At 39.3% G+C, this 110,386-nt stretch overlaps 1 protein-coding gene across 1 annotated transcript; it reads right to left on the bottom strand.

The window, feature by feature from the left end:
• Positions 1-2,121: 2,121 nt before the first annotated feature.
• Positions 2,122-66,778, bottom strand: LPCAT1 (lysophosphatidylcholine acyltransferase 1). The gene is made up of 14 exons (XM_074146416.1): positions 66,456-66,778; positions 59,650-59,792; positions 57,936-58,150; positions 47,759-47,871; positions 46,113-46,173; positions 43,555-43,613; positions 37,990-38,024; positions 35,285-35,339; positions 31,615-31,697; positions 20,607-20,732; positions 15,605-15,758; positions 14,601-14,699; positions 11,467-11,605; positions 2,122-6,213 (listed from the first exon to the last, which is right to left on the bottom strand). Exons 1-14 carry the CDS (start codon positions 66,570-66,572, stop codon positions 6,029-6,031), a joined length of 1,584 nt encoding a protein of 527 aa, XP_074002517.1. The 5' UTR covers positions 66,573-66,778; the 3' UTR covers positions 2,122-6,028.
• Positions 66,779-110,386: the final 43,608 nt, after the last annotated feature.

Below are 110,386 nucleotides of genomic sequence, written 5' to 3'. Positions count from 1 at the left end.
TTCTGCCACTTTGCTAAAGAAAATGGAACAAGCAGCCGCTGCCCTCACACGACTAGCAAAATTATTTTGCCTAATGAACTTTCAAGACAGAGTGTCAATTGCTGTGAAAAGGTCTCGGCGTATCCCACAGAAACACAGCCCCTCTGTTTCATAAGCCTCTTAAATCCTCCGCTCTCTTGGTATCACCCACTTCAATTTAATCCCATTACCCATGATAAAGCACATGATACCATCTGGGGAAAAAGAAGCCATTTTCTACAAAGCAAACAGCTCTACTCATAGAAGACAAAATAATTAATACCTTGAAATAAACCTGAAGGGTTTCCTACAGAAAGAAACTCTCTCAATTACTACTAGATGCAGGAAATATTCACAGATGCAAGTCCAGGCACGTCTAAGGGCTGCTGCATTCTCAGTAGTTTTACCTCAATATCGTATAATTTATGCACGTTTTGATCACAATGACTAATGTGTGTACTCAGTTCGCTGCCTTAGCTATAGCACAGAACGAACGTGTTTGTTCCTCTGAGGTGGTGCTGGAGAGTTTTACCTTTAAGGAGATCTTACAAGGCTCCTGTCACAGTTTGAGTACTTTTTTCCAGTCTCCATAGGAAAAAGGCAGGGAGAGGAGTTGAAACGGCACTGGCTGCGATGGCCGTGACCTGGACGTTACCGGGATACATGATGCTGCAGGACCTTCAAGGAATTATCCTCTGACTGAAGAACTGCTGGCTTAATTTCTACCTAGCTGGGACTGCAAAATTACCTGAATGACGATCTCAGTCTTCCGGCTTATCTGTGAAATGGATCTTCTGGTTTTGCTAGACTGATTAAATAGTTAATCTATTTAATTATCAGTGTCACTGATTACAAATTCTTACTTTCCATTTGAAGCTGTTGGCCCTACTCTTCCTCCTTTTTTTGTAAAGGATCTAGCCATAATAATCAGGTAATTGAAGTTTTCCAAATTAGCTGAAGTTCAGATACCGAAAACATAACAAACCATCTGAAGTGCTTGGTTCACAGGGAACTTCTGTGCTTCCGTACGAACTTAGGAGCCAAACTTAAATTTTGCTAATGTAAAACTCTTGGCCGACATATTTATAATTTCTAAATGCTTGGAAATCCATGAAAGTTCTGCTAGAAAAAAGCAAAGGCTTCACATGAAGCAAAACACAATGTTTCAGAAGGTCTTATAACCTGCACTCTGATCTAAAGGAAAATTAAACTTACTTTGTTAGAGTTTTCATCAGACTTTTTTTAGGCATCCCAGTTCAACCCCATAATATATGCAAAGCTGTGCTTATATAGTTTTTCTGAGATCATGAGGTCTACAGCACATAGCACTCAAAGAATACAAGTTGCAGAACTTGAGTCGTCTTTTTTTTTTTTTTTTAAATGAGAATACCATTTTTGAAGGAGCGGAGTGCAAGATGTGACTGAAACAGTTAACACAGAAAGCTGTACTTACCACACGATGATATAACATAAGAAAAATAACCTAATGGCAATACCAAAGATGGCTTTGTAAGGGAACTCACAAATGACTAAAAATACATCTGCTTTAGAAAATTTATCAAGCTATGCAAATGCTGGAAGTGCAGCAATTCCTCTTCCAGAAAAACATTTACTGTCTATTATGAATAAAAACATATTCCATCCAGCCCAGTGCTTAAACCAGCAAACAAACCTATTCAGTTTGCATGAAAACATTAATAAATAGCTATATATAAAACTATTTACTTCCCGTCAGCTTTGCCACTAAAGAGGTTGCATCACTTCCTTACTGCACACGTGTCTCCTTTTCAACCTTTGTGACCTAAGGATTTATACCTTCCAAGTGGGATTAGCAAACACACACACAAGCCTGGTTGCTTTTATCATAGGAAGATTAGTTCAGCTACAATAAATGCATCGAAACGTAATTTATATAGCATACTTCATTGGCATATAATTAAGCTTACAACCCAATTTCTCCATAAGGCTTATAAATTGCCTGTAACGCCTAATGCCTTTTAAGCGTACCCGCTTACAGCCGTGGACTCCTGAGAAATCTGTAATAGCACGTGCCCTACTGTGGTTTAAACACGCTTTGCACCTCCTAAATTGTTGTGTATTTTTAGTGGAGTTTTATTATGTTTGAAGAAATATAAATAAAGAAGGAAAAAAAAAAAAAAGACTTTTAGGTATCTTGTGATTTTCTGTGTTATCTTAAATACATTCAAAATACAAAGTATACTATTTCAACCATATCAGAATAGCAAAGCTTTGGCTGGGTCTCCCATACAATATATAAAATTTCAGTCTGATGCAAGAGCTGTACTGGCAAGGGATGGCAATATTGCATAAAAGTAGTAAAATGCTCACCAGAAACGTCAAATGCCTTCACACTCCTGCATTTTTTTTTGTGTAAGGATCATTTATCAAATTTAATTGTTGCAAAGAACTGAAGTCATTTCTTTGTATGTCTCCCTGTAGATTTAGGGGCTGTTGATATTGCCAGTTAAAATAAAACAATGTGTTTGTAAAACCTGTAATATTTTAATTGAAAGCATTTGCATGCCAATATTTGTTGAAGGTGAAAAGAAGCTTTCAGTTCTACCCTGATGTTGCAGCAAGCCACTGAAACTTGGCTGTCACAACCCAGCTGTTCCACGCTCAGGTGCCTTTTCAAAAGGCTACTTATGTGGAACTACTACAACGTTCCAGCAGTCGCAGTTTGCTAGCTGAGCTGTAACGAACATCGCTGCAGCCATGCTTTACAGGTCTCAGCCCTCACTAAATCCACGAGCTTACCAACCCTACCACTACGAGGTAGTCTAATATTATAGCCTTATATTCTACAGATAGTAAAATCACCTGAATTATATTAATTAATCTCGGGTTTTGTGACATTATGTGATCTCACAGTGTTTCCATGCAGGCTAATCAGGACTTCATGCCGTAATTCATCCTATTATGTCTCTACATTCAACACTCAAAAAAGAGAGATCATCGCAATTCATTACAGAATCTAAGTGATATTTTGTGGGTTTTTTTTTGTTTTGTTTCTAAATGGTTGTTTCCACCAAGAGTACTTGCTCACCAAGCAAACAACGCACTGGTCACCAGCCTTCTTCAGCAGCAGCTCTGGATGGAACTCACTGACGTGCGCCACTTCCAGTGCCTCTTCACCACACAACGTGGCGTTTAAGGACCCATCTATCGGAGGCTGCAGCCCAAGTGCTCCACACAGCTTCGTCGCACACAAGTGCAGTTATTACTCTCACCACAATTAGATAACATCTCCCTCATCAAAACAAGCACGAAACCAAATGAAAACCCTTTGGTTTTCAGAAGATGAACCCCCCCCATCACACACACGATATATGCAAATTAGGCATACTTGTATTTAGCCAATTTCAATCAGTTTCTTTGCTCTTTCACGAGTCGACAGAATATCTCTTCCTCTGGAGCTTCTCTCACCCAAACTTGTCCATGGGATACTAAGCTTACCTTTTTTCTTCTTTTCAGACAGATGTCTCAGGGAACTCTATCTCATCCCCTGCACTCTGAAATTCTCAGATTCCCAAACTCGCATAAAAAGCAAAAGATAACTACCTTAGACAGACAGCTTGAGCCAAGTGCCATAAGAAGTCTTGTAGAGATGCGATACACCCAGACTACAGCTCATGTGCCTTCCTCCCTTACATACAGACTAAAATATATACTGTATAATCACAGAAAGTAGGCCTCGGGACGTATCCCTATGATCCTGGGGCACAATCAACAAAACCACGTGTTTTCAAAACCTCCAGTGAAGGAAGGCTCCTCACCCCACCTGGAATAACCGATTCTCCTTAGCTTAACTAGGTGTATTGTAAGGACATTTTCCTAATGCTTAACTTGCTTTTTAAATGAATAGCCTGTATCTACCATCATCATGGAGAAAAGACTGCTCCTATCTTCTCTATAGCAACTTTTTCCATATCTGTAAACTGTTTTCATGTCTTTCGTCAGTCTCCCTTCCCCCCCCGCCTCCTTTTTGAGTATTTTCTGTTCTTCAGACTCTATCCAGCTACTCCCATCATGTGCAGGTACTTCAGGTAAGGGCTTATCACACCTTGGTAACACAGAACCACCACCACACTTCTCACAGGCTGCACTGTTGATGCGTCCAACTATAACGAGTATCTTTTCTGCAGCAATGAGTTGACGGTGTTCAGTTTGTCGTACTCTATACCATCCCTGCCCCAAGATGTTTTACGCAGTAACACCCACTCCCTCCTCTGTTTGTGCTGCTGACTATTCCTACCTAAGTGTAATTCCTCACATGCCTCATTTTTCCAAACTATTTCTCCTGTTTTTCATGATCAGTTTTAACTTGTATCTTGTCTGCCAGTCTGCTACAGCCCTGTCAGCTTGGCATGCATTACCTCAATAAATCAAAAGTTTAATTAATTAATCTCCAAATAAGGACCTACCTCCACATACCCCACAAAAAGCGTAATTCCTTACTTCCCACCCCCCTGGCCTTTCTATTAAAGCCAGTTTTGGTTTGGAGATTTGCCACATTCAGTTAGGGATTTTTAAGGACGCGTTCCAATACCCTAATGAGCTCTAAAATACCTCCTGCTATTTAAAAAATAGTAATAAGAGCGTTTGGTACAAACAAATTTCCTTTCCGTCTGTTAAGACTCCTGCCTTTCAAATCTAGTTTTAAATTACTCTAATGTGGAAGACTCAAATCTCAACATTTTTCTAATCACAAAACCATCATATTTTGGTACAGCCCTACAAAATTAGTCATATAAATGATCTGAAAGTAATTTTTGTTTGTCTGGAAGTAGAGCTGCCATCAGAGTCCTCCTGCCTACTCCTTGAGGCTTTTGTCACATTTCCCAATCAGTGAAACTCTGTGGTTTTATAATAAATTAAACTTTTCTTTGAGACCTCCATTGGTAATTAAGGCATCTGGCTTTACAAAAGGAAAGATAAGAAATTATATGCAGTATATATGATGTTGCTATAGAGATTTAACTAGCATTTCTCTCTTCAGGATGTTCTCCAACTTGTTGCTGGCTTGGCCTCTGAACTAACTGCAACCTTTGCAAACTTGGGCTGATACAATAAAGTTCTCATACTGTGTTCCATGCTAAGTTATCTGTATATACAGGTTTGCTACAAAAGAAACCTGTGATTCCTGATAAAAGTAGATTAAATACTATTGTGTAAACGCCTCCCATTTATAATGTTGGGTGGACATGATTTGAATTGATTATTAGAAAAAAAGCACAGTTTTGTCACATACTTGCAGATAGTATGTGGTATGTCAGTTTGGAAAAAAAATCACATTTAATTGCATCTGAATGATTACAGTAGAAAAGTGTTGGGGTGAGGGGAAAGGAGCCTTTCCTTTTCATTCTACCATGGAATAGACTGAAAGAGAAACAATTTTGCCATTCAACAACAAAAAGTAATCCTTAGCAAGTTTTTGCATTATTGTTCCCAAACTGCTCACTGAAACCAAAACAAAGGGCCAAAATATGCTTGCCTTGCTCAAGAGAATAATCCCACTGAAATCAACAAGACTGACTACGCAAATATGGACAGCAAAGTTTGGCCCCAAATAAACATCCCCGTAACTAGGGAAAACACTAATCACCAAAGTGCACTTAACACCATAGTAGCTACAGTTTCTTTATACATGCACAGTTTGTGCGACACTTTGTACATGAAAACTAGCCAATGGAATATAAATAAGTGTGCCGCCTCCTTTTAAATATGAACATTAATAATGAAGCACATTCACATTTTTGCCTTTCAAAGACGTTTTGGAAAACAAACAAACAAAAAAACCCAAAAAACCCCCACCTTCCCCAAAGTAACCTGGAACATGTTAAATATAGCACATACGATTCAAAGAACGGTATTAAGGTAGAAGAACTTTCACACACAAATCTGTATTTGTTGTATAGCTGGAGTGACTTATGAAAATCCCAAGAAAAGACAATCCTCTCACCAGGAGAGGAAGGTAACAGTTGTAGTGTTAATTCAGTTTCTTCTGTAGGTGCTTGTTTTTAACTTCAGGGTTTTCTGGGCTGAAGTCAGTACAGATACCATTAGGAGCAGAAAGAGATGAAGTCTCCAAGCCATTCTCATCTCCCATCTGATCAGCATAGAGATAGTCTTCTGCGAAGTATGGGTGCAATTCAGCAAATCTGTAGAAGTCATCTAAAAAAAAATAAAATTGTTGTTACACAGAATCAGCTCTTCGAAACAGAAGGATGCTAAATTTGAATACTTAGACATATATTATCACATGACCACTTCGGAGAAAAATAGCAGCAGTTAACATAATGCTATCCCCATCCCTTGTTTTAGCTTCTCAGCAGAAGTTTAACCACATTCTCAGAGCCAAAATGCCGCAAAGAGTTATCTAAGCCCTCTTAAAACACTTCAGACCAGAGCTTGTATGGAGAAGGGCTGAACAGGCTCAGATTTGCATTAAAATGCATAAGGAGCACCACATGCCCTGATAGACCATCTCACTGTTCACTGGGGGAAGAGCAGAAGCCCTCCAACTGAGGAACAGTGAACAGCAAGAGTAGTCATTTCTTGAACTCTGGGAAGTCTTTTGCAAATATGCCTTTTAGTGCTTTGCACTCATAATTCTCTTCACCCTAACAGCAGCTGTCATTGCTGCCTTCCACTTTCAAGATTTCAGCATTTCAAAACTCCTAATGTTTTAGAAAATAATATTGTGAGAAGGTAATTAATTTGACATTATGAAAAAATCCCTGATTTTAACATTGGATACTAATAATACAATAAAAAGAACAAGATTAGTTCTTGGGGGAGCAAGGAATCCTTAACATCAAATAGTAATAGTTTGTGTTAAAAATCAGACATTGAATCCTTTTCACAATTTGCCCATATGACTGTTTATTCAGACAGGATTTGAACACAAGATACTGTACAGGATCTGAACCAAAAGAAGCTATTCTGATAACATAAACTGACACTGGAAAAAGCTGGATGTGAACATTATCACTCAGTCACTGACAGTGTATCACACACACAGCCCACTCAAATTCACTGTTATTCCAGAAGAGCTCATGACAGGATGATGCTGTGAGTTCCCTGGAGTGCAGCATAGATGACAGCTGAAGAAGCCTTTCAGAGGAGTAAGCCCAGTTCCTCCTGGTACAACTGGGCTGGTGTGGAAGAAGGCAACTACCACAGCTTTCCCTCTGCCACCCTTCTCTGAGATGACATGTTTTTCCTCAATATTGCAAAAGGCAAGGGAATGTCATTTGGCTCACAGGGGCTGAAGTTGTAAGTCAGCCCTGCCTCTGAACTGCTACAAATGCATAGGTGGGAAGAATGCAATAAATGCAACTTCATCCTTCTGCAAACAAAAAAGTGGGTATCCTTTATTCACAGTTTATATGGATCTAAAGTATTTTGGACCCTCTAACTTCAACAAAAGCTGATGATGTTCAGACCATGAAAACCAACACTACCATTTATGCTGAAAAACATGTACAACAGAGGCTGATTGATCACGTAAATAATAAACTCTTTGGGGTGAGGGGGGAGGGAGGGGGGAAGAATCTTAAATGCTTGAAAATGCACCCAGCAAAACTTTTTCTTTTGATAATATTTAATGCAAGTTTACCTTTTTTTTTTTTTAAAAAAAAAATAATCTCATAGCAAAGAATGTGATGCATCTGACCTTTTCCAAGAAGGAAACGTGGAACTTTCATATTTAAAATATTTAACAGTGGTAGTAGTTGCAATAATATACTAGAAACACTTGAGTGCAAACTGATTCATCAGAATCAAAACAGTTAAGCACGTTCAGTGAATCCAACTGAGTAGATTATTTTTCTGCAGCTAACAAGGAGAGGGCAATGAGCTATCAGCCTGAACAGGACCTGATCTGCAGCAGGAACATGAAAGCCTTCCCTTTTTTCGCATGGATGCTTTAAGCCCATCCCAAGGATCTATTCCTTTTTGTAACAACACATATAATGTGTGCATCATATTAATGACTATGAAAAAAAAGCCTTTTTGGGGAAAGGTAATTCTGATAGCCCAACTAAGGTAAGACAAGTATAAAATTTCAACCAATAGTACCAAAGATGCTCTTATAGACACATTAAGCATAATCTTTTTTGCATGGGAAAGACTAGAATATTTACACTGTAGATGCCATTCTAAGTAATTCTTCAAAAAGCTACTGTACCTTTTCAGAAAATAAATTCAGAAAATCCCTTGATGCAGTTGTTCACTCAAGTATCATAGCCTATATCCAAATTGGCATCCTGACAACTCTGTCAGGATCCATCTCTGTTTCATCAGTACTGGATCCAAATGAAAAAACTCAGATTCCAGGGAGGACTGAATTAAACAGGACAATGTTTTAGGTAATAATGATAGATCTCAGTAAATAGACGTTTTAGGTCTTACTGAAACAAGTCCTGAAGATATTAAGGAATATTTATCAAAGTTGTACACAGCAGAGTCCAAAGAAAAGTGCTTGGGATCCCATTTGCCTCATTCATCAGAAATGTGAGACAAGGTGATGTAGGAAGAATGAGCTATTCCAGCATTACTTCTAATCACAACTCTCATCTTGGAGCTCAAGCTTAAAGCAACTGTGAAGCATTAGACTGGAGGAAAAGATCGCCATAGTCATTTACTTGGGAAAAAAAAGTAATTTTACTTCCTACCCCTTCTAAAAGGAAAGAGACAAAAAGAAGGAAAGAACATAAAGTGGAGTTCTTTAAGACTCATGTCTATATTTTTGCATTAAGTATGCATACGTACTACAAGAACTTCAAGAGGTTTTTCTACTGCCTTTGCAATACCCTCCTACTATTCAATGCTCCTGATGGAAGCTCTATGTTCATGAATCTTCTCTCAGCTACATCATTACTTTAGCGTACATGAACTTCATAGGATAATCCTGCAGTTAATACAGATAAGGATACTACATTTTACAGAACAAGTAATTCTTCCTTCTCTGAACATTCATCCACATGGATATTCACAATACTGCCAATCACCCATTTTTTCTTGTTACCAGCAAGTAAGGCAGTCTTTGAAACACTTTCACAGTCATCATTTGTCTATCGAGAGCAGTGGGAGAGCTTCCTAGAACACACAATGCCACCTACCAAACCTATTCAAATTCTCCAGAAACATGTTTTAAGACTGGGAAATCTTGCCTCTCTCTAGACTACAGTGAAGGGATGAGCTTCGGAATCAAGGTGCATCTAAACAGTTAAGCCAACAGCACACCGCTTAAGAGAACTGATGCACAGATCTTTGGCAACTAGAGTATTTTCAAGCGTGTGACATAAATCCAGACTTCTAACAATTCAGATGCAAGATTATCAATCAAGCTCTACAATACCAATTTTGCTATTGGTTATTCTGTCTACCTGCAACCTGATCTTATTCTTTGGGATGAGCTCTCTGGCCTCAAGGACTCTGCTATATCTGCAGCAATTTCAGTTTGATACTTTGGATATTTTATTTTTTGTTCTTACAAGTAAGACTGAAGATTTGATATTCCTGCTTCACATTGCAACACCCTAGAAAGAAGGAGCTTGTGTATCCAAAGTCATGTCAGTACTCTTCCACCAGATACAAAGTTTTGATTTCTCAGAACCTGTCCGGACAAAGCCTCCAGAAAAGGTGTAGTCTGCAAGTTTTCCAAATCTCCCTTCTCAGTATATAAGTGCAACAAATTGAGTATGTGGAAACTTCACATATTCTTAGGAAAGGCAGATTGAATACTGACGGCAATAATTTTCAAGACAGAAATGCAATATCGAAAGTTTCTTTTTTCATCTTCTAATTCTGTCACAATAAATTGGACATTTGTTTTTACTACTAAGCTTTCAGATATGTTAAAATATTAGTGCAATGTTTATATTATAAAATGAGCATGGCTCTCAGAAAAAGATCCAAGTAAAGTTTCAAAGAAATGATGTAAACACCATCCTACTTTGGAGTAGCCTCAAAAAAGACTACTCTTGACTACAGGAAAGAAGATAGTGAAAATGAGAGCTAAGCACTCCAGAAGCCAGTACTGTGGCTCACTGGTCCAGATCTTCTTGTGGTGAGAATATACCATGACCACTTTGCAGAAAAGTGCAGATTTAAATGCAACTAAGTACTATTGAAGATGTACATTTATATATAAAGATTTTGGTAACTCACATGAACTGGTCTGAGCTCACTTGTACACCATTTCAAATTCAGCTATTCTCAAACAATGAAGTGTGCCAAAATTAGAGTTCTGCTAGGTTTATCAGCTTAAGATTCTGTGCTGGTATTTTTGAAGCTGGTGATGGGGGGAAGGGAGGAAGAGTTGAGTCACCGCCCAAATGAGTTGGGAGACAAGGAGCAACAGAGACAGGCAGGAAAAAGGCAATAGCATAGGATGGACATGGAAATGCTGGGGACGAAACAGATGAGAGGTACATAAAGGAAAGAGGTAGTACAACAGAAATATCAAGGAAGAAAGATATAGCAGTCAGGAAAAAAGGGGAGGGCAGTGGCAATGACACTCATTTCAATAACTCTAAAGTAGCTCTGTAATTGAAGCTTTACATAGATATCATATGATTGAAACATAGGAATTGCTATTGTAGAAATTGTGATTTACTAACACTTATGTCTTAATTTGTAAGATTTTTACACATTAAATATATACTGATTATCCTGAAGGAAAACCATTAGAACAGGGCATATCATAAGCACTTCTACTGGAGAGATATGTGATATGTTGGCTATCAACAACTCAGTTCATACTTAAATGATACAACTAAATTTAGAGCCTTACTGCATAAAATATGAAGAATCTGAAGTAACACACAAGAACTTTGATTCCCAATATAATCTAGTCACCCAGATCTCAAAATTTTTCAAATGCAACTTTCTCGCCTCCATATCACCTGCATTACAGACTGCATATTGAACAGCCTGCTTAATACCCCCTCATTTCTCCCCACACACACACTCGTGACTTACTTTCAAACAGGCTGAGAAATTATTATAGGAGTAAAATATTTTACATCCCCCTGTACTCTGGGAGGGTAGAAATAGTGGGGAACAGATACAAAAGACAAAACAACAGGACAGGGTTAAAATAATTTTCTTAAAAATACATATTCACATACATGGAAGTCACAGAACAGAATATACTGAAAGAGCTATTCTAGGTATTGCCTGACCTTATCTGTAAGGGAAAACCTCTGAAAACATGTAAACCTGACATTTGATATTAAAGGTGAAACTTTTTGTTTTCAAATGTAAGTTTACTTTGTCTGCAGTGCTTTTGTCATTGTTAAAGTCAACAAGTCAACTAAAAAAAGGTAAAGTGTAATAAAAATATAACTGTTTTGTATTTCAACACAAGTTCAGATAACTGACATTTTGTGACAGTTCAGATCCGCTTAAAACACTTACCATATGTAATCTCTCCTTCTTCTTCTTCATCTACAGCTCTAAAAAGGTGTGTAACATCAATCTGTGACACACCCATGGCAGTCTTCAGAATATGAGCTAAATCCTCTTCTGTTATAGTTCCATTTTCTGACTGGTACAGCTATGAATCAAGACAGCAAGATAAATCATTGCAAAGCTGAATGCTAACTCTTATAAGCACCACCACACTAAGTAGTTATGCAAAATTAAAATTTGGTAGTGGAAATGCTAGTTGCTCTCAGATTGATGTGATCTACTAAGGATTTCTGATTAATCCAAGTAAAAGACAGCATTGATTACTAGTTCACCTGTGTACGCTTAGAAAGTAAAGCTTGCTATATTCAAAAAACCCTTATGTTTACATGTCCAATCACTGGCATTTCAGTGATAAGACTGTTTAACATGTGTTGCAGATACGTAACTGAGAATAATTTGTAGTCCATTGAGCTATGTGTCCGAACTCCAAGAGTCTGTGGAATTATAAGATATATTTAGGTCAGCCTAAAGCAGATACCATTTCCTCTTGGTCAGATGTAAAACTCAAAGATTCCTTTGACCAACATCCAACTGAATTGACAGCCAGTTTGCATAAAATGCCTGCATCTAAATGGTATTGTATCAATCAGGAGAATCCTACCTCATAAAGTGATGGGCCTATAATTTTCTACAAATACTTATTCAAAATCATAGAAAATAATTTGCATATTTTTAAGTCCTGAAGCAAAGAGTTTCCTCACAGAAAGAGTTAGCTTTAGTACTGAAAGGAGACTGAAATTGTTCATAGTCTCATTCTATCTTTGTATATGTACTGTGTTTTCGCCTTAAAAAAGGACCTGACTATTTCAAAACACCTGTAACAAATACAACTTCATTAAACTTTGTAAAATAACTCAATTTGTCTCTGCAATGGAAATTGAGACAGAAGAGTTTTTGAAACATCCTTGTCTCATTTTCAAGCATAACAACCACCATGTAAAAAAATGCTATTTAGAAACTTCCTTTTAGTTTCTCTACATCAATGAGAAGGTGGAACTGATGAGATTGAACAAAACAGGCATAAGGATGTATTTTTCACACAAGCGGAAGTTGTTGTCATGACACAGCACACCTTAATGGAATAAAAAAAGTCAGTGCAATAAAAACAGTTGAAGTACTATGGAAGGCAACATTCATGCTCAAATCAAGAATCTTGCCTTTTCCTCCCTCACACTTAACTTGCACACTGTTTCACAAGGATTAGGGGCAAGGACAAGACACTTGTTTAATAAAACCTGCTACATTTTCACAGATAAAGTAGTCAGAAGGTGATATTCGATGGTAAGGCTCACAAGCATCATATCTGCAAGATTCACAACACCCTCTCATTTCCTTAGCAATTAGGAAATGAGGATGCGTAGCACTTAAGGCTGGAGTGCTGCTCTTAGACTTGATTGCCGTATCTCCCCTTCTCTTTTAATTGCCCACTGCTTTAGAACTCTGGTGGCTCAGTTACTCCTACTTTTCAAGTTCTTCAACCATATACTAAACACTTCCACTTTGAAAACTTGTTCAGTTACATGAAATGTTGCACTCTATCCCTGAAAACAAATGACAAGGTGCTTTGCAAAAAGTAGCACATGGCAGAGAACAGCAACTGTTCAAAGTCACAAATTCATGAACTGGGTAGATCCTTCAATGGCTCCCAATAAACTGTGTGAATACCTTACTGTACACAAACCCAGAAAAGAGGGGGAAGAAAAGATAAAAAAAAGTTTCTTTCCCTTTTTTCTAGAATACTGTGAGCAAAATTTCCTCAGCTCAAGACTTCTTTTAACCCTTCCAATCATCACTAGCAGGATAAAATGAGCCATACCTGCTTCCCCTTGCTGAGTGCTTCCCCTTCTTCATACATGCATAGAAAAGCCACCTCCAAGTTTATTTTAACCTTTTTCATTTTAGTATGAAGACAAAGAGCTGACCAAACAGCACCTGAGCATTTCTCTATGCCATTATACACATCAAATGGAATAAGTAAGCGTAGAGACCTTTCTGCTTTTCCTTAAGAAGTAGCAGTAAGTAACAGCAGCTATGAGGCAGATTTTCTCCAATATTTGCAAGAACTAAATATTTTTGTTCCTTCCTCCTCTGTCAAATTTATTTGATACCGGCCAAATGGTAAGAACGATAGATGCAAACACTGAACATTCACAGGAGCTTAATTTCTTTAGCAAAACATAGTTAAGAGAATAAGTATGCTGAAGAACGTGAAAATAAGTACTTGGAAAACAAGGTTGCCATGTAGTACCATGCAAATGAATGTTCTCAAGTCCATGCATTCACCAGTGGTGACAGCACCAAGAGTTAGCTCTCTTCAGTTTCAGTGATACTGAAGACCACATGAGTTCAAGGCAAAGAGAAAAGATGATGCAGGATGCAGCAGAGTTTGTGTGTTGGAATAGCAATATTAAAGACTTGAATTAAACATTAATAAATCAAGGTGTCAGACAAAGCTACTGGAATGGAAAACATTAAGTATTGCTGCTGTCACTTTCCCAAAAAGCCTGCATTAACTATCTATGCTGATGCTACAACAAAGCACTGAGGCTAGAGCCTCAGGGAATCAGGAGCACTTCTGGGAAGCAAAAAGCCTGGGCAGAGACTGCAGGACCAACAGAAACACGGTAAGACTAAGAGGGAAGAAAATCTTATCAAGAAGATAAAAGGGGGTAAAAAGATAAAGCTTTTCCTACATGTTAATAGAGATTAAAGATATTTTATCTTGCAAAATAAGATTTCATTGCAACATTATAAAAGTAGTAAGCACAACTCATTAGCCTTTAGTTTAGAGGAATCAGTACAAAGGACTTCAGGTTTGAGACTCAGTGTGCTGAAAAAGATTCTACCAGAGCTCCACAGAGCACAATTTCAAATGGCAAACTTCCATAATTTTACATGACTTAAACTTGCAGTGCATTCCCTCTGAACATGACCTCTTAATCTAACTTTCAATTAATGTTATTTTAGAATGTAATTAAGTATTAAAAGGACATGTTAAACAAGCTTCTGTTAAGTCTAATAGTAGTATTAATAATTTCTAAAAAAAAGTAAATTACATAGAGGAAGAAAATGCTGCTTACCTGAAATGCCAACTGAATTGTTTCCAGAGTTTTTGATGGCTTACAGACAACTGACAGAGCAATGACAAATTCCCGAATGTCAATTATGCCATCTTCATTCTGCGAAGGAAAACTTCACCTCAAAATACTGCAATTTGTCTGAGAACTTTCACAAATAACTAACAGTTGCTAAAGATGCAGAATATTCAGAAAGATCATTACATATGTCACTGCAAAAGCAGTCCACTGAAATTGAATTAATTCAGGGCAAGAACCTGAGTCATCAAAGCTCTGCAGGTCCCTTTCAGAGCCTCAATTAGTAGTCATATTTCAAAGATTCTTGGAAGACAGTGCTGCTACTGTCACCCTTCACTTGTGTATTTAAGATTTTTCCATTAAACGATCTGAATTACTGCGCTGAAATTAAAATCAGGGAACCAGAGGACAAGGTAGCCTAATTTAAGCCCTGAATACATGATATCTGCTCTTTGGTCTGAGAGAACACTGCGGACATATCCGCCTCCTGGTCTAAACAGAACCTCATCCAGACAAAGGTAATAGTCATTTCCCCATCCTGACTGATTGCCAGAGGAATGAAAAACTGGCTCATTTGCCAAGTTCCTAGATCCTTTAGGTTTCAGGCATCCTAGAAGAAAAGTGATTTATTTACAAGGTAAGTGAAATATCAGCTAACAGGCGTCGCATTCAGCTGCAACAAGCTGCAGCAGACGTTTAGTGTGAATCGATCTTTCTTCCTCTTCGTATTTTGAATCTAGAAAGAAAATCAGTTTTGGCCAACTGATACTCCTTTTAACATCTATCTGAATGAGTGCTTTATTTAGCTGATGACAGGTGCTTTTACCTTGCTAAAAGGGAAACGCAGTAAGCAAATATTGTGGTGAAGTACTCAAAAGCAATTAGCACTGGCCCAAATCAGACCTCAGTGAATTCAACTGGACCAGAATTAGGCTAAAGCAGAGTTTACCAAGAGTAATACAATTTTTAAACACGATGTTGTTTCTTACCTCGTCAAAAAGCGCGAACATACTTTCTAATGTGTGAGAAACTGGAAATTCCAAGTATGCTGAAAATTCTTTAAGATCAACCTTTTCTTTTTTCATTTTCATGGCACTTGCAGCATATTTATCAAGATCATCTTCAAGTGTTTCTGGCTTCAGCCTAGAAAGCATATTATTTTTGCATGTTTTAAAAATAAACCCAGTTTTAACAATACAAATTTCAGTATACCAAATAAAGCAATGGATGATAATGGTGCAAACCATTACAAAATCTGGAATTAGAATTATGTTATAGTAAAGTTGTTTAGTAATCTATTCCTGTAATTTTAAGACTCCCATTAGTTCTTGAACTGTATTAGAAATTACTGAAAGGACTTAGGAACCCTGGTCATAAACTTGTGTCCTTTATTCTACCTTGATTATAAGCTGTATGTGTAAGCAGTTCAACATGAACCAGAAACACAATCTAGAACTAGCTTTTCTTTCTTATTAGAAATACCAGGCATGGAGAACTAGGTAGCATTTAGGTCACCTGAATATGGCCGTATTGTAGGACAGTAACATAAACCAATTACGATTCCAAATTTACTAGTGTCACTGAACAGGAAAGGCCTGATACATCTTGTCTAAAAGAAATCAGGGATTACATAATGGCAATTATACTGTTAATCCTGTTTGTCGGTCCTCATTTTTCACATTCAGTCTGGAGTTGGACACCATTACGAGGTGACTCAAAGTTATAGCATTTAATACAGCTACAGAAATTCCCTCAGTCTGACTGCAAAACCAGATTTTGACTTATGAATAATGCAGGTTCTACTTTGTTTTTTGAGGGTGTTTTTGGGTTTTTTTGTTTTCTTTTCTTTTTTTTTTTTTTCTGTTAAGTCAAGCTTCCTGTTTTTGCTTTGTGAAAACAAGTCTTAGTATGAATATAATAAATGGTGCTGCAGGGATGTAGGGAAAAGTAAGTCCTCTCCCTAACACAACAACAACCAAATCTTGATAAGCAGGTTTCCTCTGAACTGAGTTAAGGTAATATAGCCATCCAAACTTTCCAGTCTGAAGACAAAAGAAGCCAATAAATTCTTCTACAATATTCTTCTGCAGTTGTCTATTTTACTGTTCGCTGCTGCAGAAAAGGAAAAGCAGTTATTTACAGAACTCACAAGCTCACACCAGAACTGCTCCCAGACCGCAGCTGGGACTCCTCAGCAGCTTCCTCTCACTGACAAGAATTATTAAATACTTATCAGCATTCTCAGAAGCTTTTGAAAAAAAAAAAAGGTTAAGAGTATTTCTGAGAAGAATATTATCTCATACATCAGCTCCAGATCTTGATCGTTCACTGAGATGACCCTTCCTAAAAATCACTGTTTTTAAGTAAAAACACAACTACTATGCTGTCTGCCATTACCTAAACTGACTTATCAAAAGTGTACTAAAAACAGTGCCAAGCTCTGCATTTCTAAATTATAAGACCTGAACACGCAAGAATTCTTCCAGAGACTGTTGGCCCCTACAGAACATTAATAAATTCTCCATCTTGGCATTAAAGCACCTCTATCTTAAGTTTTGGTCCTAGAGAGTATAAAAAGAGCAGTGAAACACCCCTCTGCAAAAATTCATTTTTCATGATCAGGTAGAAAAGTAGCAGGAACAATGACCAAGGAATCCATGGAGGATTTGAGATGCACACAGACGCAGCTTCTCACATGCAGGATTACATATAAGAAGTGTCCACAGATAATACATCATCACTGTAGAAGCCGAAACGTACTTTAACTGTAAGACAAAGGACAGCTGGCATCTGAATCCTCCCTTGAGATAAGCCACCACTGACACAGAATACGCAGCCTAACATCTGTCTCTAAATCAGAGAGATTTGATTTGCAATGCATTGACTCAAAATTTACCTTCTAGAACTGAGTGAGTACTTGTTTGGTGAGCAACATTCAAGACTCCTCTTCACCAGTCAATGAAGTCCAAAAAGCTAAAGTTTGAAGGCAAAACCTTATACAGAAAGTAACGTGGCTTACCACAAATCTTACAGATATCTTATGGTTTGGGTTTTATAAAAATAAATAGAGATGTGAGCCAATCTCAAAAAGGGTATGTGGATCAGTGGGGCAAACTTATTGCTTCAGCTTGAATATGACTGCATTGTACTTCCGGTAATTCAAGGAGGGCTCACTTCCCTCTAGCCCTTTCAGGATCAGAAAGCGTGGACGACCATGTGGATGCCGAAGTTTTTTTGAAGCCGTGTTCCAAATCCTACAATAGGTTCTGAACCAATGTGAAATGGTCTGAATGTCTCAATTCCTTTAAAGTTATTACTTTTATCCCAGTGGAGCCTATAAAAGCTAGAAAGCCAACAGTGGATGTCTTTGCTCATGAAATCATGCTTGTTTGCCTAATGACTTCTACACAGGATCTAGGCTTTATGATCACGGAATCACGGAATTGTCAGAGTTGGAAGGGACCTCCAGAGATCATCTAGTCCAACGCCCCTGCTAAAGCAGGATTGCCTAGAGCACATTACTCAGGACTGCATCAAGGCGGGTCTTGAAAATCTCCAGAGAAGGGGACTCCATGACCTCCCTGGGCAGCCTGTTCCAGTGCTCTGTCACCCTCACCGTAAAGAAGTTTTGCTTCGTATTTAAATGGAACTTCCTATGTTATGTAACATCATTTGCTGTTGTGGTGTTTCACCTCATTTTTTTGGGCCAGAGCGCACTAGAGAGAACAAAATGTCATTCCCAAGTCCCTGAAAATGGAAAGGGAATTTTTCAAGATTAACAGCTCTGAACATTAAATCCTTCACAGAAGGCTTCACAAGGAAAACCAGATCCCTGAAGGTAGGATATTTTCAGCATAATTACCACTATTTTTAGCAAGTAAGAAGTCTCACCTCCTTAAAGCTAGTTTTAGCTGTATTTGACTATTTGAAAACAAACTCCTTTCTTACATGCTGGGAACCTGCTGAAAAACTTGTAGTGTCTCACAGAGCTGGAAGCTGCATAAGAACAGCTGGATCTTGTAGTTAACTACTGTAAACTGCAACCTCAGAGAAACATGCCCTAAGCCGGAAAAGCAGAGTACATAGAGTTTTATGTCTGCTGATGTACTTCTTGTGACAACAGAGAAAGGATACTGAACAGCTGCAAAACTGATCTTCTGAATGCTCTGGCACACTCTGCCTTGATATATAATCTGTTAACAGAGCCTAAGCTCTTCCTTAGATAAAGCATGAGAACTCAGTGCTGTGGCTGCATGGCTTCTGAGCACAGACTAAGCAAGTTTTACAGACAACGTTAATGAATCCTGTAGATACATAACGTGAACAGAAATAACTCTCCAGTGTAGCAAACTGAGGTGTAACTTGATTTTGAAGAATCTAAACCAAAAACAAGTCTGGATTTGCCTTACTATGAAAATCTTGCTTTTTAAACTGGATGTTACCTTTAAGGTAAGTTATTGCTGAAAGTATGTTATAAACAAGTATTAAGACTGGATGCAAAATCCATTGGATAAAATGCACTGTTCCAGTTATTTAGGGATGTGAATGGATGATCTTAATGCCTCCCTGGCCTCAAAACCTTTGAATAAACAGCAAAATGACTGCATCGCCATCAAACATGCATTAGAGATGAAGTCATATTACAATCTTTATCCAATTGTGCCAGAAAAATACCATTGTAATAGCCTTCTTACTGGCACATACCCAAATTAAGACAGGATAATATTTCACCAATGCACAATTGCTCAAAGCAGATAGAGAACTTTTGGGTTGTGGGGAACCTCATTCGGAAATGTACGCAGTTCTTCTAGATGCCAAAACAAACACCCAGGAAAGCATAATTTGAAAGAACAGCTTTAAATTGAGCAGACAGAAGCCAGACAATTTAACCTGAGGATTAAACTGAATCCCAGTATTATCAACTGCACAATAAGAGACATGGGTGGTTTTTTGGTTGGTTTTGTTTTGTTTGCTTTTTTTTTTTCGCCCTTAGTACTGTAAAGTCAGAACCTTTGGAACAAAGGAAGCATCTTCGTTTCCCCTTAGAAGTCTTTTCAGATGGAGGCCCCGACAATGAATTAATCATCTGCTTGTCATCTGCATAATGTATGCTGTCCTACATTCCTTATTCTCCAATAGATTGTTTTGGTTTATGTACACAAGCTGGAAGATGAAGGAAAAATTAGTGAAAAGAAAAAAGTACAGAATGGAAACATGAAACTATTCTCTATACTTTCAGGTGAGGAAATGAAAAAAAAAGGAAAAAGGTGTTTGTATATTAAAGCAGTTAACAGGATGAGGGTATAGATTTAGTTTATAGCTGCTCAACAGGAGAGTAGAAACACTGGGATAAATTGGAAAACAGCAGCAACAAGTTCTATTATTTGGTTTATGTTTGCTGAAGCTTTTCTAAAAGGTAAAACCAGAGGGAACTGATGCTATGAGAAGAGAGTAGCCACGCTGCATATACTAAGCTACAGTTTCATTAGAAAGTCTATCTAGCAGTAACCTACTCAAAAGATCAACCACTTCTTTGTACTTCTTGGGAAAGGGTAACCCTTCTGCCCTCACTATTATAACATTAATCCAGTCACAAGACTGCTATGGCAGCACTGTTCTCCCTTCACAGATGTCACAGGAGAGGGCAATTGACTTTTAACTGTATCAAATATTAGGAATCCCACAGTATTCCTGACCCTCTTCAGGAGGTGTCTTCTAGTTTTGTTCAGGAATGAACACTTCAGACACGCTGCTCACTTGTCAGACTGTGAAAATCCAAATTTTACAACCTACTCTTCCCATTAGGATCTAGCGGCGCTGCTTGCAAATGGAGACCAGTATTGGTTTAATTTTGTATTAGTGTTTCCCCAATTGTAATATGACAACGTTCCACGTATTCATAAATGCAATATTGCTATATGAAAGGAAAACTAGATAAACATAGATATACAATAAAGATGCACCTTACATATAAATACTGAATATGCTCACCCAAGGCTTCTCACAAGCTTTGCAAATTCTAAAAGACATGTGTCTGAAGGCAGACGAAGTTGTCCTTCAGCCAAAGCTAGCTGACAGTCTTCAAATGTATAGTCTGTCACTGGAACTCCCAATGCCCTTGAATAAACCAAAGAAACATAGTAAGCAAGATAATCTAAGGAAACTGAGAAAACATTTATTAGTAATTATGTTAAATATTTATATTATTATTACACTAACATATTAATAAATCAATAATTGCCTGAACAGAGCAACTATTACCTTCAGGTAGTATTAAAATTACCATTTCTCTACAAAGGTAGAGAAATGGCAACATTTCTCTACAAAGAATGGCTAGAACACGAAGTATAAAAGCAAGTAGAGTTAAACTCCAAACAAACACAAACTATTTTTAAGTGTATGACATAAGAAAGATAGAAGAAAAAAATACTCCCAAATTTGTTATATGCCAAACAATTAAGTACTTATTTTTGCTTTACTTCTAACTTGATGCTCTGTAGTAACAGCAGCACCAAAACATATTTCAAGGAAATAATGATATTGCAAGTTGCACTGCATTTGCTGTGCCAAAGTTGAGAGAAAGACACTTTGGTTTGGAAGAGGCCTTAAAGAATTCAGTGTACAAACATAAGATGCAATTCGGAAAGCAAACACTGCTCCATATGAGTTATTCATCTGCCATGTTTTCCATCCCACTTGATTTTATTTGTATTAGTACAGAACGTTATCTCCTTTGTGGAGCCTCTTCTAGTTTGAAGTCCACACAACATTTTTTTTCCTTGACTGACCTTCACTCTTTTTAATCTACGGGTCTTTCTACTTTACTACTAACCACCTTTTTCATCTGTGAAGTTAATATATAGTAATGGAAAGATTGATACAAAACCCTGAGGCATGACACAGTCATTTTGGCTTTGATGAAAACTCTGCATTCAATTCTACACTTTGTTATAGACAGTTTGATCTATACCTCTCATGCAATAACCACTTAATTTTTGTTAAGTAGCCTCTTCCAGAATCTCATTACAAGGCCTTTGAATGCCAATGTAAACAACATAAGCCAGTTCTTTTTTATCCACCAATTAATTTCCAAACTTCAGGAACTCTTATACATTAGTAAGACATGCACTTAAAGCTACTCATGAGGGTTCCTCTCTTCTCTCTAAGGCTGAGAAAGTCAAATATTCAGGAAGAACACATCACGAACAGATATTTAAGCTCAAAATTAACAAATATATTAAAAAACAGATACTATTTATAAGCCACTTATGAATAAACCAAGGACATACAAAGGTAGTGATTTTGGATGAACAGCCTCCCCCTCGCAAGAAGGAACAAACAGGAAGGAACAAAAGGAAAAAGCCAACTAAACCAAACAGATACAGGTACATAGAAAAGGCATCTTATAATCCTGCACACTGCTGAAGACTGGATTGCCCCATATGGGTGATCCTAAGCAATTAAATTCAGTTCCTCCAATTTTTTCCATTCTTACTCTGTTCCTGTTCCACCACTCTACTCCTGTGAAGAGTGTCCCAGTAATATTTGCAAATCAGTAAACCACCTTAATGGAATGGCCAAGAGGTTCCTGTGATACCATATTTCATCCCATAGACTTATGGTTAACATAATAACAAATGTGTTGTGTAAAATCTAGATGAACAGCTCCACCATGCTGGGGGGACTTAAATCCATTTCCAAGTTCCACCTGACCTAGAGATCAGGTATTGCAGGTCTTGTCAATACTTATAGTATACGGTATTCAATATAGCGTGGCATTATACAATACAAAATCAATCTTCCTTGGAAAAAGAGAAAGAGGTGGATAAAAGAAGCAGAGTCTATCCTGCCTGTTTAGATTACTTCCTATTCGCTTCTTTTGTACTGTGTGCGCACTAGATGATCCTTATAAGCTTCCCTGTCAACAGTCAGTGAAATAGCTGTACTACGAGGGCAGCAAGGACACACTATAAGCAGTACCATCCAGAGCAGCTTACATGAAAGAACGTGCTAATAACCAAAGATCTTGTCCAGCCAGGCACATTACATCAAATTTCATCAGATCTTAAGGCAGCAGTAGGTATAGCACACAACAGAAATACAAGCACTTAAAAGCGATCAGCTGAAGCATAGGGCAACTACACAGAAAAGGGGAAGCTGGTTAAAAGTAAGTTAAAAATAGTAACTGGAAGGGTAAAGTGTTCATTTGTGGAACAAAACAACACACCATATTAGGGAATCAGAAGTAGTGACAAGACACTTGTCAAAAAAAGATTCTGAAAGGAAAAAAATCCAGTGTGACTCAGCAACTGATTAAAGACAGCAATTAGAACAAAAAGATTTTTAAAAAAAACAAAAAACGTTCTCTCAAGGAAAACAGAGAAGCCAGACAAGTTAAAACATAACCATAAGGTGGCAAGCCAAAGCAAGAAACAATAACTTGTTAAAACTAGAAGTTAGCAGTTTTTCAAACACATCAAAAGAAAGATGACTAAGAAAGGCCACTCAACCTGGCGGAGGGTAGAAGCCTGGCTGCAATCTGAGTACCAACGCCAAATTTAAATAACTTCTCCTAAATAATGGGCCCCAAACATGTTGAAGGAGCCCAGCCAAAGAGGAATTAAAAAAACCCGCAAAAAGTACCATAACCACCAAAACCAAACTTATGATACAGAACAAATTAAAAAAAAAAAGTAAAAAAAGTAGAGATCATCTTAGACTAGGCCAAATCATAAGGGGAAAAATCAATCTGCATCTTTTTATAGCTGTGTGCACCCCTTACAGAAGGAGCGGTATTTGGGCCAGACTAATAGTGCTATCAGTACAGGAAGATTCCCACTACAACTAATGCCTGTGTGTATGTCCTGTGTCAACACATACACAAAGAAGGATAAAAGTATCTTCTTTCTCACCTGTTGGCCATTTTCCAGCCTTGGACCTCCAAAAAAAGCAAAATGAACTGAAATAATGTGTTTATACATACATCCAGACTTTCAGAATTACAAAGAAGTAAAGAATGAGAAGAAACAACTTTTGCTCACAGTGAAGTTCAGTCATAGGATCAACCAAGGCCAGACTAATTAGAGTTCAAAGGGCTCTTGAGTTCAGAAGATAAATCGCAAGCTGTGTAGGGCTAGCAGTTTAACGCAAAAGGACCTCAATTTCAGCTCAGAACGTTGAAGAAACTGAAGCTGGGGAACATATAAAGTTCATTATTTAAACTAAGACTTGTGATTTTTTCAATTTGTTAGAATAAAGACTGGCATACTAGAGTTCACTGTAAAGCCTGGGTACAACTGCAACTCACAGATTTTCTACAGAACCAGTTACTAAACTATTCCAACTCATCTCCAGGGCAATCTTCCTCTACTTCAATTAAACTGCTAGGAAAAAAAAAATCATTTCAATTTGAGATGCAAATTGCAAGTGCAACCACCTGTTTTTAATAAACTAGGAATATGACAGCTTTTCCCATATCTTCATTTGGAAGCATTTTTTCCCCTCTTTTCTTCATACTACCTCTGCTTTCACAGTCAGCTAACCTAAGCTCGGCCTTTTTATTGTTCATCAATTTTATATGGCCAAATGTGCACATGTGGCTCGACATACTTTGAGACTTTCTCCCTCCCTACCTTCTCTGAAATGCTGGCTATTTACCTTTCACGATATCACACTACATGAAATCCCAAAGTCAGCAAGTCAGTTAAAAAAAATAAAAACAAAACAAAACCAAAAAATCCTAAAAGCCTTCTTGCAAAGCCAATGTTACATGCAACACTTGTACTTGTTATGTCCTGACTTCTCACACCAAACAGCTCCCTATGTCTAACACTGCTGCAGCCATAATATAAAAATAAATTATCAACTTTCTAATTTTCTGCATACCAATCCACTACTCATACAAAATTCTGAACATAAAACAGACTGTGACTGCTGTAATATTATGCAAAGTGAGAGAAAACAGTACACACAATATTGTGACATTCGGAATCTACACTTCAACAAAAACATTTTTAGAATGTTTTACACTGTTAATAAGCAGAACTGTGAACCAATCTAGAAAATATTCCACAGGCTGCTCAAAAAAAGCCCTTTAAGTTTGCTATAATTTTATAGGGTGCTGAAGACATTAAAAAGATAGCAATTTGGTATTTTACTCGACTATCAGATATTTTGAAAAAAGACATACAAAACACGGTGGAAAAATAACCCCAGCTTCTAGTAGTCATCTGTATAGGAACTTCCTGAACCAGAGACTATTTGTACCACCATGGTTTAGAATAATTTATAGGCCAGATTTTTTACAGTATATCTCAGCTCCGATTAATTAATTTTATGCATCTGGTAGTGAATGTCACAATTTTGTACATGTTTTAAAGAGTATTTCCATTTATTCTTAGTTGATCTACTTGAGTGCTTTCTAATTCTATGGAAAGTAACAGGGTTGTCTTACTATGCATTTCCAGAACACTCATGATTTTCCTGACCTTCAGAACAGCCCTCCACTTCCCCTCCTGCCCCCTTTCTCTTTTTCTTTCTGTCTTTCCCAAGCTGAAGAGCTTTCGCTTATTTATTCTTGGAAAGCCAGGGTAGATAGCCCCTTTTCTCTCCTTGGACTACTCCTACTTGGTGACATTCTCCAAGGAAAGGAAGGGCCAGTCATTAGAGTCTGGAGTTCACATCAAGAATATATATAGTATCTCATGATGGTTTAATTTTCAGACTGAAAAAGAAGCTGCTAGCAGCTGCATTTATCCCTAGTGTTAAGAAAATAGGCCCTGTAATTGTTAGTCTGGACAAGATCTTGTAGGCTTGTATATCACAAATCTTCAAGGGGTGAAAAATGAAACAGGTTCTCTTTGAGTTATCAGCATTCAAAAAATCTAGTTCAAACCAGACTGTTGCAAAACATTACTTAACTTTAAAAAAATTATTTCTTCCTTGAGAAAATAAACTTAGCAAGAAGCTGCATAGTTAACCCTGTTCAGCAACTACATTTGCCTAATTGCCACACTTAGAGCATTCACAGAAATAAACAGCACACAATGTAGTTCTCATCTCCATTTTTATGTATGGCCTAAAACCTAAACAAATGGATGCTTGTTAACTCAGCAACTCCAATTATACTGATCCTCATGCCTTTGATGGTATAAAAATGACAAAAAGAAGTCTTGAATTTCAAAGTTGAGTGCTAGGCCAGTGCTTCTGCAGAATCACATATAAAACTTCAGACACCATAAGCAAAGAGCACGGCAGTTTTTCCAGTTAGATTTAACTGGCCATAGATAGACCAGTAAGCTACGTAAACCCACATCCTCAAGGCTATTCTTCAGCAAGTAGCATTACTGTATCACATACAGTGGCTGAGATGACATTCTGATGATGTCAAAGCCTGCCAGAAAAAAATAATCTGATTTCGACTATGTAGAAGATGACAAAAGGTGAAACGGACATAGAAGACTGTCTGAAATATCTTTGGCCTTCACCAGCATGCTGGAAAAAAGAATTCATTTCTCAAAAGCAAAGACATAATCCTCATATGTCAAGCTGATAAGATTTACTGCTTAACAGTATGACATGCTCCGACAAGGGGAAAGCGATTCTGGGAAGCACTTGACAGAGAAAACATAAGGAAGACAGATGTTTTCAAGTTCCATGTCTAATACTTTGCACTTCAATTCATTTGAACATCTACTGTAAATATAAAAACATATCTTTAAATGTTCATGTAAGTGGAGAAGAAAAACAAAGTTATTGGAAAAATGCAAACCAGACTGACATTTTGTTATTTCTACAGGAAGTTTGCCTTTCTGGGCTCGCCACAAAAGAAACTTCAAAACTCCTGCCTAGTGTCATGTATGTAGTTATAATGCTGAGTTCTCACACCAGAAAAATAAGAAAAATGAAATGCTCAATCAGGAATGCTGACAGAACTTCAGTTCTGAGGTGCTTACAGTTTTTCAAAACTGTAAAGATGCCCAGTTTCCATAAGGCTTCAGTCTAAATATCCACCACATGCAAAAAAAAAACCAAAACCAAACTTGCAGTATTATAACTTTATTATTATTATTTTTATTTTTTTTGTTTCATGGTTTTTGGGGTTTTTTTTGTACCATCTAAACCATGTAATTTCCTATTTTGAAGATAAGTCTCTGTAAGAGGAACTAACAAACTAAAGCAAAACAAATTGTGTTTATATGTTAGTAAGTGTCCAACATGCCTGTGTATAATTATCTAAGCAGCTTACATCTGTAATTATGGGTGAGGTTATTTTAGACTTACACAAAAAGCCTGCAGTGCAGATTTTCACAACCAGCTGCCTGCACTACCATGGACTTATTTATGTATAAAATGAATAGTGCTAAGTTCACGCAACTAACTACAAGTTGAGCTACTGGCATACTCCTTTTAAAATGTATTTATTTGAGCCCTAAGGGACAGTAAGGTAACAACCTAACAGATTTGGTTTTGCAAAGTGGCAGTGGCACTTTTTCTTTAAAGCAGTATTTCTATGCCCTAACAGCATTTTGATTACTTTACAACTATCAGATGTCTTTCAGAATAAAGTACTAATGAAAATTAGGTGTTCAAGAATCTACTCTGCAGGCAAAAGGCTACAATTCCACAATGAAAAGAGACGACTAATTTATTCTTTTTTAGGGAAAAAAAAAACACCACAAAAAAAAGGAACTTTAAATGTGTATCAGTAAATTAGAAGCTATGATGCGTAAGAGCAATATGGAAAGGTAAAGACAAAGTTGCAACTGATGAAGCTAAGAAGCATAATATGTTATAAGCGTAAGAAAAAAAAAAAACAGTGACATAACCTATTACTAACTGAGGATAGTAAAATTGCCAAGAGGCAAAAAAAGACATCATATGCAATACTTTAAATTAGGAAACTATTCAAATGACATATCTTATGATTAAAACGCTTTAACAGCAGTAGAGATGTTTCCTTTATCACCGAGAAATTTTTTAGAAATAAATACTTGTGATGGCCAGGTCAAATGATTTGTTCCTGATAATTTTAGAAGAGCTGGGGTTGAAGCCTCAGGTCTACACACTGATGATTTTACAACACAACTGTAGTTCCCGTAAGTCACAAGTTAATACTTTGAAGATATTTAATAAAAAATAAAAACTGTGTAGGCGAGAAAGCTTGACACAACTAGGAAATATATAGAAGCAGCAGTAAGTGTTTAAATTAATAAATTAAAAGACCAACATAATCCATGTTGACTAACTTCAAAGTAATGTGATAACAGCTCACATACATGAAGACCAAAATGACGATATTGCAATTGAAAGCAATACAAAAGTGAGCCAATATAATAAGTATCTACATGGTATGGCTTATTAGCATGGTGGTTTCAGAACTGTATTAGAGCAATAATGAACACATGAAGTGAATTAAAACTGAAGACATCACCAAAGTTATTTATTTATTTTAAAGAGAGAACCTGCATGGACTGTTGTCGTATTTAAAAGCACTCAAAGTTTTCCATGATTTGAAAGCGACTCTAAACACACTTCCTGATAGCATGTTGTGGATGAGATGGACACCAACTAAACAGAGAAGTCGGAGCAAGACCAGAAAGACCAAAGAGGACAAACTCACTCAAACAAAATAGGCTATATGAGAATACTGATATGGAATAAGTAAGGGTCAACACTTTAAACAGTAGATTACTCTAATCTGCACATACCTTTTATGCAGAATAAGAAAATGATCCTAAGGAAGACAAGCATGGAGTAACTATTCAGCAGCAGTGGCTATCCTGCATGAGTAATTCCAGTTCTGATTACACAGATAATCCCCAAAACAGGAGAAACAAAGCTATAAGATGACTGCACATGACCCAATTTTTGGCCCAATGCTACTGAATAAATATCTGTCAATGAGAAAAAAGGTTGAAATTCACAGACATTAAAAAACTGGTAATTGCATAGGCAAGATTAAGAAACCCTTTCAGAAAGAAATTTTGGACTTTTATAGATGCTGTAAAGCAATCAATCAATAAGGCTAGGATCTTGCTCATCCTCCTGATCAGAAGGACTGCAACAAAAGATATCACTACAAATTAACATTGTAGGAAGCAAATAGCCACAGGAGCAACCGAAAGGTCTGTATAAGCTGTGAGCCTTAAATTAATTTTCTATCATGACAGTATCCTTTAAAAAATGGAAACGTACCACCTGGATTCTTGTGGAAATTGGTGATAGAGCAGTGCACAAATACTGAAGCACCATCAATCAAGAAGATATCAGCTCATATTACATTTGCACTAATTAAAACATAAACTAGGTTTAGGTTAGGAAAAAAGTCTGTGAAATGAGGTCCTGAAAAGCAGCAGGAAAGGGTGCTTGCAGAATAGTAATTAAAGCTGAGTAACGTCTGGTGACAATATTCACAACAATGAGATGATCATCCCCAACATGGTCCAGGAAAAACAAACCAGTGTGTTCATACTCAAATGGATGATATATGGCAGCAGAAAACATGAATGATACAAATGGTAGGTTACCACTTGAATGCATCTTCAAAAGTATACAATCCATGTCATCCTAGATGAGAAGGAATATAATAAAGACATGTAGAGCGCTGCAGCAGTTAAGAAACGACATTTCCTTTGTTATTGAATGGCTACCTGAGGTAAACCCAAGCATAGGAGAACAGTTATACTCGAAGTCCCTGGCCTGAAACAGAGAGCCAAAAGGCAAAGTTCACTTTGGATTTCACTTTTTGGGCAAGTAAATTCATCTGTCCTGCAAGAATCTAATGTCCTAAGGAAGCAAACCTCTGCAAATGACAGCATCTCCTTTATCAAATATTCAGTTCATACATAAGTGAACAGGAACTATCTAGAGATCCCCATCACTTGCATTTGTGGCTGCCCACAGAAAATCTTAACAATCAATCAAAACCAACTCCATAGAGTCAACAAGTAGAAGCAGAGTAATAGTCCTGTCAAGTGTTTTGTTTAACACTTAACAGAAGTTGTTCACGAGACAAGATTATGATGAAGGCAAACAGATTTCAGGAGTGGAAATCATATCTGTTGTTGCACTCAGCAAGTTCCATCAATTCCCCCTGAAATCATGGGCAAGATACAAAGCTTTGCTGCAGTACTGGTTCACGCTCACAAATGCATTATTATCTGGGACTGCCACCTCTGCTGCTGTAAAATATCCAGTAGGATTAGACTCTTCTTCCAGAAAAATATGATGGGGATGAAGAGGAAAGAAGACATCTAAACAGATCCTGAATTGACCTGTTCAATCTTCAAGAAAAGGAGGCAAATCTAGATGAAGAAGTAATATCGTCCTCATCAATGCAGGGTGCACTCTAGCACCAAATAGCACCTGAGGTGCTAGACTAGCATCTGCTACAGCTCCAGGACAGACTGACAGCATCTCAGCTGGCATCTCCTATACCAAAAGCCATATGAATGAACTGGGAGGATCTGGAGACCTGCCACTAGAAGTAAGCACCTGGAAGTGGTCAGAAGTAAATGAATTTTGGCTATGTTGATGTTGTTTTAACTGGTCTACAGTAATCCACGGTATCCAGGAGTCAGAGTTCTGGTTTATTCCCATCTGCATTTTAACTTCAGAACTCTGATATCCAAACACATTTATTTTCCTTTCACATCAACACAGGACCTGCAGCCCTTTCTGCATCTCAAAGCAAGCCATATTTGCTATCTCCCATTCTGACAGTTTTCCCTTTAGACCTGCATCCCACTTGTGTTACCCCAAATGCCTAATTTTTCAGAGGTGGGAGGGATAAACAAAGGGTAGAGGAAAACATTATCTCTCCTCCTATGCACACATAGAAGGGAAGGCTTTCAACATGCAGGTTGTTGTAAACTTCCGTCTTCCAAAATTTGTTCTTATACCACGCAATCCCTGCCATCTGATTGGAGTTCAGATTTAAGGTTTCACAACACGGTCTTCTACTCAAAGTCTGAGGACAACGCTTTCATGTAGTGCCAGCTGATTGTCTTAAATTAACTAAAGAAGCCTTTGAGGCCACTACAACTCAAAGACAGGTTGATTCACATAGATCCTTCTGTTTTTTTGTTTTGTGAGAAACATCCTTTCGTACAATGGATCAAGTATTGATCTATTGCTATATTGATCTATTACTATATATAGGCCCAACATCCTTCAGGAAACTCAAAGCTGGGTTCTGCTTATAAATCAGAGAAGAATTACCAGTTTCTATCTACAAACTGGCCTTTGATAGAAACTGGTAACTTAGAAACCAAAGAGAAGTTACCCAAAGGAAATTAAGATTTCACAAATTCTTTGAAAATTAGGAGTAGAAAGATTTGTAAATCCTTCAAGGGTTACTAATGATCATAAACCTGAGGGTTCTCTGTAAATACTGAAATGAACATCTACTGAAAGGGCAAAAAACGAACAAAAGAGGTTAATCAAAAATACAACATATGAGAATGAAGGTCTGTGTATTCCATGTTGACTTTATTATGCACTATAGACAAATGTTTAAAGTGTCCTTGTTAATGTTCAACTTCAATTAGTTTGCATTGTAACAGTGCCCTATTTCCAACAGAAGCAGCTGTCCTGTGCTTTACTATTTGAAATAACCACAGGCTAACAATGAATATATTAAACTATTCTTAACCTCATTAAAAAAAGTCATGTCTTAAAATGTAACCTCAATAGCATAAAATTCAGTTACATTAACTTTCATAAAATTCAACTACACCTTTCTCCCCACAGCAGCAAGGAAAACTGGCTTGTTATATGAAGATGTGTTCATCAATTCCTACAGTTCATGCTGTATTTGTAGCTCCCTGGCCTCCTCAGAGAGGAAAGTAACTGCTATATAAAAAGTTTTATATACACTACTGCAGAATACGATCTTCTTTGTAAGTACGCAGCTACATTGACTCGATTTAATGACATTTTCTTGATGCTAAAATTAAAATCACACATCTATTTTTATTACTTATTAGTACATACTTACTCTGCCATTACACGTCTGACGTTATTGGCATATAACACTGGATTTTTTCTTTCTTCTTCTGAAGGAATATACACGGGTAGAAACTGCATACAGAAAACTGAATTATACCAAGAATATTTAACATTTAAACAACCTCTATTATAGCACTATGGTGAAAAATGTATACAGTTTGTTGCTATTTACAAAATTATAATAACAAAGGGTCTATAAAAAATTAAAAATTAAACTATTAAATGCTTAAGGATGCATCTTACTTCTAGAAATTCACGTAACAGTGACACTGTTCATTTCTTACCTCATGGAACCGAAGTAGAGCTTTACCTTCCTTTCATAAGTGGGACCAGGAATTTTTAAATGATTTAAAAGTATTAGCAATTTCTTGCACAAACATTTACATCCTGTATTGTTCACTCTTTGCAGATAACCAAGAAAAGCACCTGCTACATGAACACTTGTACGATAGCTAAAATATTAAGTACATCAGATATTTACTGTTTCCCCTGCACATTTTGAAATCATACACAACGGCTTAATGTACATCAGAAGTGCTTTTATCTTCTGTTGTTGAGGTTTTGAAAAATTTCTCTTTCAAATGTACACTATATATAAATACTCAACTGAAAGAAAAATTCTAAATAAATGCAGGTGGCCACAGAATCACAGAACAGTTGAGGCTGAAAGGGGAAAATTAAACCAGACTGCTGGAGACCTGCAACAGAAATGTCAGCTTTCAGAATGGAATGGTCTATATTGAAAGATCTTCCAGCTTTTGGCTATGGTTTTAAGTGTTCATTGAAGTATGACGTAAGCCCCAAGATCACGGCCAGTCTCACCTATAAAAACCCTCAAAACATCCCATTCCTGCCAAGTAACTAACTCCTCAGATAGAGGGAACAAGAAGGGATCACTCTGGTTTCCATCCCTGCTCAGTAACAGACAGACAATTCCCTTAGTAGTGCAATACAATGAGATAATTTATGCATTAAATGAACAAAGTGTTCATAAACCTGTGGCAGGTTTCTCAAGTAGAAACCAAATTTGTAATAAGTTTAGTTATATTTCATATAATTACCTATTGGTAATACAAAATGGCAATTACGATCCAGAAATTTCACACTGGTCTTTAAAAAAGAATATAAGAATTGGGGAATAAATATAAAGTTTATCATTTAAGCAAACACTTCTCAGTAACTATGAAGTTAGCTGTATCTTCAGAATTGCATAATGGTATTATCAGCAGTACCCAAAATGCTGCCATTAGATGTTTCCTCTAACTCTTTCTTAGAATTATTCAGTGATGGACAAATCTTTTAATTTATTTTGGGTTTTTCTACAGGTTTCCATATATGCACCACTGCAACTGAAAACATACAACTCTTGACTTCTAGGTTTACAAGCAGGTACACCAGCCTGATGTGACGCAATATACAAAAGGACAAAGACTGTGAAGCTAACAGAAATGGAAAGATTGTTTCTTCAAGTTCCAAGCCCAATTCTATTTCTTTGACTTCGACTTGAAAATTACTATCAGGTCATTCATCCGCACACAGGACAAGTTTGAATATGAGGTGATTTCAGAGGTGTTCTACATGTTTGTGCCTAACTGAACAGAAACAGCACAATCATTTCAGCACCATTAACAAAACTAAGAGAAGAACTTTCAGCTGCTGCAGACTGTGATGGATGGATGAACGCTGTTTTGCTGGCCTGTCAGCCTCAAACTGACATGGGCCAAAACAAGCTACCTATGCAGGTGATCACATACCCTTTCTTCTTCACAAGATTGCCTGCTTGTCAGTTCCAAGTACAGGATGGATGGGCAGGCCAATAATTACAGTAACCTATTATAAAATCTACATAGATGCTTGCTTCTCAACATACATGCTGGATGACATGTACGGTATGGCAGAACATACACATGCAGAGAAGCCCAGACTAACAAACTCTGGGTCCTGATTGCTGGCTGTTAGACCTTATGAGCTATCATTTAATCAAGCCCATACTGAAGTTGCATTGTTTTTCCTGTACATCTCTCTGAGTAATTGGATCTTCAGCAGTAATTCTGGTATCAAGGCTGGTTGGTATTTGCCAGAATCCCTGTGCTGATGGAACAAAGCAGGAATAAAAGCCAATAAAATTTGGAGACCAGGGGAAAAACATGACTTTGAAAACAGAACAATTCACTTTTCCTCTATGTTCCTAAATCTGCAGCACTTCATTACAAAAACAGATTGAAAAAGTAGCTCTCAAGTACTCTGCCTCATACTTGTGAGCATCCTCAGAACAGCTCTGCTTCTCTACTCTCTGCCAGCTCCTTCTTTAGTACAGAATATTTCAGAAAGTCACTAGCCTTTTTTTTTTAAAAAAAAGACGACAGATCATAACTTGTCGTTGTGCAAGTTCTGTATATGCTACAGAAACGTAACATCTGCTAGCAGCTGCTGCCTCAAAAATCAAGAAAACTCAGCAGTGTTCACTTCTGTGTGAAAGAAACCATTTTACTTGCCTAAGGCAGAAAATTATGTTCCTGAGATAGAGTAAAAATTCTGCCAATCAGCTGGTTTGTCTTATCTCTGTGTCAGGCAGTCGCTCCCTGGCCCTTCTACCAAAAACAGGCCACTGTTTTGGAAATAAAATATTTATTTTTAATATACTATTAACAGCTGAAAACATGCAACTAAAGTGATAACACAAACCACAAATTTCTACAAGAGATAGAAGTGGCTCCAGTGGCTGGTATTTTGTGCATTCATTGTTTTTGAGAAGAATTTATAGCATAAATAAGTGAACACAGAGCATAGCAATGATAAATACTGTGATTAGCATATATTATGTTACAATAGTAACATACATGTGTTTGTAAATATGTAAGAGTTCTTCTTACTAATTTACCCTGCCATGAGTAAGAGATAAGTAGCCACTTCATTATTAAAAAATGTAAACAAAAGAACTGCAGAACATCTCTCAAATATCCTATATGAGACCTTTAAAGCACCATACTTCACAAAAATGTAATTACTCTGTGTAAAATGCATAATTACAGCAATTTAAAAGGAAAGTTTTTAATTGTTTTTGCATTTTCACTACAAGAGTCTTCAGCCTTAGGATCACATAGTGTTTTCCTCAAAACGAAGTTAAGAATATAAATAAACTTAAATTTTCTTTGTGTTTTCCAATTTCACATTCTGAACAGTACAGCCTAATATAAAAAAAATTACCCAGACATTAAATAACCTATCTGGCCTATGAGAAGCTACTTACTACAATTTTTCTCTAGAAGATAGTCCCTAGTTTGTACATCAGCATTCATACACTTTATTATTTAACACACACAGATGGTATACTAGCTCAAATAGCAATCAGGTGATTTAAAAGATAAGAAATTTGTTCACAGAAGACTCTTTAAACAGAGTCAGAAATCTATCTACTCAATTTAAATGAAGAAGAAAGTAAAGTCTCAAGCCAAGTGGAAAACTGTATTTTATTATTCCAGTTTTAGGCTACATTTTCAGATACGGAAGGTATTTGTCTAAAATGTAAGTGGTATTTTAACCTGTTTTTACAGACTGTGTTAACATACAAATTTGAATAACAAAATTTTACTGCAGAATTAAGTACAAAATGATGTATTCTGATACTGCTCAGAATACACTGGGGTTTTTTTACTGACCTCAATTTCCACAGAATTGTGAAGCTGACACAAAGTAAGCCACAGAATTTCTAACCTAGAAGGGGGAAAAAAATGGAGGAAAAAAATTTACACGAGTGAAACGGTAGTACATTATGCTCCAAAGTCTTCAAGTGACATTCTTATTTGTAGGTATGATCATATTCAGATATAAAATTAATAGAAAAGGTCTTTGAGAGTACTTCTATACACTACACTCTGTAAGGTGGAACAAATGCAATTTACACTGAATTTGCACCTTAAAAGATACACAAAAGCAGGAAGACAAGCAGTAACATGATATACAGGTACTAATACATACAGTAAGATAGTGTGTAAAGAAAGAGTAAGTCTGTTTCAGGAAAATGCTATATTCAGCATAGAGCTGAAAACATTAATTATAACCACTAAGATCTTATCATTACTTTGGTTTGGAATCAAAGTTCATTATACTTCAGAAGTCTGTTAATGAAATGCAGTACATGTGTTTTAGTAGCCTAAGACACAAGATACTAGAATAAACCTGACCTTAGAAAGCAGTAAGATTCAAATCCAGGAAAGGATTTAGTAAACCTAAATTAGGGAGCAGCGTCAGTAGCCACATTTTATACAGTATCTAGGTAGTTAGAGCAGTCAATCACTGTGAGGGGAGGGCGGTCAAAATCCTCTTAGGCAGATAAAGTGCAGTTCCTAGAAGCAACATCCTACTCATTTTGCTATACATTCATCCAGGGCTGCAACACTATTTTCTCCCCTTTCTTTCCGCCTTACTGACGATCCAACGCATTAAAGCAAAGAAAAGGAGCAACAACAGTGGAACTTGTTATTTGGAGTTTACGTCACTGACAGGAAACGTGAAAGTCTGGTTTCTAGGTCCTTGTCCAAGAGTATTAAAATACCTCAATAAGTTAGAAGTAAACTTTTCCTCTGCCAACTCTTGAAATCCTCAAATATTAAACCTTAAATTATAAATACCAATTAAAAAAACTGATAGAACCTGTATCTAACTCAAGTCTGATGTAGAGAAAATTTAAGTTGTATGCTATAGTCAATCTTTGTTTTCAAGGTAGAGTCAGTTGATCTGCTCTGAATACTGCCAAACTAGTAAAAACATTACTTTTCATAAGCGGAAGAAAGTGTAGAGTTTCCACGTGACAAGTTTTCAATCCATTTTATAGACTACAACAACTCTGAACAAAGAGAATACTCCTGGGTATATCAACATTTCCAGTTTAAGCTTTGGCTAACACTATGACAGAAGAAGAAAGACGTTTGCTGAGAAAGTGAAGACTGTATCAGTCTCAACAGTATTTTCTGCTAAGACATCAGAAATACATTTTAGGTCACTCAGGAGAATTAATCCTAATTAAGTAAAGCTGTAATTTAAACTGACCCAGTGAATTTGCATAACATCACAGGCTGCTTCAGATTCTGATTCAGCTTTAATTTAATTTAACTTTATTAGTAGAGGTCAGCACTTCCAAATAAAGGTTTTCTACACATTAAGTGATCTGAGGCAACACATCTACAAGTTCCTGCCCTTTTCTTCCTCCTTCTATGTGTTCCTGACTTCTCAGGTAGGACACTAAACTGGAAGGAAGCTACTCACTTATCTCCCCTCTGGCTGAGTTAATTTGATTAATGAACTGCAGTAAAGCGCAAGAGGAGAGGTAGGAACTCACAAGGAGAGAAGAGAAATTCCAGCATACAGTACATGCTGCAGTACCTACTTACTGTAGACATTATCATGGATTCCTCTACTTCCAACGTGACTATTTAACTGAAAGCTGAATCTTTAAAAGTGAAGGAGTTCCCCAAGTCTGCAAATCTAGACATGTCCTTAAGTAGACTTGGTTCCCAGTCCATTTGAAGATGCAAAATTTATTGACAAAATTCTAAATTACTTGAATCTTGACTAATCCCGATGGTTACCTCGTTACTACTAAAATATATATGATCTCAAAGGAGATTCCCAAGGAAGAGGCTAATGGCAAGCCATCAACCACAGAATCCAACTCCCCTCTGCTTAGGGTTCAAAATTCCTTGACCTTCATCTAAGTATTTTTAAACTTCTACTCCAACCCAACATGAAAATAATGCTAAAAAAAAAATTATATTTTTTAAACCAGCAAGAACTGCTTCATTTAGTATTTTACATTACATGAATTTGCTAACAAACCTCTGAGTAACGTTTTGTTTAAAAAAAAAAAAAAAAATTACATTCAGGCAAGATAATGGAAACAGTATCTCCAAATTTCCTGAGTGGGTTGACTGTTTCTGTGGGACAGCATCAATTTCAAGCAATAGCCATACAGGTTTTATACAGAAACACACCAAATTGACTTGCAGGCAATAAATACATAGAGCAGAAGCAAGTTGTTTTCTTCAGGTACTTGGCTAAAAAAACCCCAACCAAACGCCAACAAAAAAAACAACACCAACCCTCCCCCCCCTCCAAATTTGAGATAAAAACCTAAAATTCATTCTACAAACCACCAAAATCATAGCAGCAGTTACACTTTGTACCTGGATTCCTCTAACTGAATATTAGCATAATTAGGGAATAATAGATAAAAGACACAAATTAATCCCAAAGAATAATCCAATAGCCAGCAATTACTACTTGACTATATACACCTATAAAACATGTAAATAAAAACTACTGAAGGAAAGCAATCACAATATAAGCAATAAAACAAACTACTTACGCTCCTGGCCCTTGCCACGTCCACGTGATTGTATCCTAAGAAAATAAGCATGACAGTTGCAATCAATTATTGTACTTTAAACTTTTGTTACGTTATAGATAGAATAACTGATATCATATGACTAAAAGGTTCTCTTGGAAACTTCAGTGTTCTTTGCAAAAGTTTTAAGCCCTAGTAGGAATCGGCCTACCTTTTACATAGCCAGGAAATACCCAGTAACCTAGCTCTTAAACACAGAATATCTACATTCATCAAATATTTGAAGATCCAGGGATTCCTCAAATACTGTTAGCCTTGGAAAAGAAAGTTATTTACTGTAAGCTAATGTTCCATGATATGCATAGTCCACATGTATTTTCCTAACCCATCCTGCTTGGCAGCGTTTCCCTTCAAGTGTCCCTACGCTTTACTTGGACCTCCCAGCAACAGATATGAACACCCTGAACACTTCTGAAGTGTTTGGGACCTGTAGAGATGACTGAAAGGAAGTCTGCTCAACTGACACAAGGCAGTAGGACGAGTAAGACTTTGTCTTACCTCAAAACAGTATTTTTCCAGTTGCCTTTACTCAAAGACAGTATACATCCACCTGCCTGATCCAATAATCAAAAGGTTCGTTATCAATCTCAGAATATCAGAAGTTTTTCAATGTCAAAAGTTTGTTATCAAACCTATCAATTTACTCTCAGGCAAAAGCAGCAGTGCTTTTAGATGGCTGAGATGAACAGTGTGTAAAACACTAAGAGAGGATAAATAGCAGTGAAATAAGTGAACAAGATGCAACTACCAAAAAGGGAACAGAAACCTGGAAACGAGTATATAACAGGTGACAAGAAGGAATATGACAGTAAAGGTCATCACATTTTTAACTGTAAGACTAAGAAACAGCATAGGAAAAAAAACTGTAATATTTGGAGACGACCTTTATGTGTAGAACTAAGAATTCAAAAACCTGAAAATGAGTTCCAACTTACTGTTTCGACTAACTGGGAAAAAAAATGTGTAAGTCTTCATTAATGAAAGGACAAGAGGACTCAGTAAATTCAGGTTTCTAGAAGACCAGAAAGATATTTCTATCAATCTACTGAAAATGTCCCAGTTCATTTCTATGCTACCGTCCAAAACCACTTTAGAGAGTTTAGGTGATTACATGTGCCATGATCTTCAAAAATCAAGACAAGCTCACGTTTAATTACCATTTAGAGCAAAAGGCTGTCACAAGTGAAAATGAAAGAAAGCAGCACACCCATAAAAGGTGAAAAAAGTTATTAACATGACAGATCAACAGCTTGGAGTAAAGTCAATATATCACGAAGGACTACTAAAAATTTAAGTCTTGACTTCCAATGATTCTTTTACATCAAACAAAATACAATAAAAGAACAATTTTATCTCTAGCAATCAACATACATGCATGAAAATCAACTTCTCCATGTAGCGATCTTGTAGAACCTTCATGTCTATAGTTTTACTGTTAAACTGTTTCTGGCAATTTTGATGTTTCTGATAATATTGCAAGTAAATACATTACGGGGTTTGTTTTTTCCACAAGGAACTTTCATTTACAAGCCCTGACCACTGCAGTGTAGATAGCTGATAATTTCTCTAATCAGAGACTAGACCTGCCATATAGAACAACACAGCACTACACATACCCAACTCAGCTCTCTAAATTGCAACAGTGCAGAAGGAGTCAGAGAAGAAAAGTGAGCTCTATAAAGGTACCTTGCCTGGGCAATGGATCACTGAACACTGAATAGGTATTTTCAGCATCCAGCCACTGTGCTGGCTGGCTGGCAAGACAAACTCAAAGAAGCCACAAAATTATCAACAATCCTGCAAGAAACTCACAGTGTCACAGCAGACATGCATGCTTTTTCTCATCCAGAACATCAGGATGCAGCAGGGATAACAGCTACAAATGCTACATAGTGGAAAACAGGATTCTGGTCTGCAAGAGGCAGATCTATTTTGTAAAAGATTCCTGCCAGCATATCCAATATGACAAAAACAGCAAGCAGAAGACAGTAAGTGGTATTTTCCATACCTAGTTTATATTCTTTAATATTTATCAGAGCTACCAGCTTATGCTTATGGAGAACATTCACTTTGATAGCATTCTGAGGACACTTTGAAACTTTTGTATCTAGATAATAAATCCTCCAAATTGTGTGGACGTACATATTCCGTAAAATTTGTATTTGACACAAGAAGATATCGAGAATCATGCCAAGCTTCGACCAGCAGATTGGCTTTGTTTCCACATGCTCAGTCAACCCTGATACACCAAAGTTGCACAAGAGATGCTGCAAAACCTCTTATCAAATAGCACAGTTACCTATGGAAGACACTTGGACATAAAAATAAGTTTGAAATCGCTCTGTGATATTTAAACAAGTATATAGCCTTTCATAATTACCAGGAGTCTGAGAGAAAATTCAAATGCAGGAAAAGCTGTATACATGAAGAAAATTAGTGTAAAAGTGACTTGCAAAAAGTATTGCTGTAGAACCTATGAATGGAGGCATTAGAGCATTTATTTTAATCAGAATATATGTAATAGCTGTCAAGCATCCAATAGGCAAAATACTAGATAAACAGAAGCAAATTTTGAATTCCAGGTCTAAACAACATTTAAAGCCTTACAATTTCTTTCTGCTCATGCATCAAGAGGAGCAACATACTGACATGCTACTCCTAAAGAAACATTAATACAGACCAGAGGCACCATCTACTGCAAACAATCGTAAGCCTGAAGAAAGGTGTTCAGGGGACAACCCCGACTAGAAAGAGAGCTCTTCATGGCAACCAGAACCAGATTTATTTTCTAGAAAAAAAACCTGAATTTACATCACTTTTGCCATGTGTTTCAGTCCACTGCAGAACAGCAGTGCCTTCCCTAGTTTCTTGAATGAAATAATCATGTAAGAGTGCACACACTTAGTAGTCACCCCAGGTTCTGATCTCAAAAAGCCTCCCAAAAGAGTTAGGTGCACTCGAGTCCAAGACTGTTCTTCTCTGTACTGTGGAACTCAAGAGCTCTGAAGGTAAATCAGAGCAAGTTCAAGCTGAAAGCAGTGGGGTGACTGCACACAATGCATATCCGGAATTCAATGACTAAGCAAAGATCTTAATAAGAAATTCCTTTCTAAACCTAAAATTATAATATGCAGTGGTCAAACAAGACAACAAAAAGGAAGCCAGAGACAATTAAAATTCGCTAGAAATGCTGTCTTAGTGTATGTAAAACAACGTTCTCTCCCTACTCTGTTGCTCTTACTTGCTACCTGTTAACTGCATCCTAACCAAAATAAAACTCACTTTCACATATCACATCATACTCCTCCCTCCTACTTTGCTGCAACTCTTCTGCAGCCCCCAAGCTAATCTAAAAAGCAAATAGTAAGAGCAATTATCACTCCCTCCCCCCATTAATGTTTAATTAGACATTAGGAGGTTAAATGACTCAGTATGGCACTGAAAATTAAGTGTATTACTTAGTAAATCAAAAGTAGTAGGAAAAAGTAAAGTTCCATACACAGATTCAGGCCAACTCTGATGGATATCTACATAAATATTTAGAGTTTTTTTACAATATTTTGCAGTAATATAAAAAATTATGAAAATTTTCATTAAAATTTATATTGAAGTACCTCAATGCAAAAAATTAAGAGTATTAAGAACATCTAATATTAGTTTACAAACACTGCATATTATGTACTACAGGCAATAACAACATTTCAGTATGATAATGGATTTTTGAAGATATTTGGGAATTAACATTTGATAGCTTTATATTGTTATACATAATAATCGAAAGATACAAGATGTATCTTATGTAATTACGACATAAGGCACGTGCATATTTGCAATTTAAACTGGCAGTGCAATAAAAGTTTAATAAAATGTTTTTAGAAAAGATCTTTCTTTCTGCAAATAAAACAATTACGTAATGAAAAACCCCACAGGGCATGGGGGTTGGAATGATCTTTAAGGTCCCTTCCAACCCAAACCATTCTATGATTCTATAAAAGTCCCACACAACCTGCCACAATGCACTTAATACTATGTGAGCACAACAGGCTGCTATACTTGTCACAGCATCTGCAAAGATAATTTTTGGGTTTGTTACTGCAAACTAGTTGACTGCCAACACACCTTGTCTCAGTCAAGAACAAACTGTGGTCTCCGAATTTCAAATTTACTTAAGTTCTTTTCATTGCTAATCAAATGTATGTTTTATATCAACCTGTAAGTTGACAGAAAGAACAATGGATGGAAACACTTATAAAACATAAGTACTCAGATACCAAGAGGAAACAAAATCCTTCCTTAGATCAAGTGGTTGTTAATGGGTTCAAAGAGAGATGACACGTGATCTTCTGATATGACATGCATCAGCAAAGAGGCAAGGTAGTCCTTATTTTACTTCTGACACTCCTCCCACCCTCCCCTAAACTTCTATTTGTGAAGGAGACAGACAGGACCTGAAAACGGTCCCAGAGGGCTCAAAAAGAAACTGCAAGTATAAAAGCTAGCAAAGTTCACTAGGAAGCATCTTCTAATTAACCGAGGAATGCAGACAGACAGGATTCTGGCTGCAGTATGACAGGAAAGTATCTACATCAGGGTAAATTGAATAATAATAAAAAGACAAAATTCCTCTTCTCTGCTTTCTTGTAGGCTTAATCTTGAAGTAGAAGTGAGTTTTGTCTTATTTGCCTGTATCCTTACATGCATTTGTAAAAATTGTTTAATTCAGATATTGTAAATAAACACTATAACTTGCATTTTACCTGAACCTGATTTATATTGAAGAACTACTCCAAATTAGCTAGCGTCTAGCACTCCTTAGCTAAGCGCACAGTGAATGTAATACACGGACAACAAGACAACTTATAAAGGTGCTGAGGTCCTCAATACATTATTCCATTACTATTTAGCTAGTTCTGTTAACTTGTGACTAACACTCCCACAGGCAGGAGGTGCAGAAACATCTTCCAGCAATTAATATTAAGAAAAGTCTCCAGCACTTTAGCAGTAACAGGGAGCACATTGGAACATAGATCCCAGACAGAAATTGACTGAAAGAGATTTAGATTAGATATCAGGACGAAAATCTTTATTCTGAGGCTGGTGAGGCACTGGAACAGGTTGCCCAGAGAAGCTGCGGATGCCCCATCCCTGGAAGTGTTCAAGGCCAGGCTGGATGGGACTTTGAGCAACCTGCTCTAGCAGGAAGTGTCCCTGCCCATGGCAGAGGGGTGCAACTATATGATCTTTAAAGGTCCCTTCTAACCCAAACCATTCTATGATTTTTTTTTGTCATTTCTACAGTACTTCTTGTAACAACTTGAATAACTTTCAGAGCACTGTTTATAAGTAACCTAATAAAAGCAGAAACACTTGAACTGTCTCAGTTAAGACTATCTATATTGCTAAAGGCTTAAGGAATACATACTTACCCAATAAGCATTTATTAATGCTTTCCAAAGTTCTAAACCTAATTATCTAACCTAAAAGACTACAGAAGTGCCCCATATTTTCACTGCAAGCTGAACTTACCAGTTTGTTTGGATAACGTAAAACCACTGGCTGTACAGGAACTCCAGGAATAAACGCTCCTAGAAGGCACATATGACACATAATTACTTTATAGTGCATTTTCGTACAGTAGAAATTTATTGCAGCAAAGAAAAAATTATACAATTAATGGGCCGATATACATAGGAATTAGTTGATAGTGAAAAAGTAAGATCTAAAAGTAGCCTCAAAAGTAATCTAAAAAGCAAGCACTGGAGAACGACAATGTACACCCACCTTTCCAGCAGATAAGCAAGCATTCTTAATTATTAACATTCTCTAAATTATCTGGTACCACTTACATAAATTATCATCTACACAAGTCAAAGCCCAGTACAAAATTCAACTTAATAAATACTTAAAAAAATATGAGGATGTGCAAGATACTTAAGTCAATATATTCCCTGTGGTCAACAGTACTTTATGGTGAAGAACCTAAGCTTTTTTATGCAAGAAAAACCATTTCTATTTTTAGCAAAGCAACATCAATTTATAGGCAAGTTTATCCTCTCTGAAATAATAGAATTCATACAACTTCTATTCTGTAGCTACAGAAAATCTAATAGAAAGTATTGAACTAAAGCTATTGTACAGAACTATCACTTCATTTCATATGAAAATTCTAGTTCTGATAAATCTGATCTCTCAGTGTCTTTTGCTAATCATTTTCTTGGTTTCTAGCACAAAGATTGGGTAAGCATGATAACCATCTTGCTCAAGATTTCTCTAAACATCTTTTTCTCACGAAAACAACTAATGAAGACAGCTTTACTCAAACTATGTTACTTATAGCAATTCACTAAGTTCTGCCTAATATTTTGATTAAAATTAAGAACGCAACAATGGAAGTATACTGTATTCTTAGCATTACATTTGCTTTACAGAGTAATTGCCCAGATGTAATAGAAGTAATTGTTAATGAAGTGTAAACATCTTTAAATGAAGGTTGTCTGAATGGGAGCCTGCAGAGATTTTGTTCTTGGCCCAGGGATACTTTCTATTCAGTCTCCAAGAACAACAGCCTAAGCAACTTTTGAAAGAATCCGAAGATGACAAAATCTGAGTGGTTGATGACAGCACCACCATTTAAACCGAACTAGACTAGCTTCCCCTGTATGACTAGCTTGCACAAACACAAAACCAAAAAACTGTGTAGTAAGAGCAAGGAGCGTAGACCACAGGAGTAGAATGGGGAAAGGCATCCTGAAAGCAGTTACTTGATTAGAGACCTAAAGTAATTCGATGTAAGTGAAGAATTGTGAGGTAAAGGATTTCTGGGAAGCTGGATGGATACAGAAGCAGGTTTCAGTAGGAAAGTGAGACAGTCAAGAGACAGACAGCAGCATGTACTATACCAGAGGAGAGAAAGACAGAGTGGGAATTTGAGGCAGAAAGTATATGGTGCCTGGAATGTCTATAGCACAGAGGGAGGGCAGGAAATCAGGGCTTTAATGAAGGATCAAGACTGGTTTTCAAAGCATGGTCAGGATTCAGGTGGAGAGAGAAGGAGAGGGAGAGTAAAGAGCGAAAGAAGCGGATGTTCTCCTAACCACCACTCATTCATCTAAAAAGGTAAGAGCTGAGAGGGGAGGGGAGGAAGAAAAGCTTTCTGAATGTTTGCTCAGGAGACAATACTGAGATTCCTTCAGCCAAATGAATCAGTGCAAGGAATTACAATGCTGACTCATTGTACAATATTCTAATAGTCATACGTAAGTTGTAAGCAACACAGAATACAAGACACATGGTGAGACCAGAACACAGTGAGTTAGGTAGAAACCTAGGAAGAGTCAAAAACCACATTCACAACTGCCTTGCTCACTGCAGCCTCTTCATTCACCATTTCCCTACCTACATCACAAAGGCAAGTTTACATTAAACATTGGTGGTTCACTGCAGTATTGGCATTTCTCGCTATTGTAACTGCAGTTTACAGCTGCAACAATGTTCAGTGTTATACCCTCTGCTAATCTGATAGACTTAAAAGGGTGATACTAACTGCAAAGAGCTTAGAATGTAGATGTTAAATAAAAATATATTGTAAAAAAAATGACAGCCTCCGTAACAGTGCTATACTGGCAAGATTCCGGTGATCTTCACCAGAATGCAACTCAACAGAAGAGTTGGAGAGGAATCAACCACATACAACACAGCAACAAATGCTGCAGCAGCCTGAAATAGATACATTAAGCTTTACAGTGTATCAGCGTGTATCTGAAGGCTGCATGACAGACCCAAAATAGGAAATGGAGGGGGCAAGAAAAAAAGACAACCACAAACAAAAAGCCAGTAAGAAACATTAGTCCTCTAGATCATATACATCTCAGAAGCAAAGAAAAAAATCTGAATTAGTAAAGTGTTTTGCTCAACAGTGGAACTACAATCCTTTTGTAGCATCAGAAAAATTTTATTCCAATTCCACCCTACTGCAAGATTTTTAACTTCTGCAACAGCAAGCAAATTACAATGCAAGTGGTATTTCAGAAAATGAAGATACAAGAACATTCTGTAGAGAACACAGAAATGAGCATCATACCTACCAGGCTTGAATGTAATTAGACAGGATCGGTTTGTGCAAGTGCCTTCTGGGAATATCATTATCTTGAAGTAAAAAAAAAGTTGACTTTTAAGAACTATTTCAATGTGGATTTATTTATAAACACATCTTTTCAAAGCTAACATTAACTGATTATAGCAAAAAAGTTTCCAGGGAAAAGCAGTTCAGTTAGAGTGAAAAAAAAAAAAAAAAATAAAAGAAAATAGTGCTCAATAAAGAAGTCAAGTAAAGTTCTGTCTTAATAGTAAAAATATTTTCCTTTATCTGTGAATTTGCCTCTTTCTTGACCTCTGATAATAATTCTTTTCTATTGGAACACTGACAGTGACCGGAAACACTTGTGATTACAAGAGAATTTTCACAAAAGGTTTCGGTGCTGGTAAAAATATCATATTCTGTTTTGCACCAAAATGAAATCTCTGCTCCCAAGGTACCTGCTTACAGGCTACGAAAAGGAAGATTGTTATTTTCTTTTTGCATTTATTATTGCATACGCACAGATGTCAGAATGATAGAGGCTGGAAATATCTAAACTGAATTTTAATGAGGCAAAAATGCTCAAGTTGAACTGTATTCAGATGATGAGGTTAAATTGTAAAAAAAAAATAATAAATATAATGTTTTAGACAGCAAAAAAGCCAAGAACTGAAAATTTGTTGAGTTACAAAACAAGACATTTAAAGGAAACAAATATATATCATAAGGGCACAAAGCAATGGACTAGAATTGACATTACTAGTTTTATTGCCCGCTCTGGTACTAGCTTGCTAGATATTCTAGAAATCATTTCAGCTCTGCAACTCAGTTTCTTTTAAAAAGTAAGTACTTTTACTTACAGAAAAGTGCTAAATCTATTGATGAAAGTCATGATGTAAAAGCTATGTATCACCTATCTATCACGTTATTTAGTTATAACTGTTTATAATGTTTTTGTAGCCCATTATGTGGGCATAACCACCGTAGTAGCAACAATGTCAAGAAAGACATGCTGTGTCTTAATCTCAAAAATTCACAAGAAGAATACTTCAAGGTTTCAAAACAATCACATGCTTCTAGAAAATTGAGACCTTAGGTAGTTATCCCTTCCTTCCTATTACTCTCTTCCAAAGCACATTATAAATAGTCACATTTCAGGTGCAGAAAAAACCCTGAGCCACTTATTCTAGCAATGTTTTCATCATGTGGTCCAGTAGAGCTGTACTGGATTTATTGGAACATCTGAATTGCTCGGGCTGTCTTGGCCAGTATTGCATCTCCAACAATGACAGTATGCCAAAATCTTGAGAAAGGTAAGAACACACAATACTCCCCCAGGTATTCTGCTGAGCACCTGATCATTTTCTTCTCAGAGACTTTCAAACCTACTGTCTTCTGTCCATTTATTATCACTAAATAGAGCTGCCTTCCCATGTACTTACCCGGTCTCCCCTTGAAACATATTGCAATGAAAAGCTAGTGTTTTGTCCAGATAAGAATCCTACATTATATCTTCTAGAAAGGGGGGGGGAAATCCCACCCACCTACCCCCCACAAACCACTTAAAGCATCCCACAAAGAAAAAAGTAAACTGCCCATCCAAAGCCTGGAAATGCCAAATACCATCTGTCACACAGGAGTAGTATACAGTACCTGTGGCCATTTACCATCAGACTGAGCACGTCTCTTTATCTCTTCAACAGTTTTCCTGCGAGAATCCTGGTCTGAGCGAGATACAAATACTGGTCGGATGTATTTGATTAGAGCTGAAGAGGAAAGGAAAAAACAAGCAAACCAGCCTTTATTTCCCCTTTCACTGAAAAACATTTTTTGCCCAGTAGTCCTCTGGACAAAAACTTTGGTACAAGTGCACAATTACTTTACTATATTACAGTGCAAACTTGAATACTAAGCTGAATTACGGCAGTTTCATCGAAATATTTTCATGAATTCCTGTGAGGAAAGCCATTTGCACAATTTTGGCACTTTGTACTTGTTCAATTTTTAATAGACCAATACACACACATCACAGATAATTTAAAACATGATTGTACATATTATGCATAGTTTTCTGCAACAAAGCAGCTGTGGCTGACTATAGGCCATTTCCTCCTACCACAAAAATCACAAACTCTATAGCCATCCTCAACCCAGCAAAGTAGCAGGAATCTCCCTATGCAAGTGCTTCCAAAAGACATCGTGTGGGTCAAACTACCACCGTCTTCAGAGCTTTTGTCTTCTGTGACACCCCAGCTTCACTGAAGGTACACCAAAGCTATTCCGTACAGAGATTGTGTTATCTTTTCTGGGAATAAGCACCATAAAAAAAAAAAGCATGCTTATTTTCTGAGCTGTCACCTGTTCGCCTGTTCCTCATACTACATGAATCTGATCTCAGGCAGCCTTTTCCTGACTCAGTGGGAAACCTCTTATACATAGCCGGACACAAAGTGAGCAGAAGCAAGAATCAGAAATCAATCCAGAGTATCCTCTCCATGCATGTCTGTCACAAGGACACCGATGCCCTCTTACAAAGTAATAAGCAGCATATACAACTCTCTTGCAGTGTCAAAAAGTGCTACAAAAGAAGCATCTTCAAATATACTACTTCATACTTTTATTTAAGCAGGTTGTCTTCAAGTATCTTTTTACTAGTTTTGTATCTTGTCATCTTATTTGAAAGTTCAAGAGTCATCATTTGCTATTCTGTCTCAAATGCAAATATAAAATAGTTTTCGTATTTCCAGCCACCGTGAGATGAGTTCACTGACACTAGTTGTATAATCTTCTTCTGTCAAGGATAGACTTGCTGCATTAATGGATCAGCCAGTGCTTAAAGTGTGAAAAAAAAAAAAAAAAAAAGCTTAAGGAATTACAGTCCTGTAGTCAGCAAAAGCTGCTGGTTCTGGTGTTACCCCACTGGCAGTTGAGCCAGAAACTCACCAAAATCCTTCTCTGGTTCTGTGAAACTAATCTGTCACACTTTACAGCAAGCTCCCAAACATTCAGCCAGCCTCTGAAATACTGCTTTTATCCCATGAGCTGCCAAAGCTTAGGAGACAGTGCATCAGATAAAAGCTACCACACTCTTGCATTTCTTCCTGCATGCCTGCTCTTGGACAATACCCATAGAACAATGCTTGCTAGGGGAGCAAAGATCATCATGGGCCAGCTGGGTTTACTGCTGTGGAAAGGTTAAAAAAAAAAAAAAAAAAAATCACAAAAAACCCAGAACAAACTACAAAACCACCATACATAAAAAAATAGAAAAAACCCAACCAAACAAAAAACCAGAACAAGCAATAAAAAATGCAAAGGAAACCATACCTGGTTTCATAACTGTTTGTTTTGTTTCTTAGTGATGCTAGTTCTGAGTTTCCCCCTACCGCTGCAAATTACTAATCTGTAGCAAAAGCAACATTATCAAGTGAAAGAAAGCAAAAAAGACTCAAACATCCTCAGCCTTCACCCTGAAGTTTCTTTTACATTAGTCCCAAATGATGGAATTCACGTTACTTCAGGCCAAGGAACAAACAAGATAATTCCAGAGCTCTGAGGCTCTTATCTGAGGATATGCTGCAAGCAGGGTCTTCTTTAGAAGACATGAAATTAAGCCAGCCGATAGATTTTCCTTAGAGCAGTACGACTGAAACATGAGACTATAGACAACTTACCAATTTTGAGTCTCTAACCGCTAATGTAATCTATATCTGGAAACTGGACAGGCAAGAAGTGTTAACCAGGGAGCTTTACTGTTACAACCTTCCCAAAAGGAAGCTACTGCAATGTTACCAAGCTCCAAAATAACACGGCAAGTTATCTTGTACAAATGGATACCACCGCAAACAGCAACACACCCACGTGCAAAGAAAAACTATTATGGCACACTGAAAAAGAACAGAGATAACTGAAAGCTTGGTTTCCTATGGATTTGTCCTGCCTGTTTAATTATATGATACAAAACAGGCTGTAAGGTGATTCTTTTTCCCTTTCTTTGTTCAGACACTATTTTCATGCAGCTTGCAGAACTTAGTATCTTTTAAACCATCAGCTTTCTTTCAAACATATGTGAAGCCATCACTATTTCAACGCATCACATCAAATCTTACTTCCTTAGGGATCAGACTAAAAAGCTGACAGAATTCTTGTTTTAACATTAAACAGCAACTTCAGATCCTGTAAGACACCAACTACCAGGCCCCTTAGTGGCTAAGTCCAGCAATTAAAGGGAAATTGAAACTCTCAGTCATGAGTACAAAGCTGAAAGTACATACCAAGGGAACGTTAGCTCTGTACTTGCCTTTCGTCATATACTCTTTTTATAACCACTTTTTAAAACAGACCTACACGGACCTTTACTCTCACCACATATTTTCATGTTCAGTAAATTGACAGGAATCTGAAAATTCAAAGGCTGTACGAAGTTGATCTGTGCAAGAAATAGTCAGGAGCAGGGCCAAAGGTCTGTAAAGAGAAGCTGAGAAACATACCAAATAGGCGGACAAGATGAGACTTCGGTCAGAAGTCAAGCTGAAACAAAGAGAAGCCTGGGGACAGTACTGTAAGGCAGTACCTGAGGCAAGGAATAGGCAGAACTTGAGCAAAGTCGGGGCAGGAGCAAAAAGCAGGATGCATGAAAATGCTTCAGACAGCTGGCATACTGAGCAACTAAAGGAAAAAAGCAGAACTGTGCAATATGATTCATAAACAGAACATGATCTTAACCTTCTCTGCTCATCAATTTAACTGTCCAAGATTGACTGTCATCAGGTAGTGAAGACAGCACCTCAAGTATTCAGAGACGCTGAAAGATGTGCTTGCCTATCTCCTCTCACTCCATTAAAAACACCCTTAAATTATAAATTCTAGTGGGCGATGGCAGGCAATCCCTCAATTCACAACATTGACCTTGCCAGTGTCATTATTCCAGCTTTTTCTATAGCAGTGTCAGTCCTACTTGATGTAGTCACTCTCATCCCCAATTTCAGCTCATTACAAGCAGTCCTGAAGAGAGGAGACACATGCTGTACTCCACCTTCTTAAGCAGGTGCCTGCAATTTAAAAAAATATTGCCAGTAATTCATCAAAACCTCTGACTTGCAGGCAGCCAAAATGCCACAGATATGTTAAACAACAGAAAGTCGCTCTAGCATGAAACAACATTTTTTTAAGACAGCCTGCAAAAATTCAGTATTGCTGTAATTAATTGCAGGGTGGTAGCTCCAACTGTTGTCAGAATCATAACTCCCATACAATCATTTCTAGCACCAGCTGATGCATAAGCAAAAAGTTTCTTTCTGATGAGCTGAACACATACAATTGGTGTCAATGAACTTCTCAGGGTAACGGCAGGGGGGAGATAAATAAATAAATAAATAAAGGTATTTCACCCCCCTATTTCCGGGCAAATACAGGTGAAGAAACCTTGTTTCAAAATCAAGACATGAAGTGCTATTTAGCATCCAATGTATGATAAAAGCCATTTAAATTATGCTTGACAATTAAAACCATATAGTAGATAAATCTGTACTGGCAGCATCACCACTGGTCTACAAGGCATCGGAGAACACAAAAAACAACAGAATGGCAATGTGGCACTAAATACTGTTGCTCTAAAATGTATTCATACACACATTTTTGAGTAGGCAGTTACATTCTCACCACTGTAGAAACAGCATCAAACACAGGTTTAGTCTGGAGAAAAGGAGGCTGAGGGGAGACCTTATCGCTCTCTACAACTACCTGAAAAGAGGTTGTAGAGAGGTAGGGGTCAGTCTCTTCTCCCAGGTGACAGGACAAGAGCATATGGCCTTGAGTTGTGCCAGTGGAGGTTTAGAATGGATATTAGGAAGAATTTTTACACTGAAAGGCTTATCAAGCATTGGAAGAGGCTGCCCAGGGAAGTGGTGGGATCACCATCCCTGGAGGCATTTAAAAGATGGGTAGATGTGGTGCTTAGGGACATGGTTTAGTGATGGTTTTGGCAGTGTTAGGTTGATGGTTGGACTTGATCTCAGAGGTCCCTTCCAACCTGGACAATTCTATGATTCTATCTGCTGCAAGAGTAGAGAATGCTGAACCTGAGGCTTCTACTTGGCCACCCCTCCAAAGAACAAAAAAACTCATCAAATATGTTCCTCTGGTACACCGAGATGGCAGCCTATAGAGCCAGTACAACTGGCTTTGTTTGCATTTAACAAGAAGGCAGGCTGTGTAATACAGGAGATTTGCATGGGATATCCATTTACAGTATTTACTGCTTGATTTTTCCTACTATAGGAAAAAATACAGATCATTGTTCTAATAGCAGTTGTCCTCTTGTGCATTCTATATTTAGGGCTTACAAAAACACGAAAGTTAAAGCTTGAAAAGCAGTATCTTGGGCGTAGTTTTTAAGAGTTGCCTTACTCAAATGAACATGCTCATGAAGTTCAGAACTCACACCTTTTCTAATGAAGTAATATCTAATATGAAAACTGTTCTTTTCTGGAGAGAAAGAAGAAATGAAATCTGCAAGGGGTTCAGAAGTCTTCTGAAGGCTAAAGGAAAAAAAACATTAAGGTTCCAGAATAAAATGGCTTCCTGTGTATATGGACACAAGAGACCTTAAAAAAAAAAAAAAATCAAAGCCACACACAACAAATACAAAGTTATATCAATGCCCAAAACCGAAGCCAACCAAAATCAGGGCCGTTTCCACTTGGAGTTACATTGTTCTTACAAAAATAGTGTTATTGTAGTCATGGTACTCTACATAAGATTTGTAAAGTTAGTGGTAGTCTCTTATTAGAGCAACAATTCTGAGTTTGACTCAATGCTTCGCAGATGGACCCCTGACAGAACTGACAGCAAGTACTCCTGGTATAGAGGCAGCGTTAATGGGAAAGTTCTTCTCCCTGTCTCCAAAGAGGAAGGCAGGAAACATGCCATCTGTATGACAAGGAGAGACCAGTAGTGGAAGGTAAATAATCAGTGTTCTCTTTAGCTATAACAGAAGCAAATTCCATGGTATTTGGGTTGGTCTTTCAACATGTCATCTATTTTCTCTAAGGACTTCTTGAGGGACAAAGACCCTTTTCATATCACAAAGACTGCTGTTTGCTCTCACACCTGCAATACCTGTATGAAGGCATGGCTGTATGTTTTAACTTTCTGCTGCCAGTATTTTATGAAGGCAGTTGCAGTGGTTTGCAGGTTGTCTGTATACTGCAGTTTGTAACTTCCATAAACTATATTAACAAGCATGCTTAAAAAAAGCGATGGTGATTTAGGCATTCCAGCAGCAGTTTAAATGAGAAGAAATTGTTACTGATTATATGGTGAAAAAAAACCAATCCAACAAGTCCAGGATTCCAACCCAAACAATAAAGGCATTCCCATGATACACAGGTGACTGTAATTATTTTAAGTCTCTCCAAAAGAGCTCCTGTGAGGACTGAAACATTGCAGGACCGTATGGGTGCCCACAACCTGAAGGAAACATTCAATTTTGAAACAGAAAGTTTTAAAGGAGAGAATGAAATGGATAAGCAGTAATTTCAAGATGTTCCTCAAAACTGAGGAATTTGCATACTCAAAGCAGGCTACAATGCCAACATAGCACCGGATATTGGCATTCAAGCTGGTGACCTTAACAGTGTTTAAGATGCTGATTTATAGCGTATAAAGAGAAGAAATCTGTGACGCCTTTACCTTACAGCAGGTTTTTCCAAAAGGGGTTTAAGTACTGTTTTGATGAATCTCAGAAGTATTTAAATGCGAGATCCTCACTTTCCCACTGAATTACTTATTTCTTGTCTTTTAGTCATGATGCTCAAGAAAGGCCTATAAAAACCTTTCAAAAGATGAGCTTGAACAAAAAAAAAATGGTAAATTTACTAAATGTGGAAAAAAATGCCCACAACAGAATTGACAGTTTTTACAGCACAGTAGGATTCTCCCTTCCTCTACAGCTCTTCTGTATTCTGCCAAGTACAAATGACCTCCTTCCCCTTTATAAACTTAAGCTAACATATCCCCCCATTCATATCACAGGTACCAACTTCCTCTCTTTTTCAGAGGGTGAGGTTATAGATGTTGAGAAGTTGCTTACAGTTTAAATTAGTTTATCACCTTAAATTTAGTTTTTTAAAGTTCAGAGCACAGAAGACGTTTTAATCATAAAAACTGACCAAAAAAATCCCCACCTTACTGACAAATACCTTTTCCTTCTTATTGAAGTGTTTCTGCAGTAGCACCGATCACTTAAGCAATGAAAAATAACTTTTATCCAGGTTTCTTTACCAGCCAAAAATAAGGCAGCAAAGTGTAACTATCCAGAATCTATGCAAAGAGCTTGTTCTGACATGAAGTGGGGTCCAGTAGATGAAACAGGAAACTTTAAGGACCTGTGCTGATGAATGAACTGATCTAACCTCTTCAGCCAACATAAGGTGCGACAGATTCCTAGATGTCATCTGGAAAGGCACTGTGCAGAAATACATGTCCTTCTTCAGCTTCATGGTGATGTACTTCATCTGTTCCAGCATTCTCTACTTACCAGATACTGATTTGTTTTTGATGATCGTTGAAATTTCATTTATATTTGGACAAGCAGTTCCTCCCCAGAGTTTGTTAACCTAGTATGTGTGCCAAGTGGGTAGTTTTCTTCATTACTGACCACTAACTGAAGAGGTCATAACTCTTATGTCAGAGCAAAAGAGCATTTTTAATTTGTTTTTTCTTTTCTTTGTTTTCCTAAAAAGAAGGAAGTTGTCTGAAAGAGTCGCAAGACTCAAATCCGCTTCTGAAATTGGACTTTGTGGTCCAGGAGAGCTGCCTTCAAGTCAGAAGGCAATAAAACACTCGTACACAAACACACTTGTGGAATACTTCCAATCCCATAAAGAATAGGTTTTTAATCATCTGGACTTAGAAGTGAATCAACAGCTTAATATTCCATGACTGGCAAACTCGGGGTACAATAATACAGGCTGATCCAGAAACCTATTAAAGTACTTTTGGAACCAATCTTGGTAACCAGTTAGCAATCAGATCTTTTTGTGCCTGCTAAAGCACCTGATCCCTCTGGTACACAACATACAGTGTCCTGATAAACACTGTCATTAGATCAAAAAGCCAACTTGTTTATATTTGCATATTCTGGGTGAAAATCTACTTATCACCCTAAGTCCTCATTCTTGGAAGTTATCTTCACATTTCCTATGTTGCTTCATTTTTTACATGCTGACATCTGCTCAGAGGTAAATGAATGTACTTTATTCAAAACTTCCCAGGAGATTCTGAATGACCATTAACGAGACTCAATGAAGAGATCACATGGTTAGGATTATCAAAGCCTGGCTCCAAAACTTCACTGGAGATGGTACAACAGGTTTGCAAGATTTACAAAACTGAAGAACATACAACACAGTTCTGACCTCTCTGGGATAAAATCTAGATGACTGTCTCAAGTGTTGACAAATCAACATGCAGTCCAAGAAAAACCTGACCACCTTTTCACAGATAGCATAAGAGAAATACCAGTGGTCCAATAACATGAAACACATACTTGTGTGCGTACATGTAGAGAAGTGTAAATAACATTGGAATTAAAATACTAGACTAAAGGAGGAGAGGACAATCAGTACCATGTGCTTCACAGAAAAACTCTTTCAAGCAGTGAAAGAATAAAAAATAAACCACCACTTCACTCCACTGGAAAGTTTTAACTAAATTTTAAGGCAAACTAATCATTACAGTGATTACTGACCTCTCTGTTAAGGTCCATTTACTATAATAACACAAACTGCTGTAATTAATGTTGCTCATATACAAGTATTCCTCTAAAAACAAAAAAGTTTTTTGAACTCTGAATCCCAGTTACAAACTTTGCTATGCATCTTTTCCGTGGCAGTTTTCTGAGCACTTCATAAGGGACTACATAATTTTGGTGGCTGCATGACAAAGTGAATGCAGATATACAGGACAAAATATTCATTTATTTGATTACACTGTACATGCCAGTAATATTCAATCAAATTGTTATATGTAGTTTTCTGAGTTTTCTGTAATTGGTTTTGCTTACACATGAACAAAATCAACTCAATAATATTAACAATTTATTGGTAAGTTTAGATTTTCAATTGAGTCCTTTAAAAGTTACCTTAAAATTAAGTTAGGTATACAGGAAATAGTTTGAACTACTCAATATGCATTAGTTGTGCTACATCCTCCATACCCCTACAGATTCTCCTCATGCTTTCCCACTAGTCCCCACTGAATCTATTATGTGGGATAGTTCAACAGCTATTATAGCATTCTGTCAAAAGCCATTCTGCTGTTTCATCACATTTCAGTAAACACAACATGGCCTGGAGTTACCTCATCTAGTTTAGGTCCTCCAAACAGTTCAGCTGCAAGTAAAGAAGAACTCCACATGGACTGCTTCATTTTGCCGAGCTAGCAATTATTAAACAGATAATTGAGTCAGCTGAGAAAGAAAATAAATCTACCCCTGCTTCTATAGCTGGACTGCTCCTAAAGCCCAAGTTGGCCTGGATACACCTATACTTTGCAGGAGTGTCAACATACTGTTTCACAACACTATCTTCTTTCAGTATTGACAAGGGAGTTCAATTTCTTTTTGGTTTCACACTATACTTGTTTGTATACATTTGTTTTTAAAAACACATATCTACACCCTTTTTGTTCAAAGCATCTATTCATTTTTACACAGATTTTTTCACTGCCACAAACTTTTACTAAACTCTATTAGTCAGATATTCAATGAAATTGAGATACAGCTATAGTTCTAGCCTGAGCTTTGCTTGACAGAGAGAGACCTTTATACCATGAGATTCCCTACAGAAAGCTTCCAGGTGTAACCACTCACCATTTGTGGCCATGTCTCAGCTTCTGGTTTTGAACATGTCCTTAAAACCACACTGTCTAATGAAATTTTAGGAGAATGTCAACACCAACAGCCTGATTCCACTTAGTTGCAAAAGAACTCAAAGTTTCTGTACAAACTTTTAAATTAAAGTCCCTACCCAAGGCCAAAGTAAAACCTTTTGCCCTTTTTATACTAGCCTTTAAATCTACACAATGAGACACAAGAAGAGTCTTTGAACTCTGCCGATCCCTAGACACAACACGGTGGGTTTCTCCAAAATGCTTCCGCACAGACTTTGGTTAGAAGTCTACGAGCCTGAAAGCTTATACTTTTTTTTTTTTTTTTTGCACAACTGCACCAAAAATCACAGGTGTCTCTCAAGCCTTTGTGAGAATCTACAATGGTAATTCCAAAGATAGTGTTCAAACAGTACTGACTCAGGCATCTGCATTTCTTAAGACTAAATCTGAGTGCACAACAATCTCCTCTTGCTCATCTCTCACACCCTGCCTGAAACAAACTTATTGATGCATGAAGGATTAGCAGTGCTCCCTCAAGGCAGGGTACCATTCAGACCAGACAACATTCCTAAAACATTTTTGGGATGGCACCCCAACTCGCACCAAGAAAGTTTTGGTGGACTTTCTCTATAGTCTCACCCTTTGCTTATATAGCCCCATCCTAACTTGCTTTTCTATTTATTAGGTCTCAAAATCTTACAATTTCACTGCAAATTTAACCATGAGTTCTGTAGGACTCTTGACTTTGTACAGTGATTCAACTTTGGAAAAAGGTAAAAAAACAAACATCCTCTCATTTTTTCTACTGATATTCAAGGTAGACCAGTAAAAAAAAAAATTCTCACCATATATTATAGCTTTTTCATACACAGCCAGTGAACTTCCTAGGTAATCATTTTTAATTGTTCTTGAAAAAATTAAGTATCTGCCAACTTACTTCCCCAAACAGGAATATCTTTGCTTTCGGCTTTCATCACAATGGAGGCGAAGGTCATAGTTACTGGAATGGCATCAAAGTAGGAAGAATGGGGAGCCACAGTTAATATTGCTGCTTCCGCCGGCAACGCCTGTCTGCCTTTTACATTTATCCAATGGAATCCACCAGCAAGCCACATCATTCTCATGATTGCTTTCAGCAAAATATCCACTATCCTGTAAAAAGTTGAGAAAACAGTTATGCTGCCACGGGAATATCTTAAAATAATGAAAAGAAAAACATTACATAAAAACTTTATAAGCATGACAAAAGTACAGATAGGGCATGCTGCCTGAACCGAGCAGGAGAAAAAAAAAAGGTCTATGCAGTGTTCTTTCTCAGCGGATTTAAGACCACTTTCAAGGTAAGATGCCATTCAACTTCATTTCATGTCTGAATATGAATGCTTTTTAATCACAGTAAGATAGGCATTTATTTTATCACTAAATTAATTTTGATTCAACTATGACTGTCAAGTTTCTTCTATACATTGTATAATAACGATTTCTAGTAACACCAGAAAAGGTCTAATAAACCAAGTCCTGAAAAATGCTATTAGGATATTGCTTTATTGAGGGCAATGCAACAACCCTGATTCTTGGGTTCAAGCTTACCCAAACAAAACAGTGGACAAATGTAGGGCAGAGATTCTCAAATATGGGAATACCTACAGAACACATCCAGGGAGCTCTGGAAATATTTTACTTTCTTCCCTTTTTCCCATCTCATCCTAAACTGTTTTGGGGTTTTGTTTGCTTGCTTTTTATGCTGACAGTCATGAAAAGAGAAACATTTACTTTGAACCAACAGTGCAAAAACCAAATACCACAAATTGTTATACACACAGAGATTGGAGGCTAGAGAGCAGGGTGAAACCAAAAAGCAGATGAAATGGGAGAGGGACAATTTAAAAAGCTTCAAAATAACTGTATGCAAGATTGAAGGCAGTCCATTATTCCTTTAGTTATTACACTGATACCATTCCAAATGAAATGTAAAGTGACATGCCCCTGTGGTTCTCAATCTCCTTCCCTCTTGTGATTCAAAATACAATCAGCTTCCCTCATGCCAGCGCCAGCTCCTAATTTCAAAGTTGTCTAAGAAGAGGTGATACACTCCTCCTTTCTTGCTCCTCAAACAGCAGTTTTCATGGATAAGTGAACACTGCCTTACATTCTACCTTAATTAGCATTCCAATATCAAAGCAAGGAAAGAGTTATTAATAAGCACCAAAGCATGGGTCAAGACCTCAGAGAATCAATTCATCACAAGGTAGCAAACAATGGGGTGAAGCAGTTTCAAACAACAATTTAGAATAATGAAATCTGGGCACATTCCATAGTGTCAGTCTTCATAACAAGAACTTGACATTATGGGAATAACTGAAGTTGAAGGATGTCACAATGAAGCTTCACACTACATCCTTAATAAAGGTAAGAGGCCAGAGATGACCAATTTTTCTCCCTGTAACACTTGGGTTACCTGGTAAATCAAACAGTTGAGGTGGTTTTAGTTTCCAATCTGAGGGGAGTGTTTAAATAATAATTTTTATATTTTTCTTTTGAAGAGAAAAGCAAGTCTGTGGGACAGCTATCAGGTATTTCCAATCTTCTCTATTTCAAACTGCTGAACTACATAGTGATTGTCTCAGTATTTCAGCACATCAGTGACTCACTTTCGCCACCAGGAGAGGGGCTTTTCAAGCTCTTGCTCGTCAGATCCCATTGAAGCAATGAATGCAAAAGGCCAGGCCAGCAACATCATAAAAGCAGCAAAAAAGAGTCGGATAGGAAACAGAGTCAAGGTCATGAAGGCAATCTGCAAAATCCAAAACAAATGCATTATTTTAACACAATTTTGGACTGAAAAAGTCAGCAATTCCTAGAAACTGAAGTCTTAACTTAAAAATTTCTAATGCTAAAACCAGCAGAATATGCTTCAATTCTAAACAAATAATCATAGTGTACATGTAACAATTTTGTATTCACCAATCTCAATTATAGCTGAAACACAGCGCACTCTTTAAAGGTAGTGAAGCCTTTGCTTTCCACACTTCTTCAGACCCTATGTTTGTCAGTGAATACATCCGCATGCTCTTTTCCCTTTCTGCAGCCTCACATTAAGTAAATATTTAGCATGGGTGTGCTGTAAATCTTACTGCACTACAGAGAAGCCAGCCCATCACAGAAGCTCCCAGTCAGTGAACTGCACTTCTTCAGCAGGGTGCATTCACATGGTAATACACGACCCAACCTGGAAAGCTCTTCCAGGACTTGGCAGACACCAGATCCTCTGTAGTATGTTCTTGGAACCTCTTGGAACCAGAGGCTGTGGGGAACCACAGTGGGGAACACTGTGCAGAGATCTCTGGACAAACACCCAGACATACATATGAGTTTAAGTTCCAGGTGTCTGCTAACAGGTACAACCCCCTGGAAAGCAGAGGTTTTCAAGAAGTCACCCTCCCCTAGGAAGCCACAGTGAACCTAGTTGCTTCTGCACCTCCTCCCAGCACTCCAGTTCTCAGAGAGCCCATTCCCAGAGTACTCTGCCTTCAAATTTGGTGAAAAACATGTCATGCTGGAACTTCTCCCGCAGTCTTTTGAAGACCTCTCCCCAAAGTAGGGCCTTCCTGAGCTGTTTGGAGTTGTTCCCAACTGTCTTCTAGAAAACACAACTTAGCAACTATCTGTGCAATGATCCACTACTCCAGGAAACGGTTCCAGGAGCCAAGAGCCCCATCTTTCTCACTCAAAAGACAGGAAGAAAGAAAAAAAGCTCTTGAAGTGGAGGAGGGTACAGCTTCAGATGACTGTCTAAGGCAGACAGAGGGAACTGAAAACTGTTTGAAGCTGACTGGGGGTAGCGCCAGTGCTCCTCAAGCTGTACAGTGGAGGCTAGCAAAAGATGAAGATGACACTATGAAATAGAAGAGCCATGTAAAGAAGAAGAATTCTAAAGGAAATATGCTACATATTCACAGGTGTACCAGATGAGGTGGAAAAGCACTTTTCAGCATCATAATGGCTGGGCAACAATGAGTAACAAGGCATAAGGTACTGTCTCGTGTTATGCTTAATCTGATGCGTCTCCAGACTGCTGTGGAAAGCACTATTCATATTCTTCTTCTCTACCCTGACGCAGATCTAGTCATCATGCAGTTGAGTTTTCCATTGATCAGTTCCTGCTTCCTCTCACTTCCCCAAACAGCTCAATAATCAACTCACCCTGTAGCTGCAGAAATCTGTAGATCTAGGGTAGAGGCAGGGAACACACAGCAGGAGAAACGCCTAAGCTACCGGCCCACTGCAATGCAAGATTTTATAGCAATGGTCCAGACTGGCACCATCATCTCATGACAGCCATCATCTCACTCCCCAAAACAGGATTCCAGTCCCTGGGTGGACTGCCTCGGTTTGCAGAATTGGGAGAAAAAGGATTTTTTTTTCTTAAATAGAGTAGTTTCCCAGATGAACTAGTTCAACTTCCTAAACTGGCACTGAAGGCATACCAACTCATGCAACTCTGCGTCCATAGACAAGACCACCAGGTCTGGCAGCAAATGGGAGCATTCACCTGCAAGCTGGAGAAGAGACAGCAGCTGCCTTCTGGGCTCATAAGATGAGAAGAACTAGCTTACAAGAAAAAAGGGAAACAAAATGCAGGTGAGGACACAGTCCTCTGGGATTCACACCCTCTCTCTCCTGCTCCTCAAAGTCTCCTCATATACCAAGCAAAACTGAATGGCAGGTGACTGGTGGTGAGCTATTCAGTCCTTTGCATCTCTGTAGCAACCTCTTGTATCAAGATCACTTCAGAGCCAAATCAGAGAACGGAAGCAGTAGTTGCATCCATAAGGTAGTGAAAGATGGCATAAGTGTGAACAAAGGCGTTTTGGTCTTGTGTGTCCAGAGACAGCAGTGATGGAAATGGCCAGCAAGAAACCACAGCTGTATACGGTCTGGCTGTGACACCAGCCTCTTTTTTACCAAATGGTAGTGCAGTACCTGTTCACACAAGAACTTTGATAGGAGAGAGAAGTAGTATGTTTGGCCCCTGAAGAAGGTTAGGCACCAACAAAGACACTAACATTTGAAAAGTAGTTCAGTCTACATCTACGTTCAGGCACATTCTTGTGTAAGAAAGCTTCTATCCTGTAAAACCTACGGTAGTAGTGTCAAGTGTCAGACAGAAAATGGGAGATCCTGTCCCCACTGGCTGCTGCCAGAGATCAGAATGCAGGAAACATATACTCCTGGTCTGACCTTGTTCAGACATCTTATTTCAGTGATCATATTCCTTCATATTTAAGGCATTCACCCAGACATGTTTTCTATTAAAATTACAAATTCTACCCAGCAATAAGTCACGTGTAAACACCTGTGTTTTGAGATACGTTCTAAAAAACCCTAAAGATCCATGTGGAGCTGTACCTTGGGAAGTTCAGCTTATGACTGATTTTCTCAAGAGAGATTTGACTATAGCTCATTTAACATTTGCCGGTCTACAGGATCCTACATAGTTTTTCAGAAGTTGAAGTGTATGTTGTGAAAGACCCATGGACAGCAGGAAAGGAGAGGATGGCCTTACAGCGTGTAAGAGAAGGCTGCCCTGGGAAACTGTACTCTACTCTTCCGTCAGAAGGACTGCAATCTGATGAAAGACAAGTCACTTAAACTAAATAGGTATCATATCTTCGCCTCATTTAGATACTCTGCATTCAGATTTAAGTATGAACTTACAACGAAGATTTAAAATATGAACTTATGTCCTTTAAGTTCTCCAAAGCATCAGGTCCTACATATCTAAGCACTGAGCAAGAGAATCGCAGAGTATCCTTGTTTCTCCCTCTGTATGTCTCCATTTCCTGTCTTGAAAAGTCAGGATCTCATGCACAGAAAAGCTGAAAAATTGCATCTTTGAAATGAACAAAACATCATTAAAAAACAGTTTATTCACAACAAAATTTCCATGACATTACAAAGTAATGGTCACATATTGAACAAAGAAAATAGAATAATGAACTGCACATTTAATAAGGTAGAGGTTTTGTTTTCAACATATCAGATAGAGACTACATCTTGCCCCACACTTTCACTTCCTCACTATTATCATCCTTATAGCCTCAATTACCAAAGATGCACTGGAAGAGCCAGGAACTAATTCCTCAACAATTCATTTACTATATGCTTTGCCACTCTGCAAGCTCGCTGATTGACACAATCATGGAGATAAATACAGGAGTAGAAATTTTCATCTAACAGATCATTGCTGCTGAAGAGGGTGGTCCTGTTCACTCTCCCCTCAATCCTCCCCTTGAGTCAGCCCTAGCACTTACCTGAGCTTACAATGAGCCAATACGCTCATTAGAGTGAAGAAAAGCAATCCCAGCAAATAAAACAATCAGAATACATAATAACAAAATAGTCTGCTCACCCAGGCACCAAAGGAACACCAGCATTGGTGCAATAAAAGGGCCAAAAACACTGGAAGCAATGAAAATGGCATCATATTGTGTGTTTAAGTGGCAGGGAAACAAAGCTACGAACACTTTATGACAGCTCCAGTAAAGCTTCTGACTGTTCTGCAGAGGTAAATACAATCAAGAGCTTTGACTTATGTGATATGTGCCCAGAGGTTGTTAGGATGAACAAAGTTCATGGTTAACGAAATCACGTCTGTCTTCCAAAAAGGATCTTTTTATCATAGTACTGAAATAAAACAGGTAGCTTCATGAATGACCCCCACTGTCACTCTCTGATCAGAGTGAAATAACCATCATTTCTACAAGAAGCATGAGACTCAGTTCTCAAGTAGCCTTACTGCTTTTACACTCCTGTTACCTCCCAGTTTTTATAAAGGCAATAAATTATGATGTGAACAATTCCTTGCACTCAAATGGATTTCTTTTTGCTGTTGTTCTTCCTCTTTGCGGTTGTTTTGTCCTCTTACTTTTTTTTTTTCCACTCTCAGTCTCAGGCTGAAGTGTTCAAAAATGCATTTACTTTGAGTTGTATTAATGAGCAAAAAAGCTAATCTCTTGCAAAATGCAGCATGAGGTAGGGATGAGGTGGTAGTAAAGATAATGAGGCTATCTGACAGAGCATCAGCAACAGACCGTCACACAAAGCAATCCTGTTTCCCAGTCCCCTCTTGTGCTCACCAACTTCTTCATGCATCTCCAGTCCCCACGCATTCCTAACCTTCCTCGATAGGCTTTGCAATCCCAGAACTCGCCCCTGTTAGATTCACAGGGCAGACAGAAAAACCTGTGACACAATACGTGCCTACAGCTGAACAGGAAGTGAGTTCAGCTGTAGTACTTCATATCAAACCCTCAGTAACAGGGCAGGACTATATGGAAGAGAACGTACACTGTCAAGCAGCCTTCCCATTCAAGAGGTCTCCCTTTCTGAGAGAGCAACATTTCTCATAAGTGGAACAGTTCCACAGCTCTACAGTTCTTTAACAGCCTCCATCTCAAGCACAACTTTTCTTTTAATCAGCGAAGAGGTTAGGAGAGCATGATTAAGGCAAAGAAAATCTATCACAGTTCTGTATGTCAGCTTGTGTGCTTTCTCCTCACATAAAACTCCAGAAATAAGACTGCTAGAGAGGCTGGGTTAGAGAACTCCGTGCAGCTGTACATCAATACAAGATTGTTCACTTAAAAAGCAAGACTGAGCCACACTGTAAAAAAACCACAGAGCTTTAAACACATCTTACAGTTTTAATTGAAAATGACAAACCCTTGAAATCCAGTAGCAAAGCTCATGTCTGATACAGGTGTACAGGGCAGCCCACAGAGAAGGCAGGTATGCTCTACGACCAGCCACTTCACTGGTGAAGTGGCTAAAGGTCTGTTACGATTAACAACAGATCAGCAACAACAGTTGCTCCTGTGAGACCCAATACTGCAAAAACTGTCAAACTGGTACTCTGCCATCCCAACGGTATTTCTAAAATTCCTTACAAATAACCAAGGAGAAAGTGACATAAAAGAGATACATTAACACTGCACAAATAAAACACTGTTATTGTTATATTTAGATACAATCTTAGTCCATACAAACACATGCTATCTTTGCTTCTCTCTGATCCTTAAAAGACTTCTACCTCATTAACTGCATAGAAAACATGACTTAAGGAAAGAACTAGGGTTACCCGGAAAAGAAATCATTATGACTACATGATTTATTGAGGAAGCTTTAGATATAAACTGCATGAGGCAAATGACGCAAACCTTTTCTCCCTTTTCCCATTCAAACAATTTATCAGTAACCACTGAACTCAGCATTTAACTGAATGTATCAGTCTGGGAAATTTGATTAAAAAGAGTAAAAATCTTTTCCACTGGAGTCTACTAAGAATTCCTTGGCTGCCAGATACTTAACATGAGGGACATTCCGATGTTTTGTAAATCAAGCCATACATACATGTGTTGTGTTAAGTCTGTGGACAGCAACAGGGCAGTGCAACAACAAACTTCGCTCAGAACGTAAACTGAAATTGGATCTAAATCACCTTGATCCGAGAGGTTCATTAGTGGATCTTAATTTCCACATTGATAGGGCTGTTAGTGCCCCAAACAACACCTTTAGGGAAGTGAAGTATTACAGTGATGAAAGTAACAGAAATGGCCAACCCCTTATTAAGTGAGCCTTTGATGGTATTGCTTCATCCAGCAAATGACCCAGATCCTACCGCAAGCCTAAGATAAGGGCTATGCACCCTGAATATCCAACCACCTACTTGCTCATCCTGTGAGGTGAGCGAGGCAGTGCCATGAAGGGGGAGGGAAGGAGGGTGTACGGGGAGAAGCAGCCATGCAACTGCACATTTGCATTTTAATACCGCTCCTTGTCATCTCACACTACCTGTACAATGCGTAAATTACGCCGCAGGGATTATTTACCCAGGGGCCAAACTTCAGCCACACGGGATGCCCCGGCCCAGGCATACCTTAACGTGAGTGCCTCCACAGGACCGTTCCCCTGCCCCCCGTTTAAAAAAAAAAAAAACAACAAACAACACCCCCCCCCCCCCCAAATAAAAACAACAAACCACCACAAAACCTTTTTTTTTTAAAAAAAAAAAACAACACCACAGTATTTTTTTCTTTTTAAAGAAAGCAGCGGTGGAGTAGCTGTGGCACACGCCCTCCCAGCGGCAGCCGTTACAGCGGCCGTTAGCCTCGCGAGCCCCCTCGCCTCACGGCCGCTCCCAGACCCCCGCCCGCCCGCCCGCCGCCGCCGCCGCCCCCGCCCGCCGCAGCCCTCACAAGCCCGGCTTCCCCGCACACACATGCACCGGTTTCCCCCGGTCCCGCCGCCCCCGGCGGCTCACAAAGCGCCGGCAGCAGGCTGTCCCCGCCCGCTGCAGGACGCGGCCCGCCGCGGGGGACGCGCGGAAGGAGGCGGCGGCGGGAAGGGGGGGGGGTTGGTGGTGGTGGGGGAAGCGGCGGGCCCTGCCCGCCCCTACCTTGGCTTTCTCCAGGGGGCTGAGGCGCAGCTGGTGCACGAAGGGGCTCCGCGGCGGCGGCCCGCGCTCCCGGCTGCCGGCCACGCAGCATCCCCGGCCACGGCTGCTCAACTTCATGGCGGGGCAGGACTAGGCGCGGCGGGAAGAGGAGGGCGCGGACGCTGCGCGGCGACCGCTAGTCCCCGAGTAGCGGCGGAAAGGGAGACGGGCGGGCACCGGCGACCGCCAGCTCGCTCGCCACTAGAGGCCGGCCCCCGCCCTCCCGGTGGCCCGCGCATGCGCCCTGCGCGCCGGCTACAGCGGCGGGGCTGGGCGCCGGTTTCCGCGTCGGGGGGGTGTGATGGAGGGGAAGGGAGGAGGGGGGGGTGATGAGGCTCGGTATCCTTAATATCAGTCCTCTCACAGGACTTATAGAACAGTCCCGGTAGCCCTGTTCGGCGAGATTTAAGGGTAAATTGAGAAAAGTCAGTGCAAAAGCATCATGGCTCTGTCGTTCCTAATCATTAGGCGAAGAACTGCAAAATGGTCTCAGTATATGTGGTTAATACCACATATATTTCTGATGGATAATGCTATTCAACAGTTAATGGGCTAAACCGCTAAATAGTTTCTGACTTTTGAAAGGTCAGAAAAAAAATCAGAGGTTAATCCTGGTGATACTGGGGTTTGCAAGGTTCTGCAGACTCGGCGTATCTCAAGATTTTTGCCATAGTTCCAAACTCACTGTTAATAAAATCCGTGGGTGTGCTAAATGGTAACCTGGTAAACTACTGTGAGAGCAACTGCAATGTCATCTGGACTGCTTAGTAAAATTAACACTTTCAAACAGGCCTTTTCAGCTAAATGTGTATCTATTTTCCAAGAATCCAAGTCACGCGTCTGGAATGAGACGTTGTGTCTTGGAAAAAGTGTTTCTAAAACCAATTTCAAGCAAACTCTTAACAGATAAGGTCCCAGTGCAATGTGACCAGTGTGACTGTTGGATGTGCTAACGGGATTAGCGTCCAGGAAATCAATTACTGTGTCTATTAATGAGACTGGTACTAGAACAAGGTGTGTAGCTCTGACATGCTGAAGAAAAGACCTGCCAAAATATTAGAGGACTGGAGGAAATCCCTTGCAACTACACTTTTAAAAAGCTGTATCAATTTAATTTGTCAAAAAGATCTGCAAGAGTTGGCTTTGCTGCAGTGTTCAAACACCTTCACAAGGAAGATGTACTGCATGCTAAAGCTTTTTAAAATGGTAGGAAGAAAAACATATAAGAATAATCAGTTGTCAGGACCTGAGATACATTTGCAGTAGGTTAACGCTTTTAATCATAAACAAGCTCCTTGGTTCAGTTTGAGACTAGTGATAAGACTTACTGGCCCATCGTCAGAGTGCATGATCCAGTGATCTCTTTTAACCTTAAACTTTCAAAAGTATTTTAGCCACGTTCCAAACGATTTGGCTGCCCTCTCCTTTGCTCCCTCTCCAGTGACTTCAAGCCAGCGATTAGTTCAGCCATACAGGGCTCCTTTCAATAATAAATGACAGATTTCTTGAAGAATGAAGCAGAGACTCTGTCTAACAGGGCCCACACACAGCGTCGCTGGGGAAAGGTTGGTTGCAGCTCCCTGCAGGGATCTGCCTGGCTTGCCAGCCAGTAGAAGATGTCCTGTCATATCAGGGGACAGGAGGTAGTGGCCACTGGCTACCCAGCACGCAGCACATTGGAGGGCTCCGGCACACGCACCCGTTCCCCGTCCGGTGGGCGCAGGACACAAGATGCGGTGAGAGTCTTGCAACAGGTTCGGCCATGAGACGTGAGCAGGCTTCTCTAGGCCTCTAGTTGTGTTTTATTAGTTTTCTAAAGCCAGCTTCCAAAAATGATCTAATAATATTATTAGTCACAGTAGAGGTTTTGGTATTTGTAGCATCTTCCACAGCTGTAAAATCTAGTGGTGTAGTAGGACATCTGCCTGTTCCTTTAGCATTTAAACCTTCGCTGTTAGAGCACCTGTTCTGTATTACTGAGTGCACAAGCTGTATTCTAACTTTTTATTGCTGCTTTCATGGTTTTAGTCTATTATTTTCTAATTACCAAATCTGTACCACCTGAGAGAGTTTCCAGGAGACTTTGTAGTTTTATAGAACTCATTTGTTGGATAGGAATAGTGTTCCATGAGCTGTAATTTGATGGCCACCTTCTGGGTAATTTTAGAGTCTATATGAACATACACGAACTATCAGGAGGTTAATAGGTGCTTCCCTGGATTTTGGTTCTCATTTGTTTTCTTTAAAATTATGCTGTGATCGGTATAACTTAAGACAAGTAAGTTAAAATGTCCAGCCTAGCTTTCTTAAATTTGCAGGAATGTGTTTCCCCATCTCTGTAGTCCCTTTAATCTGGAATTGTAAAAAAGATGGATCGAAGCCCTGTTTCCTGTGAAAGAACATTCACCCGGTGAAGGAGCTGGGCATGAGCCCTGGAACAGGTGCAATCCCATGGCAGGGCTTGAATGGGAAAGGCAGGCTGGGGGTCTGCAAGCAGACCCATTTGATGCATGATAAACAGGGGGGTAAAGGGACAAGCCCACACGGCAGGACAGAATAAGCCATGCTTATACGACGCTACTCCTTTTGGTGCAGTCAACTGGAAAGTTTATTTGTATCCTTTCAGAGACACATGATGAGACTTGCTCCTGGAATGTTATTATACGACCCTGAGAAGATGGGGGTAAGACTCTGACAGTGTGCATAAAAAAGGGCAGTATTTTATACTTATATTGTATACTGTAATATAATTATTTAAAAACAAGTGTCATTTTTATTTTTGTGAATTAATTTGGAGATTAAGTAAAGTACAGCTATAGTATTGGAGTTTGATTGCTACTTTTTTATGCAAATGACAAAAGAGCCATAACGATGAAGTTGCTGTCAAGGCTGGCATATGTTACATAGCTCATCTAATAAGGACTTATAAGGACATAAGAAGAGGTGACGAATTTATTGCAGGATTTATGGAATCTACCTTGCTTCACAAGAGGAGAAAATGTGTAATACATTATGTTGGATGTAAGTGTATTATGATACAATTGGAAAAGGAAATGTTGAAGCTGACTATCATGAGAATAAATTGCAGTAAGCTCTCAAATAATCTCCTCAGGGAAACTGTGGAACCTGAAACCATTAAAATGAGACTGCACAAACATAGAAGTGCCATTCTACCCTGGTGCACGAAAGCTCTAATTGGTTCTGTCTGTCATTCATTTATATGATTTATAGGGAGTTGTGCAAATAAGAGGACTCATGTATAAAAAGCATACAAATATTAATTATGAAATATGCTTCTGCTAGCCTTGAAGTAGGAAAAGGAGTATGCAATATTTAACAGCTAAACTGAAGTGGTTTTCTCTAAAATAAATCAAATAAATGTTCATAAAAAGCAAATATGTTGACCACAGCACTGAACTTTCTTTGAAAAAAAAAATATATTTTCTTGCCTAGGAAAAGTCCTTGCTTTGATTTTTATGATGGTCCTTGACCTTGGTGGCCATTTGATAGAATCAGCTGATACCTGTTCAAGCACAATTGAGGTACACCTCCACCCTTAAAACAACTTTTCTACAGTTCATTTCACATGTTCCACAGAGGAGGAGTTTCTGGGTTTGTTTTTTTTCTCTTTCTTATTTTTTCCCTCATGACTCCCATTGCAAATCTATTTTTAAACCAGAAAAGGTTTTAAAAATATTTGAATAAAAATGTATTCTGTCAAGAGAAAAATCAACTAAGTTCATGTTGAATTACTAGCAGTAGGACAGATTTTGCAATGAAAATGTGCTCACATTTTTCTTCTGATTTCTGAGGAAATGTAGAATCCATCTGACTTTCTTGAATCAGGAAAGGAATGGCTGGAGTTAGTGGCATGTCTGTGGGAAGAACAGCAGTTTCTTATTTTGACAGCGCTGTATTATTTTGCATGTGTCAGTCTGAAGAAATAAGAAAAAAAAAAAAAGAATGAGACGTCCCTAATTCATGAATTATTAGGAAACATAATTCAGGGTTTTCAAGAAATAATTGTTCATTTAATATGTACTTTTCACCTCAGGATTCCCAGTGTTATAATTCACACATGACCTTGGCATCAGCAATTGTGAGCAAACCCATCAGCTCCCATCTGATGATGGTCTCTCAGTACTGGAGTAGGTGAAGGCACTCGTGTGAGGTGCCACAGAGTCTTTGCCAGGGGCTGAGCAGTCCACACTCGTTGCACAAACCCTGTCCCTGCAAACCACTGGAAAAGCTCAGCATTATGAGGGTGAGTGAACTTCAGGAGCAGTGCGTGCCAATTCCATCCTTCTCCAGTTGATTAAAAGAAAATTTGGACAACTGAAGCCTTGCTCAAGTCTTTCAAAGGCTGATCAAAGACTGTGGAACAAATTGCTCTGGGATCTGAGATCTGCCTCATACTTGATCAAGAGTGTCACAGAATCACAGAATCTTCTAGGTTGGAAGGGACCTTCAAGGTCATCTTGTCCAACCATCAACCTAACTGACAAAAATAAACACCCACAAAACAACAAAATGCAACACCATCACTAAACCATGTCTCCCAGCATCATGTCAACCTGTCTTTTGAACACTTCCAGGGATGGTGCCTCAACAACCTCCCTGGGCAGCCCATTCCAACGTCTGATAACCCTTAATATCCAGCCTGAACCTCCCCTGGCGCAACTTGAGGCCGTTTCCTCTAGTCCTGTCGCCTGTGACTTGGGAGAAGAGACGGACCCCCGCCTCTCTAAACCCTCCTTTCAGGTAGTTGTAGAGAGCAATAAGGTCTCCCCTCAGCCTCCTTTTCTCCAGGCTGAATAACCCTAGTTCCCCCAGCCTCTCCTCATAAGACTTGTGCTCCGGACCCCTCACCAGCCTTGTTGCTCTTCTCTGGACCCTCTCCAGCACCTCGATGTCTTTTTTGTGGTAGGGGGCCCAAAACTGGACACAGTACTCGAGGTACACAGTATTCCCAATTCATCTTGTGTATTTTATTTCTCCCTTATTGTTCTTAGACTGAAACCCAGAAGAAAGAGGCCATAGTGGTAATATCTTGCTGACCTTTAAAGTATTGGTTCTGAGAGATGGTTCAGATCTAGACTAAACTTCTTTCAGTTCTTACTTGAAAAACCACATCCTTGTAAGTGGCCACACACACAAGGTGTATGAAGATGAAAATAGACCACAGAAAAAAGGGACTAGGTACAAATTAAAGTAGTAACTGTTTTCAGTGCTTTACTGTGCTTGTAGCCCTCTATATCTGGGTTCATTTCTTTTTCATCTGCATACACCTTCTTCCTCTTCTGTTTCTGAACATCTTAGCTAAAAACATTTTATGTTTCTAGTCCCAACAGGAAAGACCACTCCTGAGGAAATGAAACAGTCTCTCCCTGTTGGGAGAGCAGGGAAGAATCTTGGAAGGCAGAGAATGAAATATTTGAATTCTTTTGTATGACTTTTCAGGTACATCTGTGGTTTGCAAGTAGAATATGCACTTTCATCAAATTCTACAGGTGTACTTAGGCTCAAAAGAAACAATTTTTCTCTGTCCATATTTAAAGCCCAGGTATACAGCCGCTAAAGCTCCATATGACTGTCATGGTAATTTCTGAAAGTTGGAATACTAACTACTGTGTCAACTTCTTCCATCTTCCAGATCACATTATATAAAGTAGATAAGAACGTCTTAAGCTTTCTGCAGACTTCACACTTCTATCTTTGTGCAAATATTGCAATATCTTATGAAAATACCTGTTGAATTCCAACGCATTTGAACTTTCAATTTGCACATTCCCTTCCGCCCGCTTCCTACGTTTTCTCATTTCTAAGTTACTGCATATATTTACAGAGGTTTTGTATTAGGCAACATTTATTTAAAGAGCACTAAGTTAACATTATTCAGAAGATGAGTAAAGCAGTATCCAAAAGATTTATTTTGGGAAGCTTTGTTCATTATTCATATAACAAAATGATCATGGAGGTTGCTGATAAGGTGGATCAAATTCATATAAATGAATTCACCAGAAGCAGCCTTCATGAAATTAATACCATGATCCCATGACATCTGATACCACTTTCCAATCACATGAAATGCTTCATTTAATTTTTCTGAAGTAGTAAAGTCTACTATTTAATATGTTTTAAATATTTATTTACTATAAGCTAGGAACACTTGTTAAATATGCAAAACATAACATACAAACATTTTATGCTTTTGGAAGTGCAAATAGGATGAGCTGCCAAAAGATCCCTGGGCAAGAATGTCCAGATTCAATCTGTTGCCTTGGGAGGCAGATTACAGTGAGGCAAAATCACAGCCTCTAGTGAAAAAGAGACCATATGGGAGTCACAGTGGTGCCAGTGGCTTTATGCCCAGCTCATCCCCAAGCCCATGCCAGCTCCCTGGCAGCTGCAGCCCTCAAATGGGACAGGGCAAGGAAGAAACAGGCACCCGTATCTTTCATACCTGTATATCCCTTCCCACTCTGCTGGGGGAAGAGAGAGATAAAGTAAGAGAGAGTATGCATGTGGGTTGGTGAGGGGAGCAGGGATACACTGACTGCTCTCCAAATACAGATGGATGCACAGGTCTTCCTGTCAGGTCAGTAAAATCCAGGGTTTGTGTGAAAATACAAAATATGGCTGTGCAACCATAAGTGGTTTATTCTGATTGCATTTGGCTTCCACAAATAAGGACCCCAAAGGGCTGCACCTGTATATCTGCCAGTCAGGATAACTCAGGGGCAGGAGGGGAAGCAGGGAGAGCAGACGACATAGCCAGTAGAACAGAGTAAGACGATAAAGAGCTGCCAAATACAGATACATTGCTTCAGGATGCGTCATCGACTGCGTCATCCAGTAGAATAACCCATCTAAATCTAAGCATATTAAGTTCTCCAGTGAGTTTATTAATGTGGGCTAACACCATCTGTTTGTGGACGCAGGGCATTTTATCTCTCATTAACATGATAGAGCAGTTAAATTTAGATAGGCTCTTGTATGAGCTGAGTATCACTTAGCTGTTCTTCATGCTATATATGATTTCTAGGCGCTGTAGAGCGGAGTCATTAGTTAATATGATTGATTGTACCCAAATTTTCTACAGATCTTCTAAAATTCAAGATCATCTTGCCAATAAAAAGACAGTTCTTTGAATACAACATTTTTTATTTGTGACATTTCAATGGAAATATTTTACAATAGTCAGCCATTATGACAAACAATAAGGATGGCGAAACTGCATGCATTAATTTAATGTGAAAGTTTAAAATCCTGTCAGTAAGTAGTAATAATCACTTGAAATGATTAAGTTTTAACCTGCATAGCCTTGTTCTATACTAATCTTGTACTCAGATTTTAACAGTTTCACATTGGCTCTTGCCAAAAGGTAGGTGACTTTTTTATGTCAGTTGTGTAAGGTGTAAAAAGATGGTACTGGGTATCTAATTATTAGTTCACAGGATCTCCCTGCTAGTGAGCCTTGCTTGATTTATAGTGTGCTACTGCTGGCTGGATCAGATTGTTTTCCCAAAGCTTTGACAAGGATGGATAGATCTTAGAAAACCTATTCAGTGGCAGAGGAGAATAGTCATACTGATGGTCCACCGAACAGCCCCTGTTAAACAAAATGTCTTACATGAGGTTTAAGCTCATCTGCGTGACTTCATACAACTCCACCCACAACCACCAGTAATCACAGGTCAGCTGGCAGAGGATTTGCTAAGGGAGCCGGGGGGATTATTGCCCCTGCGTGTGGCTAGTGATACAGAGCTGCTCACACTCTGTAGCCGGGAAGCAGCGGTCATTGCATTTCTGCATGGTGGTTGTAGCTCCTGAGTGGAGCAGCTCTATCTGTATCCTATAATTCATGTGCTCTAGTTGTCTGGCTCACATCACACTGAGCCAGAGAGAAGGGAAATGGTATTCAGAGACGATGAATTTTTTAAGAGGGCAAGGGGATCATCAGCCCAGAATTAGCTGATCCTCCCAACACAACATTCAGGCTCCCACTCATGTCATAAGCATGCAGTTACATGGCGCTCCTGATTGGATTAAGCATGTGTCTGCCCCATCAGTCCTTTGCTTGCAGCATGAGCAAGATTGCTACCAGAGTATCACATCCTCCCTTCATAAATGACACTAGCCTTTAAGTGAGGTTTCAGCCAGAACACAAAAGAATATTCCACTGTCTGGGAAAAAAAAACCAAACAACAGCTGGTGAGAAATTTGGAGTCTGATGAGCTCTGTAGGATTCATAATTACATGCACTTAAGGATATTTCTAGTGGTAGATGACTCTAAGCCTGCAGAAAACAATATCATAGCAAGATTCAATGACTGCAAGTAGAAGCTAAAAGCATCCAGATTCAAATTAAATTGGAGAAGAGGAGATTTGGGGAAAGGCAAGTGAAAAGAAAATAATTAAACATTCAAAGACTTACTTTCAGATGCTTACATCTCTCCTACTGGACGTTTTTAGTAAGGATTTGATGGCTTTCTTAATAGAAATAGAAATTAATGCAAAAGTTACTGTCTGGGGTTTGGGGCAGAAGTTATAGAGATCAACTTAGGTGGCCATGTGGTGTTCTGCTTGAATGGCCATTGCTCCAGAAATAGTGGACTTTACCTCTTTAGCCAGGAAGTTAAACTAATGAACTGCGCAGGAGATCTACCAGCAGCCAGGGACTTGGGCAATGGTCGCAGCCAGCATCAGAGAGAAAAAGCAAAGTGTGACAGGTAACTAAGTTGAGATACATTTCAGGGCTCAACTGCCCTAAAAATCTCAAGTTCCGTATCTGTAGCATTGGTGAGGCTGTTGTTGTCACATGAAGTGTTTGTGAAGTCAGGGAATGACAATGACTTAAAAGGAGGTTTCTCAGAAGACAGCTTTTTTTTTTATTTTTTTTTTCAGATGCACTGCTGCTATGGTGTAAAGCATTTTTTCCTTCATTTTAACTGTTCATTGGGGTTCTCTAGAAAGCATGGGAAAACTTTATTCCTGTTACTTTGCCTCTTTTGTGCCATCAACTTGCTGCTTTCCAATATCTGACATGATAAAAAGAATCCTCTATACTGCTTTTCCAAAAATGACCCAGAATGCCAGAATCCATGCATGCAAGAAACACCATCTTAGCTTGGCCATCTCCCTTGTGACGAATGTCAAATTCCTAGTCATCGCTGATTCTCCGACTTGCAAGAAGTATAGCTTGATAGCCTGTCAGTTCAGCAGAAGCTTTGCAACTGCATCATATTTATAAAAATATAATATATAATAACAATTCATATATATTCATGCACACAGATGCACAGACCTTACTTTCAGTTCTTAGTCTCATGTAATTTTTCATATAGGAACTGGTAACATGCAGGTAATTTTTTGCCACAGACCACATACGAAAAATGTAGTTTTATATCCCTCTGCAAAAGATACAGATCAATTAACCCACAATGTCTTGTGTTCTCCTGTGAACATCCCCAAACCTCTGTTACACTGGCATGTTCCTCTTCTTCACTCAGGACTGCTGCTTAGTGTTCTTCCCTCATAGAAAAGAACCCAAAGAGGATCAACTTCATTGTATTTTGCAGTAAAGACGCATTGACAAATTGTACAATAGGCATTTGTTTTATTGGTATATTTTTTTTGGCAGCCTACATTCCACCACGTTTAATCGTAAGTCATGGAGTGTGCAGCTTTTGGTTTCAAACTTTTGTCTCTAGAGGCTGAATTTTTTTACACACACAACTCTCTTGGTAGGATGGATAGAATTTGATTTTTTGTGGCACCAAGGTCAGTAAGTTTCAAAATTCTTAATATTTCTTGGTGTATCTCCTTGTTCCTTTGTGATTTCCAGGCAGAATGCTTACATATAGGTAGCTCAGACAGGTGGCTAAATCACAACAGTTTTTACTCACTACCATTCAAGTTGGGGCATGGTCATTCTGCAGCAATGAATGAAGGAGCTGAATTCTACATCTGCATGTGGAAACTCCTGAAAAGAGGAGATGCCAGAAAGTGTAGCTGCAGTGCATACCTGTCCTTCTTTGATGGATTTCAAGTAACTAGCAATTCCAGTTACCTGGCAGCAGTCACTGAAGAGGTTGCAAGTCTATTTACATTTACAAGCCTATTACGTTGACTCATTTACCTTTGCCCCATCCCTGGAAGTGTTCAAGACCAGGCTGGATGGGGCTTTGAGCAACCTGGTCTAGTGGGAGGTGTCCCTGCCCATGGCAGGGGGGTTGGAACGAGATGATCTTTAAGGTCCCTTCCAACTCTAACCATTCTATGATTCTATGATTCTGTGATTGACCTAGTAGTCATGGGGGAGGCTGCCTGGCCCTTGATAGGGCCTTCAAGTTCAGGAAGGCACAATAAATTTGTGCTGTGTTTTCATCACAGGCTTCTCAGACCAGGGTAAGTCAATCCACCAGGTACCTGTCTGGTGGAAGAGGACATGTCAGAATGCCTGACAGTAATGGAGCAAGCCCGAGGGCTTCAGCTGTGGAACTGAGACCAACGCCATCTCAAATCTCTGATGAAGAGAGGCTGAGCATGACCCCCCACTGTTTGCTGCAGTGAAAGGAATTTGGCTGCCATCCCTGCAACCAGAAATACTCTGTGGCAACAGCGGCTTCAACACCTCTTCTGTTCTGTGGGACAGGAGAATGCAGCCTGACTGCTGCTGTGAGGGGCACAGGCTTGAGAGGACATCAGGACCACTCTGACCGCTGCTACCATGTGTCCCTTCCTCTACTAGGTGCTTTACAAGGTAGCAATGGGGCATGGGGCAGAGGATAAGAGAGGCACAGGAGGAGATACTCACTATTGAGGGCCATAAATCTAGGAGAGGCGGGGTAGCTATTTTTATTTTGGGCAATATTCTGAGCACTCAGCGTCCAAGATGCTTCCTGTTTTACTGTTTTACTAGGCGCACAGGCGTGCAATCTGTAGCACAGAGTGAAGGCTTGGTAGGGCAAAGTGGGATACCCCCATCAGTCACAGGGTTTCATAGAAGGGACATCTGCAGTTCAAGCTTCCAGCAGCTCTGTCTGTCCCTTTCTTCTATACATCTTGCTCACCCAGAATAGGCTAAACGGATCTGTCAGCCTCAACCTCAGATTTCTTCATTTGTCTGTCAGTGCAAATTTCACTGCCAGTCAGCCTAGGGCCAAGTTCAGCCATTCCTCTTTTTTAGCAAAGTAATTATTAAAGAGATTTGAAGCCTAGAGAAGAAAACAAGCTGCCTTTCCCTATTTAGAGTGATAAACCAGTGTTACTGTAACTACAGACTTCTCTGTAACTCTGAAAAACAAGAGAAGTATTCTTTCTGTGAATAAACCCAGTGTATTGGGTACATGAATCTCACCAGCAGCCCACATGAATATGTGGTATTTCCAGATGCATTGCAACGCTGGGTACTGTTCCTTCATGATGGCAGCATGTACTACTGCCACTTTTGATTTATCAACAGTGCTCCAGTTACAGCAATTGTAAATGCTGGTCTTCCAGATGTGAGAGGAAAGTCATACATCCCAAAGAGAAATCTCACTTCATGAACTGTAGCCGCACATTTTTAAGACAGAAATTTTGCTGGTCCTGCCAGCTATTGGTCTGCTCCACCAACCAGTGGTAGCTGCTCTGAGCCAAAGACAGGCAGTTCTTGCAAAAAAAAAGGCTCTTTGGGAAGGCTTCACATAGATCCGTCTGCTCAGTTTTAGCTTCTTCCACCTCACAAATCTATGCCATCATCCCTGCAGATAACTGCACAACCTGTGTTGTATAGCAGCTCTCACCAGGCTTGTGCATGTCTGGGAAGCCTCAGTGTGATTGTGGCCCCTGTGCAGGGTGGCTGTGCACAGCAGGCAGTAAGTATACACTTTGTAGGGCCATGAAGATGATCAGAGGGCTGGAGCACCTCTCCTATGAAGACAGACTGAGAGAGTTGGGGTTGTTCAGCCTGGAGAAGACAAGACTCCGGGGAGACCTTACAGCAGCCTTCCAATACCTAAAAGGGTACTGGAAAGATAGGGAGGGACTCTTTATCAGGGAGTGGAGCGATAGGAAGAGGGGTAATGGTTTTAAACTGAAGGAGGGAAGATTTAGTTTAGATATCAGGAAGAAATTCTTTACTGTGAGGGTGATGAGGCACTGGAACAGGTTGCCCAGAGAAGTTGTGGATGCCCCACCCCTGGAAGTGTTCAAGACCAGGCTGGATGGGGCTTTGAGCAGTCTGGTCTAATGGAAGGTGTCCCTGCCCATGGCAGGGGGGTTGGAACCAGATGATCTTTAAGGTCCCTTCCAACTCTAACCATTCTATGATTCTGTAAGTCTGGTGCTTTCAGCAGCCTCCTAGTCTGCAATGCCTGCTTGCTCTGCGTTGGCCCAGAAAGGGCAATGTTCCCAGGCATGGGCTGCAGTTGTTCTTCATGCACCCAGTGAGCACAAGGTATCCCCAAATGCATGTGAACCCAACTCTGCTGCACACAGATAATGTGTTGGACTTAACTATGTCTATCACTTTTTGTTCTGTACCGATTCTTAGCTTTCTTTTCGAGTCTTGGGACTTGATAGCGCTTGAGCACTTTTAAAGTGGATAGGTTTGAACTCTTTGAATTTCTCACTGGGAGATGCTTTTTCCTATCTTCAATCATTTTTGCAGCTCACCTCTGAAATGTCTCCAGTATTTCAACATCCTTCTTACATATATTGCTGGTACTAGCTGGATTGATGAAAAAGCTACTTTGGTACTCAGATGGAGGAGAGTACAGGGGAAGTTATCAGTGTGTGTTACCCAAAAGTAACAGAAATTAATGCCTTTTTTAGGGTTCAATCTACACTACAATGTGTGCCAATGAAATAGCAGAAGTGAATGTCTCTGTGGAGGATTATTTAGGGAAAATGTTTTTTTTTTTGTATTTACCTGTCAAACATGAAGAAGATGGTAACCCTTGTAGCAATAGTGGAGGAGGTAAAAAGAATAGCAGCAAGAATGAAGATGACCAGATAAAGAAGCTGCACAATGTATGCATCTACATATTTTTCCCTAAAGTGGCCTTCTGAGAGACAGCGTTTCTGCATGAGCCTGTTTCGCAGAAGGCATTTTAGAAGCATTGTACAGGCTTTGTGAAGTTCTGCAGCTGAAGAAGAGCATGAGGCAGGAAGGCCAGTCTCTGCTTGTGCCTGCCCGCTGAGGGCAATGGGCACTCACACAGCTTGGCCAAGGCACGCTGCCAGCTCGTAGCCAGGGGCATGGGTAGGATCTGAGGGTTACCGGGAGGAGAAGTTGTAGGAAAGGAGAATGAAATTGAAAATGTTGTGCTTGTGAGTTCTTAGGAGACGTGAGGAAAGAGCAAAATTACTGCAGCCTGGGGATCTAGGAAGGTGGATTGCGATCTGCAAGAAGCCACTTCACGTTTGTTCGTTCAACAGCCCATGAAAACAACTTGTTTCTCCCCTTGCATTGCCGCAGGTTAATCCATTTATGGCTTTTCTAAAGCTAGGAGCACCATCTAGTGGAAAACTGTACTGGTCAAGCAAATAACTCAAACTCTTTCTAGAGGGTAACACATTTTGTCTTTACACTAGAAGGGTATACATTTGCTTTTATCTCGATTTACAAACACGGGAGAATAGTTAAAGTCTAGCACCACAACTCAAATTAATTAAAAAGTGTTTTTATTCTATCCTCATTCCTATCTAGCCATCATTACTATCAGTTTTCATGGCCATCATAAAAATAATAGCATATCCTTTACACAGTCCTGTCTTTTTAAGTGCTGTGGGTTCCCCACTGTTATACTTAACATTTGGTGTTTTCACATTCATATTACAGTAGTCAGTGTCCTAAACAACTCCCTTAGATTCAATTTATATGCCTGTAAATGTCTGAAGTAGAACAGAGGGGCACAGAAGAGTCTGGTACAAATGTAGAGCCTGTATCCAACAAAAAATCAGCACAACAGAAGAGCATAATAGGAATGGCAAATAATTACAGAAATAGATGTTTATCCTTTAAATTCCTATGCTTTATCTGTAGTAGATTGTGACATTAAACTCTCAAAGCTACCTCCTAAATTATGTATTTTCTCACAGATTATGAGAATAATTTTGCGCTGAGTTATAAATAAATATAAATAAGTAAATTAACTGTTTCAGGCTAGAAAAGAGCTGTATGAATGTATGAGAAACAATATGATAAAGATCCCTTACTTTTTTACTATTTTCTCATAATGTGGCAAGTAGAGCTATTTCAATGAAGGTGCCAAGTAGCTTATTTAAAGTAACAAAGATGAAATGCTTTTATACACAATTTATAAGCAAAGTTTAGAATTCGTTATTGCAAGATGTTGTGGAGACTAGAAACAGGTTAAAAAATGGGTTTAGGTGTATTTTTGGAGGATAAGCCTAATGTGGCTGTTGAACACAGCAGTTTAGCTGCAGCCTCAGAAATCTCCCAGCTGCTGCTCACTGGAAGCTGGTAGGATTTATCAGTCTTAAGAGGAGAGGAGTGGCTAGACTGGTACAGATCGTGGGCCAACTAGTCCATTATCCTGTCTCAAATGATGTCCAAAAGCAGATGGCTTTGGAACCATAAAAGCAAATCTATAAAATACTTCCCTTTTAAAACTTCCCTGGCTGAGGCTATTTCTTGAGTCTGCTGTGGTCTCTTTTACAACACTCTGGATCTTTTAAGTGCTCCTGCAGCCTCCCTTTGAGCCCCACCAGACTTCTTGCAGCCACAGCCTCTTGGGCAAGGAGTTTCTCAGCTCTGCTGTCTGCTGTGTGGTGAGCCACTTCCTTTGGTTTGTTTTGAACGTGGCTGCTACTAAATTAATTTGATGGCTTTTGCTGCTTGTACTGGACAAGACAGGGAACAGTCAGTCCTGTCTCCATTCAGGATATTGCAAAAATTGCTCACTGTGAGCCCGTGCTGTCCCCATATGTTACTGGAGCACTGCTCCCAAGCTCTAACTCGCCCTGGTGCACTGGGGCATGAGGAAGTTTCAGCTGATTCAGGGGATGTTTTCACTGTGACATAAGGCAGACTGCTCAGGGCCGCTGTGCTCCTTTCCTCTCCCCCACCTCTTCCATGACCCTGCTCCTGGCCGCAGGCTCCTGCCTCCTTGTGTCCTTGTACCAGCATCCATCTAATTCAAGAGCTGCACCTGTAGTAGCATCGGGCTCCTTTGAGCTGCACTGCCCGCATTTTCAGTTCTGGAAATGTGGTACAGAGATCCCTGGGCTAGGTTTTCCTAGAATGGGCTGAGATAAAACTAAGTGGGCTTGAAAAAGAAAAAAAAAAAAAAGCACAGGTTGCCCAGGACCATGGCTCAGCTCATAAACTCAAACTGTTGAAGAACTGAGGTGGCTCTGTAGGTGCTTCATCTTCCTACCGAAGATCCCTCTGAGTGAGGGGTGCTGGGGAGAGGGCTGGGGGTGCCAGAAGGGAAGTGTATCCAATGGCGCAGGGAGCCTTCCTGGAACCAAAAAAAATAAATCTGCCTTTGGAGCTGGACTCTGCCATCCCAGTCTTAAACAAGCATGATGGTACTACATGTCTCTATTTTGCCATCTCTTTATAAATTTGGTAACTATACTAGTTATAAAATTAAATTAAATTTGGTAACTGTGAACTTAAACTAAGTTAACGAAGTTAAATTTGATAACTTTAACCTTAAAGTTAGGATTTTACTGACACAGAAAAGCTTCTAGACCAAGCAGGTAGCTTGAGACAGATTGGCAACCTCAGCACTAGTATTTATGTAATCCCTTTTTTCCTTTTATTTTTTTTCTCCTTTGCTTCTCTTTGTTGCTCCTCCAGACTCTTTCTTTCCGTAACTTTGTCATACTTGCAATTTTTCCTTCCAGCCTGATGGATTTGCCTTGCTGTTATGTACTCAGCAGAAAATAATATGTTAAGGATGGGAAAGTCTATCTTTTGGTGAATTCGGTGTATCCAGGTCACTGATATTGTTGCAGCTGAGTTGGCTGTCTTGGGAATGGAGTAGTGCCATTTGAAACAGCAGCTGCTCCTGTCTGAGCCTCCAACCTTGTAAGCATGAATTGTGCCTGTGGCAGCAAAATTAATGGCTAACATAAAAGGAGAAATAGAAAGCAGGTGGCCTCTTGAAAAAGCAGCCAGAGCTCCAGGACCACATTTGTACTACAGAGCACATCATCAGCCATGCATTTTCTTTACCCAAAGTATTTTCTGTAATCCTTTTCTGTAACCTTACTCCTTATTTGACCCACAGTCCTCCCAGAGGCCCATCCATCAGCCTGGGAAACTTGATATTAAAGTATAAGTAAAATGAATGGATTCAGACCTCAGTAAAAATACTGCAAACCCCTGCAACGTTGCACATGTCTATTCATTTCTATTTACTGTACAGATGCTTTTATTTGTAAAAGCAATCGAGTCATGAACACCCCTGTCCTCAGAAGAATGTAATGCCATCATGCAAGGCAGCATATAGCTGAAGTCTGCATCTTCCTTTCTAATTACAGTGAGTGATGTCTCTTTGTTGATTCAACTCTATGTTTCACTGAACTTGATCAAGTACATTTAAAATTCCTTTTTCAGAGATGAGCTTAAGGCACAGAGATCAGGCAGGGCTGTGGATCTGGCTTTGTAACCTCTCCATTTTTTTTCTGATCTGCAGTCTGATCCACTACACAGGAGGATCATTACCTACTGGTGGCACAAAATGTGAACCTTACTTTTTTAAAGATGTATTTAAAAAAGCTGCCTTTTTAGGTAGGTGAGGTGAGGTACCTAGGGCTTCTTATGTGTGTAAAAGCTGGCAGATTAGGCAATCCGTCTGAATAGGTAGTTAATTCACATAAGTCTACATTATGAGATACACACCGATACTACAGAACAAATTATTTGTAACATTTTGTAAGTACTAAAATTAATGTTGTATGAATTTGTCATTTCAACAAAAAAGTTATGGATTGTTTGTATTATAATTTCATCTTGTTAATGTGAAAGTAGGAATTTTGCTTTCCCTGGCCTCTTGGGAAGCAAAAAAACAGTGTATCTAATTATCTGAACACTCAGGAACATAAAAGAATACCAAGTGGTGAAATTATAAATCTGTTGGAACAACTCCATGTTTTCTGATTAAACTCTATTTCTGGTGGCTCTCAGCAATCATGTTCCTCCTATGTTCATAGTAATTGCATGTGTCAAAGCTGAGGCCTTGTGTAAACTGTACCAAATGAGTTACAATTTTAATTTAGAAGGAGATAACTGTATTTGCCCCTGCAGGCAGATTGCATTGGGTCAGAAGTATAAAAATGAATAAGAAAGAGAGTAGGGAGGAGGCTGGAGGGCCTCAAGGTTAATAATAAGTAGAAAATCTAATAAGGCTTACATTACAACAGTTGAATTTTAGGGGAGGGAGAGAAAAAATGTAATTTGCAAACATGAAGCCAAACTCTGTTACTTGCATCCAATTCATGTGCATGAGTGCTCATTTCTATATGCACATGGGTATGTCTGGCTTTGGTACAGAACTATCTCTTTTATAGTTGAAGGCTGCAGTCCACTTTACCCCTACTACTACACTGATGAAAAAAATTTTAAAAAAAAGTTTTCAAAAACTTGGAAGCTCTCAAAACCTGATGTATTTTCACTATTTAAAAATACCCACTCAATCCCTATAATCGCACTATATTTCAGAATGTTTCTGGTTTAAGCAATACACTAGATAATTGTCTTAATGCTACATTGCATTTTGAAAAGGTTAGTGTCTCCATGAAGAATAAATTATTTTTTTCTGAACTTAAATATTTTTTAATTTCAAATTGTAATCAAGACTATTAGAAATATGCATAAATATGGCTAGGAGGCTAGAGTAATTTTTGTATATTTGGGAGCAATCACTTCAGCAATGATGTCAATAGATGCTGTCAATAATTTTTCTTAGTACTCTCGGTTGTGGAAATAGTTTCTGCCTGACCTTCTGTACAGAAGAACAGAAAAACCCAAGTGTTGTTTGAAAAGAATGAGATGGTACTACTGCTTATAATTAAGACTTAATTTAATTTGTCTACAGCCTGGCAAAATTTCCCCTTTAAGGAGCATGCTTCAAGCTGATTCTGTGTTTGCGCATGTTTGGTTTTCACCTGAAACAGTCTGGTCATTTCGCAGAGTGAGATTACAAGAAGAAGCCTGTTTTGTACCTGTTAACATTTTCTTTATAATTGCTTCATTAAGAAGCTGTAGTTCCTTTGTGTTTCAGTGCAGGATAGTTAATTTGAAGACCATGAGAGCTGGATAATCTGCTACTTCCCCTATTACTATGCTTCAGGGGTAAACTACCCTCCCCATTAAAATATTCTGCCTGTTTAATAATGTGAATATGTCAGGCTTTAGTTTTCAGCCTTTAGTTCTTGTTGCACTTTTCATTGCTGGTTTGAAAAGCTTCTTAATACCTGTATTAGTATTTTTCCCTCATGGAGATAATTAAACTGTGTAATCATTTCGCCTCTCAGTCTTATCTTTGATAGGTTAAGGAGGTGGAGGTCTTAATGTCTCTCCCTCACTCTTAGAGGCATTTTTTGCAGTTTTTGAATATTTTTTTCAACCTTTGAACCATCTCCAAACTATGCATTACAAATGGCAGTGCAATGCTTTCACTACATTACTTTATGTAAAAGGAAAGGTTGTCCTTGTGATTCCAAAATCCTTGTGATTTTTTACTATCCATTGCATACATTTATTCTGAAATGTTTTCTGCTCTCACTTCAATTTGAGATCTCTTCCCTTCAAATAGAAAATATCCCTGGTCTTTGTCAGCACCAACACGAACTACTTGCGTTTTCTCTGAGGTCCCGTATTTCCACGCAGGCTGTAGATGCAGCTCTCATCTGTGTTGGACCCATTGCTCTCTGACAGTCTTTATGCATTCAGAGTTCTGAACTGAGCCATTCAGTCCAGGCATAAAAAGTTTTATGAAGAACTTCAGGACAGAGCTGATGTTTGGGGGTTTGGTTTTTTGGTGGTTTGGTGTCGGTTTTTTCCCATTGAATTATATTAATTTTTCATTGCTTTGATAGTGTAACTCAGATCACCTTCTGAACACATATGAACACAATATGTATGAAACAGAATCTGCAAAAGCAGGAAGATGGGAGTAAGCTTACAGGAAACACAGAAACATCAGTCTTTCCACAAATGACGTTCATGCATCTTTGGGTAAAATCATGCATTTTTGGGTAGAGTGCAGGCTGGGGACTCAAGGGGAGTGCACAAAATCACTAGGAGATTCCCATTTGTAAAAAATCAGTTCTGCGTTATAGCGAAGTGAAGGCTTTCAAGTACTGGAAGTGAAAATTTAAAAATGTGTTGGCAATTATTCCAACAATGTTACAACAATTCCAGAAAACCAGTATATATCATCTATATGGTAGTCCTCTTTAAAGCTTTCTTTGACTTTACATATGCCAGCCATGATTACAGATTTCAAAAAGCCTAATGAAATTTGATAGTCGAGCACATTTTCCACCAGCATATTTGCATAAATGCATCACAACACATTTACTTATCGCGTCTATTTGTTTTTTGGTTCTGTGTGTCACTTCTGAGCAGGATGACCTAACAATCCATCAAGAATACCAAAGTCTATAACTTAATAGTTAGAAATTGATTGTGATCCTGATTTAATATTTGAAGAAGGATGAGAAGACAGTAAACAATATGTGGGCAGAAATCAGCTCTTTTTCAGAGAGAAGCCTTAATGTAGTTTTGTGCCAAAATGAACCACAGATGTAAATGGGCTCATGCATTTTAGATAAAGGAAAGTATTATTCAAACTAAGGGGAGTAAAATCAATTATAGGTTATATGTTCCTTAGCAAACAGTTCTATCATTTCCATTTCAATCTCCTGTAAAAAAATTTCCTAGGATAATTTCTGAATGGCCAAAGGCAGACGGAAATACTTTAGTCTTTTAGCAAACAAAACTAGTTCACAGTAGTGTCACCTGCCGTGTTTTGTAAACTGCTGGTTTTTTGCAAAGCAGGATTGGTTCCATAGAAAAACTTTCATGCCCCAGTTTCTAGAGAGAAAATCTTTTTCTGTTGTGTATTACTCAAAAACAAAAATGCCTTTAACATGAGAGCCATCATGAGTTTATGTAATCAGACAGCTTACCGTGAAGTATTCAAAACCAGAATAACATGACAAATTACAGTTTAGCTGATCCTCTTGTAGTTTCAAAATGACATAATTACGTGCTTATCCTGTTCCATGTGGTCTGTTAGCAAACATATTTCCATTGGATATGGACCTTGCATTTTCTCAGAAATAAATAGTTGTCTAGCAATGGGAGACATTTAATAACAAATGTAAATAAGTGACTAGAAGAAGCCTTCTTTCTCTCGATTTCGTTTATACATTGGAAAAAATGATACAGAATAATCACATGCACAAAAATTTCTTGTATGCAGGCAGTTACTGCTTATTTCCATATTAATGGTTTTAAAATGAGCATTTGGATTCATGTCCACGAGATGTGAAATCTGATAAAAGACAATGGCTTAAATTTTGTTCTCTGCTATTGTCTAACATGAGTGACTATATTAGAGCGATTGAAGCTACTGCAGATTTACATCAGCATCAAAAGAAAGTGGAATCTTTCTCGAAGTAATGTAATGAGTTCCTTCATCCTGCTTAATCCAGTTTCACTGCAGCAGTGAAGTACAGCTCGCATGCTGTTAATTACTGTTAGTGAAGCATACTTAACTTCAATTGCTCCTCAGAGCCCCACTCCTTGATTCCAAATGACTTTGTGTGAAGTGGAGATCTTTTCTGATTAACAAAAACAAACAAAAAATTATACTGTCTCTACTTTCATTACAGCCTTGGACTGTTTGTTGTTTCTTTCAAATTTGAACTTCTATTTGTTTACAGGTTCTTTTTTCTGGAAAACTACTATAGGACTTCATTCTTTGCATGGGTAAAAGTCAACTTAATTTTTTTTTCCAAAATATCTTACAAAATTAGGGTAATAAAACTATAACTCAACCTTAAAAATATTGCAAGTTTTTGTTTTTGTTTTGTTTGGGTTTTGGTTTTTGTTGGGTTTTGTTTTTTTTTTTTAACTTTATAAAGAATGTATATTCATTGGTAAAACTTTGCACAGTATGATTACATACATTTCTAACATTTTAAATCATTGTGATATAACCACAATATGCTGCAGTATTACAAGCTAAGGATTTGACAAGCTTATTATTCTCTCAAAGTGCAGTTGGTTACCATCCTATTATTACTGATAGTTCTGGCCTGTTTATGAGACTTCTTGATTTCTTACTATAAACCAGAAACAATCTCTGTCTTCTTCAGCCAAACATCCTTCTTTGAGATTTGAGTCCGCTGACAAGGAAAAATGTTACTGATTTTAGACCTCTCAGAAATATCAGGCCTTGAGGTTGAGATGGGAGTGATAATAAAGAAGAAGACAAGGCATCAGTGGTTCACATCCTCAGCAGCAGCCTTTTTCACTCAGCCTGTCCCATCTTGTGCGTACCCAGGGCCACTCTCAAAGTGGCCACCCTTTCCCGTTTTTCCTACACCATTCCTCCAGGCTGACCACGACAGCAAATCCCTGCAGCAAGAAGCCAATGCCTCTCCTTGGCTTCTGCTTGGCAGAGCTCACACCAGACTGACATGCTATCACTGCTAAAGGATACATGCAAACCCACAGCCAGCAAAAACATTCACAGTTTATACATAACCCTTTTCTCCTTGCCCATGTTCCACCATCTGACTGAGTAATGATCCCTCCTATGTAAATGACCATTCCTTTTCACTGCTGATTGATCTTTGGGCTCCCTGCACAGCCATAATCCTCCTGTATTTTCCTCCAGAGCTGGCATGGAAATATTGAGGAATGTTATCCTGACAGCTGATCCCTGAGAGACTTTATTAGGAAAACCCTTATTATTGATGAGTCCTCATTAATAATTATGTTTGGGCAACCATCATTTAGCCATTTTGCAACCAGTCTAATATGAGTAAAGATTTCTGTAGTGATTTTTTCTTAAAATGCTGTGCATTACTAAACAGAAATCTTTGGTGGCAAAGCTTGTTTTTGTAGCTATACTTAGCACTGGTACTAATAAAAATACAATGAAATTCAATGCAGATTGAAATTGGACACAATCAATGTGTTGTGATGACAGTCTAAGGGAATTTCTCAATGTCCTTTTTGTCATGAAGTCAGTCCCTGAAATCAGATTTGTTGACCCTAGGGGAGTCACCAAGATATAAAATTTGTGACCATGGGAATCTATCTTCTTATAAAAAAGCCCCCGCTTAAAATTGCACTGCTGTATATACAACACAAACAAAATTTCATCATGTATGCCAAAGATTAAAGTGAAGACTAATCCATTTTCATGACAAATCTTCACAATGATGTCAAGTCCTGATCCAAAGTGGACTCACTTTCTCTGGAAGGTTTCAGTAAAACAAGAAAATGATTATGCATATCAGTAGTGGCATGTACCTTTTCCATGCAAGGACTAATTAATCTCATCCATAATCTAATATTTTCACTAATTGTCATAGGTGCAGCATATTTATTTCAGTACCATGATGGGATTCCCTCCAGTGGTAGGGGAAGACTCAAATATTGCTGAGGGTTCATCTGGAGAGGGAGATGACTCAACTTACAGCAACCTTATAAAGTTTACAGTCTTTTCCAGTGTAGGCATTGCTCCCTTCTTAGTGATGTCAGTGTAGAAAGCCCTTGTCCATCCCTTTTGCATGGCTGGGAGTATTGCTCTTACTCCAAAATTAGGCCCAGGGAAGTATGGTCCCATGCCCTACCCAGCTACAAATGCAATTTTCTCATAGTTTTCATTATATGTTTCATTTTCCCTGGGAAGGTTTTGGCACCCTTCTATCCTTCTAGAACATATCTGGATTTCTTTTTTGGGCTTATGGTCCCTCCGACTGCTGGAGTAGGTTGACAAAATATTTATTGTGCTCACAGATCAGTCAGCCAGCTCTGTGGCTTCCTTCACTGAGATGTGTTAGACAACTGGTCTGCAAGTTGATATCAAGGGGAGTTTTCCTGAACCTTTCTAGATGCCCTTTGTTTTAGTCTATGCCTAGCTCAAGTTTAGTAATATTTTGTTCTTATCTTAGACATAATGTTGAGTGAGCAAAAGCATCCTGAGAAGTTGATTGTAACAGACATAGCAAGAAACTCTTCACCCAGATAGCTAACTGCAATAGCACCATGTGTTTCCCTCTAGGAACAGGTCTTTTTTACAAAAGGGACATGAAGAGACAGGAACAGTCTGATGTCATATCAATCAAAACTTTAAGTTTAGACACAAACACATCATTTCTAAAACTTGGGCTGGGGTAAAGCGCGTGATATATAGTAATGCAATAGAGATAAATATAGAAAGCAGGCTTTTTTAGTAAGGTTTGATATTTATGAATTCCTGGTTGGAATTGTTAATTTGAATGTTTGAGTAGAGCAGGATAATTAAGATGTATGGCAGTAGCTAAGCACTGATGTTTCGATATAAGATCATCAAGGATTATGTTTAGTTACATATCTCTGCTTCTATTGCCCTTGGTTTGCCTCAGGAAATGGAACCTTATGAACAATTTTAATGAGCAAGCAAACAAAAAAATCCAATCTAGGTCAAATGACATTTGTTTTGGGCTCGGTATTTCTCAGGTTAAGTCCTTTAGTCGGGCAGTAGTGTTTATTGCAACAGAGAATTGATTGGGTCATGTAGGGCACAGAGTACAAATAGCAGTGTCATTCACCAATAGGTACCACAATTTCCTCCAACATGTACTGAAATCCGACCAGTCCTTCCAGCACCAGCCGAAGAGAAACAGGAGAGAGTATCAGTAAAACACACTTCGTTTTCCTTTCTATATCTTAAATAAGCCTTGAGGCTAAGGCTCAAATGAGTGACAGCCTGGCTTATGCTGTTTTAGTCTACAAAAGTGTTTTATCAAATAGGTAGTGCTGTGTGTCAGTCATATGTGACCTCTGTATGGGAAATGTTTACACGATATTATTAACAATTTTGCTCCAGGGTTTCCTCATGAATCTGCGATATTCTCTGCATTAACAACATGAATAGCTGTTATATGTCTGTAACCAAGCTTCCCAGATCTCCAACCAACTTTCCAGAAACAATTGTTTGAAAACGCACTTCTACGCACACCCAGAGTCTTATCAAGCACCTTTATTCAGATGTTTTTGGAAAAAAAGTTATTATAAAATTTCAACTTGGGGTTTCTATGTTGCTTGATGGACTTTCAACCACTGTATAAATCATCAGTTCCCAGTTCAGTCTCCCCTACTTTAGAGTATATAAAGTAAAAAGCAATGACAGATGATTGTCCAACACAGTGATATAAATATGATTTTTATATATATCACATTTAGAGTATTATTGTTAAAGATATTGCTTTTTCACAAAAGAATATCATTTCCCCAAACAAATTCTGTATGGTGTCCTCTTTTTCTAGGAAAATGATTTTTCTATCAAGTCACTTTCCGAGTCCATTTCAGACACATACATTCCCCCTTCTGAAACACCACATACACCACCTCTTTGCTCTAAGTTATGCTTTTCTCTCTTTTGTTCCTTTCTGTCTTATGAGACGTTTTATTTTGGCAAAGTTATTTCTCCAGATCCAGAAATAACAGTTTCATGAGTGACCTGTGAGTTACTCTTCCCCACCCCAGGAGGGACTTGTATTTGAAAGCTATACCTAATCCTTCATAGCATTAAAGAGAAAACAAGGTGTTTCAGGCAGAGTCTTACTCTTCAGCTGCCTTAGTAAGTAAAACAGACTCTGCAGCCTTGCGGCTGAGTAATGGAGACAAAATGTGTTTATGTAGTCTGGGGTGGTTTTACCATTGTCACCTGTTTTACTCATTATCTTTTATGATTCTGACCCACAACTCAGTTATACCAGTGAAGCTGTGTTCCCACTAATTGTGCTTTGTGGGAGGCAACATATTGTTGTTCCCCAAACAGCAAACTGCACGTTATATTAGCATGCTTTGCCCCTTGGTTTGCTCCAAGGCTCTGGTTCCTCAATGGCTCGTGCCGCATACATGCTAGAATAGTCGCATCCTCATCTGTAGCACCATGTAGGTCCCTCTGATGGGAAACTCAGAGGAGCTTGCAATAACAGGTCACTGAACTATTTCTGCACCCTACAGAAAACAGAGACACAGATGTAGAAAATTTTTAAGAATGCTCCTCCAGCACCATCTCACTTAACCACTTGCATCTCACTTTGACAAACTCCCATACAACCTCGCAAATATGCCCCAACGTATTTCTGACATACTTTCCACCACCTGGTATAAGGATGCAACCATGATAGCATGTCAGTAACTTTTTATGATTTTAGGTACCTCTCTCATTTTCAGCTTCTGCCTTTGGGATAAACCCATGAAATAATACCTGGGAGTATAGGGTCATCTAAAGAAATCAGGACTATTGCTGTCATCTGGTTAGGTGCCCAGGTCAAGTAGAGGAAGGAGTACTTCATGCTTCACAGTCTTATAGGTTTGAGGGCAGTGCTCTGTACTAAGCTTTGGAGGAGCCAGACCTATGTTTTGATCTTCTTGGCCCCTGAAGGAGGAGACAAGGGTGGAGAGGAAAAAGCTGTCTTCTGGGATGCCATATCAACCTACCTTTCCTGCTATCATGTTTGGAGGGGTTAGAGGGACACTTGGAGTGAGGCAATGCCTTTGGTGCATGTTCTCCTTTGTCAACACTTCGTTCACTCTTATGGAAGATCCTCTCTCCCCGTTCATCCCCACTCATCCCCACCCTTTGATGTAGCCTCCTACCTCCTGACAGCCCTGAATCATTGGGAAGGACACTTCCACATATCAACTAGCTACACCTTTGCTCAGGTTTTTGCTAATCAAAAAGCTTATTAAAAAGCCACTCTCTTCCCAGACAGACCTAAGTGGTCAGCCAGGTGCCACTGCACACAAATACATGTCTCCTCACTTCAGTCTCCCAACACAGACGAAATATTCTTTTGTTCTTGCAGCTGTAAGACTATAAACTCATGCAGACAGAGTATAGATATATGCTGAAAACTTCTGCACTGCTCAAGTCATGAACTTTGGTGATTTTGATTTCTTTTTGTCGTACCAAAATCCCGCTCAGATTTGGCAGAGATATGAAGTGATGTAAAAAGAATTTTTCCTAGCTTGTTTTCCCCAGGGAGATGCAGGATGTTACGCTAAAACAATAAATTCACATGCCAAAATGATTAAAAGAATAGTTCTGGCTTGCTGTGCACAAGTCAGGAAATGCCCAATTTACAGTTGCTGTTTAGCTTTCATTTCAGCTCTCTTGCACTTCTGACCTGTACAGTATATGACATGGGAGTCACTCAGGAGAAGCTGCACATACGCCCATATAGCAAATCTGGGATAATTCACCACTATTACTGTGTTCTTTGGTACACAGAGTCTCTGCCACAACCTTTCTGATCTGTATGTAAGAGACTTTGGATTATTTGTTACTTGTTAAAGCAGAAATTGTCATTACAAATGTGCACACATACTAAATAACAATGGAATTTCCTCCCAGTGAATTCTTGGTTGTTAAAAGACCAATATGTCAGATTAAACACTGAGTTACAGGCTGCAGACATGTTGTGGATTTAAAGCCCCTATGTCAGTGGCCACATTCAGTCAGATGGCAAGCAGTCAGTGGGGCTGATATGAGCTAAAGCTCATATTTTAACAGCAATAAGGATGAGTGGAAAGGTTTATCCAGGTTTTGCACTGAGCAAGAAATTAGAAGCTGAACATGAGAGATACCTACAGACAAGCAATCTGATATATGAAAGAATCTAGTGTGCTGGACGTGTCCTTTAGGGGTCTGATGAGAAGGTAGGAAAGCATCCTGATGCCATGCTTAGTGTAAAACCAAGCAATGTTTTGAGCTGATGGCAAAAAGATGCATATGGCACTGAGCAGCCACATGGAGACTTGCTTATTCAGGAGTTTGGCAAAGCCTGTGCAGGCTGGCCAGATCTGCCAGCGATGCTCCTTGTCCTTCTCCTGGCACCTTGGACTTTCACTGCAGCAGATGAATCGTTGCTGGAGCAAGACCCTGGTAAGCTCAAAGCTCTGCTGGAGAAGAAGGTTCAAGGTTGGAAATGTTGCTTTCAGTCACCCATGAACCCAACCTTGGGAACATTTACAGTGCAGAGAAGGAAGGCAGGTCTTGTTTATATAATGCCATCTAATAGCAAGCTGTCACTGAGAGATGAAGAAAACATTGCTGCTCATAACGTTTGTTATTTGGCTTGTGTGGTTGCAGTTTGGGGCAGTTTGGGACAGCCTATGTTTCTTACGTATGTTCTGCTAGACAGGGAGGGGAAACTGCTGCTGCTGCTCCAAGGGCAGTGAGCCTGAGCAGGTGGAGAGAGGAGCAGGGTGAGGCAGGCAGCAGCCCTGAGGGAGGGACCTTCCCTACACAGCTTCAGGGAGCAAGACACCTGTTTAAATACTTGTATCCCAGAATTTACGTCATTCAGTTAATAGGATTTCTCTACCTGACAAGTTACTTTGCACCAATATTTTATGCTAAGTTCCAATAAATCCTGCTTTAAAAGCTGGAGGCAGATGGTGTCTTCTGGTTTGCTCACTTCAGAGATATGTGGAGCAATTCCACCTCAAGGCTCTGGTTGATTTGATCCCACCATCAGTACCGAGCGTGGCAAACAACCTCAGACTGCACGGGGTGAAACTGCAAAGCAAGACTGCCCACCTGGGTAGAACTGATGAATGAAAACAATTTGAGACCTGTGGAGGAAAGGATTTGAACTTGGAAAAAAGGAAAGGCTAAGTGTCTGCCCATCTCTTGCACTGAAAATAAAGAGACCCAGACTGAAAGTGCTGTCTGCAGGGTGTTTATCTGATATTCAGATGCTCTGGTGCCTTCTCAGGAAGTAAAGATGTCACTGGGGTTAAGATTGCCACTTCTATGGCAAATATTAGTGCTTGAATTCGTTTTCTTATTGCTTCACACTGCAGCCAGTAGGCAGGGACAGCTGCTGTTTGCTGGGAAGGAAGAGCTTGTCAGCCAGTGATGATAAAGAATGTTTTAGGTGAGATGTCCCAGCTGTGGCAGGCAAACTAACTCCAAAGCAAGCTTGGAGTTTGGTGCAAGCTTAACTGCCAACAGTTTGCATCCTCACCCAAGAGGATGAAATATCACCATGGATATATCGCACACAGATTTTATGTGCAGCTTTGAGAATTAAGTATCAATTCTTAAAACAAGTTATTATATCAATAAGCATTCTTTTGCTTATTGAAATAGCATTTCTGATGGGAATACATTTGTAGCAGTCCAGTAAAACAGAATTATGGCATTTGTGACAGCCAAGCAAACTGATGCTTGCAAACACTGGATACTTTTCAGCTTTTCTCAGCCCAGCAAGGCACAGCCAGTCAAATCTTTCATTTTTTGCTATTATTGTGCATTTTGGAGATGAGCGCATGTAAGAACGCAGATTTTTTGTTATAATATATTGTGCATTAAGCTTTTATTCTGTAAAATTTGCACTTGTTAATGACAGTTTTGGAATCATTAGAACTACAAAAGAACTTTGTATTTCAAAAAGCTTCACGTCCAGAATGCTGAAAATTGATAATTTCTGAAAATGAGTCACTTGTGGATAGAAAGCCAAATTTCCCAATCCTTTTTGAGTCATACAATTGTAGCTGTAATTAAAGATCATGCCATGATGCATACACTAACATAGGTCCATACTAATGTATGGTTCCCAGGGAACAACAACTCCTTCACCAGGCCAAATTCACTAGCATCCAAAGGAAAACAGGACACCTGCACAGAAGAGAAACATTGCTAGCCATGAGTATGTGACAACTCACATTTCTTGTTGGAACTTCTCAAACTGTGATTTCTAAAATAGTGCTTATATAAATGGAGAACGGAGAATAAAATTTATCAGGGTAATTATTAAAGAATATGTGTCTTCTGGCAGAATAATTTCTCTTAAGAGACCTTAGAAATCTCCTCCAGTAAGTTGCAATCATGACCTTTGCCCTTATGTCAGTACTGTTCCTCATCTACAAGTGCTGCCATCTGCACCTAAATAAAAGCAGTCTGGAACATTAGCTGAGAAAGGAATAGAAGGAAGATTTCTTTGAAATCTTTTTCTTATTCAAACCATTCAGCCTTTGGCAGTACTTACCAGAAAACTCCCCAAAGCAACACCCACCGTGAAACACTGTTGCAGAAAAAGAGAACTGTAAAATATTGTGTCTGCTACAGGCTGGGGAATTGTCTAGATCTGTGCTGCTTCTGCTTTATCTGCTTTCTCTATCCTGGAAATCTTCTCCTTGGTAATTGTTTGCCTCCTCCCTTTTAGAAATATGTTATACATATAGTTTTTATGTGTATTGAAGTCTCTGGTGTCTTCTGTCGATTTTTGAATGCACGAGTTAGTTCCTACTGAAGACCTTCACTATGGCCCTGGAGTAGCATATGGGTTGAGAGACATGGTACGTGCTACATCTCTCTTGTGTAGAATGCACCGTAAGCCACTTGGTACCAACAGGGCTGATGTATACACCAAAGTTGTTACTTTTAATTGCCATAATCATCGGTCGGCTATAAACACAGCTGTTCTTTGCCTTTTATATCAAACAGTTTGCTATTGCACTCTTTCCAGAGGATTTCAGAGCAGTGGCTGCTGGTATAGGGCACCTACGTTTGTGTTAAGGGGACAATATTGACAATACAGCAGCGAGACTGTCTCCTTCTTAGCTCACTGCGGTTGGTTGAGGGTGGAAAATATAGACTGGAAATTTTATTGTAACACAAAGTACTGTGACTTGAACTTCTGCAGCCTTTCCTTTGCTCCTGGCAGTGCTTTTAAAACAATTTGCTTATTTTTCTAATGTGTGTCATGGAGACATGGAGAAGGCTATTGTGTGTCACACGCAAACTGCCTACTTCCAAACTTGTGGTACTCAACACACCAGTTAAGCACTCACAGAAACACTCTGTGGGAGTGGAAATGTCAGTCACAAAGTGGCAACAATAATGATCTCTCAGCAATCACTTTGTTCTTTGGAATGGAAGTTTTTGCACCACTTCTTATTTTTTGGTCAGTGCTCCCATGTCTGGTTTCATCACAGGATCCAAATAAAGAGCTGAATATGCATTTTTCTTTAAAGGCTTTTCTGTGACTTTGCCTACTGTGCTCTCTCAGTCCCCAGTGCAAGGCCACAAAACCTAACTGCTGTAAGAGAACAGCTGAGGGCTGTGTGCCCCACCGAGTGCAGAGGGAGCAAAGGCAGTAGGCGCCTACCTTAGGACTTTGGCAGTTCTCATCCATATCAACAATTTTGTTGCTTTGTATAAAGAAATGCCCAGATGTTACTGAAACTGATGAGGGAGGTTTCCTTTTCATTTTTTTGAACACGAGTTGTTGTAGCTGAACCTGCTTTTGTAATCTGCTGGTGTTAAAATCTTCCAACTTTTTCTGAATTATAATTGACAAAGCCACAAATGAGTGACATGAGCCATTTTTCCTGAAAGGAAATACCTGACCTCTAGAGAGGTCATGGCACAACAGCAGAAGACATCTCTGTTCATATACATATGCTTAATATATAATATACGAATGCATGCCTGGTTTTCCCATCCTCGCTCCCAAGAGATACTGTACTGTCAAACACGAAGAGAGGTCTTCACCTCCAGTAACTGAATTTCCAGTTCTGAACTTTATATCTGTTTTAAACAGAAATTTAGGGAAGATAATTGTACTTGAATTGGCTCTGAGCACTCCTTTTATTTTCTGTTCAAGATTGTTACCCATTCTATCTCTGTTAAGAGCGTGGAGCACTCATAAGTGGAAGTAACAACCAAAATACTCAGATGGTAACTCACGCTTTTACTGTTTGAAGTGTGCAGAGTAGGTAGTAATAGTTGTCTGACGCCTCTTCATGAAAAACCTTAGGTTTTAGGGGCTTGCTATCTTTCTGGGACTGTATTAGCACTCTTCCTGGGTGCCCAGCTGGGCTTGGTAGCCTTCCCCTGTGACACCTGCTTTGCTGGGGTGTCTCTCTGTGCTCAGCCCAAGCTGCCCTGCCAGCCTGCGCTCTCTCCATTTCACAACTTCTTTGTTGTATAGCCCCAAAGCTGAGAGTGGCCTCAGCTCCCTGCTTCCAAAGTGAGACAAAAGTTTGGAGCTAGATGGTGGGCACAGATGGTAACAGAGCAAAAATGGATGCTGAGGTGCTCTATGTCCCAAAGAGGGGACTCATCCTCTGCAAGGGCATTCCTCTCCTGTATCCTCCACTGCCCTGCGTGTAGGGCTGTAATAGTAATGCCGATGGCCATACTGCAGGGTTTTGTGGGATAAAAGCTGATCGACACATGGTGCTTGCGGGGGAGAAAATGCAGATTTTATGTGGGGATGATCAGGACATTAATGTAGCACATAAGTTTTTCCCACAATAGCAAGGATGCACTGTTGATACAGTGGAGGAACCCCAGACTCTAAAGTAAAAAGTATGAGATTAAAATAAGCTTGAAAAATAGTCGATGAAACCTAATCAGTACAGAAAGAGATTCAACTCATCATGGAAAAAGGCACCCGGGGCTCAGCTCTGGTGTACTGAGCCTGTATGAATGGATTCTGGGTGTTTGTCCTATATGGGTTGTCAGGCACAAGCACAGACCCAGGGAAACAGTGGTTCAGACCTGGTATTGGTTTGAGTTAGGCAATGAGCTTTGCAGGGCTGCGGAATGGTTCATGGGAAGGTGTGTGGTGTGGTTATACAAGGGATAGAATAGTTTTGCTTGGGATGATGAGATGGGTGGCGCTAAAGGTGCCCTCTGCATTGCGAAGTATAACCTACAGCTTTACCTCATTAAGCATGGCACCTTTTTCTCTTTGTATAGACAAGTCAGTAAAGCAAAGATTATAACCGAAGTAAAAAGTGCTGGATTACAAATAAGTTACAGGAAATGTAGCGTACAAGTGTGATTTATAATTCAAAAGCTCAAGCCATAAATCAGTTCAATGACTCTGAAATGAATGCAATAGCATACAAAGTGGCGTGACTTATAAATCAGGTTTGGACTTCATACATCAGCTAGGCGCGATGTAAATCCATTATTTGATAAAGTGTGTCAACAATTCAAAGCGTAAATAGTATCATAAGTATATTCTGACAAAGGTCCTCTTGGTGTAGCCAGTACTTACTTAGAAGGAGGAGAAAAGAACAGATATTTCTGCATTTGCTACACAGAAAAGGTAGAGAGAAGAGCTCGTTTTGCCACCGGGAGAAAGGAGCGCAGCCACCTCTGTGGGGAACCCCAGCCTTGCACAGCAGAGATCAGCACAAAGATGTCTCTGCTGGCCCTGATCCTGCTTGCCTGGGGGACATAAGCCATGCATGTGCAGTGCTGAGCTGAGCTACCTCCCTTATGTGCTCGAACATGGCTGAGGATTTCGGGCTGGTATTTTTTCAGTGTGCTCCACTGTTCCACGTAGGTGTGCTGGCTCCCTCCCAGCCAGATGGGTATCTCTGACGCCGTGCTGCATTGCGCTGTGTACACATGCCCTCTGCCAGCTACATATCCATTACAAGTTCTTGTGGAAATGCCAGGACAACTTAACAGTCTGGGTAAATAAATCATGACTGAATGACAGAGCCCAGCGTGACTGTGAACTGGGAAGCAGGGCTGGACCCAGGTGGCTGGGCAGGATGTGGTACCTCTGGAGCGCAGGGCTGATCTCTTGCCGTAAGTGAGCACCGTGAGTTTTTCTGTTACCTTAGATTTATTAGGCATAAGGCTGTTTACTGCAGTCACCAAAGAAACAATTTTTCACCACCATACTTAGCTACTCTGGAGTGACTTGCTGCATTGCAAAATGACCTAAAATACGAGACTTGTCAAAAAACCTAACAGTTCAATAAATTCATACTGTATTTAACAGCGCACATAAAAATGCAAAAATTAAAATCCAAAAGTTATTGTTACCTCTTTTTTTTTCACATTTTAGGGGTGTTTTTTTCAGTTTCATGGACTTTTATAATTTATCTTTAGAAAGATAAATGAGATTTATCTAAACCTCTGCATCTCCTCTGCTTCTTATAACTATTTTACTTTTCAAAATCTGAATGAGCTAAGTTTTGTATTTACAGTTCTTGTTTTTTGAAAGATGAAGCTGAAAAATCCCATGGAGCGATGTGAAACTTGTCTGGGATTGCTCACAGCTACTAGCTGAAAAAAACAGAACTTCTTTAGGAAAGCAGAAGTTTCTTAGGAAGTTGTGGCTATTGGCCATCATGGCAAAATATTTCTTTCACTATTTCAGCAGAGGAGGCCAAGCGACTTCCGTGTTCACCCATAGTCAACTCCTGCTGAAACCAAGCGCATTTATACTGCAGTGAGTGAGGCAGTGAGTATCCAGACCCAATTAAAAAGAAAGGGAGAAAACACATCTTGAGGACCACAATACGATGACGAGCATTCCCCAGAGGTCAGTTAGGGCAATGGTGGCGGATGGGTCCTACCACCCTCTAGCGATAGATGGTGGTTCCCAGAGGAACACCCAGAGGTGTAAGGAACCAGGTGGAGGCTGCTGTGAGGTTCCAGGAGGAGGTAGCAGAGATGTTGCTGAGCAGTTGCTGAGGCTCAGTCAACCACCAGAGCAGTAGCCCGTGTGGCACATCCCTGTGCGCACACATGGCGGTGTTGGTTGGGAAAGGTCAAAAGCAGAGCCAAAATGACTCTGAGGCTCTGGCAGGAGCAGGGTGCAGATGTGGGGCCACAAATATTGCTCCTGCCAGTCTCTGCAGTCACGGCACTGGCAGAGACGGAGACATCCTAGAGAGAAGTTCACAGTTTCATATCTGGTGTTGGCAGCAGGCTTTTGGGTTTTGTCAGCAGTGGGATGTTGTTCCAAAAGCTGAAGAGCAAAGATAAGAGTCCACCTCACACACAAACACACACAAAAGAAGTGAGAAATTTTACATGTCAGCTTGTTAATCTAGTGGGAAGGGCTGTAACACAGGATAAGGAACAGGTACAACAAGCGTATTAGGTAGAAAGATTATAAGTGAACTAGACAAGTGTATAAAACTGTTAAAGCATATATTTATTTTAATAGAATACTGGAAGGAACAAGGAAAAGGACAGTGGGTCATCTTTTGATACTTGTAAATTAATGCAAGACATCTGAAGAATAAAGGAAAATAGTGAAAATTTTAATAAACACCCAAAATGATGATTTACTTGCTGCGAGAGAGTTGCTGGAATAATTCACATAGTTAGAACTGGATCCAGCTGACTCCTCAGTAGTATAGGCCAAATCTTATTTTGCTATTTCCAAGGACAATACAAGGTAACTTCTTTTTTCCTTATTCATGGGGGGTTAACAAAAGTCAATTTTATGAGAGCTAGGTTCCTTAACACTGTCTTCCCTGAGTGATAAGGTCCCTGATGGACAGCCCAGCTTTAGGTGTGCTTGTCTTGGTCATAGCCCAACCAGCATCCATCTCTGATGCCCCTGTTAGCAGCAACAAGCAGAGGGCTCTGTGCTGGCCAAGGGCAGGTTTTGGAGCAGTGGCTGAAAAAGGGGTGAAACAGGAGCAGGGCTCCTCTGCTGGAAGGAGATGTGCAGAGGGGACAGGGACTGGCTGGGGGAGCGCTATGGGAGTGGGGAGGAAGGTGAGGAAGGTTCTGGCCCCTGGCAGTAGGTGAGTATAAAGCCTCAGTGATGGTACTGCCAGGACACAAGCAGGAGTCCTTCCCGTTGACATCCAAGCAGCTGCTTGGAGAGAAAAGGGTAAACAGCATTGGCTGTATTGGATCACCTCACATTGTTGTCTCTCTCTTGCTGTGGCATCAATTAGCCTACTAATACAAAAGGCTTGTCCTGTGAGAACAGATAAGAGAAAGACTTACTTGAAAGAAACACTTTGAAGCCCTTACCCTGAAAGCCAGGCTGACCCGCTGTAAGAAATATCTGCTACAAGCAACAAAACCAGGAATGACAACAGCTGGATGAGCAACTGGCAGAATCAAGCCAAGCAGGCAATCTGAAAATAACAGGGTTTTTCAGCAAGCCAGACAGCAGCTGAAAGACAGGAGGACTAGGAGAGGACTCAGAGCACCCAGGTCTCCTGTGGATGCAGGAGTGAGATGTCTTGATTTAGCAGCCAGCAAAGGCAAGCAGCGGAGGGGGTGTCTGAGGGCTGATCCTCACCAGCAGAGGAGCTGGCTGAGGATGTGATGGTAGAAGACCACTTCATCGAGGGCAGTAGGATTCACAATCCCTTGAAAAGGATGGAGGAAGAACCAGAAAACACAGACAGTGACTGCAGGAAGAGGCGGCAGTGGCTGTATGAGAAGCAGTACTAATGGCACCAGCGCAAACTCTTCTACTGAGGACAAAAAGGCCGGCAATATCAGAAGAGACCAATGTGGCTAAATTATGAGATTTTCACTGTTCTGAAACAAACTATGCAAACTGTCAGGACCATGAGGGAACTGCCAGCCCTGACTGTCTCTTTTCAGCCCCCTGCGGCTCCCCGACTCGGTCCATGTCCCAGCACCCCCTGCAGTGGGGCCAGTCTCCAGTTTCCCACAGCCCTTCCCTCCCCCAGGGCAATGATCTACTGAAAATAATGCTGGAACCAATACCTGTGAGCCCCTCTATGGAAGCAATAAAATGAGTTACAAACAGCGCGGATTTGTCAGAAAGAAGTTGTGTCGATTTGTTAAACTTTTGCAGCAAGATGACAAATCTCCTGGGCGGATGAGAAGCAGCCAGTGGCATTCGTCACTGCCTCGTGCGATACGCTGACAGCTGAGACAGGGAAGCGCACTCTGGACAAACTGCAATAGAATGGTAGAAATTGTGTGGAAAACTATGCTCAAAGAGCATAGTTTACAACTGATATCACTGTCAAAATGAACAGGGTCCACCTTGTGTCCACAACTGCTCAGTATTTTTACAGATGACTTAGAAGATGGGATAAAGAAGATGTCTATGAAGGTCACAGAGGGTATGAAGAGGAAAGGACTATGAAGGAAGGCGCAGTTTGAAATCATAAGGGTCCTGACAAACTGGAGAAAGAAACTTGAAATTTTCAGAGGTCTGGAAAATGTCACCTGTGAGGGAAATTTGAACAAACAGGAGTAGCCTAAAGAAAAGAAGGCAGCATTAAACTTTGCTGGCAGCCTTTAAATAAGCTAAAGGTGGCTACAGGGCAGATAGATAGCAGATGCATGGAGACCTGCACAAGAATTAGCAGTTCAAATTGCATGTCAGTAGAGTCATCTTAGACACCAGAAAAAGCTTCTGAACTGTAAGGATGGTGAAACCCTGGAAGAGATTCCCTCAGCGTGCCAGGAAGCCTCCCCCTTGGGAGGTATTTAAATTCAGATTGTGCAAGCTTCTATGAGGGTGACACAGGCATCCCTAATCTTGGTTTGGGAGTGGGAAAATATTAGATGGCCATTTGAAAACCTTTCCAGTCCTGGGTTTTGTGATCTTGCCAAGCAACCTTGATTACTGTGCATCTGGTTGTTCCTCAGCATCACTTTGCCAAGTTACCTGTGGTCACCATACCTTTGTCATCACTGATTAATTGTTTTTTCAAGCATATGACAGTGTTCAATAGTATCAGACTTAGCAATGATCCTTCTTTTACTTTACTGGGAAAACAAGGTATGCGATAATATTTTCCCATTAATGACTATTAATGTCTAATGATAGTTAGACATCATCCAAATTAGTTATTGTTGCTGTGCATTTCAGCTCTGTGAGATGGACATGTGAAGAAGGTGCAGGTGTGGCTGAAGTTTGGACTGATGCAAGTGTGGGTAGCATAAAAGGAGGGTGCATGTCCCATGGTGAAGTAAAAGCTCTTTTGTAGAACAACATAAAAACCTGGACTGCTGTCTCATGAAAAAGGAACTGCTTTATCCATATTATACATATGAAGTACATTAGCCTAGAGCAATAATAACTTCCGTATGTATATTTTTAGATTTCACAAAATATGAAGCAATGCAATGGATTAAGCCTCAAAATATCCTTCTGAAGTGGGCGATCAAATACTACTATTCCTAGCTTTTCAAACATGAAAGCTTAAAGCAATATGAGACTAGCTGGAAGCTACCGTATACAGGCCTTGAAATCACAGGTTCCTGATAGAGCTTTGCTCATATTGTCTGTGTCCTGTTCCTTTTCTTATATTAATTGTGTAATTAGAAGACTAAATCATAACCAAGAAAAAAAGAGGAAGGGGGCGGGGGGGGAAGGACTGGTCTGACTCTGCAGGAGAAAAAGGAATCCTCTCACTGAAAAAGTAGATCATCCTAAAAAAACCTCAAACCATTTTTTTTTCTGTTAAAATAAATTTTCTATTTTGTTCTAACTCTTGCAGAGTTTCTTTATGGATGAATGGTACTAAAAAACCAATCCAAATCTATGGTGTCCCTAGGAGATGCTTGTACATTGTGGGCATCTTCACAGGATGGCCACAGAGGTCTAACCCACCAGGTGCAACAAGGTGCAGATTGGTTACAGCAGCTATTTTCTTCCTGTAGGCAGGAAGCTCCCTGCAGCCCCTCCAGTGGGGGATTGCTCCTCCCAGGCTGGTTGCAGCTCTGAGACGGATGCTGTGATCTCCCCAGCTGTCATGCCCTGTCTGTGTCACAGCACACTCGTACCCTGCCAGGTGCTGCTCGTGGAGGTTTACAACTGCTTTTGCTCTCCCACTATGTCTGTACATGAATGCTTAAAACTAACAACTCGCAGTTTTATGTACTTTACAGAGCTGTGCCTTTTGTTTGCTGTTTTCTAAGGGGAAGGTATCAACAAAGGTACCAGTAAGAAAGTAGATGGACTGGCCATTGCAGAGCTGTGTTTGTAACTGCAGAGATAAGATGTATCCACTGGTTTATTATTCCATATTTATAATACCTACCCTGAATCTTGTTGTTTGTGAGGTTTTCTTTTTGTATTCAGGACATTTCATTTTGAACTTAATCCACTTTCTGAGCATGACATATCTTAGTTACAGGTCAGGACTTGGCTTTTCTAATGCTATCATGCTAGTCAAGTGAGTATAGTTGTTTAATATCACCCAACACTTTGAGTTGTCAAAGTCCTGAATATGATAACCTGCTTCCTCTTTCCTGCAACATGTCACCCGTTAGCATTCCAGCTGCATTACACACTCTCTTTAGGGAAACAAAGTTAGGGCACCAGGCTCTCCTAACATTAAACAAGGTGACTGACTTGTGTTGAATGCTTGGGATTGAGCAGTAGCAGTTAATAGAGATGAACACTCACTTGGGAAAAAAGTTTCATCTGGTTAAATTTAGAAAAAAATACGATCTACAGTCTCTTTAATTATGTTACTTGTCCCTTTAATTAATTTGTGATTTTTAAAATTTACATATTATTAGAAATTGTAATTTCTGAAAAAATTTTTAATCTCTGTTTATATCTTACCTCTGTATTTGTTCCAAGTCTGTAGCCAGCTCCTGGTTACTTAATGCACTGAACTAGTAAATTTGATTTTAAGGCTCACCTCATATTACCAAAGTAACCAGGATTTGGGTCATATAAAGTAATCCACTGGAAATACAATAAACGGTCATTCAGTGTGGATTTCTATTTGTGAATTTTTTGTTTTGAAACAACAACAAAATACAATAGAAACCAGAATGGAAAGGATCTTTTAAAATAAAAATTCCATCCATTTGCTGAAGTGAGACTCATAGTTTTCCTTGTATTTTTTCCAGTCCAATTTTGAAAATCCCAAGGGACATTAAGCAACAAATTAGACATGAGCTTCCAATATGTTGTGCTTATGAAAAAAAGGTCAATGTGGTTTTGGGTTGCATTCACCAGGCACCCTATCATCATATATTGGAGCAGGAAGCTAATAATCCTTCTTTATGTGGTTTTAGGATGCATAACATGCTCTTGCAATGCTGTGTTCAGTTATGGGCATCTTATTACCAGAAAGATATTGACAGATCATAAAAGCACAGGGGCTCAGGTCATCTTCATTTGTCACAACAGTCTGACATTCCACCCTTCTCCTTCTCCCAAGAGGAAAAAAAAAAGCACAACAGAATTTGACTCTAGAAATATTCTGATTTATTTATTACTAAGTTATGGTAATAAATGCATTGTTCTTATATTATATTATGCAAGTTTAAGTGACCTGCCAGTCTTGTGAGAACAATTCTGAATACTTGCCGCCTATCAAAAAATCAGAAGACTATAGCTTGAAGGTGCAAACGAGAAGTGTAAGACAATGTTGCTGTATACTTCCTGCATTAGAATGGCAAAACAATCTAGGTATCTTCACATAAATTCACCATTTTCTGGAAGTTGTTGGCATCTAGAAGCCTTTCCAGGATGCCAGAAGATCATGCCATGCCCATAAAAAAAGATTGATTTTTTTTCATTCCTATTACAGGCATTACTAGTATTTTAAACATTTAGAAACCTGTAAGGACCCTTAAACTGATCATACTTGTCTCCTTTGTGGAATATTATTAAGGTTTCTCAATTATTAATGTATCTGCATTACAATCTTTTGTGATTTTACAGATTTTTAAAATTTTGTTTCATTAGTCAATACCCAAAGAAAACATTTCTCATTTCTTTAGTTATGAAACAGATAGTTCAGTAGGAATTTTCTCATTAATTTTCTTGTAAAAGGTTTTGCAAGCCTTTAGAGTTTCTTCAGCTTCTCACTGGAGTAAAAGATTCCCAAAAGTAGGGCAACTTTGGTAGCTTTATTCTGCACCACACTGAATTTGAAAGTATCCTTTCTGAATCGCTGACGCATGGGGCTTCAGATGTGCTTTCAATTATGCCATAAGAAGAATGAATGCACTAGATGTTTATTCACATTTCATGGAAGACCGTCACCTGGAAAAGGATATGATTCTGGCCAGAGTGGGGAGTCCTTTGGCAATATGGACTCAACCACACCACGCCATGTCTTTCTCCTCCCTGCCCTACAGCCCATAAAAGTTCACACCATGACATGTGAAGTTCAGTCTACAGCACTGTGCAAGAACACAGTCTGTAAGACAGACAGGAAAATGTTTTGTATGAGACAGGAAAAGTTACTGAGGGAAACTCTGTGGCTCCAGTTGTGTGGGTCAGACTTGGAAATCATCACGGTTTCTTCAGTCCTTCGAATACCTGAACTAGATTCCTGAGCGACTGAGGTTACGGTGCCTGACTCTGAGCTGCCCGAGGAGATCACGGCAACAATTCCTGCTCTTTGATGAAAATGTGAGGTTATAAAAGTAGGATCCTGAAATACAGATGCACATGCCCAGGAAACATTGCGGAAAGGCAGAATGTGCGCTTTGGTTCCTTTGTTCTTGGGGAAATTGAAATTCTTCCTTAAGCACCAAACCCAATTGTTTCATTTACAATGTCAGTGGTTTGGTAATTATAATATTGTCAGGGCTATGGAAAACTGCTCAAAGCATAATCTTGCGTTTGCACGTCATTTTTCAGTTGCATTTACCACCCCAGGCAGACTCATTGCACAGTATATGATGCTATCCCGAGTTCACTCTTACTTTGAAAACAGTGTTTTCTGCAACACCATATTTGCTCCAATCTCTGCTCAAAACTTCATGCTCTTCGGTTTCTGCAACCTGTAATTTTTGCTGAAATCTGAATGGATTTATAGAAACAACCAGAAATGTCTGCTGGCTTTTCAGTTTTGTTCTATTTACACATTTCAAAATGCCACGAAACTGGGAAATTCCCATTGCCACTAGTATGCACATACCCCATGCTGCTGCTACCTCAGGCATGGCAGTGCCAGCATCCCTCTCCCGGTGTGCCACCGTGGTCCCTGTCGCTTGGTGCCAGGCAAGGGTGCTTCTGGCTCTTTCTTGCAAGTCGCAGTGTCCCACTCCCTTTCCTCAGCCTTTTCATCCCCCCCCATCCCTCAGCACTGTGAAAAAATGAGACTTTATCCTGCAGTGAGAGCGTTTTGGGAGCAGCAATTCTACAGCTCTCTGTTTATTGCAAAGTTAACTCTGGGAAACGCATATATACATTGCCTCTGGAACGTCACCATGTCTTTTAGCAAAACTCTCCGGCTTCAGTTGATGTGTCTGTCCTCCCGGGCAGGATGCACTGCTCCCGGCCAACAAATGGTGGAGCTGTTGCTTTGAGAAATGGGGAAGATCATTTCACTGCTCCCGAACTGCTGCAGAAAGAGGAGCTGGCAAGGCACGTATCTGTTTTAAACAGTAGGACTGCTGAAGGAACGGTTCTGTCTGTTAGACGGATGCCAGTGGAGAATAGAAATGCATTATAGCTAAAAAGACTAAAACTTTTTTTTTTTTTTTTTTTTTTTAAGGCAGTAGCTTCAAAGAGGGTGGCTAAAATATGCTCCTGGTTCTATAACCTTCATTTTCTGAAACTGGAGTAAATTGGAGTTAAATGTATCTCATTTGATTTATTTTTTTTAATTTTAAAAATTATTTTTATGTGTAGTAATTAATATTTTAATTTTGTAAAGACAAAAAGTCACTTTTGTCTTTTACTATTAATTCTTAGAAGGTAAAGAAAAAATAGGCTGTTTTTGTAGTATTTTCAACAGAGAAGTTCAGCTCACTCACAAGAACTTTACAAAACTATGTCAGAAAAGGAAGTGCAAAAAATAGCTTTTATAAGACCGTTCAATCATTTAAAACAGAATTTTAGTTAGATTTCCTAGAATTGCTTTTGTACAAATCTTAATTTGAGTACTTTTCAGAGATCTGTTCCCAATAAATATGTATTTTTTTCATTTTAAATGAGACACTAATTACAGAGTTAAAAGAGTTTAAAATAATTTATCCCATGCAGACACCATTTTGGAACATATGGAATAAAATTGTATGTGACTGCCAGAGCTACTTGATTTTTTTGACCCTTAAACATAATGATGCTAATACATATATTTGTGGGAAATTAGTGTGCATGTGCAGGTTTACATATCTCTCCGGCTACGTCCAGCTAGAGTAGTAGAAAAACCCAGATCAGTCTTTCTCCCCTGTCATTGCAATGCATATACACAAGCGTGAACCTATGTTATACCGCCAATGCCTCGGCCTAAGTTCTAGCTGGTTCCACTCCAGCTACTGAGAGTCTTTCAGATTTGAGGCCAAAACATCTGAGTTATCCTTCATATGCCTGAAAGTTATGCTTGGGATATAAAACCGCCATGTAATAGTTAGTAAGACACAAATTATGTGGCAGATTAATTAATATGTCCTGGCCTCCCCATTGCACAATGTGCTTGATCATTTGACTGTAGATTGTTTCACACAGCAGAAACCCAAAACAAAATGGAAAATCCACACACCCTCAAATCCAGCCTTCCAATTTGCAAGGAAACTCACATCTGGAGAAAAGGAGGCTGAGAGGAGACCTTATCACTCTCTGCAACTACCTGAAAGGAGGTTGTAGAGAGGTGAGGGTCGGTCTCTTCTCCCAAGTAACAAGTGATAGGACAAGAGGAAATGGCCTCAAGTTGCACCAGGGGAGGTTTAGGTTGGATATTAGGAAAAATTTCTACACTGAAAGGGTTATCAAACACTGGAAGAGGCTGCCCAGGGAAGTGGTGGAATCACCATCTCTGGAGGCGTTAAAAGATGTGTAGATGTGGTGCTAAGGGACATGGTTTAGTGGTGGACTTGGCAGTATTCGGTTTGTGGTTGGACTCAGTGATCTGAAGGGTTCCTTCCAACCTAGGCAATTCTGTGATTCTATGATCTAACTCTGAACAACATAAAGCATTTCAGTGTAATTTGGTTTTTAGCAGCTGTAGGGAAGCTGGCCAGCCAGGAAAGCTTTCCCTCTCCATTTCTCCCTTTGCCATTCTGTTTTTCTTCATGTGGGAGTGATAGCTTGTTATCAAATATTGTCTGCCTCTATTATTCCTTAGCAAGAGTAATGGATGGGGTTTTAGCACTGGGTCTTCTCAGATCCTGAAGGATCTACCTATATAACCTTCTGGAAAGCCAGCATATTTGAAGCAGCATATAATTTGTGCTTTAGTCTTACTGCAGTCTGTTAGGTCCCAGTCCGATTGGGTTTGAATGTTGGTTCTCACGTCCGGGTTCTTACACAGTCATGACTACAGGTGTGGGATTTTTTTAAGGACTGTTTGTTAAAGAGGCTGCAGGGTTCACAGCACTGCAGTCTTTGCCAGTCAGGTAACACTTTGCACACAGTGTGTACTCCTGGAAGCGACCACCTCAGAGATACAGCCCAAATGCTGCCCTGAAGCCAACTGAAATAGATTCACTTTGACACTTGGTTTAGTTTGAGTCTCTGATTGACTTGCCCCAAAAGAGTTTCTATCAATCAGTGCACTTTAATTTGTTACTTTTGTGACTGTTTCCTGAAGCAAAGTGGGAGAAAGCATTTTATAACTGGTATGACAGGATTTAAAATATGATCAGATGTTGCCAGAAATCTGTATGGACACGTGTAGAACTTGAAAATTACTGCTGAATCCTTTTTAAAAATCTGGGTAGATAGCAGTATGCTGCTGCTGCTCTTGAACTGTTGACAAAGGTTTTAATTCATATCTCATAAACAAAAGCAGTTTGGAAAGCATTTAAACTTCTCTTTTGCAATGAAAACCCATGTTTGCAAACCTAATGCTACAGCAGAATTCCCAGGTAGCACCTGTGGGCTGGTCTGGCACGCAGCAGAGACTACACTGGAGGGAGGGCTTGCCCTCTAGGGGCCTCTGGATTTCAGATGCTCTGAATTTTCTAATTTTTCAAAATCTTCTAGTAGAGCAG

This window comes from Numenius arquata, chromosome 4, assembly GCF_964106895.1.
Source record: "Numenius arquata chromosome 4, bNumArq3.hap1.1, whole genome shotgun sequence".
Taxonomy (NCBI): domain Eukaryota; kingdom Metazoa; phylum Chordata; class Aves; order Charadriiformes; family Scolopacidae; genus Numenius; species Numenius arquata.
The sequence above is the reverse complement of the archived record's forward strand: the minus strand, read 5'-3'. Positions and strand labels throughout refer to the sequence as shown.

Coding starts and splice junctions, on each gene's coding strand:
- LPCAT1 (XM_074146416.1), bottom strand. CDS start 66,572: ATGAAGTTGAGCAGCCGTGGCCGGGGATGCTGCGTGGCCGGCAGCCGG. Junction 20,733..31,614: donor GTCAGACGTGTAATGGCAGA/GTAAGTATGTAC, acceptor GGTTTATTCAAG/GGCATTGGGAGTTCCAGTGA. Junction 6,214..11,466: donor AGAAGGAGAGATTACATATG/GTAAGTGTTTTA, acceptor ATTTTTTTTTAG/ATGACTTCTACAGATTTGCT.